At 34.9% G+C, this 144,179-nt stretch overlaps 10 protein-coding genes and 4 pseudogenes across 11 annotated transcripts; 4 read left to right on the forward strand and 10 right to left on the reverse strand.

Moving 5' to 3' along the window:
- Positions 1–1,505: 1,505 nt before the first annotated feature.
- LOC116106890 (probable membrane-associated kinase regulator 6) lies at positions 1,506–7,978 on the reverse strand. 2 transcript variants are annotated; one of them, XM_031393195.1, is made up of 5 exons: positions 7,689–7,978; positions 7,260–7,415; positions 6,914–6,988; positions 1,646–2,331; positions 1,506–1,547 (listed from the first exon to the last, which is right to left on the reverse strand). In XM_031393195.1, the coding sequence occupies exons 2-5, from the start codon at positions 7,283–7,285 to the stop codon at positions 1,540–1,542; spliced, it is 795 nt and encodes a 264-aa protein (XP_031249055.1). In that variant the 5' UTR covers positions 7,286–7,415; positions 7,689–7,978; the 3' UTR covers positions 1,506–1,539. The 2 variants fall into 2 exon arrangements, with proteins under 2 accessions (XP_031249055.1, XP_031249056.1); XM_031393196.1 differs by lacking the exon at positions 7,689–7,978 and adding an exon at positions 7,603–7,672.
- A 696-nt stretch (positions 7,979–8,674) lies between these two features.
- Positions 8,675–12,309, forward strand: LOC116106820 (G-type lectin S-receptor-like serine/threonine-protein kinase At5g24080). The gene is made up of 5 exons (XM_031393136.1): positions 8,675–8,948; positions 9,254–10,602; positions 10,698–10,878; positions 11,012–11,465; positions 11,542–12,309. Exons 1-5 carry the CDS (start codon positions 8,695–8,697, stop codon positions 11,890–11,892), a joined length of 2,589 nt encoding a protein of 862 aa, XP_031248996.1. The 5' UTR covers positions 8,675–8,694; the 3' UTR covers positions 11,893–12,309.
- A 7,400-nt stretch (positions 12,310–19,709) lies between these two features.
- Positions 19,710–25,331, forward strand: LOC116106847 (annotated as a pseudogene).
- Positions 25,332–28,059: 2,728 nt separating this feature from the next.
- Positions 28,060–33,601, forward strand: LOC116106903 (WD repeat-containing protein 91 homolog). Its single transcript, XM_031393211.1, is given in 13 exon segments — positions 28,060–28,461; positions 28,543–28,665; positions 29,106–29,247; positions 29,347–29,648; positions 30,319–30,377; positions 30,531–30,625; positions 31,063–31,165; positions 31,247–31,341; positions 31,416–31,478; positions 32,506–32,590; positions 32,663–32,927; positions 33,080–33,207; positions 33,482–33,601. Coding segments are annotated over 13 exon segments (1,971 nt in total). The 5' UTR covers positions 28,060–28,070.
- A 1,636-nt stretch (positions 33,602–35,237) lies between these two features.
- On the reverse strand, positions 35,238–36,236 carry LOC116106848 (receptor-like protein EIX2). Its single transcript, XM_031393154.1, has one exon. It carries the CDS (start codon positions 36,234–36,236, stop codon positions 35,238–35,240), a length of 999 nt encoding a protein of 332 aa, XP_031249014.1.
- A 36-nt stretch (positions 36,237–36,272) lies between these two features.
- LOC116106849 (receptor-like protein EIX2) lies at positions 36,273–38,127 on the reverse strand. Its single transcript, XM_031393155.1, has 3 exons — positions 37,179–38,127; positions 36,929–37,069; positions 36,273–36,784 (listed from the first exon to the last, which is right to left on the reverse strand). Exons 1-3 carry the CDS (start codon positions 38,125–38,127, stop codon positions 36,273–36,275), a joined length of 1,602 nt encoding a protein of 533 aa, XP_031249015.1.
- Positions 38,128–45,559: 7,432 nt separating this feature from the next.
- LOC116106850 (receptor-like protein EIX2) lies at positions 45,560–46,838 on the reverse strand. The gene is made up of 2 exons (XM_031393157.1): positions 46,430–46,838; positions 45,560–46,326 (listed from the first exon to the last, which is right to left on the reverse strand). The coding sequence occupies exons 1-2, from the start codon at positions 46,836–46,838 to the stop codon at positions 45,560–45,562; spliced, it is 1,176 nt and encodes a 391-aa protein (XP_031249017.1).
- Positions 46,839–57,135: 10,297 nt separating this feature from the next.
- On the reverse strand, positions 57,136–67,337 carry LOC116106851 (annotated as a pseudogene).
- Positions 67,338–68,981: 1,644 nt separating this feature from the next.
- LOC116106852 (receptor-like protein EIX1) lies at positions 68,982–70,154 on the reverse strand. Its single transcript, XM_031393158.1, has one exon. The coding sequence runs from the start codon at positions 70,152–70,154 to the stop codon at positions 68,982–68,984; it is 1,173 nt and encodes a 390-aa protein (XP_031249018.1).
- A 7,010-nt stretch (positions 70,155–77,164) lies between these two features.
- Positions 77,165–87,444, reverse strand: LOC116106853. The gene is given in 26 exon segments (XM_031393159.1): positions 77,165–77,266; positions 77,626–77,763; positions 79,712–79,796; positions 80,509–80,557; positions 80,560–80,583; positions 81,032–81,111; positions 81,341–81,377; positions 81,380–81,441; positions 81,443–81,508; positions 81,510–81,561; positions 81,564–81,611; positions 81,614–81,685; positions 81,688–81,700; positions 81,790–81,851; positions 81,854–81,976; positions 81,979–82,026; positions 83,067–83,123; positions 83,126–83,225; positions 84,473–84,685; positions 85,017–85,147; positions 85,243–85,435; positions 85,517–85,657; positions 86,308–86,626; positions 86,801–86,960; positions 87,055–87,207; positions 87,290–87,444. Coding segments are annotated over 26 exon segments (2,631 nt in total). The 5' UTR covers positions 87,393–87,444.
- A 5,148-nt stretch (positions 87,445–92,592) lies between these two features.
- LOC116106910 (plastidial pyruvate kinase 2) lies at positions 92,593–98,540 on the forward strand. Its single transcript, XM_031393217.1, has 12 exons — positions 92,593–93,088; positions 93,697–93,984; positions 94,260–94,425; positions 94,807–94,941; positions 95,070–95,180; positions 95,289–95,377; positions 96,074–96,136; positions 96,255–96,430; positions 96,906–97,008; positions 97,139–97,287; positions 97,658–97,766; positions 98,134–98,540. The coding sequence occupies exons 1-12, from the start codon at positions 92,855–92,857 to the stop codon at positions 98,239–98,241; spliced, it is 1,731 nt and encodes a 576-aa protein (XP_031249077.1). The 5' UTR covers positions 92,593–92,854; the 3' UTR covers positions 98,242–98,540.
- Positions 98,541–101,357: 2,817 nt separating this feature from the next.
- Positions 101,358–102,364, reverse strand: LOC116106897 (hevamine-A-like). Its single transcript, XM_031393204.1, has one exon. It carries the CDS (start codon positions 102,332–102,334, stop codon positions 101,435–101,437), a length of 900 nt encoding a protein of 299 aa, XP_031249064.1. The 5' UTR covers positions 102,335–102,364; the 3' UTR covers positions 101,358–101,434.
- An 8,711-nt stretch (positions 102,365–111,075) lies between these two features.
- Positions 111,076–115,874, reverse strand: LOC116106854 (annotated as a pseudogene).
- A 2,165-nt stretch (positions 115,875–118,039) lies between these two features.
- On the reverse strand, positions 118,040–120,902 carry LOC116106855 (annotated as a pseudogene).
- Between the last annotated feature and the right edge of the window lie 23,277 nt (positions 120,903–144,179).

A 144,179-nucleotide genomic window follows, 5' to 3' on the forward strand; every position in this document is an offset into this window, starting at 1 on the left:
CAAAAATGTGTGCTACAATGCTGCTTAAGATATTAGGCACAAAAAGAATCCACAATATGATTGTGTTGCAAAGATGCCACTAAAGTTTGCAGTAAAAAATGCTCTCTAGGAAGCCTAAGTTCAATCACTTACAAACAGAAAAGCCAAAATACATGCAACATGTTTCAATCTATGGCACAATATTTGGTGGAAAAAGCTTTACCTTTCCCATGAACTAATAGTTTATGCAGCCTTTTGTTTTTTGTTTGTTTTTTTTCCCCCTTTGATTCTATGCCATTATCACAAGTTTCTTCCCTTCAATTTTCATGGCTAGTGGGCAGACTAACACAAGTAATCTATAATTATAGATATATTAATTATTAATTAGTTAGAACCCCTACATGCAATTAAGTTGTCTTTTGAACATTAATTGGTGAACTTCTTGGGACAGAGATTTCAAAACCATCTTCATCTTATTACTAAAAAAAAAAAAAGCAACAATAATTAATGGACTTAATACTAACCGGTTGTCACTAATTAAATATTAATTACCACATTAATATTTCTAAATTCTATTAATTGTATGCGTGAAAGATAATTTTACAGAAACAAAGAAGAGGAACAGCTATTGGAAGCACAGCCCTCTTGAGAAAAAATATCATTGAACATTTGTATGAGAAAGTGACCCAAATCAGAAGTGAATAGTAATATATGATTTTAATAGTGGTTTCATCAATTTAGAAGATCTTCATGCATTAATTTGCCCTCTAATGGCCGACATCCCCAAGTTTCTTTATTAAATTATATGTACATGTCTTGTTTTGTTTTGTTCCAATTAAGATAACTTCTTAAACTTGAAACCCTTTCCCCTTATGGTTACAACATTGATTGCATCTCTCCCCAGACAATTTAGGTGAAAATCGTATCATTAAACTCTTACAAAATAGTTTAAGCTTTTAAATAGAATGACTGAACAACAAAAAACGAGAAATCAGCTGCTAACATGGAGAAATCCCAAGATTCAATTTCAACATCAAGGGCAGAAGGCTAATTTCAATTTTCTCAAAACAAATTGAGGGACATCTGGATTGTGGAGGACCCAACAACATGAAATAATAGAAGGGAAATAAAAAATTCAGTATGCTTTCCTCACATAATCACATTGTGTGTTTCTAGAAAATGGAAATGAATAAAAAAAAAAGTATCCCTGATTGCATTAAGAAAGAAGGAAACTTTAAAAAAAAAAAAAAAAGGAAGAGATTCTTTTTAATTGATATCTCTTCTTCCATAATGAGAAAAGACAAAACCAAAATCGTAATAATTCATATTTTGATTAATTTGATTCTCTCCCACAGGCTCAGGCATGGCCACACAGGTTCCATTGCCGACCACCTTAACAGTTTCTATCTACTCCCTTATAGGACAAATTTACATTATCATCTCAACGAGAAATGATCAAGAAAGGACAAGAAACACAAGTGGCTGCTTATTTCCTATCTTCACATGTTCCTTTCTTTTTTTTTTTTGTTCCTTTACTTTTGTTGAACAGCAAGCTTCAAATTATTTTCCTGAGAAAATCAAAGAGAAAGAAACTTGGTAATCTCATTCAAAATGACTTAATTAGAATTGATCATGAACAAGGATAGGCAAAAAGTTCAAGTCTTACCAATAGATCTTTTACAATGGAGAACTGCCTCGTAAATGGAGCTTTCAGAGTCACAAGATTTGCGCCAATCATCGGCAGAGTAAGCGACGCTTGCTCGTGGAGTTGTTTCTGCAGAATATACCCAGGTGTTCATTCCATGAACTCTTGTATCAACAGTTTCAGCTCTAGAACTTGATCTGTGCCCACTTATTCTTTGATACAATGGCCTAAGAAAATCCAAATATTTCTGAAAAATTCTCTTTGATACTTTTCGACACCTTCTCAAGGACGAACATCTTCTCTTACAAGCCGGAACCACAAGTTTTGATGCATGTGAAGAGGTAGAAGGCAAGGTTAGAGATGAATCCGAGGCCTCATATGCCTCCATCTTCAATTGATCAACAAAGAGAGGCATTACATAACCATTGGAAAACAGCTCATCAGCATGAACAAGAGCAAGAGGAGTTTGTGAGCTAGGGAAATCAAACTTGAATTCCTGGGAATTTCTGATGAATCTCTTAGATGGTGGCATTCTTGGGTCCATCTCAATGAAAGAAGCTTCATCACATGCATCAAGTGAGGCCCTAAAGGAGTTGTCAAGGCTTTCTAAAGATGGCTTCAAGTTTACTAACCAACTGTATGAAAAACTTTCAATTGAAAGAGGCTGGGAAGTTTCCATGGCTGCTAATATTAAGATATGCAGAGAACTGAAGAAGAAATTATAAGGGAAAAAGATAACAAGGTGGAACATATCTCTACCATATTTATATACCTTAATATCATCTTTCTAACAGTTGTGTATGTGGTTGTCTGGCACGAGACAATGAATTTTAATAATTGAAAAGGGAAAAGAAGAAAAGAAACAAATAGGTGAGCCCCCACAAGCACCCACAAAGGTATTGTTGCATCACAAGTCTACCCTACTTTTTCTTTAAACTTCTCAAAAATGCCTCTAAATTTTAAATTTAATTCACACTTGATCAGCAGGAATTAGAAGGAAAAAGAAATATGTTCATGCATATTCCAATATTCTATTAGAAGCAACCTCTTGAAACAAAGAGAATAATATGATTAAAGTCTTATGCTTTCAAATGTTTCTTGTAAACCTATATATAGATTCTATAATATGTGGAGAAATAGATGAGCTAAGCAGAGGTTTAGGTAAGCAGGTTCATGCACAGACTCCATTAATTATTGAAGTTGCTCCTAGAACAAGAATAAACAGAGACTACCACAATGAGTTCAAATTTATGTTGGCAACTAAAATTCTTTATGCTTTAGAACATTTTACATAAAAATATAAAAAAAAAAAAAATCGAATAAATTGTAGATAAAATTGATAATATCGCTTTCATTTGCTTTTGTTTTGTCATTATCCTTTATAATGTTTATTACTCTATTGATTAATTTTTTGAGTGGGCATCACTGGTTTGAAAGGATGACTTCACCACTTTGATGTTTACATTCTAACCACTGACCTAAAGCCTCAACCTAGAGAATAAACTACTTTTCATAAAACACAACAATATAAAATACAACTCATATGCTCTACATACAATTAAATAAGATATGAATTTTATTAAATATGAACAGGCTCTTAAGATTCTGAATAGGTGTGTTTCAATTAAATATAACATGCTAGTGATTTTTATATAGAATATTTAAGTGACCATAAACTGCTGCAGGAGTTACATCAGACCATCATTATAAAACAAGAAAAAAGGATTTATAGCAGAATTAAGATATTATTCTTCCAGGGTTTCGGAAAATAAAGATTTACTAACCCTGGAAAACCTTAATATTTCCAGGAATTATAGCTAGACAGTTATTAGATGCATATACTTTTTCCATCCAGAGATAGCTAGAGTTACAACTTGTGTGAAAAGAAAAATGTCATAATACCATTTGACAAGATTAACAAATTGCAATTTCAGTTTCCAATTCTGGGCAAAAATGTAATCAGACAAAGATTCTCACAGCCTCTCTCATTCATTGCAACATCAAAACAAATGCACAACAAGACATTGGACTTAAATTCCATGACTCAGTAAAGAAAATAGATAAATATTATGATACCTACAGTTATACGTAGGCCATGGCTATAACCCTGTCCTTGAATCGGTTAAAGTGATACATTTGAAATCTCAGAGGAAGGCAAAAATATCAGTTAGTTCTCTTGGTAAGGAAATTCTACGCTTTTATATCCACCAACGGTCCGAGTGGTGGTGAGTTCAAATTTGCTCAAAACTTAAATGCTAGAGAAAGTAATGTCCTTATCATAAGAAATAGTACTAATTATTATTTACAAACAATCTACAAAAACAAAAATAGCAGACAAGGGTCCCCAGAGCTGTTGGAGAATGAAATTGACATTGACCAAAGTTTCTGGGACAGAAGCCAAATAATGATCGTGACTCCTAAACAATTGGTCCACCCTCATCACAACATAAAAGCAATTACTAGAGAATCCGCACATTCATAAAGTAGTTAAGTTCCAAATAGAATGTTTTTTGTAGCACAAAATTAGTATTTATAAAGTATTTATTCAACACAACAAAACGATAACTTAATGCAACTGAATTACAGAAAAATTTCAACATGAATGAAGAAATAAATCTAGTTCCTGATAAGGTAAAATATTGAGCCGTCTAAATCGTGCTATATGTAGAGAATATACACCACACCATAGTCTGTACAAATGTCTAGTGGCCAACACTGGGGTTAAGTAAGTGGCCCTCACCAAGAATTATAAGACTGATTCATAGGCTTAAACTGGTCTTCTAAAATTAATAGCTGCAAATCTCTTCCTAGATAGTGAGGATGTATCAGCAAGTGCAAATGCACAGTAGCGAAGAGAACTAACTAATGGTCCTGAAAAGCATCTACTGTCTACATAATGAAGCTTTAACATTTTTCCAACTGAATGGAATACTCTATGATTGCAGACTTTAAACTGTCCTTCAACAGTCAGAATTCACCAAATGATATCATAGAGGTAACCTGCCATCAGTTCAATAAAAAGGATGAAAAAGGAGAACTACTTTTTTTCTTTTTTCACCCTTAATTTTCTCATAAAAGGACTATGGCATTCTCCGTTTTATGTTGCAGATTGTCGTAGGAACAGGACAAAACCTGAAATTCTCATGTCAGAAACAACACTTGCAATGGGTCACGACCTGGTAGAACACCTTCCAAGCTAAAATTAGGTAAACCCTAGTTCCCTAAAGACCAACTCCATTATTAAGTAATGGAAAGCTGATAGCTGATTAAAAAAAATAAGTACAGAGCAAGAAAATTATTTCATAAGCCCCAAGAATACTAAGGCATTCCACAGGCTATGCAAGAGCATTGATGCCAACAGGTTTCTTGATTGTGCAAAGACAGAACCCATGACCACCCAAGGAACACAAGTGGTAGCATCCTCTGCATATTAAAATGCGCCACGGAAAACGCCATTGAACTCACCAAAATTGAGCACCACACAGGCATTTACTTCGTCAATGAAGGGGGAAGGAACCTACATAATACAATCTCCTTCCAAATGGGGGCACAAACTGAAACAACCACTGCATAGAGTGCCATTGCCACCGGATCTCGTGCAACAATTGATTGCTCAACACTTGAGACAGTAACAGATGTGGAGGGAAGAACAGGTAACAAATTCAGGTTGACCTGTGAGAGCTGGTTGACCAATGGAAACGTAAGGCAGCCCAAAGCGAATCAAACTGCCACTTTCCATTAAGGCTAAAACCGAACCAATCAGATGGAAGGGGATGAAACATTGAGAGACAATGGCAACGGATTGCAATCCCAATGAGACCTTCAGCCATATCAGTCAAGAGTCTATACAAGGCTTGCCCTCTATATGTCAGGGACTTCTTTCCAAACCCTGCAGTGTGAGCTATGAGTGGAATTACCCAAGATCCTACTAACCAGAATGAGGAAATCCAGAGGAGCATATCCTGTGACACCACAAAACCTCACTTTACTTTTTTTTTTTTTTTTGCCTAATTTTCTCACAAATTTAAGTTCAAAGTCCTATAACATGGTTAAACCTGTTACAGTTCATTTGAACACTAAAAAACATGATTTCATCAGGTTTATTATGAAAATTTTAACATGAAGCATGAAGACTGGACCATGTTANATGAGACCTTCAGCCATATCAGTCAAGAGTCTATACAAGGCTTGCCCTCTATATGTCAGGGACTTCTTTCCAAACCCTGCAGTGTGAGCTATGAGTGGAATTACCCAAGATCCTACTAACCAGAATGAGGCAATCCAGAGGAGCATATCCTGTGACACCACAAAACCTCACTTTACTTTTTTTTTTTTTTTGCCTAATTTTCTCACAAATTTAAGTTCAAAGTCCTATAACATGGTTAAACCTGTTACAGTTCATTTGAACACTAAAAAACATGATTTCATCAGGTTTATTATGAAAATTTTAACATGAAGCATGAAGACTGGACCATGTTACAGCTAGCTTAAAAAGAAAAGCAATGGATTTCAATTGCCATGCCAATTGGAGATGCTTAAAACTAAGAGCAATGCTAGTTTTACAAAAACACATACAAAGGGGGCATACAAAGACAATCCCCACCCTTGATTTTCATGATTTCTCTCTCCTTCTCTTTCTCTTTTTCAGTTTTTTCTTTATTTTTTTCTTTGGATAATGTCACTTTGTAGCCCTCTTTGTATGGGTCTTTGTAAGGATAGCATTTTTCTAAAACTAAAATCTATTATAAATTGTCCATCCCAACATGTTAAAATTTAACACACAATTCATGTTTGTAATATGGCTGCAATATCAATCCAATATCATGTCCAAGTGTTTTGTTCTTAAAATTTGTCCCTAGAGAAAGGTGAAAATATCTTAGCGGTTACTAATTTGTAACCCTTTTAATAAAAGTTCAATTTTGTTCCCTCAACAACAAAAATTTCAGTATGTCAGCAGATTATTTGGATTACTGCTCAAACATAATTAAAGTTGAATCGAGAACTGCACTACAAATTTCTGCACATTGGTAAATAGATGCATTTTTTTTGCAGAATCCTTCATCATTTTATAGACTAAAGTTGCATCACAATTTCAGACCAACAGGTACAGACTAAATGTTCATGATAAGAATCCAGAAGGTATCACCACCCGTAAAAAAGGAGTGGCATTTAATAGTTTGAAAACAATTCCTAAAAATAACTACTAGATAAAGTTAATATCGGTTTCATTTCAGAACATCCTTTTTTTTTTTTTTTTTTCTTATCTAACTGACTTAAAAAATGCTTCACCTGCAGAATGGTCTTTCCCCATTTCCCGTCCATGGTACTGTCCAAGATCCAGAGCTAAAATAGTGCATGCGTACCCTAATACACAAACAAAAACAAAATCCTAAAATTATGCAAAACATCTAGCCATTGTATCCTATATAAATAAATGTACATAATTAATTAATTTGTTACCGTAACCGCTAAAATGGCCACTTAGATGCTTTGACCAAGAAACCTCAATGTAAGAGAAAAATCATCTGAATTCATTTAAATATAAATTCCTAGCTAACAAATAATTACGATTTATGCGTTAAATGGTTGAAATCAATGTATGATGAAAATTGTAAGGCATAATGCAAAAGCTTACCTTTTGAAGACTTGAAACCGTGTCATTTCTCAAAACAGTTGAATGATCAAATTCAGGCTCAGCAAATTCTTCCTGCAATTTATCTTAAACAAACTCGGACTTAGAAGCATCAGAATACGAGGAATCTCCATTTCTAAAGCATTCAGATCTCCATTTCTGCATGAAATTCATAATTTTACTTTAACCAAGCTTACTCATTGTGTTATCGTAAACAAGAACAATTGAATAAATGAAAATATCTTAACAAAGCAGCTTAATCACTGAAATTCTTAACTTACCTGATTCTTTCATGTTTTCATATTGCACATTGAGAATTTAATTTAAAAAAGAAACCTTGTTTCACCTTTTTGTCGGAAACCAAAACGCTGGGTATTGGAATTCTGAAAAGACTTCATAAACAGATGTGTAGAGGAAGCATAAGGAGCTTACATGATTGAGAAACGTAGGGGGAGAAGCAGTGACACGTAAGCTTCGGTGGAGTGAAAACGGCATCCTTGGAGGCTTCAAAACCCAATGCCAATAATTGGGAGATGGTGAACACGAGAGAGTGTGGGAACATAGTGATGACATCATGGTGGCACCGGATTGATTGAAATCCAGGAGTAGAAAGTAGCTAATTTATGGATCGGATAAGTAATCAACGGACATGGAGATTCGTACGCGTCGTTTTGGTCCTTCTGGAGACACAGGGAAAATGGTAATGGAGTCACCAGTTTCCTCGAAACTAACAGCCGCGAGGTGTTCGCCCGAATGTTAAGGGAAGAGGGAAATAAGTGAAAAACGACGACGTTCAGCTCCCCTTAAAGCTTTAAATTCCCAAATTTTCAATAGCTTAGTTCTTTCGATGGCCCATTGAAACTCTGTGGAGATATCATATGATGTTATGGGACGAAAGAGAGATTTGTCAGCTCAAAAGTCAAACAAAGAAGAAATTGCAAGTCAAATATCTATTCTTGACATATAAAGTAATGCTCAATAATTTGTATTACTACAAAAGTCAGAGAATGAAAATCTAATAATTGAAATCCATCTCCTGTGGTTCACACCATCATCACCTTGATTGGTCAACAATCACCATCTTCCTTCCAAAGTACACTGATATGTACAAGAACACAATGTGAAAATCTGAATAATTTCTCATGCAAAATAGATCAACTACGTGTCAAAAGCTCTTGGCCTTTCGGCTAGTTACAGTTTCTTCATCACCATATACCAACTAACACGTGCCTTAATTCCCAGTTCTTCTTCTCAGCCGACCATATGATACGAACTCTTTTTCAAAATTTAGCTCACCCACCAGTGTATACGTGGTGTGATCTTCCATCTTTCTTCCCCACTTTAAACACTTGTGCACTTTGTTTTACTTTCTATAAGAACATCGCCTTGCCAATTTAAGTAAGTTGTTCAGTTTTACTCAGCTTCACTATAGCTCTTCATGGCTCCTTCTTTGTGTTCTTCATGGTTACTCCTTGTGTTTTTAGTCATGGCAACTGGGTTTAGTTGCTGCACGGCTAGCCAAATTGGTTTGGGTTCGAGACTGTTGGCTAGTGAAGGCCAAACTTGGGTTTCTGATAACAGAACCTTTGCTTTTGGGTTCACGCCAGTGCCTAACAATCGTGACCGCTTTCAACTGGCAATCTGGTTTGCTGAGCTCCCTGGAGACAGAACAGTAGTTTGGTCAGCTAACAGGTAAGTGCTCCAGTAATCGTCATTTATATTTGTTCATTTTAGTTGCTTATGTGATTTTGTAAATGTACGTAGTATTTGAGCATTAGTCCAACTTGACAGTAGCTAATTAAGTTCAATCCAATTCAACTTTAATTAGCTGAGAGTGAGTGCATGAAACATTGGATGGTTACTGGTTTATGACTTAGAAAAAAGCACAAACCATTTCTCCATCTCTAGTCTTTAGTCTTTACGAAAGCTCTTGCAGGTAAAATATGATGATCTCTTTAAGCCAAAACTTTGATTTTCTCTCAATGATCATCTATTAGAAACTCTCCTGTCACCAAAGACGCAATCCTGGATCTGGACACCACCGGAAATCTTGTTCTTATCGACAGGGAAGCCGCCATATGGAGTTCAAACACCTCAGGCGCCGGGGTTGAATATGCAGTCATGTCAGAATCCGGGAATTTCATCCTTTACACCACGAACAACCGCTCTGCTTGGCAAAGTTTTTGGCACCCTTCTGATACATTACTCCCAAACCAGCCCTTAGGTGTTTCTCTTGAACTGACCTCGCCCAAGTCACCTTCACATGGAGGCTACTACTCACTCAAAATGCTGCAACAGCCCACGTCATTGAGCCTTGCATTGACCTATAATTTGCCTGAATCATATGATGCTTCACCTGAAGCTTATGCAAATATATCCTACTGGTCTTCGCCAGAGATTTCGAATGTTACTGGGGATGTTGTTGCTGTGTTAGATGAAGCTGGAAGCTTTGGAATAGTATATGGTGACACATCAAGTGGAGCAATTTATGTGTACAAGAATGATGGTGATACTGGTGGCTTGTCATCCGCTACAAATCAATCGACTCGTTTGTCAGTTCTCCGGCGATTGATACTTGAGACTAATGGGAATATACGTTTGTATAGATGGGACAATGATGTTAATGGATCTCGCCAATGGGTTCCAGAATGGGCTGCTGTTTCGAACCCGTGTGATATTGCTGGAATATGTGGAAATGGGATATGTAAATTGGACAGAAGCAAGACTAATGCTTCTTGTACATGCTTGCCCGGTACTTCTAAAGGAGGAAGCGATGGCCAGTGTTCAGAGTCTTCATCATCGATTGGAAAATGTGATTCAAGGAGAGAAAATCAAACTTCCCAGTATAAAACTGCGGCGGTGGCCCAAACAAACTATTATTTCTCTGATTATTCAGTGATAACCAATTACAGTGATATTGACACAGTATCTAAATGTGGTGATGCTTGTCTTTCTGATTGTGAGTGTGTTGCTTCTCTTTATGGCCTTGATGATGAGAAGCCTTACTGTTGGGTTTTGAGGGGCTTGGATTTTGGTGGCTATGAGGACCCTGGCTCGACTTTGTTTGTGAAAATTGGGGCTAATGGCTCAACTGCACCGGGAGGATCTGATGATTCCTCAGAAGGGTCTGGGAGTGTCCGCCAAAAGGTTTTGGTCATTCCTATTGTTCTCAGCATGACTGTCCTTATTGGACTCCTCTGCTTGTTATTGTATTTCAATGTTCATAAAAAGCGAGCCTTGAAGAAAGCTATGGAAAACTCTTTGATTGAAACTGGTGCTCCACTGAATTTTACTTACCGTGATTTACAAATTCGTACCAGCAATTTTTCGCAGCTTCTTGGAACAGGTTAGTCATATAACTGAGGTTTTTATATTTGAACAGAGGAGACAGATGCAGGGGAAATTGTTGTTGGCATTTACTTTTCTGATGTTGTCTTACAGGAGGATTTGGGAGTGTATACAAGGGAAGCCTTGGAGATGGGACTCTGGTTGCAGTAAAGAAACTGGACAGGGTTTTGCCTCACGGAGAGAAGGAATTTATAACTGAAGTGAATACCATTGGTTCAATGCATCACATGAACCTGGTTCGTCTATGTGGCTACTGCTCTGAGGGCTCACACCGGTAACCAATACTTTCATTTTCAATACATAAATGAATGTTTGATTCTAAAACTTGTTCATCTCAGTCTTTATGCAAACTAGCAGGAGTTATGATCAAGTTTTTTAATTTACTTGAAATTTTGTTTCTTTGGCAGTCTTTTAGTCTATGAGTTTATGAAAAATAGATCCCTGGACAAATGGATCTTTCCTTCATATAATTCCCGCGACAAGCTGCTGGATTGGCCTACTCGCTTCAATATAGCAATTGCCACGGCACAAGGGATTGCATATTTTCACGAGCAGTGCAGAAATCGGATAATTCACTGTGACATAAAGCCGGAAAATATTTTGCTAGATGAGAACTTCAGCCCCAAGGTATCGGATTTTGGACTGGCTAAGTTAATGGGAAGAGAGCATTCACAAGTTGTCACCATGGTCAGAGGAACAAGAGGTTATTTGGCTCCAGAGTGGGTTAGTAACCGGCCTATAACTGTAAAGGCTGATGTTTACAGTTATGGAATGCTTCTTCTGGAGATTGTTGGTGGCAGGAGAAATCTTGATATGTCTTATGATGCTGATGACTTCTTTTATCCTGGATGGGCTTTTAAGGTACTTCAAAATGCTTATTTTTGCTTAATTCAGCATAATATCAAATCCTTATTTCTATCAATGTTGCCATTTGCAGGAGCTGACAAGTGGGACACCATTGAAAGTTGCAGATGGACGACTGGAAGGGACGGTGGATGAAGAAGAGGTGACGAGAGCTTTAAAAGTTGCGTTTTGGTGCATTCAAGATGAAGTGTTTATGAGGCCTTCAATGGGAGAAGTGGTGAAGATGTTAGAAGGATCAATTGACATAAACACACCACCAATGCCTCAGACAGTCTTGGAATTGATTGAAGAAGGCTTAGACCATGTATACAGAGCCATGAAGATAGATTTTAATCAATTTAGCTCCGTCACCATCAACAGTCTTCCTTCATCGCATACGCATTCGCACGCGACCTGCAGTTATTCCACAATGTCACCCAGATAGTCTAGGTTCATGAAACCAAATATTTTTGGATAATGTAGAATTAGGATATGTGCACCAAGGATAACCCTTAAGTGGCTTAAGCCCCATGCTCAAGCCTTCTCATTATACCTTGTGTTCATCTCGGCTGGTCAAATTTTGTGTTGAGATGAGTTAATTGCTCTGTTAAAGATGAATTTATATTCTGAAGGAATTTTGAATAACTGAAGCTTGATTAATATCAGATTTATCATTCTTGGAATGACTGTAACTAGTGAGATAATCCCAACAATTAGTTATTCTGAAGCACCGCATCACAACTCCATGTTGAGCTGAAGCCTTGATTACTGAAATTGGACTGAGATGAGATCAGCAGTAGGAGTGAAGCTTCTTTTCTCAACTTATGATCTCTTATTATTTATATTCTGCTAATTTTTTTTACAAACACTTTAAGTACATAGGGTAAATTTTTCATTGCCTGTTTAAATTTTCTTAATTATTTATTTATTTATTTCTGTCTCTCACAGTATAGTAACGAAAGGGTAAATTTCAAGAAAGCGTACTAGAAAATACCAGGAAAATAAAGTTATGGAAGATCTCCATCACCATGATTGTGCTTTCATGTAAAAACTCGTTTTGAATTTAGCAGCTTTGTGTTTCCCTACGAGAAACAAGAACATTTCAGAAATTGATAAAGAAACAGAAAAATGACTCTTATCTCTTCAATGTTGTATCTTTAAGAAACCTCCTAGATCATAAAAAAACTGAGAAGAAACATGATGAATATGGATGGAGCCTTCCGAGCTCAATAGTTATATGCTGCCAATCCATGAAGCTTGAAATAACCTACATGTTGTCGAACAATTAAAAGTTTCCACTCTCCGGCCAAAAACAGAGTAGAAGTATGAAGAATCTTTGCATGATTTGATGAGTGGAAGAATAATTTCCCAGGCCAGAAACTTACTTCAGAGTTCAGACAAAGGATATACAAAGATCTTGCCTTCTTACTTTATAAAAAAATTTAACTAGGGCAACAATGATTCCGAAGCAAGAACAACAAACTGCATCTTGAGTCTTGACCACGCGCGAGTTAGGACTTGAAGTAGGTGTTAGGTCGTTTTCAGAAAATGCAACTTCCAATCACAGCAATTATAAGGTGGAAATAAATAATTCAATTTGTCATAAGTTTTTAAGTCATTGAAAATTTTATTAGTCAATGAAAATTTTATTAAGTGAAAACGCGGATTAGAGGAGAATCCGATGCATTTCCTCCACAGGGTCCACCAGAATTTCCTACCATCTTCCTTTGTGATCGTTTTCCAAATTTACAAATCATTTGTCAAACAACCAGTCAAATTTAAATTGCATTAGCGTAATTTCAGACAAGTAAAATAACTGTTATTTGAAATTATTCACCCCTTTACCTTTGAACTTTGATCTAGCGTTAGTTCTCGTTAGAATTAATATTTAACAGAGTAATAATATTTTATTAACCTTTTAATAGGATTAAGAAACAGAGTGAGAAATTACTAACACATATCTGTTCTCTCAGTTGTTTCTGAACTCTATATATATACACACCCAGCATGTAGCTCTTCTTTAGAAGGAGTTCCAGATATAAGCAGGAAGAGTANTTTGCATTAGCGTAACTTCAGGACGAAATTTCTGACAAGTAAAATAATACTGTTATTTGAAATTATTCACCCCTTTACCTTTGAACTTTGATCTAGCGTTTGTTCTCGTTAGAATTAATATTTAACAGAGGAATAATATTTTATTAACCTTTTAATAGGATTGAGAAAGAGAGTGAGAAATTACTAACACATATCTGTTCTCTCAGTTGTTTCTGAACTCTATATATATACACACCCAGCATGTAGCTCTTCTTTAGAAGGAGTTCCAGATATAAGCAGGAAGAGTATTACTTATAATTCTCAACCTACAATAACAGCAACTTAACACAATGGAACTTGAGGAGCTTCAAACTATCCACACCGATCTAGGCCGCATTAACGACAAACAAGAGAAACGAGTCCGTTTCTATGAAACGAGAGCGTATCACCTAACAATTGTGTATATAATTTTCCAGGGATTGATTCTAATCTCAGTTTCACTCCTCTCTTCGTCCAACCAATGTAAACGCTGGTGGGTACCCTTCACAGTCTCTCTATTATCTTCCATAATCTTCTTCATGGCGTTCTTGGATGCTGCAATTTCCTACTACAATACTCATTATCATCTTGATATGAACTACCTGGAGCAACAAGTCATTTACAAGCAGATACACGTGAGCAGAAGCGCCCAGTGCTCTATAAAAATTGGAGAATCTTCGAGCAGTGAAAAGAGGCCATACCATGAAATCATAAAGCCTGATGTGTTTCAGCTGTTTAAGCGCAAAGTTTATATTTCGTCAATTGCGTTCAATTTGACTGTCTTCACAGTTATTGTGTTGTTTGCATGCCACTCATTTTTGTGTAACGATAGTTCAGCTCCGCTGATCAGCACGGTGTCCCCTTGAGGATTGGCTTTGTGGGCTTAATGCCTTAATTAGTCCTGTAAGTTCAAGTAGTACTTAGTATCAACTAGATTATCCTGATCATAAAACCGTGATTCAATTTAGAGTCCTGCAACTTTTATTAAGTTCTCGTTTTTGCATCTTTCTTCGGAAGTTCATTCTCCGGTTAAGACAGAAAAATCCAAACCGTGATTTTTGGATTGTGGTAGTCAGTTTCAGTAGCATTCAGTGTGGAGTTTCCTGGAAGCAAGAACTTGGAATAAAATGGACAAACAGCGTGACGTGATGTTTGAGGCTTGACTTCGTCTCTCACACGGTTTTACGTTACATTGTTTTCGCCTTCTTCTGAGAGTTGGTGTGTTACGAAATTCTAATGTAATGGACAACGTTTCTGCAAACTGTAATAAAAATCAAATGTCTATTTCCGCGTTCTTGTTTTTCCAATGCTAAAAGTCTGCAAACTCTGGTCATGTTACAATTTTACATCCTCTACGTGCACGTCATGTATCTGTTTTTCTCTCACTTAGATATGCTAATCTGTCTTTTCCATCTTATATGGTCAAATATTTGACCTTCAACATATCATTTCATTTATACATTGGAAGATGTGTTTAGTTAGGGTAATATTGTAATTTGATAATAATTAAAACTATATATATATAACACTGATTTTTTTTAATCAAAGTGTCGGATCAGCTTACACGTGATTAATTCTTGAGAGAGATTAGTGTAGCAACCTACAGTCATAACCTTTCATTTAAATTATGGATACTCAGATAGAAAATCGAATTTGAGATTGTATGCTTATTCAGACCATCTCTATTTCACCCTAATCATCTGAATTACCAACAAATGGGTTTATAATACCAAATATTCACAAACACTAAAATGCATTTTATAAATAACGTGACACCGAACATTTGCGAGCAATAAAAAGCTGTTAAAAATAATGTTAGCATCATCCCCAGTGACAATCCATCTAATTTACAGAGATAAGAGTCCGATAAACATCTCTTTTGTGGTGATGTTTGGTTCCTGGAGATGGAGTGCAATGGAATGGAAATAGAAAAATGCTATCCTTATAAAGACCCATACAAAGAGGGCTACAAAGTGACATCATCCAGAAGAAAAAAACAAAGAAAAAACAGAAAAAGAAAAAGAGAGAGAGAGAGAAATCATGAATATTAAGGGTGGGGATTGTCTTTGTATACCCCCTTTATATGTGTCTTTGTAAAACTAGCATTGCTCATGGAAATATGAATATGGATAATGATGAATATGTGAATGAAATGTAAGTAACATTGTTTAGTTGTAAGAATAAATTTGGAAGGAATGGAACCAAATATATAATATGTGGACAAAAATGTCCTCTAAGTAAAATGTTGAATTTTTAAGTATAGTGGATTTTATTATGGTTTTGAAGTAGTAAATTAATTTCATATTAGGTTTTAAATACTAATATTTAAGAAAACAATATTATTTTTTAAGGTTGTTTATATTAATAAACATAAAATGTATTTTTATTTAGATAAAAAATTCCAAAATTTGTAAAGTATGTAAAAGTTTGAAAAATTTTAAAATTTTCAAAAAAATAAAAAAATTTTAAATCGATCATTGCTATTCAAAATTGGTGCCAGCAAATTCCCTTCACACTATTGGCGCCACCGCCGACATGTGACAGATGAGCGGCCAACAATCTACCGATCTAGGCAAACGTTAGCCGCTGAAAATCTGTACAAATATGACACGCGCATGACATTATTTTGGTGGTTTTAGAGGTTGGGATTTGCCTATATCGGCAAATTGCCAGCCTCTCATCCCTCATATGTGGGGTGTTCAAAAAAAAATGCAAAAATTGAACCAGTAACTGAATCGAAAAAACAGTTTGATTAAGGTTTAAAAAATTCAAAAAAAAGGATTTTTGATTCGGTTATTGGTTCGGGAAAAAATAAAAAAGGGTTAATCGAAACCGGTTTTTTGAACCAGTTATATATATATATATATATTAATTAATTAAATAAAAATAAAAATAAATATTATATATTAAATAAAAAAATAATTTCATTTCGGACTTTTATTTGTATCAATTTTTAATGTATTGTTAGTAATGATCAATAGATATGTATGAGCGTTTAATTTTTATTTGGATATGTATTGTTTATATTTATAATTTAATTTAGGAAAAAATTAAAAAAAATAAGTTTTATAAAAAAAAAGGGAGGTCGGGGCTGGGGTTACCCGAAAAATCGGTTTTCCGAACTAAAAAATCGTTTCGTTTAGAAAACGGTTAACTGGTTCAGTTTCGGTTAAAAAAAGTGGTTAGCTAGTTCAGTTAACCGCTTTTGAACACATATGAGCATGGTTGTTAGTACCTACAACCCATACGTTCTACGATACGATTCGATACAGGTCGCCAACGATACTTACAGAGAGTGTATCCTAAACCTTCGATACGTTGATATGTATCCTACGATACGATACGTATCCGTTCGTATCTTTAAAAATATCGATATAAATCGATACGACTTTATTAATTTGGGCCAAAGGTCCAAAAAAATTTGGGGTCGAAACCGGGTCACCTAACCTGATTCACTAAAACTTGTCCAATTTACCTTTTTGCATGGAGAGAGTGAAGAGGAATATGTATTACCCATTTTACATGATATAATAATATAAGTGGAGATATAGATATTGACATTGATCTTGGAATTTTGGATAAATTTGATTGTGTAATACTGTATTTAAAGTCATAATACCACAATTCTTTATTAATTTGGGGATTTATTAATTTTTAGAAAATTTGATTATTTATTAATTTTTTTGAAAAAGACGTATCTTACGATACGATACAATACCGATATATTTCAAAAAATTAGGTTTTCGTACACAAGAATACTATTTGATAACTAGCATATGTCATGCAACTATGTTCAGTTATGTTGGTAGCGTGAAGTGAAGTCGCTGACCATGACTTTTTCAGCTAGGGCCTAACTAGGAACGTTACTGATGCCAATGGCAAACAATAAATATTTTGTTATTAATTAAAAAATGATTATTAAATTAAAAAAATAAATTAATTTTCTTATGGATAAAGGAATAGAATTAGAAAGGGGTAAGTAAACATTTTATATCCCATTCTCTAGTAATAGATAGCCCTCCCAAATTTGGAGGAATGACACTTACCCTTTTTTAAATAAAGGATCTTATTTCATGCCCAAATGGAAATAGTTAAACCAGACATGGGATTGAAAATAAAATTCCATTCTCATGTTGATTACATAAAGCACACAAGGACAAAAAATTTAAGATTCAAGATACAATAAACAATCATAAGAAAAGTATGATGATAATTATTAAATGCGTTACACACGATATCCATGTGATTTATATTATGATAATTGAAACCTAGTTGTTACTCTCAATGAGTTTTTTTTTTTTTTTTTTTGATCAAGAGTGTTGGTCAATTTACACGTACCAACAATCCTTGGAATCTTGAATTATTGGTTGGATAAGAGTTCCAGTAACTATCCGTATTAACAATCAAAATGAATAACCAAACATCTTGAATAATACACCTAAAAATCTTAGTTGACTACTACTCGACCATAATGTGGTTAATGAAGTATTTATAATATTTCATTAATAAACTTTCTCGAGACACATTGAAATATATCGATCATTTTTCTTTTCTAACGTAACTTTAAGAACACATAGTTATAATATAAATATTTTTTTTTGTGCAAGCGGTTAAAAACATTTTATATTGATTAAACAAGTAATTCCTGTCATTTATTATACTTAAATTACATTTTCTATAGCATTATATAATGGTTTTGTGACTTAAACTTAAACAAAGCCGTGCCAAATAGCCCAGATTTGTCAACAGCCAATTGAAGTCCGACCCAGCCCTTATACAGCAAATCATGAGAGAAGGCAGAAGGAGATCTTATGACGTGGCGTGAAGTGATTATACTGGAGCTGCGACAGAACCACTCCGTTAGTGTTAACACACGTAATTTAGCTTAAAAAGGCATAAAAAATTTAAGCGCCAAGATTGTCATCGTTATACTTGCTACAGAAACCCAATTCGAAGAAATCGTTCGCATTTTATTTACTATTCCTCTCCAATTTATAGGTACACAGATTTATAGCATTTTTATTTATGATATATTTATATTTTTTTACATTTTTTTCTGATTAATGTATCTTTAACCGCATGAAATTCTAGTTCTGTAAACCCTAGATGTTTTATTTCATGAGCTAATTCTTTTTTTTTGTTTCAATAGTTCCTTTTATATAATTTCGACATAAACGAGGTGTTCTGCCATTAAAGAAATTGTGTGCTTTCAATGAAGCAATTACTGAATTCTGATATTGATTAGTTCGCATGTTATGGCAGTGATTCCAGCAAGTTGCTGGTTTATGATCAATTTTTTGAAATATTGTTTGCATTGCTGGTCCTGTAGTGCGGATTTGCATAATTTTGTAATATTTACTGTCATAATTGTTGTTACAAAAAATTGCCACTAGAACGGGCACTTTTTTTTTATTTATTTAATTTTAAATTTTTGTACTATTGTACTGGAAATTTGCCAAATGACTAAGATATTTGCTGATAATATTTCACTGATGTGGCTTTGTGTGCCATATTCTCACCTCTTACTTATTAGTTTAATGTAATTTATATATTCCTGAGATTTGTTGAATTTGGCGGATGGCTTTGTTTGGAAAATGAGCGGAGACCTCCTTGTTGGGAAATTGTGTAAAATTTTAAGAGGATCTTACAAATTTGGGGTAATTTAAACCATTTGAGGAGCTCAATGAAAGTCCCTTTAATATTGTCTAACCATCAACGTGATCTCCTGTATGGAGCAACAAGCATGCATCTGTAGGCACTTATCACCAATTGGCACCTCATTTAGATAAACATTTTTTCTTGGAAGAAAGAAGTCTCAGTATTTCTAGCACTAGTCTTAGAGTATCATCCATTTGCAATAGGCATTCTATATGCTATCTATTATCATTTATGTTATTATGCTTTGGCTAGAATTTTTAAGTACTTGCAGAAAGATGCATTATTAGGGTCCTGTGAGTATTCTTTCGTAATTGAACTTATGGCATATATGTATCTCCGTATAAAATTACCGTTGATAGCCTGTAAAACATGTGATAAGTGCTGGTGAAAGAGAAATAATTAGCAAGAGGAAGTTCCACAAAACTGTATCGTATGGTGTGTTTTTTTTGCAAGAGAGATATTTATAGTGGACTATGAATGGTAGTTTATGTACTTGAAGTTATGTTTAGATTACAGGTCTGGCATGATAAGATGGAGAACATGCTAGCTGGAGAGCTGGTGAGGAGTTTCTTGTTTTTAGAGGTTTACAAATACTTTGCAAGCTCTTGAGCGAGTTAAGCACAGATATAGGCAGGTTTCAAGTGGATAGATATTGGAGTTAATCTTCTTGGTATATATCCCAGTTTCAGCAGAAAAATTGGTTAGTTACGTGTGTTTTTCAAGAAGTGCTTTTCGTCATCATCGGAGACAGTACTTACTGCTACTCTATCAAAACTTGAGGGTCGCTATTCTACGCTACTATATTGTTCATGCCTTACAATCAGGAAGAAAAGACAAAGTTGTAGAGTTTTTTGGAAAATGGAATGATTTGCTGCAGAGGGGCCAAGATTGGGCTCCATGGTTTGGTGGTTTGTCTCTTATTCTTGAAATTGATTTTCCAGCAGTAATTTATCATTCATTGATGATCATGGGTGTGCAATGCAGCCTTCCTTATTTAAAAAATCCAAGCTTGGATCCTCAGTTTCGCATATATTTCTCAAAGGATGGGTTGAAGCCTGCGACTTTCTGTGAGGAATTTTTTTAGTGGATTTTCAACGGAATTCATATCCTTGTACATGAATATTGGCTGAAATACTGTGAAGTTTTGATATTTTATTTGACTCCATATACTGCTGTCTAAGTTCAATGGTTGGTTGAGTTTAGTTGTTCTACATCTTAAATCCTTTTCATAGAAATGTTTATTTCCCAATAACTCACTATTGAGGGTCATGAATTTACTATACTACTTGATGAAGTTTGTGTAAAAGAAGGGGTCGTGTCTGGTGGTTGACACTTTTTTTTTTTTTTTGGTATCTATCCAGGTGTCCCAAATTTGTCCATCTTTTCTTCCAAAGCAGAAGATAATTTTATTTTTTATTTATTATCTTACTATTTCAGACAAATTGACACAATTATAATCATGTAGCTATTTTCACCTCTTGACAATAAATTGATATGTTTTCTGATTGGATTTGTAGAATTTTTCCTTAACTAAATTAGTCTCCCTGCCCTCTTGAAGATCAGTTCAGAGAAGAACACTGTAAACCGTCTCAAAAGGACATCAAACAACTTAATGTTAAGCTGTCACAACTGGCCGCTTACTGGAGGAAAAAGAGCTCAGTTAAACCGGTTAAGGAAGTAAGATACTATCTTATTTTCTCTTGGGACTTTGATGTCTGCTTCCTGCATTCTTCCAAGGAAGCTGATATTATTTTGGCATCTAATAATGCCAGTAATTCTGAGTCAAGAGAGGATGCAAGCCCGAGACAAACTCAGTGTTCTACTCCATCAAGTAGCTGGCATGAAAAATGTTCTTTTTTCTGCAAACAGTCAAGAGCTTTTTCTACTGCTATAACAATTTGGTGAGATAGAGCCGGTCAGGAATTGGCCTGTCTACCCCAGTTTTGTCAAGACTTACTGGATCCAAGTCTGGAAATGATTCAAGTTCTCGTTCAACTCTTGATGCTGATCTGCGGAGCTGGTGATTCCATTCAAATGTACTACATATTCCTTACAGTGGTAGGTGACTGTTTTTATTGGTTGCCTTTATGAGTTGATGATATGAAATAATTCTCGAGCACCATCTTTCGGCAGCCTAAGAATTGTTTTGCTTAAATGACAAGGGTGTTGCCTCTCTGATATTCAGAATTCATATATACAACTGAGATTTGACATGACTGTTGTTAAGTGCATCAAGGTGAGGTGTCAGGTTGGGGGTGGAAAGCAAGGAAAATATGCTTGTACAAACTCCAAATTCAATAATTATTGAGTATAGATCAGATGTTAATATCAATTAAATAACTGAGTGCTGTTTATTTATCATGTGTAGAGAATTTAAAATGATGTGGGAAATAAGCAGTGTGTATGTTAGATTTAAAAGCAAGAGAAGTTGCATTTGGGGTAGTCTATTGGAAGAGCTGAAGATATTAAATTGAATTATTAATTTGAGTCTGGTTCTTTGTATAGCTTTAAGCAAGAAGTATAGGAAACCACTTATTGAAGGTATTGAAATGGCTATTGAAGTTACATGAGGACTATTTTTGTCTTGCTGCGAAACTGAATTTATCCTGTGTCTTGAATAGGTCAATAGGTTGCAGTATATGATTTAGGAACTTATAGTAGTACAAATATTGTGAATGTTATGTGGCAGAGAATGTTAGAGAAATGCTGGGAAGAAGAATTCCCAGAAGAAAGTAGATTTCCAGGTAAATTGCTTTAAAAGATTATTTTAGGTGCAATTTTTCACATTGAATTTTGGTTTTCTCCTTTCAGCATTTGTTACTCTTTTTACTTTAGTGAATGATTTCTGGTTGATTTTGTGACTGTGTATGTTAATTTTTCTTACCATGTTATTTTAGGAGAATTTTTGGGCACACCAGTCCCATCGTTGCTGCCGCTTTCTGCATCTGGAAACAATATGCTAGTGCTTCTGGTGATGCACGTCAGGTACTTAATGGTAGGGATATATGTAAAGGTTAACTGTACAAGGTTCTCTGACGGCCTCGGGCTGCTTAATTATATTCCATAGTCCTATATAATGATACATTGGTGGTCCTAGCATGAGACTGACTAGGGTGTTCACTTTGCTTAATGGTTGTCCACTTGTGCCTGAATGATTTAATCAAAATTCCCTTGTGTGTTGATCACTTCAATTAGTTGGTCTGTTCAAATGGATTAATTCTGACTGTTGTTCATATTTCAACATTAACACCATTTTGAGTGACATTAATTAACTACCTAATTTGTTAAACATGCTGAGGACCTGGGCTGCCTCAATTCTTAAGTTTGTTCTTAAACTACTTGTTATTTTTTTGGCATTTAATTTACTTACTACTTTTGGATTTATGCATATACAACTAAGGATATGACTTATGACTGTCAACTCCAGCTTCTAGAAATGCAACAATTACTGTGGGGCAGAGATTTGTCGCTTGATGGGAATGTAAATCTGACCGCTTGGTACATGATGGCATTATATGTTTTGTTCTTTGAGATTATCATAGTTCTATCAGTTCCAGCTTCTAAGTATATTTTCTTTTGACAAAAGCTTCTAATTGGCACTGCTGATGGAGGCATTAAAGCATGGAATGTTGATGCTAAGAGAGTTGTCTGTGATCTCAATACAACTGAAGCATTTCCTAGGTACTTTGACAACTGTTTGCAAATAAAGATCAAAAGTTTATGCTCCTGATTCACTTTTGTTTGCTGCAGTGTCTTGGACCTAAAGTGCAGCCCAGTAGAACCGATATTTTCTGCTGCAGCATCCAGAGGGTATTTGTTCAATCTCAATCTTCAACTGAGTATTTCTGATCTTACCTGAATAAAGTTCGGTATGTATGATGCTATTCTTTATAAGTGTTCGCTGGCAGTTCTTGTTGATATTAGTTTTCTACTCATGGTACAATAATTGATAATTTCTGTATTTTGGTTTCCATGTTTTTTACTAACCAATTAATTTTGAACCTTTTCTTCCTACTAGTTGTAGTTGATATCCCATTTTTACTTAGCTTGCCAACTAAAAGCAGAAACTAAATTCTATCCCATGCCTGGAACACAAGATTCACATGAATCTGATATTCTCAGCTGTTGGAATAAGGGCCTTTCATCCCTCTATATAGTATTAACGAATACACTAGCAAGGAGCCACTAAGATTTGAACTAATGATAATTTGTTTGAATCTATGATGTGGCTGACTCTGGTCTCTTGTGGTACTTTTTGGACACTTGATGGGCAGCCATCCTTGGAATCCCCCAATGATGATTGACTGACCACGCCTGCTACATTTTTGAAGCTCATCAAAGATTGAACAATGAAACATTGTGTGGAATAAAACGCATGCATTGTTCTGGTACAAATATTTTATGAATCAAACAATAGACTTAACTTCTAAGTACTAATTAACTGTTTGTTTCCTGTAAAAGAAAGATTGAGGATAATGATAATTTATTTTTATGGGTGTATCATCAGACTTGCAACTAGTGGTTCTGTATACACGGACTGATGATTGCATTTGCTTGGCCATATAAATATGAATTGCTAAAGGAAAAGGGCATTCTGCTAACTAGAAAAAGTTGTGATATCTGGGTGTGGGTGAGCAGTTAACAATCTGCTTAATTGCAATATTTAGATTGTTAAATTATGTTTCTACCTGGTGAGGTGTTATATGAGAACATCAATTATTTTGCACATATTGTTTTAAGAGATTCATCATTCATGCGTAATTACTCTATGGTCTCTCTTTATCCCTTTTGTTTTAATTTGAATGCAAGAGATGACCTTGATCAATATTAATTTGCAGCTACGGCTCAAATTATACTGATACTTGGGGGTTTGCCTCTCTAACTGTCTGGAACATGAAGACATGGTATGTGCCCTGAACTTCTTTTTGTGATACTGTTGCTAGTTTTTGCCTTAATGAATTTTCACTTCTATGAAGGCAGTCCTTCCTCTTGGTGAAGATCCGCCAGCAATAACTTCCCTTTGCTTCAATCACAACGGAAAGATTCTAGCAGCTTCTGCAATCGATGGAATGATTCACATGTTACAATTATAGTGTTTGATGTAATTGTTAAGTTGCTAATGGTTTAAGGGAAATGTGAGCAAAAATGTCTCATACACTCTCTTACTCATGCTCTCCCTTAATGTTGACAGGTGTACATATTTAATTACAACAGTGGCATTTTGACAATAGATCTAAATTAGATTGATAAATGTGTTAAGGACACATGTTCACATGAAAAAGAGAGAATGAATACAGTGTCCTTAGCATTTCTGAATGTTTTATATACAATTTGCGTACCCATTTTGACATATGAAGTTGCAGTTTTGACTTTTGAGAAGTAAAAGAAAATAAAATCCTTTTTTTCTTTTTTCTTTATTTTTTTGATCATTTAAAGATAACAAGTAAATCTTTTGATGTTTACAACTTTTGAACAAATTTTTTTTAAAACCTTAGTCCATGATAGTGGAAACAATTGAAATCCATTCATGATACTTTGAACTTGGATTGATAGTGGTTGATAATATCAGATGCTTGCATTGTTGCATATTTTTTGTATATTTGCCTTGTTAAATCAGTGTTTTTTTATATTTTGTAGGTTCTTTAAACCTGAGACCTTAAAACACTGTAGACATGAGATGGCTTTTGATGCCAGTGGGAGGAGATTATTGGTAACATCAGGTTTAGTGAGGGCACCGATATATCAGGTTTTTCTCTCTCTTGCACGCCATTAACATAAATGCATGTCTGCTTGCAATGTGTTTGGCTCTTTTCTACATTTTCAGACTGTTGGTTTGCACGCAAATTGATACTGAATGTCCAATCTCTAGACCATTGATTAAATCGCTGACCTGTGGCCAAACTGATTACTACTTTGTGGGCAGTCCAGACTGCCTGGTAGCCCGCTGACTATTATAGATTCTGGCGATGCTCTTATAATGAAGTGATTATTTTTCTTTATTCAATTAATTTGATTCAGGTTCGAGGTCATGCTAGCGGTTTCAGAACTCTTCCCCACACTGCAGCTATAGCAACCGTGGATTGGCATCCGACCTTGCATGTATTTCGGACAGGCTCAGCTGATCACTCAGTTAGAGTAACATCCATTTTGTAATGTGTCTTAATTTTACATGTTATTTTAACGTATTTTTTGGTCAGCTAGAAGTTGGAGTGAAATCTTCTCCAGTTGTGATCTGGCAGAAATTCTCACATCAGTGTACCTTTGAGCAGCTTGTGTCATATAGGATGCATCTTCAACAGTATGTATTTTGACCAGATATGATGAATTTTCCCTAGTTGTAATTCATTGAATATTATAAAGTGAAGTTAAGTCGCCGACCGATGACTTTTTCGGCGTAGGGCCTAACTAGGAACATGACTGATGACAGTGGCAAAACAATAAATATTTTGATTATTAATTTAAAAAAATGATTATTAAATTAAAAAAATCAAATTTTAAATTAATTTTCTTACTGATAAAATGGGAAACTAGAATATAGAAAGGGGTAAAGTAAACATTTTATTATCCCATTACTAATAATAGATAGCAATCCTCCCAAATGTGGGAGGAATGACACTACCCTTTTTTTAAATAATAGGAGACTTATTTCATGCCCAAATGGGAAAATAGTTAAACCAGACATGGGATTGAAAATAAAATTCCTATTCTCATGTTGATTACTATAAAGCAGACACAGGAACACAAAAAAATTTAAGAATTCAAGGTTACAATAAAAATCATAAGAAAAGTATGATGATAATTATTAAATTGCGTTACACAACAATATCCATGTGATTTATGATATAATTAGGACCTCAAGTTGTGTTACTCTTGCAATCGAAGTGTTTTTTTTTTTTTTTTTTGATCAAGAGTGTCTGGGTCAACTTACACGTACCTCAACCAATCCTCTGGAATCTTGGAATTATTGGTTGGATAAAAGTTCCAGTTACTATCCTTATTAGCAGTCAAAGTGAATCAAACTAAAAACCTCTTGAATAATATACCTAAAAATCCTAGTTGACTACTAGACCATTCAATGGTGGTTAATCCAAGTATTTATATAAGTATTTCCTTAATAATACTTCTTCGAGACACATTGAATAATATCGATGCATTTATTTTCTTAACGTATACTTTAAGAACACATAGTTATAATATAAATAATTTTTTTTTTTTTTTTTATTTGTGTGTGCAAGCGATTAAAAATAACATTTTATCAAAGATTAAAACAAGTAATTCCTGTCATTTATTATACTTAAAATTACATTTTCTATAGCATTATTAATAATGGATTTGGTGGACTTAAACTTAAACAAAGCCGTGCTTATAGAGCCCAGATATTGTCAACAGCCCAATTAGAAGTCCGACCCAGCCCATTAATACAGCCAAAATCATGAGAGAAGGCCAGAAGGAGATCTTATGACGTGGCGTGAAGTGATTGACTGGAGCTGCGACACAAGTACACAACCACGCTGTTAAGTAACAGCATCGTAATTTAGCTTAAAAAAGGCATAAAAAATTTAAGCGCCAAGATTGTACAGAAAACCCAATTCGAAGAAATCGGTTCGCTTTTTATTTACTATTCCTCTCCACTTATATAAGGTACACAGATTTATAGCATTTTTATTTTATGATATATTTATATTTTTTTACATATTTTTTTCTGATTAATGTATCTTCAACCGCATGAAATTCTAGTTACTGTAAACCCTAAATGTTTTATTTCATGAGCTAATTGCTTTTTTTTTTTGTTTCAATTAGTTCATTTTTATATAATTTCGACATAAAACGAGGTGATTTCTGCTCCATTTAAAGAAATTGTGTGCTTTCAATGAAGCAATTACTGAATTCTGATATTGATTAGTTCGCATGTTATGGCAAGTGAATTTCCAGCATGTTGCTGGTTTATGATCAATTTTTTGAAATATTGATTTGCATTGCTGTAGCCTGTAAGTGCGGATTTGCATAATTTTGTAATATTTACTGTCTATAATTGTTGTTAACAAAAAATTGCCACTAGAACGGGCACTTTTTTTCCTGTTAATTTATTTTAAATTTTAAATTTTTGTACTAGTGTACTGGAAATTTGCCAAATGTACTAAGATATTTACTGATAATATTTTCACTGATGTGGCATTTGGTGTGCCATATATCTCACCTCTTACTTATTAGTTTTAATGTAAATTTAATATATATCCTGAGATTTGGTTGAATTTTGGCGGATGGCTTTGTTTGGAAAATGAGCAGAGACCTCCTTGTCGGGAAATTGTGTAAAATTTTAGAGAGGATCTTACAAATTTTGGGGTAATTTAAACCATTTGAGGAGCTCAATGAAATGTCCCTTTATATTACGCTAACCTTCATACAATGATCTCCTGTATGGAGCAACAAGCATGCATCTGTATGGCACTTATCACCAATTGGCACCTCATTTAGATAAACATTTTTTCTTGAAGAAAGAAAGAAGTCTCAGTATTTCTAGCACTAGTCTTAGAGTATCATCCATTTGCAAATAGGCATTCTATATGCTATCTATTATTATTTATGTTATTATGCTTTGGCTAGAATTTATTAAGTACTTGCAGAAAGAAATGCATTATTAGGGTCCTGTGAGTAATTCATTTCGTAATTGAACTTATGGGCATATATGTATCTCCTGTATAAAATTACCGTTGATAGTCTGTAAAACATGTGATAAGTGCTGGTGAAAAGAGAAATAAGTAGCAAGAGGACAGTTCCAGACAAAACTGTATCTGTATGGTGTTTTTTTTCAAGAGATATTTATAGTGGACTATGAATTTGTAGTTTATGTACTTGAAGTTATGTTTATGATTACAGGTCTGGCATGATAAGATGGAGAACATGCGATATGCTGAGGAGCTGGTGATAGAGTTTCTTGTTTTTAGAGGGTTTACAAATACTTTGCAAGCTCTTGAGACTGAGTTAAGCACAGATATAGGCAAAGGGTTTCAAGTGGATAAGATATTGGAGTTAATCTTCTTGGTATATATTCCCATGTTTCAAGCAGAATAATTGGTTAGTGTACTGTGTTTTTTCAAGAAGTGCTTTTCGTCAGCATCGGAGACAGTACTTACTGCTACTCTATCAAAACTTGAGGTCGCTATTCTACGCTACTATATTGTTCATGCCTTACAATCAGGAAGAAAAGACAAAGTTTTAGAGTTTTTTGGAATTAATGGAAATGATTTGCTGCAGAGGGGCCAAGATTGGGCTCCATGGTTTGGTGGGTCTGTCTCTTATTCTTGAAATTGAGTTTTCCAGCAGTAATTTATCATTCATTGATGATCATGGGTGTGCAATGTAGCCATTCCTTATTTAAAAAATCCAAGCTTGGATCCTCAGTTTCGCATATATTTCTCAAAGGAATGGGTTAAAGCCTTGCGACTTTCTGTGACGAATTTTTTTAGTGAGATTTTCAACGGAATTCATATCCTTTTGACATGAATATTGGCTGAAATACTGTGAAGTTTTGATATTTTATTTTGACTCCATATACATGCTGTCTAGAGTTCAATTGGTTGGTTGAGTTCAGTTGTTCTACAATCTTAAATCCTTCTTCATAGAAAATGTTATTTTCCCAAATATCCTCACTATTGAGGGTCATGAATTTACGTATACTTTGAATGAAGTTTGTGTAAAAGAAGGGGTCTTGTGTCTGGTGGTTGACACTTTTTTTTTTTGGTATCTAATACATGTGTCCCAAATTTGTCCATCTTTTCTATCCAAAGCCAGAAGATAACTTTTTTTCTTAACTAATTTCAGACAAATTGTCACACAATTATGATCATGTAGCTATTTTCACCTCTTGACAATAAATTGATATGTTTTCTGATTGGATTTGTAAGAATTTTTCCTTAACTAAATTAAGTCTCCCTGCCCTCTTGAAGATCAGTTCAGAGAAGAACACTGTAAACCGTCTCAAAAAGGACATCAAACAACTTAATGTTAAGCTGTCACAACTTCAGGCCTTACTGGAGGAAAAAGAGTCTCAGTTAAACCGGTTAAGGAAGTAAGAGCTATCTTTATTTTTTCTCTTGGGACTTTGATGTTCTGCTTACTGCATTCTTCTCAAGGAAGCTGATATTATTTTGGCATCTAATAATGCCAGTAATTCTGAGTCAATGAAGGATGCAAGCCCGAGACAAACTCAGTGTTCTACTCCATCAAGTAGCTTGCATGAAGAAAATGTTCTTCTTTCTGCAAACAGTCAAGAAGCTTTTTCTACTGCTATAACATATTTGGATGAGATAGAACCTGGTCAGGAATTGGCCACTGGTCTACCTCCCAAAGTTTTGTCAAGACTTACTGGATCCAAGTCTGGAAATGATTCAAGTTCTCGTTCAACTCTTGATGCTGAAGATGCTGGAGCTGGTGATTCCATTCAAATGTACTACAATATTCCTTACAGTGGTAGGTGACTGTTTTTATTGGTTGCCTTTATGAGTTGATGATAGTGAAATAATTCTTGAGCACCATCTTTCAGGCAGCCTAAGGAAATTGCTTTGCTTAAATGACAAGGGTGTTGCCTCTCTGATATTCAGAGAATTCAATTATAGACAACTGAGATTTGACATGACTGTTGTTTAAGTGCATCAAGGGTGAGGGTGTCTAGGTGTGATGGTGGAAAGCAAGGAAAATATGCTTGTACAAACTACCAAAATTCGAATAAATCATTGAGTATAGATCAGATGTTAATATTCAATTAAATAACTGAGTGCTGTTTATTCTATCATGTGTAGAGAATTTAAAATATGATGTTTGTGGAAATAAGCAAGTAGGTGTGTGTTAGATTTAAAAAGCAAGAGAAGGTTGCATTTGGGGTAGTCTATTGGAAGAGCTGAAGATATTAAATTGAATTTATTAATTTTGAGTCTGGGTTCTTTTGTAGTAGCTTTAAGCAAGAAGTATAGGAAATCACTTATTGAAGGTATTGAAATGGCTATTGAAGGTACATGGACAACTATTTTTGTCTTGCTGCGAAACTGAATTTATCCTTGTGTCTTGAATAGGTCAATAGGTTGCAGTATATGATTTAGGAACTTATAGTTAGTACAAATAATTGTGGAATGTTATGTGGCAGAGAATGGTAGAGAAATGCTGGGAGAAGAAGAATTCCCAGAATTGAAAGTAGATTTCCAGGTAAATTGCTTTAAAAGATTATTTTAGGTGCAATGTTTTCACATTGAATTTTGGTTTTCTTCTTTCAGCATTTTGTTACTCATTTGCTAGTGAAAGATTTCTGGTTGATTTTGTGACTGTGTATGTGTAATTTTTCTTACCATGTTATTTTAGAAGAGATTTTTGGGCCAGACCAGTCCTATCAGTTGCTGCCTCTTTTCTGCATCTGGAAACAATATAGCTAGTGCTTCTGTGGATGGCACTGTCAGGTACTTAATGGAAGTAGGTGATATATGTAAAGGTTAACTGTACAAGGTTCTCTGACGGCCTCGGGCTGCTTAATTATATAGAATGCATAGTCCATATATAAGTGGTACATTGGTGGTCCTAGCATGAGACTGCTAGGGTGTTCACTTTGCTTAATGGGTTGTCCAACTTGTGCCTGTAATGATTTAATCAAAATTTCCCTTTGTGTTTGATCACTTCAATTAGTTGGTCTGTTCAAATGGATTAATTCTGACTGTTGTTCAATATTTCAACATTAACACCTGATTTTGAGTGACATTAATTAACTACCTAATTTGTTAAACATGCTCGAGGAGACCTGGGCATGCCTTAATTACTTAAAGTTGTTCTTAAACTACTTGATTATTTTTTTGGCATTTAATTTACTTACTACTTTTGGATTTATGCATATACAACTAAGGATATGGACTTATGACTCGTCAACTCCAGCTTCTAGAAATGCAACAATATACTGTGGGGCAGAGATTATGTCGCTTGAGTGGGAATGTAAATCTGACCGCTTGGTACATGATGTGGCATTATATGTTTTGTTCTTTGAGATTACTAGTTCCAGCTTCTAAGTTATATTTTCTTTTTGACAAAAGCTTCTAATTGGCACTGCTGATGGAGGCATTAAAGCATGGAATGTTGATGCTAAGAGAGTTGTCTGTGATCTCAATAAAACTGAAGCATTTCCTAGGTACTTTGACAACTGTGTGCAAATAAAGATCAAAATATTTTATGCTCCTGATTCACATTTTTGTTTTGCTGCAGTGTCTTGGACCTAAAGTGCAGCCCAGTAGAACCGATATTTGTTTCTGCTGCAGCATCCAGAGGGTATTTGTTCAATCTCAATCTTCAACTAAGTATTTCTGATCTTACCTGAATAAAGTCTGTATGTATGAATGCTATTCTTTATAAGTGTTCGCTGGCAAGTTTCTTGTTGATAATAGTTTTCTACTCATGGATACAATAATTGATAATTTCTGTATTTTGGTTTCCATGTTTTTTACTAATCAAATTAATTTTGAACCTTTCTTCCTACTAGTTGTAGTTGATATCCCATTTTTACTTAGCTTGCCAACTAAAAGCAGAAACTAAATTCTATCCCATGCCTGGAACACAAGATTCACATGAATCTGATAGTCTCAGCTGTTGGAATAAGGGCCTTTCATCCCTCTTATAATAGTGTTAACGAATACATCTAGCAAAGAGCCTCTAAGATTTGAACTAATGATAATTTGTTTGAATCTATTGATGTGGCTGACTCTGGTCTGCTTATGGTAATTTTTGGACACTTGATGGGTCAGCCATCCTTGGAATCCCCCAATTGATGAGTTGAGCTGACCAGCTGCCTTGCTACATTTTTGAGAGCTCATCAAAGATTGAACAATGAAACATTTGTGTACTGGAATAAAAGCTCACTGCAATTGTTCTGGTACAAATATAATTTATGAATCAAACAATAGACTTAACTTTCTGAAGTACTAATATAACTGTTTGTTTCCTGTAAAAGAAAGATTGAGGATAATGATAATTTATTTTTATGGGTGTATCATCAGACTTGCAACTAGTGGTTCTGTATACATGGACTGATGATTGCATTTGCTTGGCCGTATAAATATGAATTGCTTAAGGAAAAGGGCATTCTGCCAACTAGAAAAAAAAAAAGTTGTGATATATGGGTATGGGTGAGCAGTTAACAATCTGCTTAATTGCAATATTTAGATCGTTAAATTATGTTTCTACCTGGTGAGGTGTTATATGAGAACATCAATTATTTTGCACATATTGTTTTAAGAGATTCATCATTCATGCATAAGTACTATATGGTCTCTCGATCTTGATCAATATTAATTTGCAGCTACGGCTCATATTGCTCAAATTATACTGATACTTGGGGGGTTGCTTCTTTAACTGTCTGGAACATGAAAACATGGAAAGCTATGGTATGTGCCCTGAACTTCTTTTTGTGATACTGTTGCCAGTTTGTGCCTTAATGAATTTTCGCTTCTATGAAGACAGTCCTTCCTCTTGGTGAAGATCCACCAGCAATAACTTCCCTTTGCTTCAGTCACAACGGAAAGATTCTAGCAGCTGCTGCAGTTGATAGAATGATCCACATGTTTGGTATCCTTTTACAATTATAGTGTTTGATGCAATTGTTAAGTACCTAATGGTTTTGGGGAAATGTGAGCATAAATGTCTCATCCACTGTTACTCATGCTTTCCCTTAATGTTGACAGGTGTACAAATTTAATTACAACAATGGCATTTTGATATTAGGTCTAAATTAGAGGTTACTGAATCCAACTCAGATTGATAAACGTGTTAAGGACACATGTTCACATGAAAAAGAGAGATTGAAAAAGAGAGGTTTATAATATCACATGTTTTCATTTTTGCACATTTTTCGTATATTTGCCTTGTTAAATCAGCATTTTTTATACTTTGTAGGTTCTTTGAACCTGAGACCTCAAAACATTGTAGACATGAGATGGCTTTGGATGCCAATGGGAGGAGATTATTGGTAACATCGGGTTCAGTAAGGGCACCGATATATCAGGTTTTTCTCTCTCTTGTACACTATTAACACATAAATACATGTCCGCTTGCATTATGTTTGGCTCTTTTCTACATTTTGAGACTTTTGGTTTGCATGCAAATTGATACTGAATGTCCAATCTCTAGACCATTGATTAAGTCGCTGACTTGTGGCCAAACTGATTACTACTTTGTGGGCAGTCCAGACTGCCGGGTAGCCCGCTTACTATTATAGATTCAGGCGGTGCTCTCATGATAAAGTAATTATTATTCTTTTTCCAATTAATTTGATTCAGGTTCGAGGTCATGCTAGCGGTTTCAGAACTCTTCCCCACACAGTGGATTGGCACCCAACCTTGCCTGTATTTCTGACAGGCTCAGCTGATCACTCAGTTAGAGTAACACCCATTCTCTAATGTGTCTCAATTTTACATGTTATTTTAACATAATTTTTGGTCAGCTAGAAGTTGGAGTGAATTTTTCTCGGACTGTGATCTGACAGAAATTCTCACATCAGAGTACCTTTGAGCAGCTTGTGTTACATAGGATGCATCTTTAGCAGTGTGTATTATGACCGGATAGGATGAATTTTCCCTAGTTGTAATTCATTGAATATTATAAAGTTATAATGCATCATTCATTCTTTGTTGTAATTCATTGACCCATCTTTGCTAGTTGAGGGTTCTACCTTCGCCTGTTTTCTCCTACCTATTATCTTTCTGTGACAAACTTTTAACTCTCTTAATTTGAAGGCTATTCTGGTAAGTGATTATTACATAGGTAAAGAAACTGCAGAAATCTGCCGCAATAACATACTTTTTGGAGAGGTTCGGTGCTGACCCATTTTGAAGAAGGGATAGTTTTGACTTGTAATTAAATTCTCACCTTCATAAATCCGAGAACGTTACCGAAACTTTTCTTCTTATTATTATTTTGAAAATTTTAAGATGATATAATATAACTCCATCAAGATTACAATGAACTACGTTCTAGAAGAACTAACTGTAAGAATGACATTCGAGAGGCTTAATAGCTGCTGCCGGAAACAGCATCCAACACAAAAGACAATAAAAAAAACTAGGGTAATTTCCAAGTACTTACCCAACGAAACCCAATTTGTAACGAAATTTTTCAGACCTTTCCTAACATTTGGGTCTTATGATTTATCCCAAATGTCTCTCACGATGTCAATTAAATAATGGTAAAGGATGGTCATGAAGGCTATGGATGTAATTTCAATGATATTCTGGAAAATAAATTAAAAATAAAGAAAAAATGAGCCATTGTTCTGTTAATGACCAATTGACCATATGCTAGTCCTTAAGGTGCTGCCTGCGGCCTGCCTCAACAGAAGCACAACGTGTTCAATCATGTGTATCTAAGCTTTGAAAATAAATAAGAACATAACCCATTAACTTAACCAAAAGACTTTCGTTTTCACTGATAAAGGGAAATCATTGATCATAACTTTTCACTTGAGAAGGAAATCGGGTTTTTGGATTTGGAGAAGGTGGCTAAGATATGGTGAGGATGTTCTTTTTCTTTATCAGTTCTTTTAATTATATAAAATATGTAAGTGATAATTATAGGGGAATTCTGTAGTTCTGTCAAATCAGTTTACCTTTTGCCGTTATATAATTTAATTATGGTCAAGGGAGATATCCGAGAAAAAACCCAAATGTGAGGGAAGATCTCAATTTTTTCATAGTAGACTTGGGTTTTGTTGGATTTTTCCTAAACCTCAGGAGAGGTTTTTGGAAATTACCCTGAAAGTGAAACTAATCATGTAATTCAACAATAAAAACAGAACACATACTTGTTGTGCTCAAAACTAAAGAGCCAAAGGAATATATATATATATATATATCAATTTACTACTATAAAAATAAATACCAAATTGCATTTCCATATTGTACTTGTTATTCAATAGGCAGAGAGAGGCGGAAAAGGCAGCAATCCCCTCCCTTTCACAGGTCACAATTCAAAAGCAAATTACGTAGAAATGTTGTAATAATATATACACAAAAACACTAAATTGAAAGGACTTAAGATTTAGAAACTAAGCCTTGTTCGCAGTTTGGAAATACTAACAGCTGCTGTAACATAAAGCCAGTCTTTCGCATCAATCAAGAAATTGAAGTAGGCATGTCTCCACGAAGCTTTGAACAATAAAGTCCCACAAACTCCCCAAAACCCTACTACAAAACCAATTACCGAACTCAAATAAAACCATAGGTCGTCTTTTGGAGCGTCTGTGTCCTCTTTTCCTCCATTATTAGTGGTTGTGTCCTCTTTTCCTCCATTATTTGTGGCTGAACCTTGAGCTGATTCATCACCTGGACACTTAGTTGGAAGTGGCAACCCACACAAACCGGGATTCCCCCCATACGTTGAGGAATTGAAGCTTTGGAGTTGGGTGCCTGATGGTATTCTGCCTGACAAGTTGTTATTTGAAAGGTCAAGGACACTAAGACCACTTATTAGTGAAAGGGTTGGAGGAATTTCACCAGAAAACTGATTTCTTGATAAATCAAGGAAATCCAATGATTTTAAATAACCAATTTTTGAAGTGATTTCTCCACTCAAATTGTTTCTGGAAAGGTTCAAGCCAACCAATCCTGTAAGACTCATAATCTCTTCAGAAACTTCTCCACTTAGTATATTGCTTGAAAGGTCAAGGATCTTTACCAATCCTAGAGTATTCTTGAACTCGAAGTTACTTCCTTTCCATGTCAACACTGCATTGTTAAAATACTCATAGATCCCGAGGTGATAAGTAATTCCAGAGGGGATATAGTCGGTGGTGAGGGTGGCATTGGTATCCCATTCGTGAGTCATGGCAGAAAACTTGTTGATACATTTTGGTATAGTTCCTGAAATATTGTTTAAAGAAAGGTCCAAGACCTGAATGTTTGCTAGATGGCATAGCTGGAGGGGAATGTTTCCAAAAAATCTATTGGATTGCAGACTAAGAACAATTAAATCTTGCAGGCTTTCCCCTATCCACTCTGGTATCCTTCCTGATAATGCGTTCTTTTCTAAATCTAGCATTCTTAGTTTTGTACAATTCTTTAAAAACAAAGGCAATTATCCAAAGAAGCTATTATTGCGTAAACTCAATGTTTGAAGATTACTTAGGGCGCCCATCGTGTCTGGAATTTTCTCAAAGAAATTGTTGTTTGCAAAATTAACTACCATTAAGTAATTGGATTGCTTCCAACAATTTGGAACCCCTCCAGATAGCAGGTTACTGGAGATGTCGATGTAAACCAAATTCTCAATAGCTAAACATAAGGAAGAAATCGTTCCCGAAAACTTATTTTTGGACAGATCCACATAAGATATATGTGCAGGAAGTGCTGGAATTGGACCCTCAAAATGATTTGAACTAAAATCTATTCCCGAAATTGAAGAAGAATTAAATTTCATAGATAAATTTGGAAGTTTACCCTTGATCTGATTGTGAGAGAGATTTAATTCATTTAGTTCAAAGGATAGATCCCAAAACCATTCAGGTAAAATATCTGAGATTCCAGCATTGGAAATATCTAGAGTATCAAGAAGTTTTTGAGTTTGAAGCCATTTTGGGAAATGAGGCCCTATCTTGCAAGAGGCAAGACTTATAATGCTCAGTTGAAAAGGAGGAATCCAGTTAGGGCTCAGTTAAAAAACAAGAGAGTAACCAGCTAAGTCTAATAAAAATAAGTTGGAGAGATTGGAGAAAAAGGCTTCTGTGATTTCACCTTCCAATGAATTCTCACCAAGCAGCAAAACCTCAAGCTTGTTCATGAGTCTAATGCTATTGGTTAAGGTCCCATTCAAAAGATTCTGATCAAGTTGTAGTACTTTTAAGGACGAAAATCTTGAAAGATCAGGCACTGAACCTATGAATTTATTGTCACTTAAGGACAAGCCCTCCAGAGTGCCTTCAGGGCACGCAACAATTAAGTTTCGAATAGACTTCGAGAGTTTTTCCTCCAAGATTATTATTACCCAGATCTAATGAAAGTAAGCGACACATATTCCCAAAGGATTCTGGAATTCCACCTTCAAGGTGATTATAAGCAAGAACAAGCTCTGTTAGCGAAGTGAAGTGTCCAAAAGCGTCAGGAATGGAACCTTGTAATTGGTTGGAGCCAAGGTCAAGATAATCAAGATTATTACTAAAGTTGAACAACCAGGGATACATTGAGGAAGTGAGAGCGTTGAAACCGAGACCGAGGTGCAGAAGAGATGTAGAATTGACAAGTGACAGAGGGGAAGAAATGATCGGTGGAAGATTACAAACATTTAAATTCAAGGTTCTCAGGAAAGGGAGCTTCTTAACTACCTTAAACCAATCACTGGATTTACTAAGGTTGCTATAAGTCAGGTCAAGATAACTCAAAGAAGAAAGGTGAGAAAGCCACTCAAGGTTTCCAATACTAGATAAACCATCATTATCGCCAAGGTCCAGAAATTGCAAACTTGAAAGATTTCCAAGCTGACGATGAATTGGTCCACCAAAATTACTAGAAGAGAGACTAAGGTGAGTCAATTTGCTGAGGGAACCAATGAACTTAGGGATTCGACTTCCACCAAAATCATTGAAACTGAAGTCTAAATAACTTAAATCATGCAATTTAAGCAGAGAAGAGCTAATTGTACCTCTCAAACGCGAGGGATCGGACCACATATTAAGATCAAGCTTGTTTATATGGCCAGTTCTGTCGTTGCACTGAACTCCTCTCCAGTTACAACAATTCTTTTTAACATCTTCACTTCCCCATGAAGAGAGATAGCCACGTTCATCTACCAGGCCTTGTTTCAAAGCAAGCAGTGCTTCTCTCTCCTCCTCTATGCACGTTATAATGTTTGAATCAGCAACTGTTTGACGCACAACGAACAAAATCACCATAACCAGAACCAGAAGCAAATGTTGAGGAAACCTGCCACCTGACATCATCGTCAAAATCAAGCAGCAACTCCAACAGTGAAGTTCAAGCAGTAAATATGAATGTGTGGTGATATTTCTGAAACACCACATGCATTATAAAGCAGTGAATTACCGTGTGTTTCTCGACAACAAAGTCTTCGATCAAGTCAACCGACCATGGGAAACGAATTTTGCTTTCTCTTATATGCTTGTTTAACATGTTCATGCATTCAATTACCACGTTTTAAGGAGTTGAATCTTATGATGTGAAAATGACATTATCAATTAAAGTATTACCAAAATTTAAAAGCAAAGTATTTATTAAGCCTTCAATGCTGATGATTATCAATAACTTTGCTTGATTGTAGAAGACGTTTTCTCATTAAAGTAGGAAGGTGTAATATAAGTGTTTTATGGCAAAAATTTGTCAAGTGATTCTTCAAACAATTTGTTTTTCTAAGGAAGATTTTTTCATAAAAATATATATATATCAAGCTAGTACTTCTATTAGCAAAATAAAATAAAATAAATACCAAAAAAATTTTCATTCTAAAAAATGTTTAATTTGTTAATTTGAATTAAATGTAAAATAAATAAAAAAAATGACGTTTAAAATAGCTGAAAATACTTTATGGAGTACTTGTTATTCATTAGGCATATAGAGGAGGAAAGGCAGCAATCCCCTGTCTCTCACAAATCACAATTTGAAAGCAACTTATGGAGATACGTTGAAAAAATTAAACACAAATCACTATCTTTTACATCAATTAAGAAATTGAAGTAGATATATCTTTACGAAGCTTTGAACACTATAGTGCCACATTCTGTAAAACCCCATTCTAATTCTAATAATTTATGTATATATATTTTTATGGTTTTGTTTACAAGAACGGACCTTTCTGTCAAATTTTTAAAGTTTTCCTGGGCTGAAAACGAAAGAATGGAAATTTTTACTACACCATGACTCCACTAATATAAAAACAGAAATTGACCCTACTAACATAAAAATATGAATTAATTAAGCATCACATTTCATCGTAACCATTATCATAATCAAGTATAAAAAGCACTGCGTAACATAAAAATATGAATTAATTAAGCATCACATTTCATCATAACCATTATCATAATCAAGTATAAAAAGCACTACGTAACAATGAGCTATTATCTCTGAAAATTAGCACAGACCCATTGCATACTTCTGCATGTATATTGCCATGTGTTTTCCATTAACGGAGTCTTCGGTCAAGTCCACAAACTTTTTGAAAAGGAATTTGCGGGTGTTTGATAAAATGGTATTTTATTATCATCATATTAATCTTTTGTTACCTTCACTTATTTTCTAACAAATCGTCTTATGCACGTAGAGCGTGATTCACGATGCAATCTACATTTTGCTATTGGAAATGATATCACAACTCAAGAAGTCCATGGTCTGTTTTAGACAGAAAAATCGAACCCGTGATGTGTGCTTTGTAGTAGTCATTGTGGGGTTTTAAAAAAGTATAGTGTTAATTCCAAAAAGTAAAGTGTGAAATAGTCAAGCTGCCTAGGGTTAAGTTTGCGTCTTGACTTTTTCTTACGTGGTCTTATGTTTCATGGTTTTCTTTCTTCCCCAGTAAAATGAAGTCTTCTATCAAGTCAATAGACTTATACAAAACGAATTTGTTTTTCTATCGGTTGCTATAACATGTTCATATATGATTCATGATGCATATGTTCATACATTAATGTGTGTATTAAAAGGTATACTTTTATCATATGAAAGTCCATTGTCGGTATTTAATTGATGATCATTTAACATACTATTATTATTAAGGATAAATGTACTATAATAGTATAGTCCGCGCTTTTTTCCTAAGATTTTCGCTTTTAATTGTAAATAAAGGCATAGATATTTGTATAATATTAATTATCTTTTGTCTTCGTGACAAAAGCCTTTTGAGTTGGATAGCGTAATTTCTTTCCGCTTAGAAAAATGTAAAGAAAAGGAAAACAGAGACGAAGTAGTTAACAATTTTTTAGAGAGAATTTGTCTCAAATATTGATGATATTTTAATTCTTAATAGCTTAAGGTAATCACTTGACGTGTGACTAATCTGATTAATTTCAGCTTTTGCAGTTAATGAGTTTATAAATAGAATCCTCCACGTCAAGCTTGCAAAGTTATATAATGAATTATATGTTCTTGATTTAGACAATAAAGAAATTCTCAATATTGAAACCAAGAAAGCTAAACATAACGATTAAAACCAAACATATCTCTGGCACTGTAGATTGTGTCATGTTAATAAGACTCGCATTGCAGAACTTAAAATGGATGAAATTTTGGATCCTTTTGACTTTTAGTCATTTGAGGTATACGAATCATGCCTGTTAGGCAAGATGACCAAGTTTCCTTTCACAGGACAAGGTGAAAGGGCTACTGAACTGTTAGGCATCATCCACAGTGATGTATGTGGTCCACTAACAGTTGAGGCCAGAGGTGAATATTCATACTTCATTACATTTACTGATGATTTCAGTAGATATGGTTATGTTAATCTCATGAGACATAAATCTGAAACCTTTGATAAATTCAAGGAATTCAGGAATGAAGTACAGAATATCTTGGGCAAAAGTATTAAAGCTCTTCGGTCGGATCGAGGACGCTAGTTTCCAAACGGACAAAGATGATTATCGATCGCAATCAGGGTTTGTATTTTGTCTCAATGGCAGTGCAGTGGGCTAGAAGAGCTGCAAGCAAAGCACTGTAGCAGACTCTACAACAGAAGTTGAGTATATTGCATTGTCAGATGCGACCAAGGAGGTAGTCTGGATTAAGAAGTTCATTACTGAACTTGGTATGGTTCCCACGATTGTTGATCCTATAGACATCTATTGTGACAACAATGGAGCAATTGCTCAAGCCAGGGGACCACGGTCTCATTAGAAGTTCAGACACATACTCAGACGATTCCATCTCATCAGAGAGATAGTTGAGAGGAAAGATGTGCAGATTAGTAAAGTGCATACTGATGACAATCTCGCAGATCCACTAACAAAGCCTCTGTCGTAGCAGAAGCATGAAAAGCACTTGAGATCATTTGGTATTAAATACATGAATGATTGGCTATAGTGCAAGTGGAAGATTGTTAGAGTAGATGCCCTAGAGCCAATCAATTATTGTAGAATTGACTCTTTGTAATAATGTTCATTAATCAATAATAAAAGGCATTTTATTCTATATCGCGTAAATCATTATTATTGCAATATGTATTGATATATGTCCTTAGAATGGTAGAACCGTGACGAGGGTATCAAGTGTTTCAAATCTTGATAGTGAGAACCCTATGAGTACATATGGTGGTCATTCTAGAAACGTCCGTAGCCCCTGTATTATTCTGAAGTAAGGGCACAAATAATACGTTAAGGCTATCATAGTGTTGAACGACCCTGTTGAAAGGCAGTGAATGATCTCACTTGTCAAGGTTGTTTGGTGACAACCTGGTGCAACACATGGGTGCTTGCTGTAGGTGAAGACACCATAGCAAGTTCACTGGAAAGACCTACCAGATGATTCCATATGGATAGTAACCACAGTGTCTATGGAACAAATCCTCTAACGAATAGTGGTGTATGTGATCCTTAGACTTGAGATCACTGGAGCGCCTTGTGTACCGATTGGTGCAGTTTGACACTAACCTAACGCAGTTCTATTCAGAGCCGTCAATACGGTGGTGATTGGCTGCATCAAGGAGTGTATCAAGACTATGACGGATAGACAAAAGATTCATCACTCCTGGGTACGGGAGAAGTTATCTCACGGTGTAATTCAGTATATGGCAATAACATTAAAACTGTGGCTACAGTGGGATTGAGTTGTTGCTCTATCCAGATTATAATACAGGTCATTGGTCCAGAAACTGAATACATAATATCGAGAGTAACCGAAGGTTGACACTATTTCTATGCCTTCGTCTCGTAGAGATAACGTATGATGAAATGATTGAATTGTATGATAACCATATCGTTGATAGGTAGCTACTTTGCTGAATCCGAATCTATCGGGTGGCCATGACGCCTTGCTAGGGGCCAATCTTGGTCTGTGTATAGTGAGACGATTAATTGGTGTTAACCGTGATACTATACACTGCCGATATGATGAAAAGCTTATGGGTCACACACATAGAAGATAATTTAAGAGCCCAAAAGAAAGAAGGGTGTTTTCGTCTTTTTAGGCGAACTGGTATCTTGGTAATTTCATAGTGCAATTAAATTTATTGAGGTCGTAGCCTTTATTTAAGTTATTAGAAAAATTAAATAAGTGAAATTACGTTTAAATATGTGTTCGCATATATTTAATTAAATCATCATTATTGTTCAATGTTAAAACATATAGGCTTCGTTTGGTTCAAAATTTAGGGATTTTGAGAAAAGTTTTTTAAAAAAAGTTAAAAAAAAATTGAATTTGGCAGGTATTATGAGGTAAGATTTATAAATTCATAAAATATCCCCTATGTTTATTTTTTTACAAAATACCCCCTATAATAAAACATTAAAAGTTAAACAAAAATACCCCTAACCCACCCTCAAATACCCCCAGCCGGCCACCACCACCGGAGGTGGCTGGAGTCGTCTTATCGGCGCATGACCGGCTGGATCTTGCCGGTCATGCGCCGCTATGGCCTTTTCCGGCCAGATCCACGGTGGATCTGGCCGGCAAAAGCCAGATCTACGACCAGATCTGACCGTATTTGCTCTCAACGACGGCCAACAAACGGTCGTCATTGATGGTCAACGACGACCGTTTGTTGGCTGTCGTGACCGACTGTTACGGCCAAAGATCTGACCTTTTCTGGCCAGATCCACCGTGGATCTGGTCGGAAAAGGCTAGATCGGCGCACTACTGGCCAGATTCAGTCAGTAGTGCGCCATCCTACCAGATTCCGACCATTTTCTGGTGGTGGTGGCCGAAATCTGGTAAATGTGGATTGTTGGGGTGTTTTTATAATTTTTTAAAAAATATTTAGGGGTATTTAATTAAATTAACAAATTTAGAGGGTTTAAGAAAAAATTAAATAATATTGAAAGTAGTATTCCCAAAAATTAGAGTTTTTGGGTATTTTACTGTTTAACTTTTTTGGGAATACTAAGAGTAGTATTCCCAATTTTGAACCAAACGAAGCCATATATATATATATATATATTAATTGATTTTTAATTGAGATAATGTTGAAATAAAATAAATATCTAATTGGGAGTGTTTGGTAACATGGGGTATTTGGGTTGGAGCCCAAGTCTATTCCAAATGGGAATAGGGTAACTAAGTTTTCAATATAAAAGAAAAAGGTTATTTGAAAAATATAAGGGTTAACTCATCATTCACCTTTTCTTTGAAAAGAAAAACACAGCAGCCACATATTTCCTCTCCCACGGCAGAATTAATTTTTGTCTAAAATTAATCTATTTGATTTTGAGTAATACCAGCCTTACAAAGAGGTATACAAAGAGTCAAATCCAACCCTTGAAAGAAGGGAAAAAGAGAGAGAGAAAGAGGCAATCATGAATTTATTGTACTAACTTCCAGTCATTGTCCGTGAATGCTTCACTGTATACATTTATAACTATCCATTAACAAAAATAATAACAATAGATAAAACAAATCAACATAATTCACCAAAATTAAACATATAAGCAGAGACATGATGAGCATTAGTTGCTATTTAACAATAAAATTGGTAATACTTTGTCAACTCGGTCACATTTCCAATTCTAAGCTTACCATTCCAAATTTTCTAAGGACCCTCAAGAAGTGATACAATCACTTCACCGGGACCGTGTCAGTACATGTAATGGAAGACTTCAAACCCCATAGAGGGCATAGTCAAAAACACCAAAACCTTCACTGCAAAATGCCAAGTGAGAAAATTATCATTACAAGCTCATCTGAATAAATTATAAATAAATATATAAACAAAAACAAATTATCTGTAATCACCTGCATTAATGACCAAAATACGATCATCTTGACAGTGTTCAAAAATCTTTAAACACAATGTTCCATTTACAGTCTTGCTTAAACACTTCTTACGTCTGTGGATCGTCACGCTTCAAGAATCTGAGCAAATCCTTTAAATTATCTAAAATTTGGGAAAATCAAATTACTCAAAATGTAAATTGATAAATCACATTTTCAATTTTTTTTTCTTTTGACGAATCTTACCTAAACGGTACTCACCTTTGTAGTAGCTAATCTTATTGCCTTGTTCGTCCTCTTCAACCATACTGAGACCATCGCAGATCAAAGATTAGCCTTCCATGTCCATCTTTACTTGTAAACAATTGTTAAGGTTCTGGAAGAAGTGAGAACCGATTGGCTACACTCGGAGAGGTGCAGAAAGCAGATATGAGGTGAGACTGTAACATAAGTGGAGTTAGGGCTCTTGTGGCGCCAATTTAATTGATGGAGTCTAAGGTGAGGGAACCAATTTAATTGATTGTAGAAGATGTTTCCACATTGAAGTAGGATATTGTAAAACAAGTGATTTTCAAACTTCAAACAGTATTTCAAACAATTTGTTTATCTGAAAAAGATTTTTCATAAAAATATAAAATAAATACAAAATTAAACACAAACAATAAACATGAATTAATTGGAGTACCTGTACCCATATCACTGCATGATCAAAAACTCCAAACTCTTATAATTTTTAGGCAATTCGGATAAATAATTATCAAAAAACTTGCAAAACAATAACGTAATTTGAAGAGTTTTGAGTGCTGACAATATTAACTAGTAATTACTGGAATTCATTGATCTTATAAGATGGTAACATTCTCATTTTCTTTATTTTCCATAAGAAAAATCTAACATTACATAATATGAACTACATAATTAGCTGGAGAGAATGTCATCACAGACACATAATAGCTGCTGCCAGAGCCTGGGAAAAGAAAAAAATGCATTACTTTGAGAAATAACATTCAACTGAAAGGAAAACAAAAACTAAACATATAATTATTACTAGATATAATTTTTATATACATATATATTGTTATTATACTACTCTTCGAATTATTTTGTACCCTAAAAATTTGTATTAGAAAATACAGTATTATTTGTATAATCATGTATAACTTTTACGATAAAAAAACAAAATATTTAGTCTTAACTTTTGAAACAACACCAAACACATTTGAGGAAGCTCAATCTCGTAGTGTAGACCATAATAAGCACATATAATACCAAAGACGTTTTAGAATTTATTTGGAAGTACACTTAACATTGATGTTAAAGACATTCTCACAACATTATTAGTTAAACTGATCTACGTAAATCATTTCACGTTTAGAGAAGGAGACAAAAATTGACTTCCATAAATTTCTTGTCCAAATCACAAATTTAGAAGCAAATTACGCATAAAGTTAAACATAATAACTTGCACACACTTGCTAGTATTAAAAGAAGTATTACCATTTAGTTATTAAACCTCTGCTTCAGTTTGGCAAAATTTATCGTTGCTATCACATAGATCCTATCTTTGATATTAGCCAAGAAATTGAAGTAGGCATGTCTCCATGACTGACTAAGCACTAGACTGCCACAAACACCCCAAAACCCTGCAATGAAACCGAGGGCCAAACTTATGTAAAACCCAAGGGTTATGATCTCATCTTCTGGAATGTCAATAGTAGCTGGACCTTGGGTCGGTTCTTCTCCGAGACATTTTTTTGGGAGTGGGAGGCCACACAGTTCCGGATTCCCTGCATACACTGAGGCATTGAAACTCTGAATTTGAGTGCCTGTTGGAATTTTGCCTGAAAAGTTGTTGTTTGACAAGTCCATAACACTTAGGCGGTTTATTAGAGAAAGGCTTGATGGAATTTCACCATAAAATCGATTTCTTGATAGATCTAGGAAATCCAATGATTTTAAGTGACCAATCTTGGGAGGAATTGTTCCACTGAAATTATTTTTGGAAAGATTCAAGGCAATCAATCCTACTAGACTCATAATCTCTTCAGGAACTATTCCATCCAATTTATTATCGGAAAGGTCGAGGCTCTTGACTAAACCCAAAGTGTTTTTGTACTCATATTTACTTCCTTTCCATGTCAAACATGCACTGTCAACATAATGTATTTCTCCATAGAGATTGAAATCGAATTCATAGGTTATGGCAACTCCTTTCTTCAGGCAAAGCTGTGAAATTGTTGAAACACTTGGGTATATTTCCAGAAATACTGTTCAAGGAAAGGTCTAAGATTTGAATTTTTGCTAGACGGCATAACTTTAAAGGTATATTCCCACTGAATCTGTTAGATCCTAGACTAAGAACTAGCAAACGTGGTAGACTCTCCCCAATCCATTCAGGTATCTTCCCGGATAATGCATTATCCTGAAGATCTAAAATTCTCAACCGGGTGCAGTTGCTCAAAATTGGTAACTCTCCAAAGAAGTTATTATTGCTCAATCTCAATGTTACAATACTACCTAGGGAGCCCATTGAGGGTGGAATTTTTCCGGACAAGCCATTACTTTCCAGATTAAGAACAACCAACTCTTCAAATTTTATCCAACAATCCGGAAGCATTCCCGAGAGTAGGTTATTAGAGACGTCAAGATAGGTCAAATATTCGGCAAAAGCAGAACATATGAAAGAACTTGATCCTGAAAATTTATTTCCAGAAAGATTAATGTGAGTTGCACCCGCAGGGAGTGACAAAATTGGTCCCTTAAGATGATTTGAGCTCATATCTATTATGGAATCTCGAACCGGATCTCGTAAAGAAAAATCTGGGAGATTGCCCTTGATATTGTTGTATGAGATGTTGAAACGGAATGCTGAATTTAATACATCCTACATCCATTTAGGCATTGTATCTGAGATTCCAGCATTCGAGATATCAAGTAAAAGGAGAAGTTGACCATGTGATTCCAAATTTCTGAACCATTTTGGAAAATGAGGCCCCATTTTGCAAGAGGCAAGAGATAAATACGAAATATGTTGAAAAGGAGGAACCCAATCATCGCTAATTTCCAAAAAAAGAGAGTTATGAGACAAGACCAAACTATCTAATTTAGAGAGATTTAAGAAAAAGTCTTCAGAAATGACACCTCTCAAGGAGTTGTCACCAAGATCTAAAACTTTAAGCTGAAACATTTGTCCGATGCTTTTGGGAATGGTTCCGCTTAATTGATTTTGTCCAAGTCCTAAATCTATTAAGGATGAAAATCTTGTAAAATTGGGCACAGATCCCGTGATTTTGTTACCCCATAAATACAAAAACTCCAACTTCTTCTCTGTACATCCACCAGATAGATTTTTAAAGAACCCAGAGAGTTGTCCTGTCAGATTGTTGGAAGATAACTCTAACGTATCCAGACAACTCATATTTCCGATGGAGTTTGGAAAGCCACCTTCTAGGTCGTTGGACTTAAGGGAGAGACTGGTAAGAGAAGTCATGTAATTTCCGAAAGCTTCAGGAATTGAACCATGTAAAAGGTTAAAATCGAGGGAAAGTTGGTTAAGATTGCTACTGACATTGAACAACCAAGGGTATATAGAATTGGTTACATGGTTGCCAGTTAGATCAAGGCTCACAAAAGATGCAGTAGCATTGACTTTTAGGGGAGCCCAAGGCATAATTGTGGAAGATTACACCAAACTACAGATAATTCTGTGAGTAATGGGAGCTTGTTAATGACTTGAAACAATCATTGATTCACGAAGATCGCTGCCCCTTAAGTCAAGATATCTTAAAGAAGAAAGCCACTCAATGTTTCCAGCGTTAATAAACCATCATTACCGCTGAGATCAAGAAGTTGTAGCCTTGAAAGGTTTCCCAGCCGGTGGGGAATTTGTCCTTTAAAACCAGCGTTAGAGGACCAAGATGCGTCAATTGGTGGGGAAACAATGAACTCAGGGATTGGGCTCCCACTAAAATAATTGTAACTGAGGTCTAAAGGCTTAAATGGTGCAGTTTAAGTAAAGACGCGTTAAGTTTACCTTCCGATGGTGCATTGAGATCTCTGGTGCCCCTAAGTTCGAGTCTTTGCACAAGGCCGTTTGACGACATTGGATTCTCTCCATTCACAACAATTTTTTTTATCCTCACTTCCCCAAGAAAGAAGAAAGCCATCGTCACCCACCAAGCCTGTTTAAATACGAGTAGTGCTTCTCTTTCGTCATCTCTGAACTCATAACGTCAGAATCCGCAACTCTTTGCTGGAAAAGGAACAAATCAAACAGCTAGAAGTAGATGTTGAAGGAACCTCCACCTGACATAGCCATCCATCATCAACTAGAAAAAGCACTGCGTAACAATGAGCTATTATCTCTGAAAATTAGCTCAGACCCATTGCATACTTCTGCATGTATATTGCCATGTGTTTTCATTAACGGAGTCTTCGGTCAGGTCCACAAACTTTTGGAATAGGGATTTGCTGGTGTTGATAAAATATATTTTATTGTCATCGTATTAATCTTTTGTTAGCTTCTCCTATTTTCTAACAGATCGTCTTATGCACGTAGAGCAGATTCACGATGCATTAAGTAATCTGGCAACGTTCATTTCCATCTTTGCTGTGTGAATGATATCACAACTCATGTTGGTTGATAATAGTATAAAATTCAACTTTGAAAATATGAAGTGTAATATATTTGTACAATCAATATAATCATATCTTTTGACTTGAACAAAAGCCTTTTTGCTGGCATACATGATTTCGTTCCTTTTGTTAAAATGAAAAGGAGAGATAATATAATTAGAAAGAATGAATATAATTTTATTTTAAGCTAGACTTAATTTATTGAGGTATTGAGTTCTTAATAACCCATGATGCATGCTTTGTGATAGTCATATGGAGTTTCTAAAAAGTATGTGTTAATTCTCAGTTGAAATTAAAATAAAAAAATGTTACACCCACTTCTCTTTCACCAACTTCTCTCAAATTCAACGTGGAACTCACAATTGATCAGTTCAATTAGTCTCATTTGGTTCCACCTAAATTATAATTGACTAATTGTGAGTTATTAGTGGGGTTGTAAGAAGAGATTGTGAGTGTATCATTTCTCTTAAAATAAATTAAATAGTTAAGTTGGAACATTGTCTTCCTCTTACGTGGTTTTATGTTTCATGGCTTTCTTTCTTCCCCAGTAAAATGTGATTTTGTGGTTTTATATTTATGGCTTTCTTTCTTCTCCAGTAAAATGTGACTTCTGGAATGAAATTGTGCTGTTATCAACAAAATTCGCATGATATATAAAGTAATTATCAACGTGTTTTAACAACAAAGTCTTGCTTTTGTGGATCAATTGACAATAGACTTGGAAAATGAACTTTCTTGCTCAATGGTACACACATTTTGCCTAAGGATAAGCAGTTTCCACAGTAAAAAAAAAAAAAAACACAATGTGAATACACGTTGGCGATCCGACTGTATTAATTAGAGATACGTTATGGTGAATGATATCAAATTCCTATTTGATTGAAAATTTAACACTAATGAAAATCATGTCAATTCTATATTGTTTTCCTTTAATTTTTTTTAAAATCACTAGAAAATTAAAATGAATATCTAATCAATACTAATTAAAGTTTTTGTTAAAAAAAAAAAAAAACACTAAGTGCAATCACAGCTATATTATGAATATATTTGGGTTTGATTAAAAGAATAAACTAAAACTTATTGATACACGGTATAAATAAAAAAACTTAACGACTATTATTCTAATAAGGGATCATAGTTAGATAGAAAAATCCAACCCGTGATGTGTACTATGTGGTAGTCATTGTGGGGTTTCCAAAAAGTAAGTGTTAATTCCAAAAAGTAAAGTGTGAAATCGTCAAGCTGCCGGTGTTATGTTTGCGTCTTGACTTTCTCTTACACGGTTTTATGTTTTGTTTCTTTCAATTTTTTTTTATCATCTTCATTTCCCCAAGAAGAGAGAATGCCAGAATAATCCACCAGGCCCTGTTTAAATAGAGTAGAGCTTCTCTTTCCTCTTCTCTGCAACTTATAACGTCAGAATCCACAACTCTTTTCTGGAAAAGGAACAGAATCAAAACAACTAGAAGTAGATATTATCTCTGAAAATTAGCTCAGAGCCTCAGACCCATCGCATACTTCTGCATGCATATTGCCATGTGTTTTCCACTAACGGAGCCTTGGGTCAGGTCCACAAACTTTTGGAAAAGGGATTTGCTGGTGTTTGATAAAATTATATTTTATTGTTTAGCTTCTCCTATTTTCTAACAGATCGTCTTATGCACGTAGAGCATGATTCACGATGCATTAAGTAATCTGGCAATGTTCATTTCCATAATTTTGCTGTGTGAAATGATATCACAACTCATGTTGGTCGATAATAGTATGAAATTTAAACTTTTGAAAATATGAAGTGTAATATATTTGTACAATCAATATAATCATATCCTTTTGACTTGAACAAAAGCCTTTTTGCTGGCATACATGATTTCGTTCCTTTTAGAAAAATGAAAAGGAGAGATGATATAATTAGAAAGAATGAATATATAATTATTTTAAGCTAGACTTAATATTATTGAAGATATTGAGTTCTTAATAACCCGTGATGCGTACTTTGTGATAGTCATTGTGGGGTTTCCAAAAAGTATGTGTTAATTCCCAATTGAAATTAAGATAAGGAAAATGTTACATTCATCACCTTTTTTTCACAATTTTTTTCTTACAACTCTGACATGACAATTCATAATTGATCAGTTTATAATAGATCTTATTTGGGTTCCACCTAATAAATTATGATTGACCAATTGTGAACTGCTATGTTTGAATTGTGAGAAAAAGTTTGTGGAAAGAGATTGCAAGCGCATCATTTCTCTTAAAATAAATTAAATAGTTAAGTTGGAGCCTTGTCTTCCTCTTACATGGTTTTATGTATCATAGCTTTCTTTCTTCCCCAGTAAAATGTGACTATCTGGAATGAAATTGTATTGTTATCAACAAAATTCTGTGTGATAATAATTAATGCTTGCTTCGTTGTTTTTGAGTATCCTCATATTACATTTGTATTCATATTTCTTTCATTTCCATGTCAACATAATTCTCAAAATCAAATACTCTCAGTTATATGCAATTTCTCAGTTACTGCATTGATATATAAAGTAATTATCAACGTGTTTTAACAACAAAGTCTTGCTTTTGTGGATCAATTGACAATAGACTTGGAAAATGAACTTTCTTGCTCAATCGTACACACATTTTGCCTAAGGATAAGCAGTTTCTACAGTAAAAAAAAAAAATACAACGTGTATTGGTGATCCGACTGTATTAATTAGAGACACATTATGGTGAATGATATCAAATTCCTATTTGGTTGAAAATTTAACACTAATTAAAATCATGTTAATTCTATATTATTTTCCTTCAATTTTTTTAAAAATCATTAGAAAATTAAAATGAATATCTAATCAATATTATATAAAGTTTTTGTACAAAAAAAAACTAAGTGCAATCACAGCTATTAGGAATAAATTGAGTTTGATTAAAAGAATAAACTAAAACTTATTGATACACAGTATAATAAAAAATTTAAGGACTATTATTCTAATAAGGGATCATAGTTAGACCTGGCAGAAGGGCAGGTACAGGCCAGGTAAAGACGGGAATGGGTATGGATCAAACAGGTTGAGAATATAAATGGGTAAGAGAATACAGAACCTATACCCGATCATGTCTGTTTTCACTTTTAAAAAAAAAAAATAAAAAATAATATATATATATATTTGTAATGTAACAAAAGGTAATTCAGTCATCTTAAACAGCAAAAAATAAAAAAAATATTATCAAATATCTATTAATATTATGATATCTTTTCATGGATCATTGATTAATCACATTTATGATTCGATTACCTGATCGGAGCTACCAATAAAGGCAACTTCCACACTAATAGACAAACGACTAGGCATTAAGTAGACGATAAACAAAGATGATGGTCTAAACATGAGTTAAATCCCTTTTTTGAATTCAACTATGCAATTGATTTTTGGTAACATCAAATCTAAAACCAATTCAAAACTTAAGTTACAAACAGTCACTATGTGCAATTCTAAATTAGGTTGTAAGTAACAGACACAAACAATAGGGGTTTTACTGTTAAGCTGACAAACAATAGGTGTTATTATTTTTTTCAATTAATATAATCATCTCCTTTTGACTTGAAGAAAAGCCTTTTTGGCTGGCATACATGATTTCGTTCCTTTTGGAAAAATCGAAGGGAGAGATGACACAATTAGAAAGAATGAATATAATATTTAAAGCTAGACTTAATATTATTGAGGATATTGAGTTCTTATTAACTTTGGGATCATATGGTCTAATAAGTTAGAGTTTTTGCAATTAATGAAGAAGTTTATCGAATGGTATCCCCTTAAATTAACCATGCATTGCAAAAAATATGGAGTGGGTTGGTAACTTGGTATACATATATAAGTGTAAATATTTGAATGTTAATCACCATCTTTTGACTAGCTTGTGACAAAAGCCTTTAGGGTTGGTTGGCATAATCTCGTTGGAAAAATGGAATCAAAATAAAAGAGGGATGGGATGGTTATCATAAACTTTCTTTATATAATATATAATATTAATAGTTGTTACCAATTGTGTTTTCCATTAATAAAGTCTTCAGTAATGTCAATAGACGAAATAGTTAAGAGTACTATTAGATCCACAACTTAATTACACAACTTTTTCTTATAACTCTTAATATGGCAGTTCATCATTGGTCAACTAACAAAATGGATCACACTTGGTTGTATGGGTCTTTACCTATTTGCGACGAAGATTATGAGATTGGGACCTAATATTATTGAATAGTTAATCCTCCAGTATCAACCTTGCAAGAAGTTTATCCTATGTTTTAGATCCAAAAATCCAACCCGTGATGTGTACTTTGTGGAAGTTATTGTGGGGTTTCCAAAAAGTACGTGTTAATTCCAAGTTGAAATAAAAATAAATTAAAAAGTCAAGCTGGCCAGCGTTAAGTTGGAGCCTGGACTTTCTCTTACGCAGTTTTATGTTTCATGGTTTTCTTTCTTCCCCAGTAAAATGTGACTTTCTGGTATGAAATTATAATGTTATCAACAAATTTCTGTATGATAACAATTAATGCTTGCTTCGGCATTTTTGAGTATCCTCATATTATATTTGTATTCATATTTCTTTCCTTTCCATGCAACATAATTCTGAAAATCAAACACTCTCAGTTACATGCAATTTCTCAGTAACTGCATTGTTATGTAAAGTAATGCTTTCTTGATATAATGAAGACTACAAAAACACGTTCACGGTTCAATGAGGATGGCAGACCATGAAATTAGGCGAAATTCTAGTGATGAACAGGCCAAAACAAGCAGACATACCTGCCACACATTGAGTAACACTTTAGGAAGAACACCTTTATATTCACATACCTCCTTTTTATTTATTTTTTTGGTAACCCTGGGATGTTCGGCCAGATTGTGCACACCTCAATTAATCTTTCGAGCCTGAAGTTGTATTCACATACCAATTTCACCTGTAATTATAGCTAAACAAAAGGGTATTACTGAGACTGCAAAATATCTGAATAAAAATATATAGAAGCAGATAGCTTCATCAATTAGCAAATCAGTGTCCTTAGATGTGAAATTGAAGAACTAGGAATTTTATCCTAAACCTCCTTGCTATTTTGCTGTTCCATATTTGAACTTCTACTACGGAAAGGGATAAAATGAATAAGATAGTGTAAAAATAATTATTTGTTGAAAACTGGAAATGAATTTTCAGTCTACATTATTGGAACATCTAGCATCAAGTCCTCAACGCTGATCAAAACATGTGGGACTTGATTATAGAAACCAAAAAAGCCAAACCATGTCTCACATAAGCAACACCACAGAATTTGTTGCTAAAATTTAATATAAAAAAAATATAGAAATAAAGGTTAAAATCACTCATATGGAACTCTGTTTTAAAAACCGGACCAGACCGGCCGGTCGGACCGGTTGGACCGTGAACCGGTAGCTTCTCCGGTCCGGTTTAGGTCTTAGGGGGGTTTTTGAAATATTTTAAAATTATGAGGGTTACTTTGTTATTTTATAGGGGTATTTTGAAGATATATCAAAAGTTTAGGGATTAATTGGTAATTTTATTGGAGTATTTTTGGAATAAATAAAAATTTTAGGGACCAATTTAAACTTTTTTAGGGGAATTTTTGTAATATATTAAGATTTAAGGGGTTAATATGTAATTTTTTAAAAATAAAATATTGCTGACATCACCGATCCAACCGACCGGTCCAACCGGTTGGACCGATTGAACCGTGACCCGGACAGTAAAACGGTTTGCCCTCCGGTCCGGGTTTTAAAACAATGATATGGAATAAACAGAGGAAAATCTAGATTTCATGTTTTCTTCGAAAGATATTTGAGACTTGAGACAGTGTAGAACCACCTCACCACATTAGGGTAGGCATTGAATTGCATCTCTCTAAGAATCCTGATGCATGCACAACGTGTAACAAAATGAAGAATACCAACGCACCTTTCCTTCATAGTTAGCACAACGGTGATTAAAGAAAGCATTGATGTCTGGAACTAGAACAAGAACATAAGGCTAGGTTAGACATAAATAAGCATCAGAACACACCAAACCATTCATTTGAATAAAGCATGGAAATGATACACATAAGTTATTCAAAAAGAACCCAACGAAATATATATATATATAAAAGAAAGAAGTACAATTAAATTAAAGTTTCATTATTTGAAATCTTTGAAATCTACATCTTGAGTTGTATATGACAAATGACGAGATAAATCATCATGTACATATGCATAAAAGACGGTAATTTGAAGATGATTATATATTATGATTTCATAACATTTACACATAAATAAAGAATACGCCAAAGCTATTAAAAGCCTGACTTGAAAAAGAATGGAATAAAGTAATTATCTTTGATTGCAAATTAACAAGAATTGTATTGGAATCTATTAGGAATTCCTTTATGTACAAGAAAGCATTTGCAAATCATTAAACAATCAAACTTTACATCACAAGTTTTGGCACAGCATGCTAAAATCCTATAAACCCCCGTATCTGCTCCTACAAGTATACAATCCTGCTAAGCGCCCTTTGTCCCTTACAATATCTGTTTAAATATAATACACAATTTAAGCTCTCCCAAAATATAATGCAAGCTGAAACCGCATGATCATGGCTCATCTGCATGATCACCTACAGGTAAAATTGGCGACACAACACCCATTAGTCGGATATAAAAAAACTTTCAAAAGAGAAGCGGTTGAAAACTGAACAAGTGTTTGGCTTGCAAATTCAAAGATTGCAATGCCAGCAATTCTTTCTATGGAAGGTAACAGCTACTTAAGATTTCTCAAATTGAATACGATAGTTAAAAGCATTCTGAGAGAAAAAACCTGATCATGCTTTCATCTTAATCCTCATCTTCAGGATCAATTACCATCCTCAGCTTCCTTCTACTTACAGCACTATTCAGTATTTCAACAGCAGCAACATCATCACCTGAATCTGCCAACTCATCATCCATGATTTGATGTGGCAAATCATCAGCATTATTGAGAGCTGAAAAACTTGAAATATTAGAGCCGTTCATTTCAGAAACTGAAGTGCCTTCCTGGTTGCCATGCTTAATAGAGATATCTTGATTGGTTTCCGCAATATCCATTTGACTAGACTGATTCCAACCATCCCTTCGAAAGAGAAAATAAAGGTCAACCTAATACAATCACTAGACAAGGATAGAACATCTCATGTGAAGTTAATTATTCTTCTACAAGCAATTATTGCTTTATTCGGACCAAGTAATATGAAAAGGATAACAATTTTTTTCCTTAAGGTCCAAGTGTCCAACTCACTTAGATTACGGATTTTTGCTTTTCCTGTTCTTTAGTTTATAAGCCAGATTGAACTATGGGTAACGTACCTTCCCATAGCATTTGTAGTACAAACATTTCCAGCATCTTCATTTGTCTTCCCAACCTGTATTGTTTCCAGCCTGTCATCCTTCCGCTTTGAATGGAGCTTCCTAGACTTCCTGTGTCCAACAAGCTATGACAATGATGATCTAATAAAAAAACTCATAGGTACGAATAATAATATAATTATGTTCAAATATGGAAACTTCGCTAAGGCAGGCATTATACAGGTAACTCTAGCTCTGCATATCAGTAACAACAAGATAGCAAAAGAAATACATATGAATTTGCTAAATTCAAAACGATCCACTGACATACTATGTTTCTTAGGTAAATGGAAAGAAAGTTAAGAAGACTTGCATTTATGAACTCGTGCATTTCATTATCATCAATGATACGAACACTGTAACCTAGAAGAACAATGATAAAAAATGAAAAAAAAAAAAAAAAAAAAAATCTGCAGATGTACCATTGATAATATCATAACAATACATAAATCAAGTAAAAAAATGAACTAAGGATAAGCAGTTTCCGCAGTTTATTTTGTTCGATGTTGAGTCATGTTTTATCAACAAAACAGTAAATAATTATATACCCATTAATGGCTAAAAATTTTATTGAAATAGAAAAGAGAAGAAAACTGAAAAAAAATAAACACAATAATTACCTAATATAGCCCCATTAATCTAATAATAGATTTGGTGACAGAGAGAGAGAACAACATACTTGAAAACAGAGCTTAAGGTTTTATCATCAGAATCATCTGACAGATTTCCTTGCAATCCCTCACCAAACAACTCGCTGCCACCATCATGGCATTTACGCCTAAATGTTCAAAGGTTAATTACATAATGAGTCCTATGCTTTGCAACATCAGAAACTCTACCACTATGTGAAAGTAATTTCATACAATGAATAAAATATGCCTTAAATACTTGGAAATATAAACACACATGAAAAACTTACTTGCATTATGGATTTTACAAAACATGAAAAAACTTACCACCATAGTTACATATATAGCTCCATTAATCTAACAATAGATTGAGTGAAAGAGAGAGAGAGAACAACTTACTTGAAAACAGAGTTTAAGGTTTCATCATCAGAATCATCTGATAGTTTTCCTTGCGTATCTGTTTCTTGCGATCCCTCAACAAACAACCCGCCGCCACAATCATTGCTTACTTTGCTTTTGTGCCTAAAAGTACAAAGATTAATTAGATAAATGAACTTCAAGTCTCCTATGCTTTGCAACATCAAAACTCTACCACTATTTGGAAGTGAATTTCATACAATGAATTAAAAATGCCTTGAATACATGGACATATAAACACACATATAAATGAATAAATACTTCCATTATGGATTTTGCTAAATATATGCCCACTAAATTTCAAAAAAGAATCTGAACACAAAGAATAGGTGTTTCTGAGCATTACATGATTGATTATATTATAAGAGAAAGTTCTGCAAAATAGCATTAGACCATTAAGAAGAGAAATCTGTAAGGTGAATGTAATATAATGTATTCTCAATTGTACTAAATGCAAGCAGTCTGAAAAGAAACATGTTCACAGTTAATGGAGCTGAAAATTGATGCATAGATAGATGAACAATAAGATAAAAAATCATAAATCATAAATAAATGCATTCATAATACCTCGGATGTAATGACCATATGGTATCACGTTTAACAAAGAAGTATTCCTAACTTCTACCAGACCATACACCTCAATTTAAACACACTGCAGATGAAAGCCGTATATTTAATTTTAGATGCAACTAGAAGATAAGAAACTAATGGACTTTCACGCAATAAAAGACTTGACTCCAAATGGAATGAATGGAAAGAAGCTCAAAGAAAAACTACAGTATGATAAGGTTGGGACAAGACTAAGAAAACATGAAAGTGGTGACTTGTAAGTCTACCAGTTATGTCAAAATTCCAAACTCATATATCACCATCTACCAAATATCTAAAAGCAAATGCATGCTGGAAATCTAAGACCACCGAAAACTGATCCAAATGAGCAACATGGTTAGCATAAGATCAAAAGCCAATACTCAAAAACGCCTTGATATTCAAAAATATGAATATCTAACTACCTATTCCTGAGTGATAGCAATGTTTCTTTGTCCAAATCATGTGCTTCAACAATAGAAGAGTCATTGAGTTCTTCATCTCTCAAGTGCATTTGGGCTTCAGACCTCTTCTGTTGAGGACGCAAACCAAGTTGCTTGAGTTTACGGGAGACCTGGGCAGCGGTGAACTTTTTCTCACCATCCAATGCATTTGCAATCATATAGCTACACCTCTTGTGATCTTTGTACCTATCAAGTGAAAATGCCCAAATTAATTATTTCTTTAACATATAATAAAGTTAACCCCCGAGCTGAGAGTGATTCTTTTGAGGTATATTTAAGACATAAATGAGGATGGTTATAGTGCCAACCTACCCAATTGTTTAAGGATTACCCAGTGGACAAAGAAGAAATCAGTTTATGTGGATACTAACTAGTTAAGCCAGTAAGATTTTGAACAGTTGAACAAAAGATCTTGGGACTCACATCAAGGATAGGAGGCCTGTATGAGTAAAAGAAAGTTAGTTTATCCTCACCGTTCAAATAAAACTTTAATCATAGCCTCTTGATCACTGTTGAAGGCACGCACTCTTTTTCTAGTGTTCCTGTCAAAACAATTAAAACATTAATAAAATGCAAAAATCCATTATCTAGGATTTCACTATGAAATATGTTCTTCCAAATCCATAACTTCACTTCAAGTGTGTCTCATTCTTACACTAAAAGAACAGTATCTTGGCAACTCATATAAGATGATATAAAACATTGAGAAATTAGTAAAGTACTGACAAGGGTTGCCTCAGAAGACTTCCTTCTCGGTCATTGGAGTTGTGAACATTATTTTCGGTTTCAACAGCTTTTTGTTCTTCTCCAGGTTCATCAGGACCAGCAGTAAAAGTATCACCAGTATGGCGCACCCTTTTCTTTGATGGAACTTTAAATCCTAGTTGCTTAAGCTTGTTGGAAACTTGAGCAGCTGAAACTTTACCATCAGCGTCTAGGGATTCTGCTATAAGATGACTACAGTTCCGATCATCTTTGAATCTACAACAACCATAATTATCAAAACGGATGCAGTACAGACAAACTGTGAAATTACTAAACTATTATTAAAGTAAGAATATGACAAAATATAAGCATATCTTAACCTTAGGAGTGAGATAAAAAACAATCACACGATCAACTCATTAATGTAAAATATGACCAGTGGTGATTTTAAAATATATATATATATATATGGTACTGAGATAATTTTTTAGGAAAATGCCTTCCATGGTAAAAGATAGACTTGAAGCAAAACCTACTTTTCATAGATTTCCGAGATTTTCATGTTCCACTCTTCACTGAGAAAAAGTCTTCTCTTTCTTNCCATTTCAGCCTTACTGACTTGAGCGTCGGAGTGCCTACGGCAAACACCACCCCGGTGTTTCCCGTTCGCTTCACGCGCGTGTTTCTCTACGTGTGTAGGTGCAGCGGATCGCTAGTGGCCTTGACCTCAGGGATCAGACCCCCCTTCCGTACAGGTAGATTTTTACGTCTACAGTAGTATTTTAAAGTTTATGAGAGGAAAAGGTTTAAGGTCACTGAGGCATTGTTCGAGTGGGAAAAAGCCGTTAACTCTTATTATTATCATTTATTTGTATTACTTTATCCATTAAGTTCAGAACAAAAGGATCTTGAAGGGTGGATCTAGTATATCATTTGTTTTGATTAAAATTTTAAATTATCACAGCGTAGCAAATTTATAAAACACATAATTAATATAGAATGCCCATCATATCTTCAAAAATTATCAATTAGTACCACCTAAAAATAAAAGGATAAATATTGATTTGCGGCTGATATTTCTGCAAATACTACCATTACTTTAAAAAAAAAAAAATAATTAGGGATGGTTTATCCTTAATAAATAAAGAACGTTTTTGCTTTACCATCCTTAATAACTAAAGAACGTTTTGAATAAAGCAAAAACGTTTTCTATTTAAGTGTTTTTAAATGTTGTAAAACATTTAAAAAACGTCTTCTTTTAATCTTTTCATAATATAAATAGTTAATTTAATTCTTAACATGAAAAATATTTAATATATTAATTACATAAATAAAATTTAAAAAAAAAAATCATTTTACTATAAAATAGAAGACGCTATTGTATGGAACTGTCTACAAAAATGTATTAAAGACATTTTTAATCAAAACATTCTCTTTCGAAATGACCTCTTTATTTAATTTTGTAGTGATGTATTGTATACCTATATAATTTGCACTAAAGTAGTTAATCTGATGGAATACAGTAATTGCACCTTAATTCCAGAGTGTTGCGATCATGGCATGATTCTAGAATTACTATGATTATGGCTTGATTTGTGCAATTACGAATTATCTGTTTTCCTGATTTCATGTAATTATGTATTCATTGTATTGCCATGTACTTACATTTGTATCTTTGTATAAATAGGACAAAGTACATATCAGAAAATAATATACAAAAAACTTATTTACAATTTCTTCTTTCCTTCAAGCATACTCTGGCAACCTTTGTCTCTTTTCTTGCCACTCTTGCCAATCTCTTTCAACTCTAACATAATTCCCATGTGTTTTTCAACAACGAAGTCTTCTATCAGGTCAACAGACGTACACAAAAACGAATTTGTTTTTCTATAGGCTGCTATAACATGTCCATATACGATGCGTAAGTTCATACATTAATGTGTATATTAAAAGGTTTACATTTATCATATGAAAGTCGAATTTCGGTATTTAATTGATGATCATTTAACAATACTGGGTTAGGTTTATTAATGAAGATGAACAAAGACCTTAAAGAATGTGAAAATCAGGTAGCTCAATTTGCTTAGGGAACCATAACCTCAGCGGCTTGGCTCCCACTAAAATATGCTAACTGAGGCTTAAAACTTAAATGACGCACATTTTAAGCAAAGAAGCATTGGTAGTGATTTTACCTTCCAACGGCAAGCTTACATAGCTGTAACTAAAATTAAGTTGGCTCACATGGAGGCAAATTCATAGAGAGAGTAATAGGATCTTTGAATGCAAATTAACAAGATTTGTATTGGAAATTCCTTTTATGTACATACAAGAAAGCATTTACAAAACATTAAACAATCAAACTTTACATCACAGGTTTTCGCCCAGCATGCTAAAATCCTATAAACCAGTATCCGCTCCTACACGTATACAATTAATTATTTCTTTAACATATAATGAAGTTAACCCCTAAGCTGACAGTGATTCGTTTGAGATATGTTTAAGACATAAACGAGGATGGTTATAATGCCACCCTACCCAATTGTTTAAGAATTACCCAGTGGACAAATACCAATTTTAAGCTGTAAAAAAGCAAATAAGTGAATTAACACAATCAATTCAAAAATTGCACTTTGGAAGAAATTAGTTTTTGGGGATACTAACTAGTTAAACCAGTAAGATCTCAAACAGTTGAACAAGAGATCTTGGGACTCACATCAGGGATAGGAGATCTGGATGAGTAAAAGAAATTTATTTATCCTCACCGTTCAAATAAAACTTTAATCATAGCCTCTTGATTAACTGATGTCACTGTTCATAGCGTCTAACAATAGTGCGTCAAATCTTAACCTGATATAGCATTGGAGAGAGCTCCGGGTCATCAGTGATGCGCCGCAACATGCAAATTATGCAATGATTGGTACGGTTGGAATTGCTCTCATAAAACTTCAGCAACCAGCACAGTTTTTGAATGATGTTGCAATTTGCAAAAGCTGAAGGGAAAGTAGAAACCTTAAAATCAATTTCATTAGTTGCTACTGACTGCTCAACATCAGAAGAATCACCAGGACTGCAAAAAGATGATCATCAGCTTGATCAGACTCTCTGTTATTTGTCTGCAACAGATTGACTTCAGGATTCTCTATGTCCGGCATCAACATTTCGGGCTTATCAATTTTAGCAGGGATGTCCATGTCTTCTTTTGCAGCAGAAGTTGCATTTTCTGGGTTTCCCGTCTGTGACACGCAACTATCTGCCAGAGGTTCACCATTTGAGATGCAGTCCTCATTCTGAATGGTAGCATGATCCTCAATTAATTCATTTCCAGATTCCTTATTGCCCTTTGCAATCTCCTTTTTTCTCCCCTTCCTTTATTTTCTAGAAACCTAAATCACAAAACGACCATTTTTTGTTGCATTATTGCGGCAGAAAAGAAAGGCATGTTGCACTAAATACCAAAACCGAAGAAGAAATATTATGAACTATTACACACATAAAAAGAGGGCTACACAAATAAAAAGTTCACAACACTCAACTAGCAATAAAAATGCAAAATATGACACGCAGAGGACTTCACATAATAAAACATTCAGAACTTTCAACTATCTAGTTAATCAAGATCCCCTATGTTCCAGAATTTTTTAGCTACGTAGGAGTAATATGTCTGGTGTTACAATAACACTTTATTATTGAGATGTTCCATAAGATGCTACAACCTAAGATAACCACAATTAACATGTTTTCCAACCTAATCACTCTGCAAATAAGAAACATACCCTTAACACACCACGTGATTGAAGATTCTCATCAGTCGTGCAAGTACATGTATCATTTCTACTAAATCTGCAAGATCACTGGAAAGAAGAACAACAAACATAGCATCAGAGACCATACATTTGATTTTGACAAATTTTCTAGACATGCATCACCAAGTATATGGTTTTTTGCACACAACACGTGGACTTGTACACCATTACTAGGAATTTATAATAAGTGTCCTAACTGAAATGTTTAGAATCAAATATTAAATAGGAAAATAGAAAAGAAAAGGACGTGGAAGACTTGTGCAACATGATCATTTATCCCATTATAATTCTGCAATACCGAGTTCACATTAACTAATAATTTCATGTTATAAGACAAAGTCAGCAAAAGGAATTTAAAAGCTTGAAGGGGAAACCTTTTGGGTTGTTTGTGAGTGTCAAACACCTTGATTAGGTTCAAGAGAAACTGAGTCATCCCTTGTTCAGTCTGATGATAAAATAATTTGTAAAGAAGGACGCGGGCTGGTTTGTGCCTCCTTAAAATCTTCTGGCAATGCCTTAAGCACCAAATCTAACATGTGAATCTACATGAAAGAAAGCCAGTGCCAAAGTGTGACTTGCATAAGAATTTTTGAAGTTAAAATAGAAGTCCATCAACATGGGCATGATAAATTCATGTTAAGAATGTAATATTGCAATTGAAACTTCAAGTTACAGATTTGAGAATCCACAAGCAAATCCACCCCATTTTCAAAAGGGTTGTGAACAGTTAACCTTGAGGTTGTATTTTTATTACCAACTGCAATATAAGAAAAATTCTCTCTTCTATTTACTTAAATCTCGTCAATGCTACAATCTGTGTCTTTCTTGCACAGAGACACAAATTGAAACACAGAATATTTACATTGAACATTTTGCATTGGCAAGCACATATATGAAACTATACTTATATTTATAAAGGCATTATAAGGTGCAGGATGCTATATACAGAAGATTGATCGATGTTCAACATTCTCACCACATAAACTTACGGCAATATGCACAATGTACAAATGTGCAATAAGTGAAACTTCACTTTGCCAACTTTTAACACAGTCTTTTTGAACTTGTGACAAATGAAAAGGTTCAACTACACCAGGTTTTTCTAAAAACCTGTTAGGCTAGTGAGAAGGAAGATATCTATTGACAGCAAGTTTTTTTGTATGTAACAACTAATGCTTTTTTCCACTTCTTAATAGCTTGAAAAAACAATTACATATATGCAGTCATTATTCATCTAAAATACATTAAAGAAAAATTAACAATGGTAACTACCGTATGCCTGCTCAAGAATTTTCATTCTAGAAATTTCATGTATAGAATGCTGGATGCTAGATCAGAATTCTATAATACGATGAAACTTCAAAAGATCACTTCTTAATATATGAAATAAACAAAGAGCATCATCATTTTATCCAGAACTTGCGTAAACTTCTCTTACACAAGTTCTGAATATATAACAAAAGCTATCTGTGGAAATGTTTCAAAATATAGGAAATGAAAAATGAAAAATTCATTTTATACAAATTCCTTTGTTCACATAACAACGATCAATAGGAAAAATGCATGCAAAAGAATTCAAACAGTTAAAAATATAAGGCGTTAAATCTAATCTACTATCAAGTAACAACTCTACCTCGGAAGGTAAAATCATGCAGAAATTTTAAATACTTTTAGCGCACATTCAAAGTCAAAAAAAAGCCATATATGGGAGCATGATTGACATCAAGAATGTTTTGTAAAGCAAGGACAAGGAACATAGAGATGCAAGGATTAATAACTTTAGTCAACCAGGAAGTATATATCACCATATTTTTCATAAGAGAACCCGCGGCAGATAGAAACTTATAGTTTTTTGTTTCCTTCGAGCCATCAGATGCACTACGCCATCTTGAAATGACCAATTGAAACAATGATTAGCCCATTGTAGATGCAATAGGTCCACAGATGTTGCCTTTAAACAAAGTGTTGTCAGCACATTCTGTAGTGGAAGCTTCAGACGTGTCTCTTTCTGCATTGAGCTGTTAAATAAAAAATATTCACACCAACAGTTATTGAATGAACACTAACTATAATTAAAAAGCCAACTAAGCTTTTCAAGGACAATTAGTCATAGAAAGAAGAAAATAAAATGAGAGCACATCTTGGGATCAAGGTCACAGATTCATTTTCAACTTTCACTAACATTCAAATCAAGTCAACAAAACTACAGTGAATCCTCCTCAGCTTAGAAGATGCAAAAACTAGAAATATAGTACCCTTCTCCCTCACCTTAGAACAAACAATCTTGTGATATTGAAATGAAGTAATGAACTTAGCAACTCAAAAGAAAATAATAATATCACTGGTCCGTATTGCTTGATGCTCCTTTTCAATATCCTCACGGATTGATTGCATCAAAACTGATACACATTTGGTTTAGATCTGAATATTAGCAATAACACCATGGAGAAGAAAAAAGTGTAAGAATATAAGCACAGAGATTCCCAATAGATACCATTGTAATGCCCTGATAGAAACTGGTCCACAAGATCCTGGAGCAACCCTAAAATAGTATCGTTTGTCGAAGTTCAGCTTTCATGGTCCCACACAATCTTATTACTTACACCTTTACCACCTTTATGAGGTTTAAGCACAGGGTTCTGAGAAGCAAAAGCGGGGTTCCCCTTGATCACTGCTTTAGGACCATCCTTTTAAAAGAAAAATTGCTAATGTAAGTAAATTCTGTACAGAATTCTTCATAAACATCGGTAATAAGTGAAATTTCATACCACGGCAAGCCTTGTAAATTTTCCACTAAACTGTGAATGACGAACCATTTTCTGGTGTAGTCTTGAAAGCCTTCTTTTCTCTTCTTACTCTGCTATTAGTGATTTGAGACGATCAAGAGAATTCTTCGTGTCTTCACCAATCTATGCGTAAAAAGTCATTAGAACCAAATATTAGACTTACAAAGCCAATCAATTGAGTAAATACATCAATGGTCACGTCGATGAACAGAAGCTTCATAGCTCAAGTAATTCCAAAAGTTCAAAACAAAAATAAAAAAATTCTCAATCTATTCATGGCAAATTTCAATAAGTCTAATAGAAATGCTCCTAGAGTACTTTTAATTTTCAATTTTCAAATACAAAATTAGAGAAAACTTAATAATAGTTGTTTTACAAAAACCTATTCAGAAATTTTAATCCATTTAACAGATTTTTTTAAAGGAGATCGAAGACATTGTTTAGATGCTTTTAATATTTTACAGTTATTTTTTAGTAAAAAATGAATCCATTTTCACTGATGTACTCTTTTTTAAACAGTTGATGAAAAGCATTTCACTATTTCAATTTTCAAAATATTGTTATCAAATATATACTTTGAACTTGTGAACACCAAATCATGTTTCTAGTTTCATTTTAAAACTTTCATAAACACATTTAAAAGGTTCTGTTTTCTTCCCAATTGATCACTACTCTATTCAAGGTATTTTAGCTAATTCAGTCTAACCTTCCCCGTTTGCCAAAAAGTTAAAGAGAGACATAAAGTAGTCCACCTTGGAACCCTTATGATGAGCAGAGCTGCAGAGGCAACGAATTCGGGATCTTGACCCATAAATATGTAATGAAAAATTTCCAGTAAAAGCAAGAGATCCTGTCGAAATAGCCAAAAGAACCATCAACATGCAGAGTTATCACAAGAATTATGTCCTTCACATTCTCATTGAACAAAAATTCCAGAAATCCATCTCTCAAGGATATGAATTGACTAGCATAAGCCCCAGCCTTCTGCTGCTGTGGAATATCTTAGACAGCATGAACATTGCGGAATAAAGTCAGAACTAAGTTTACCAACTTCCAGTCATCCTCCATGAATGCTTCACTGTATACATTTATAACTATTCATTAACAATAATAATCACAACAGATAAAACAAATCAACATAATTCACCAAAATTAAACATATAAGCAGAGACATGATGAGCATTAGTCGCTATTTAACAACAAAATTGGTAATAATTTGTCAATTCCGTCACAAATCCAAATTCTAAGCTTACCATTCCAACTCTTCTAGGGGACCCTCAAGAAGTGATACAATCACCGGGATTGTGTCACTACAAGTAATTGAAGACTTCAGACCCCATAGATACTCTATCTGTCGAGGATATCATTGAATAAAGGTTCAACCGGCATAGTCAAAAAGACCAAAACCCTCACTGCAAAATGCCAAGGAAGAAAATTACCATTACTAGTTCATCTGAATAAATTATAAACAAAAACAAATTAACAGCAATCACCTGCATTTAAGACCAAATTAAGATCATCTTGACAGTGTTCAATAATCGGTATCAAATCTTAAGATACAATGTTCCATTTACATACTTGCTTAAACACTTCTCGCGTTTGTGGATTGTCACGCTTCAAGAATATCAGCCAATGCTTTAAATTATCTAAAATTTGGGAAAATCAAATTACTCTAAATGTAAATTGATAAATCATGTTTTCAATTTTTTTTTTTCTTTTGACGAATCTTGCCTAAACAGTACTCGCCCTTGTAGTACCTAATCCGATCGTCTCGTTCGTCCTCTTCAACCATACCGAGACCGGCGCAGATCGCAGATAAGCCTTCCATGTCCATATTTACTTGTGAACAACTGTTAAGGTTTTGGAAGAAATGAGAACTGATTGGCTATACTCGAAGAGGTGGAGAAAGCAGATCTGAGGTGAGACTGTAACGAAAGTGGAGATAGGGCTCTTGTGGCTCCAATTTAATTGATGGAGACAAAGGTATGTCAATTTGCTGAGGGAACCAATTTGATTGTAGAAGATGTTTTCACATTAAAGTAGATGTTGTAAAAGAGTGTTCTATGGCAAAAATTTTGTCAAGTGATTCTTCAAAGAGTTTTTCGAATATATTTGTTTAACTAAAAAAGATTTTTCATTCTAAAAAAAAAAAAAAAAATGTTTTGTTAATTTGAATTAAATATAAAATAAATACAAAAACTCTGCTACAATAACGTATTTGAAGAGTAATTACTGGAATTCATTGATCTTAAAAGATGATAACAATCTCATTTTCTTTATTTTCCATAACAAACAAGTCTAACATTACATAATATGAACTGCATAATTAGCTGGAGAGAATGTCATCTCAGATACATAATAGCTGCTGCCAGACAGCCAGNGCCCCCGAGCCCGTAGGCGGTTTTGGGCTTTTCCATGTATAACCGCTGTAGGATTCCTTTTAAGTTATTAATTCCTTTTTGGGTTGGGCTTAGGAATAGGAATTCTTGTAAAACTAGGTTTAATCTCTTAAACCTAGTATATAAACATACTTTTCTCTTGTTATGGGTGTGAGAACAATTCATTCATTGTAAACGAGAGAGGTGAGGCATATTGCAATAATATTGACTCAGCTGGACGTAGCCTACATTGGGTGAACCAAGGTAAATCGCGCGTATTACATTCTTTGTTTACTGTTTGTTTTGTTTAACTATTATTATTTTGTTCCTGTTGCTTCTCTATTTCGTTCAAATGCATTATCCTGAAGATCTAAAATTCTCAACTGGGTGCAATTGCTCAAATTTGGTAACTCTCCAAAGAAGTTGTTATTGCTCAATCTCAATGTTTGAATATTATGTAGGGAGCCCATCGAGGGTGGAATTTTTCCGGAGAAGCCATTATTTGCCAAATTAAGAACAACCAACTCTTCAAGTTCTATCCAACAATTCGGAAGCATTCCTGAGAGTAGGTTATTAGAGAGATCAAGATAGATCAAATATTCGACATGATCAGAACATAAGAAAGAACTTGATCCTGAAAACTTATTTCCAGAAAGATTAATGTAAGATCCCTCCGGTAGCGACAAAATTGGTCCCTCAAGATAGTTTGAGCTCATGTCTAATTGGAGATATACACTCGGACCTAGTAAAGAAAAATCTGGGAGATTGCCCTTGATTTGGTTGTATGAGATGTTGAAAAAGTGTACTGAACTCAAGAGATCCCAAATCCATTCAGGTAGTGTATCTGAGATTCCAGCATTCGAGATATCAAGAACCCCATATGCTTGCAAGTTTCGAAGCCATTTTGGAAAATGAGGCCCCATTTTGCAAGAGGCAAGATATAAGAACCCAATTGGTGGAAAATGATCAGGAACCAAATCATCGCTAATTTCCAAAACAAGAGAGTTACGAGATAAATCTAAATGCTCTAATTTAGAGAGATTTAAGAAAAAGTCTTCAGAAATGACACCTTCCAAGGAGTTGTCACCAAGATCTAAAGATCAAAGCTCAAACATTTGTCCGATGCTTTTGTGAATGGTTCCGTTTAACCGATTTTGTCCAAGTCCTAATTCTTTTAAGGATGAAAATCTTGTAAAATCAGGCACGGATCCCGTGATTTTGTTGTCCAATAAATGCAAAAACTCCAGCTTCTTCTCTGTGCATCCACCAGATAGATTTTGAAAGAACCCAGAGAGTTGTCCTATCAGATTATTGGAAGACAACTCTAATGTATGCAGACAACTCATATTTCCGATGGACTTTGGAAAGCCACCTTCTAGTTCGTTGGACTGAAGAAAGAGATCGGTTAGAGAAACCATGTAATTTCCGAAAGCTTCAGGAATTGAACCTTGTAAAACGTTAAAATTGAGGGAAAGTCGGTTAAGATTGCTACTGACATTGAACAACCACGGGTATATAGAATTGGTTACATTGTTGCCAGTTAGATCAAGGCTCACAAATGATGCAGTAGCATTGACTTTTAGGGGAGCCCAAGGCATAATCTGTGGAAGATTACACCAAACTACCCTTAAATCTGTGAGGAATGGGAGCTTGTTAATGGCTTGAAACCAATCATTTGATTTACGAAGATCGCTGCCACTTAAGTCAAGATATCTCAAAGAAGAAAGATGGGAAAGCCACTCAATGTTTCCAACGTTATATAAACCATCATTACCGCTAAGATCAAGAAGTTGTAGCCTTGAAAGGTTTCCCAGCCTGTGGGGAATTGGTCCTTTCAAATCAGCGTGAGAGAGATCAAGGTGCCTCAATTGGGTGAGGGAATCAATGAACTCTGGGATTGGGCTCCAACTAAAATTATTGTAACTGAGGTCTAAATAGCTTAAATGACGCAGTTTAAGTAAAGACGCATTAATTGTACCTTCAAATGGCGCGTTAGATGCATTTTTTCCGTTAAGTGCGAGTCCGTACACATGGCCGGTTTGAAGACATTGGATTCCTTCCCATTCACAACAATTTTTTTTATCATCTTCACTTCCCCAAGAAGAGAGAATGCCAACATTATCCAGCAGCCCCTGTTTAAATACAAGCAGCGGTTCTCTTTCCTCTTCTCTGCAACTTATAACGTCAGAATCCGCAACTCTTTGCTGGAAAAGGAACAGAATCAAAACAGCTGGAAGTAGATGTTGAAGGAACCTTCCACCTGACATAGCCATCATCATATCACTATAAAAAAAGCACTGCGTAACAATGAGCTATTATCTCTTGAAAAATAGCTCAGACCCATTGCATACTTCTGCAGTATATGCCATGTGTTTTCCATAACGGAGTTTCGGTAGGTCCACAAACTTTTGGAATAGGGATTTGGGTGTTTGATAAAATTATTTATTGTCATCGTATTAATCTTTGTTTAGCTTCTCATTTTCTAACAGATCGTCTATGCACGTAGGCATGATTCACGATGCATAAGTAATCTGGCAACGTTCATTTCCATCATTTTGCTGTGTGAGAATGATATCACAACTCTGTTGGTTGGATAAATGTATAAAATTCAACTTTTGAAAATATGAAGTGTAATATATTTGTACAATCAATATAATCATATCCTTTGACTTGAACAAAAGCTTTTTGCTGGCATACTGATTTCGTTCCTTTTGTTAAAATGAAAAGGAGAGATAATATAATTAGAAAGAAGAATATAATATTTATTTTAAGCTAGACTTAATATTATTGAGGATATTGAGTCTTAAAACCCATGATGCATGCTTGTGTGATAGTCATTATGGAGTTTCTAAAAAGTATGTGTTAATTCTCAGTTGAAATTAAAATAAAAAAAATGTTACACCCACCTCTCTTCACCAAAACTCTAATATTCTAACGTGGCAAACACAATGATCAGTTCTAATTAGTCTCATTTGGGTTCCACCTAAATTTAATGACTAATTGTGAGTTATTATGTCGGGGTGTAAGAGAGATTGTGAGTGTACATTCTCTTAAAATAAATAAAAGTTAAGTTGGAAACATGTCTTCCTCTTACGTGGTTTTATGTTTCATGGCTTTCTTTCTTCCCCAGTAAATGTGATTTTGTGGTTTTATATTTTATGGCTTCTTTCTTCTCAGTAAAATGTTGACTTTCTGGAATGAAATGTGCTGTTATTCAACAAAATTCTGCATGAATATAAAGTAATTATCAAGTTGTTTAACAACAAAGTCTGCTTTGTGGGACAATTGACAATAGACTTGGAAAATGAACTTCTTGCTCAATGGTACACAACATTTTGCCTAAGGATAAGCAGTTTCCACAGTAAAAAAAAAAAAAAAACACAATGTGATACACGTTGGCGATCCGACTGTATTAATTAGAGATACGTTATGTGAATGATATCAAATCCTCTTGATTGAAAATTAACACTAATGAAATCATGTCAATTCTATATTGTTTTCCTTAATTTTTTAAAATCACTAGAAAATTAAAATGAATATCTATCAATAATAATTAAAGTTTTGTTAAAAAAAAAAAAAAAACACTAAGTGCAATCACAATTTATATGAATATATTTGGGTTTGATAAAAGATAAAACTAAACATTATGATACACGGTAAAATAAAAAAACTTAACGACTATATTCTAATAAGGGATCATAGTTAGATAGAAAATCCAACCCGTGATGTGTACTATGGGTAGTCATTGTGGGGTTCCAAAAAGTAAGTGTTAATTCCAAAAAGTAAAGTGTGAAATCGTCAAGCTGCCGGTGTTATGTTGCGTTCGGACTTTCTTTTACACGGTTTTATGTTGTGTTTTTCAATTTTTTTTATCATCTTCATTTCCCAAGAAGAGAGAATGCCAGAATAATCCACCAGGCCCTGTTTAAATAGAGTAGAGCTTCTCTTTCCTCTTTCTCTGCAACTTATAACGTCAGAATCCACAACTCTTTTGGAAAAGGAACAGAATAAACAACTAGAAGTAGATATTATCTCGAAAATTAGCTCAGAGCCGCAGACCATCGCATACTTCTGCATGCATATTGCCATGGTTTTCCACTAACGGAGCCTTGGGTCAGGTCACAAACTTTGGAAAAGGGATTTGTGGTGGTTTGATAAAATATATTTTATGTTTAGCTTCTCCTATTTTTCTAAACAGATCGTCTTATGCACGTAGAGCATGATTCACGATGATAAGAATTGGCAAGGTTCATTTCCATAATTTTGCTGTGTGAAATGATATCACAACTAATGTTGGTCGATTAATAGTATGAAATTTAAAACTTTTGAAAATATGAAGTGTAAGATATTTGTACAATCAATATAATCATATCCTTTTGACTTGAACAAAAGCCTTTTTGCTGGCATACATGATTCGTTCCTTTTAGAAAATGAAAAAGGAGAGATGATATAATTAGAAAGAAGATATATATATTATTAAGCAGACTAATATTATTGAAGATATTGAGTTCTTAATAACCCGTGATGCGTACTTGTGATAGTCATTGTGGGGTTTCCAAAAAGTATGTGTGTAATTCCAATTGAAATTAAGATAAGGAAAATGTACATTCATCACCTTTTTTTCACAATTTTTTTCTTACAACTGAACATGAAAATTATAATTGATCAGTTTTATAGATCTATTGGGTTCCACCTAATAAATATGATTGACCAATGTGAACTGCTAGTTTGGAAATGTGGAGGAAAAAGTTTGTGGGAAGAGATGAAGCGCATCATTGCTCTTAAAATAAATTAAATAGTTAAGTTGGGCCTTGTCTCCTCTACATGGTTTTAGTATCATAGCTTTCTTTCTTCCCAGTAAATGTGACTATCTGGAAGAAATTGTATTGTTATCAACAAAATTCTGTGTGATAATAATTAATGCTGCTTCGTTGTTTTGAGTATCCTCATATTAATTTGTATTCATATTTCTTTCATTTCCATGTCAAACATTCTCAAAATCAAATACTCAGTTATGATGCAATGTTATCAGTTACTGCATTGATATATAAAGTAGTATATCAACGTGTTTAAACAACAAAGTCTTGTTTTGTGGATCAATTGACAATAGACTTGGAAAATGAACTTTCTTGGCAATCGTAACACATTTGTGCCTAAGGATAAGCGTTTCTACAGTAAAAAAAAAAAAACAACGTGTATTGGTGATCCGACTGGTTTATTATTAGAGAACATTATGGTGAATGATATCAAATTCCATTTGGTTGAAAATTTAACACTAATTAAATCATGTTAATTCTATATTATTTTCCTTCAATTTTTTTAAAATCATTAGAAAATTTAAAATGAATATATAAATAATATATATAAAGTTTTGTACAAAAAAAAACTAAGTGCAATCACAGATTATGAATAAATTTGAGTTTGATTAAAAGAATAAACTAAAACTTATGATACACAGTATAAATAAAAAAATTAAGGACTATGATTTAATAAGGGATCATAGTTAGACCTGGAAGAAGGGCAGGTACAGGCCAAGGTAAAGACGGGAATGGGTATGGATCAAACAGGTTGAGAATATAAATGGGTAAGAGAATACAGAACCCTATACCCGATCATGTCTGTTTCACTTTTAAAAAAAAAAATAAAAATATATTATATATATATATATAATATATATATTATATTTGTAATGTAACCAAAAGGTAATTCAGTCATCTTAAAACAGCAAAAAAATAAAAAAAATATTATCAAATATCTTTAAATTATGATATCTTTTCATGGACTGATTAATCACATTTATGATCGATACCTGATCGGAGTACCAATAAAGGCAAATTCCACATATAGACAAAACGGATAGGCAGTAAGTAGACGATAAACAAAGATGATGGTTAAACTGAGTTAAATCCCTTTTTTGGATTCAACTAGCAATTGATTTTGGTAACATCAAATCTAAAACCAATTCAAAACTTAAGTTACAAACAGTCACTATGTGCAATTCTAAATTAGGTTGTAAGTAACAGACACAAAAATAGGGGTTTTACTGTTAAGTGACAAACAATAGGTGTTATTATTTTTCAATTACTATATCCTCTCTTTGACTTGAAGAAAAGCCTTTTGGCTGGCATAACATGATTTCGTTCCTTGGAAAAATCGAAGGGAGAGTGACACAATAGAAAGAAGAATATAATATTTAAAGCTAGACTAATATTATGTGAGGATATTGAGTTCTATTAACTTTGGGATCATATGGGTCTAATGTTAGAGTTTTGCAATTAATGAAGAAGTTATCGAATGGTATCCCCTTAAATTAACCATGCATTGCACAAAATAGGGAGTGGGGTGGTAATTGGTATACATATAAAGTGTAAATATTTGGAATGTTAATCACCATCTTTGGACTAGCTTGTGACAAAAGCCTTGGGTTGGTTGGCATAATCCGTTGGAAAAATGGAATCAAAATAAAAGAGGGATGGGATGGTTATCTAAACTTTCTTTATATATGAATAATATTAATAGTGTTACCAATTGTGTTTTCCATTACCATAAACAGTTTCAGTAATGTCAATAGACGAAATAGTTAAGAGTACTATTAGATCACAAATTAATACACAACTTTCTTATAACTTTAATATGGAGTTCATCATTGGTAAATAACAAAATGGATCACACTTGGTTGTATGGGGTCTTTAACATTTGCGACGAAGATTATGAGATTGGGACTCAATATTATTGAACTAGTTAATCCCCAGATCAACCTTGCAAGAAGTTTATCCTATGTTTTAGATCCAAAATCCAACCCGTGATGTGTACTTTGTGGGAAGTATTGTGGGGTTTCCAAAAAGAGTGTTAATTCCAAGTTGAAAAAAAATAAATTAAAAAGTCAAGCTGGCCAACGTTAAGTTGGAGCTGGATATCTTACGCAGTTTTTGTTCATGGTTTTCTTTTTCCCAGTAAAAGTGACTTTCTGGTATGAAATTATATGTTATCAACAAATTCGTATGATAACAATTATGCTTGCTCGGCATTTTTGAGTATCTCTAATTATTATTGTATTCATATTTCTTTCCTTTCCATGCAAATCAATTCTGAAAATCAAACACTCTCAGTTACATGCAATTTCTCAGTAACTGCTGTTATGTAAAGTAATGCTTTCTTGATATAAATGAAGACTACAAAAAACACGTTCACGGTTCAATGAGGATGGCAAGACCATGAAATTAGGCGAAATTTTAGTGATGAACAGGCCCAAAACAAGCAGACATACCTGCCACACTTGAGTAACACTTTAGGAGAAACCTTTATATTCACATAACTCCTTTTATATTATTTTTTGGTAACCCTGGGATGTTCGGCAGATTGTGCAACTCAATTAATCCTTCGAGCCTGAAGGTGTATTCAATACCAATTTCACCTGTAATTTATAGCTAAAACAAAAGGGTATTATGAGACGCAAAAATATCTGAATAAAATATATACGAAGCAGATAGCTCTCAATTAGCAAATCAGTGTCTTAGATTGTGAAATTGAAGAACTAGGAATTTTATCCTAAACTCCTTGCTATTTGTTGTCATATTTGAACTTCTACTACGGAAAGGGATAAAATGAATAAGATAGTGTAAAAATAATATTTGTTGAAAACTGGAAACGAATTTTCAGTCTACATTATTGGAACATCTAGATCAAGTCCTCAACGCTGATCAAAACATGTGGACTTGATTATAGAAACCAAAAAAGCCAAACATGTCTCACATAAGCAACACCACAGAATTGGTGCTAAAAAATTATATAAAAAAATATAGAAATAAAGGTTTAAAAATCACTCATATGGAACTGGTTTTAAAAAACGGACCAGACCGGCCGGTCGGACCGGTTGGACGTGAAACCGGTAGCTTCTACGGTCCGGTTTAGGTCCTTAGGGGGGTTTTTGAACATATTTAAAATTATGAGGGTACTGTTATTTTTATAGGGGTATTTGAAGATATATCAAAAGTCTTTAGGGATTTAATTGGTAATTTTATTGGAGTATTTTGGAATAAATAAAAATTTAGGGACAATTAAACTTTTTTTAGGGATTTTTGTAATATATTAAGATTTAAGGGGTTAATATGTAATTTTTAAAAATAAAATATTGCTGACATCCACGATCCAACCGAACGGTCCAACCGGTTGGGACCGATTGAACGTGACCCGGACAGTAAAACGGTTGCCCTCGTCCGGGTTTAAAACAATGATATGGAATAAACAGAGGAAAATATAGATTTCATGTTTTCTTCGAAAGTATTTGAGACTTGAGACAGTGTAGAACCACCTCACCACATTAGGGTAGGCATGAATTGCATCTCTCTAAGAATCCTGATGCATGCACAAGTGTAACCAAATGAGATACCAACGCACTTTCCTTCATAGTAGCACAACGGTGATTAAAGAAAGCATTGATGTCTGGAACTAGAACAAGAACATAGCTAGGTTAGACATAAAAACATCAGAACACACCAAACCTTCATTTGAATAAAGCATGGAAATGAACAATAAGTTATTCAAAAAGAACCCAAAGAAAATATATTAATAATAAAAGTACAATTAAATTAAAGTTTCATTTTTGAAATCTTTGAACATCTACATCTTGAGTTGATATGAAATGACGAGATAAATCATCATGTACATATGCAAAAAGACGGTAATTTGAGATGATTATATATTATGACTTCAACATTTACACATAAATAAGAAAAGCCAGCTATTAAAAGCCTGACTTGAAAAAGAATGTGATAAAGTTAAATTATCTTTGATTGCAAATTACAAGAAATTGTATTGGAATCTTTAGGAATTCCTTATGTACAAGAAAGCATTTCAAATCATAAACAATCAAATTACATCACAAGCTTTGGCACAGCATGCTAAAATCCATAAAACCCCGTATCTGCTCCTACAAGTATACAATCCTGCAAGCCCCTTTGTCCTTACAATATCTGTTTAAATATAATACACAATTTAAGCTCTCCCAAAATATAATGCAAGCTGAAACCGCAGAAGGTCACTGCATGATCACCTACAGGTAAATTGGCGACACAAAACCCATTAGTCGATATAAAAAAACTTTCAAAAGAGAAGCGGTTGAAAACTGAACAAGTGTTTGGCTTGCAAATTCAAAGATTGAATGCCAGCAATCTTTCTATGGAAGGTAACAGCTACTTAAGATTTCTCAAATTGAATAGATAGTTAAAAGATTTGAGAGAAAAAAACTGATCATGCTTTCATCTTAGTCCTCATCTCAGGATCATTACCACCTCAGCTTCCTTTTACTTACAGCACTACTCAGTATTTCAACAGCAGCAACATCATACGAATCTGCCAACTCATCATCCATGAGTGATGTGGCAAATCATCAGCATATTGACAGGTGAAAAACTTGAAATATTAGAGCCGTTCATTTCAGAAACTGAAGTGCCTTCCTGGTTGCCTGCTTAATAGGATATCTTGATTGGTTTCCGCAATATCCATTTGACTAGATGATTCCAACCTCCCTTCGAAAGAGAAAATAAAGTCAACCTAATTAAATCACTAGACAAGGATAAACATCTCATTGAAGTTATTATTTTCTCAACAATTATGCTTTATTCACCAAGTATATGAAAAGGATAACAATTTTTCCTTAAGGTCCAAGTGTCCAACTCACTTAGATTAGGATTTTTGCTTTTCCTGTTCTTTAGTTTATAAGCCAGATTAATATGGGTAACGTACCTTCCCATAGCATTGTAGTACAACAGTTTCCAGCATCTTCATTTGTCTTCTCAACCTGTATTGTTTCCAGCCTGTCATCCTTGGCTTTGAATGGAGCTTCCTAGACTTCCTGTGTCCAACAAGCATGACAATGATGATCTAATAAAAAAAATATAGGTAAACAATAATAATAATTATGTTCAAATATGGAAACTTGCTAAGGCCGGCATTATACACGTAACTCTTCTGCATATCAGTAACAACAAAAGCAAAAGAAAACATATGAATTTCTAAATTCAAAACGATCCACTGACATATATGTTTCTTAGGTAAATGGAAAGAAAGTAAGAAGACTTGCATTTATGAACCTGCATTCATATCATCAATGTAGAACATGTAACCTAGAAGAACAATGATAAAAAATGAAAAAAAAAAAAAATCTGCATGTACCATTGATAATATCATAAAATACATAAATCAAGTAAAAAAATGAACTAAGGATAAGCAGTTTCGCAGTTATTTTGTTCGATGTTGAGTCATGTTTTATCAACAAAACAGTATAATTATATACCCATAATGGCTAAAAATTTTATGAAATAGAAAGAGAAGAAAACTGAAAAAAAAATAAACACAATAATTACCTAATATAGCCCATTAATCTAATAATAGATTTGGTGAAGAGAGAGAGAAAACAACTTGAAAACAGGTTAGTTATCATCAGAATCATCACAGATTTCCTTGCAATCCTCACACAAACAATGCTGCCACCATCATGCATTTACGCCTAAAGTTCAAAGGTTAATTACATAATGAGTATCTATGTTGCAACAATCAGAAACTCTACACATAGTGAAGTAATTTCATACAATGAATAAAATAGCCTAAATACTTGGAAATATAAACACACATGAAAAACTTACTTGCATTATGGATTTTCAACAAACATGAAAAAACTTCACCATAGTTACATATATAGCTCCATTAATCTAACAATAGATGAGTGAAAGAGAGAGAGAGAACAACTTACTGAAAACAGAGCTTAAGGTTTCATCATCAAAATCATTGAAGTTTTCCTTGCATATCTTTTCTTGCGATCCCTCAAAAAAACCCGCCGCCACAATCATTGCTTACTTTTTTGCGCCTAAAAGTACAAAGATTATTAGATAAAAGAACTTCAAGTCTCCTATGCTTTGCAACATCAAAACTCTACCACTATTTGGAAGTGAATTTCATACAATGAATTAAAAATGCCTTGAATACAGGAAATATAAACACACATATAAATGAATAAATACTTCATTAGGATTTTGCTAAAATATGCCCACTAAATTTCAAAAAAGAATCTGAACACAAAGAATAGGTGTTTCTGAGGATTACATGATTGATTATTATAAGAGAAAGTTCTGCAAAATAGCATTAGACATTAAGAAGAGAAATCTGTAAGGTGAATGTAATATAATGATTCTCAATTGTACTAAATGCAAGCAGTCTGAAAAAAACATGTTCACAGTTAATGGAGCTGAAAAATGATGCATGATAGATGAACAATAAGAAAAAAATCATAAAGTCATAAATAAATGCATTTAATACCTCGGATGTAATGACCATATGGTATCACGTTTAACAAGAGTTTCTAACTTCTACCAGACCAACACCTCAATTTAAAACACTGCCAGATGAAAGCCGTATATTAATTTTAGTGCAACTAGAAGATAAGAAACTAATGGAATTCAGCAAAAAGACTGACTCCAAATGGAATGATGGAAAAAGAAGCTCAAAGAAAAATACAGTATGATAAGGTCTGGACAAGACTAAGAAAAACATGAAAGTGGTGACTTGTAAGTTACCAGTTATGTCAAAATTCCAAACTCATATATCACCATCTACCAAATATCTAAAAGCAAATGCATGCTGGAAATCTAAGACCACGAAAACTGATCCAAATGAGCAACATGGTTGCATAAGATCAAAAGCCAATACTCAAAAAACCTTGATATTCAAAAATATGAATATCTAACTACTATTCTGAGTGATAGCAATGTTCTTTGTCCAATCTGTGCTTAACAATAGAGAGTCATTGGTTCTTCATCTCTCAAGGCATTTGGGCTTCAGACCTCTTCTGGTGAGGACGCAAACCAAGTTGCTTGAGTTTACGGGAGACCTGGGCAGCGGGAATTTTTTCCACCATCCAACTGCATATTGCAATCTATAGTACACTCTTATGACTTTGTACCTGTCAGTGAAAAACCCAAATTAATTATTCTTTAACATATAATAAAGTTAACCCCCGCTGAGAGTGATTCTTTTGAGGTATATTTAAGACATAAAAGGATGGTTATAGTGCCAACCTACCCCATTGTTTAAGGATACCCAGTGGACAAAGAAGAAATCAGTTTATGTGGATACTAACTAGTTAAGCCAGTAAGATTTAACAGTGAACAAAGATCTTGGGACATCACATCAAGGATAGGAGGCCTGTATGAGTAAAGAAATTTAGTTTATCCTCACCGTTCAAATAAAACTTTAATCATAGCCTCTTGATCACTGTTGAACACGCACTCTTTTTAGTGTTCCTGCAAAAACATTAAAACATTAATAAAATGCAAAAATCCATTATCTAGGATTTCACATGAAATATGTTCTTCCAAATCATAACTTCATCAAGTGTGTCTCATTCTTACACTAAAAGAAAGTATCTTGGCAACTATAAAGATGATTAAAACATGAGAAATTAGTAAAGTACTGACAAGGTTGCCTCAGAAGACTTCCTTCTGGTCATTGAGTTGTGAACATTATTTCGGTTTCAACAGCTTTTTGTTCTCTCCAGGTTATCAGGACCAGCAGTAAAGTACACCAGTATGGCGCACCTTTTCTTTGATGGAATTTAAATCCTAGTTGTTAAGCTTGTTGGAAACTTGAGCAGCTGAAACTTTACCATCAGCGTCTAGGGATTCGCTATAAGATGACTACAGTTCGATCATCTTTGAATCTACAACAACCATAATATATCAAAACGATGCAGTCAGACAAACTGTGAAATTACTAAACTATTATTAAAGTAAGAATATGACAAAAATAAGCATATCTTAACCTTAGGAGTGAGATAAAAAACAATCACACATCAACTCATTAATGTAAAATATGACCAGTGGTGATTATAATATATATATATAATATAATATGGTACTGAGATAATTTTTAGGAAAATGCCTTCCATGGTTAAAGATAGACTTGAAGCAAACCTATTCATAGATTTCCGAGATTTTATGTTCCACTCTCACTGAGAAAAAGTCTTCTTTTCTTTTAGAAACCTTTCCGATTGCTCTTGCATGAAAATTCCCCACGCACAACCCAAATACACAGAAGTTTAAATTGAAGTACTTTATATAAGAAAATAATATATCAAAGATTGTCATAAATATCATACTTCTCAGAATTTTCTTTCTCGTCAACTCGCTGACTATGAAAGAAGCCATGCCTTCCTCCTTCAAAGGAAATTTCTCCATTCTGCACAAGAATATGGGTATTATTTATGATGTTTTATGAGAATATTAAAGGTATAACTCTATTTATGCATCAAGAAACAAAAAATTATGAAATCAGCAGGTTAATCAACTTCAACAGACTGCTCTAAATCTGGTGCTCATCCAACTTAGTGTTTGAAAGCTTTTATTATTGAACCAAATAGGTAAAATACTAAAAAAAGAGACTGTTAGCATTATAAGCCCAGTGTTACTTCTGATACCCTAGTTCATGGGAAATCACAACATCCGCTCATCATCACCCAATGCATCTGCTATGCTTCTGTGAACCCATCCGTTGGCCTGTGATGACCCATATCTCCAACTCTAAGCTATTTTGCCATTGCGGTTTTTTCTTTATGTTGCCAAGTTCATGAATAAATATCAGCAATAATGTAATGACATTCTTTGCAAGTCTTCCAGAAGAGAATTTCACAAAAAGTAGGGGCTGGTTTTTCATTCGTTTAAGCATTCTTCGGATCATCTGGTCAAAAAATCAACAATATTTGCATAATCTTTGTCTGGGCATGCCCTCTGCTCAGCCAAGATGTCATAGATATAGTGAGGAGCGATAACTGCAATAATTTGTCCAGAAATATTACATATGTGAGAGTTACATTCATGGGACTGTTCATAGCCTCTAACAACAGTTTCAAATCCTTACCTGATATAGCATTGGAGAGAGCTCCAGGTCATCAGTGATGCGCCGCAACATGCAAATTAGCAATGATTGGTACGGTTGGAATTGCTTATAAAACTTCAGAACCAGCACAGTTTTTGAATGATGTTGCAATTTGCAAAAGCTGAAAGGAAAGTAGAAACCTTAAAATCAACTTCATCAGTTGTACTGGCTGCTCACCCTCAGAAGAATCCCCAGTACTGCAACAAAGATGATCATCAGCTGATCAGTCCCTCTGTTGTTTTTTTCTGAACAGATTGAATCAGGATTCTCAATGTCCGCCAACATTTCAGGCTTATCAATTTAGCAGGGATGTCATGTTTTTGAGCAGAAGCTGCATATCTGGGTTCCCTTCGTGACATGCAATCATCTGCAGAGGTTCACCATTTGAGATGCAGTCCTCATTCGAATGGTAGCATGATCCTCAATTAATTCATTTCCAGATTCCTTATTGCCCTTGGCAATCTCCTTTTTTCCCCCTTCCTGATTTTCTAGAAACCTAAATCACAAAACAAATTTTTGTTGCATTATTGCAGCAGAAAAGAAAGGCATGTGCATAAATACCAAAATCAAAGAAGAAATATTATGAACTACATACACACACAAAAGAGGGCTACACAAAATAAAACGTTCAGAAACATCAACTAGCACATAAAAATGCAAAATATACAAACACAAGGAGACTTCACATAATAAAGCATTCAGAACTTTCAATATCTAGTTAATCAAATCCCTATGTTCCAGAATGTTTTAGCTATATAGAGTAATATGTCTGGTATTACAATAACATTAATTATGTGATGTGGATGAAGATACAACCTAAGATAACCACAATTAACCAGTTTCCAACCTAATCACCCACAAATAAGAAACATACCCTAACACAACACGTGATTGAAGATCTCCATGAGTCGTACAAGTACTATATCATTTCTACTAAATTGCAAGATCACTGGAAAGAAGAATACAAAAATAGCATCAGAGGCCATATTTTGTTTGACAAATTTCTAGACATGCATCACCAAGTATATGGTTTTTTGCACACAACATGTGTACTTGTACACCCTTACGTATTTATAATAACTGTCCCTAACGAAAATGTTAGAATCAAATTAAATAGGAAAGTAGAAAAGAAACAAGGTGAAAGGTTGTGCAGCATGATCATTTATCCCATTATAATCTGCAATACCAAGTTCACATAAATAATAATTTCATGTATAAGACAAAATCAGCAAAAAGAATTTAAAGCTTGAAGGGGAAACCTTTTGGGTGTTTGTGAGTGTCAAACACCTTGATTAGGTTCAAGAGAAACTGTGTCATCCTTGTTCAGTCTGATCGTAAAAAACTTGTATAGAAGGATGCGCGTGTTTGTGCCTCCTAGAATCTTCTGGCATGCCTTAAGCACCAAATCTAATGCGAATCTACATGAAAGAAAAGCCAGTGCCAAGTTTGGCTTGTAAGAATTTGTGAAGTTAAAATACAAGTCAATCAACATGGGCAAGATAAATTCATGTTAAGAAGTAATATTGCAATTGAAACTTCAAGTTATAGATTTGAGCATCCACAATCAAATCCACCTCATTTTCAAAAGGATTGTGTACAGTTAACCATGAGGTTGTCTTTTTATTACCAACTGCAATATTTGAAAAAATTTTTCTCATCAATGTTACACTCGGTGTCTTTTTTCCTTAGAGACACAAATTGATCACAGAATATTTACATTGAACATTTTGCATTGGCAAGCACATATATGAAACTGTACTTAGATTTAAAAAGGCATTATAAGGTGGAACTAGACGATGCTATATACAGAAGATTGATCGATGTTCAACATCCTCACAATATAAACTTACAGCAATATGCAATGTACGAATGTGCAGTAAGTGAAACTTCACTTTGCCAACTTTTAAGTCTTTTTGATCTTGTGACAAATGAAAAGGTTCAACTACACAAGGTTTTTCGAGAAACCTGTTAGCCTACTTAGAAGGAAGATATCTATTGATAGCAAGTTTTTTTGTATGTAACAAAACTAATGCGTTTTTCTACTTTTAATAGCTTGACAAAGAATTACATATATGCAGTCATGATTCATCTAATAAACATTAAAGGAAAAATAACAATGATAACTACCATATGCTTGCTCAAGAATTTTCATTCTAGAAATTTCATGTATCAAATGTTGGATGCTAGACCAGAATTCTATAATACGATGAAACTTCAAAGATCAATTCTTAATATATGAAATAAAACAAAGAGTGTCATCATTTTATCCAGAACTTGTGTAAACTTCTCTTACACAAGTTCTGAATATATAACAAAAACTATCTGTGTGTGGAAATGTTTCAAAATATAGGAAATGAAAAATGAAAATTTCATTTTATACAAATTCCTTTGTTCACACAACAACGATCAATAAGAAAAATAGATACAAAAGAATTCAATCAGTTAAAAATATAAGGTGTTAACACAAATCTAATATAAAGTAACAATTCTAACTTGGAATGGTAAAATCATGCAGAAATTTTACATAATTTTAGCACACATTCAAAGTCAAACTAAAGGCATATATGGGAGCCTAAGTGACATCAATAATATTTTGCAAAGCAAGGACAAGGAACTTAGAGATGCAAGGATTAAGAACTTTAGTCAACCAGGAAGTATATATCACCATATTTTTCATAAGAGAACCCGCAGCAGATAGAAACTTATGGTTTTTTGTTTCCTTCAAGCCATCAAATGCAATACGCCATTTTGAAATGACCAATTGAAACATTGATTCGTCCATTGTAAATGCAATAGGTCCACAAATGTTGCCTTTAAACAAAGTGTTGTCAGCACATTCTGTAGGGGAAGCTTCAGATGTGTCTCTTTCTGCATTGAGCTGTTAAATAAAATAAATTCCCACCAACGGTTATTGAATGAACACTAGCTATAATTAAAAAGCCAACTAAGCTTTTCAAGGACAATTAGTCACATAAAGAACAAAACAAAATGAGAGCACATCTTGGGATCAATGTCACAGATTCATTTTCAACTTTCACTAACATTCAAATCAAGTCAACACCATATCAATAAAATTTAACCAAAGAATATTTTCTTGTTAGGAAAATTGAAATAAGACTGTTGTGAGCTAGCAGCTCCTAAAACTACAGTGAATCCTCCTCAGCTTAGAAGATTCAAAAACTAGAAATATGAGTACCCTTCTCCCTCACCTTGGAAGAAACAATCTTGTGATATTGAAATGAAGTAATGAACTGAGCAACTCGAAAGAAAATAATGATATCACTGGTCTGTATTGCTTGATGCTCCTTTTCAATATCCTCACAGATTGACTGCATCAAAACTGATGCACATTTGGTTTAAATCTGAATATTAGCAATAACAACATGGAGAAGAAAAAAGTGCAAGAATGTAAGCATTGAGATTCCAGATATATACCATTGTAACTCCCTGATAGAAACTGGTCCACAAAATCATGGAGCAACCCTAAAATAGTATCCTTCGTTGAAGGTAAGCTTCCATGTTCCCACACAATCTTATTACTTACACCCTTACCACCTTTATGAGGTTTAAGCACAGGGATCTGAGAAGCAGAAGTGGGGTTCCCCTTGATCACTGCTTTAGAACCATCCTTTTAAAAGAAAAATTGCTAATGTTAGTAAATTCTGTACAGAATTCTTCATAAACATCGGTAATAAGTGAAATTTCATACCATGGTAAGCCTTGTAAATGTTCCACTAAACTGTGAATGACGAACCATTTTCTGGTGTAGTCTTGAAAGCCTTCTTTTCTCTTCTTCCTCTGCTATTAGTAATTTGAGACTATCAAGAGCATCCTTCGTTTCTTCACCCATCTATCACGTAAAAAGTCATTAGAACCAAATATTAGACTTATAAAGCCAATCAATTGAGTAACTACATCAATGGTCACGTTGATGGACAGAAGCTTCATAGATCGAGCAATTCTAAAAGTTTAAAAAAAAATTCTCAATCTATTTAAAAAAAAAATTCTCGATCTATTCATGGCAAATTTCAATAAGTCTAATAGAAATGCTCCAAGAGTACTTTTTTATTTTCAATTTTCAAATGCAAAATTAGAGAAAACTTGATAATAGTTGTTTTACGAAAACCTGTTCAGAAATTTTAATCCATTTAACAGATATTTTGAAGGGAAAACAAAGAAATTGTTTAGATGTTTTTAATATATTTAACAGTTATTTTTTAGGGAAAAAAAAGAATCCATTTTCACTGATCTACTCTTTTTTAAATAGTTGATGAAAAGCATTTCACTATTTCAATTTTCAAAATATTGCTATCAAAAATATTCTTCGAACTTGTGAACACCAAATCAGGTTTCTAGTTTCATTTTATAACTTTCATAAACATATTTAAAAAGTACTGTTTTCTTCCCAATTGATCATTACTCTATTCAAAGTTTCTTAGCTCATTCAGTCTAACCTTCCCTGTTTGCCAAAAAGTTAAAGAGAGATATAAAGTAGCCCACCTTGGAACTCTTATGATGAGCAGAGGCAATGAATTCGGGATCTTGACCTATAAATATGTAATGAAAAATTTCCAGCAAAAGCAAGTTGTCCTGTCGAAAATAACCAGAAGAACCACCAACATGCGGAGTTATCACAAGAATTATGTCCATCACATTCTCATTGAACAAAAGTTCCAGAAATCCATCTCTCAAGGAAATGAATTGACTAGCAGAACCCTCAGCCTTCTGCCGCAGCGGAATATCTTGGACAGCAAGAACATTGCGGAAGAAAGTCAGAACTAATTGTACCAACTTCCAGTCATCATCCGTGAATGCTTCACTGTATACATTTATAACTATCAATTAACAGTAATAATCACAATAGATAAAACAAATCAACATAATTCACCAAAATTAAACATATAAGATGATACATGATAAGCATTAATTGCCTTTTAACAATAAAATTGGTAATAATTTGTCAACTCGGTCACAAATCCAATTCTAAGCTTACCATTCCAAATTTTCTAGGGGTCCCTCGAGAAGTGATACAATCACCGGGACTGTGTCACTACATGTAATTGAAGACTTCAAACCCCATAGATACTCTATCTGTTGAGGAATATCATTGGATGAAGGTTCAACGGGCATAGTCAAAAACACCAAAACCTTCACTGCAAAATGCCAAGTATGAAAATTATCATTACAAGTTCATCTGAATAAATTATATATAAATATATAAACAAAAACAAATTAACTGTAAATTACCTGCATTTAAGACAAGATTACGATCATCTTGACAGTGTTCAATAATCGGTATCAAATCTTTAGACACAATGTTCCATTTACAGACTTGCTTAAACACTTCTCGCGTTTGTGGATCGTCACGCCTCAAGAATCTCAGCAAATCCTTTAAATTATCTAAAATTTGGGAAAATCAAATTACTCTAAATGTAACTTGATAGATCATGTTTTCAATTTTTATTCTTTTGACGAAACTTACCTAAACAGTACTCGCCCTTGCAATAGCTAATCCGATTGCCTCGTTCGTCCTCTTCAACCATACCGAGACCCGCGCAGATCACAGATAAGCCTTCCATGTCCATCTTTATTTGTGAACAACTGTTAAGGTTCTGGAAGAAGTGAGAACCGATTGGCTTAGATACTGGGAGAGGTGGAGAGAGAAGATCTGAGGTGAGAGTGTAACGAAAATGGGGTTAGGGCTCTTGTGGCGCCAATTTAATTGAGATGTTAATTTTCCCGCGCTTTGAATGATACAGCGAGAATTAATCAGATAATGCGGCGGTAACGAAGAGTACTTGCAACCTGTCAACGTGGCAATTGCTTATTTTTTATTTCTTTTAAAGTGACGACGGCATATTAACTAACCAAAGTAATTACAAAATAAATGCAAAAACATATTTAAATATTTAAAAAAATTAGAAAAAATTCAAACCAGGTCACACGTTTATGAAAAAAAAAAAATTAAAAAGAGATACAAACTTAAAAAAAAAAAAAAAACTTACTAATATAAGACCATTTAATTTAATTTAAAAAAAAAAGTATAAATATAAATCTATTTTATAATTATTTAAAAGTCAAATAAGATATTAAAAAATATTAATAGTTATTGTCAAAAGTCATAACATATAAGAAAATAACAAAAAAGGGAAATAAATAAAAACAAAAACATAAATCTAACCTCTAACATTTGTCTGATTTTTCTATTTTCTTTAATTAAAAAATAAGGTTTCTTTTTTATGATCGATCTGAAAAATTATTTATTTAGGTTCACTCTTACGTCTAACAAACAAGTGAAGTTCATCTTTATAAAAGTTTTTCATTAAAAGCTAATGCTTGGTTTGTATGTATATTACATAATCAATGAAATAATTAAAAACAAAACCTCAAAATCGATACAGTTTATATTTTATTCAATATATAATGTTTTTACAGAAATAAAAAATAAATAAAGGTAGTTATTGGATATGTTAGAATACAACATAACAACTTGTGTTAATAAATAAACCAAATCAAAGTAAGATCAATTAACTGAAATAGTTTTTAATTTTTATCAATAAAGAAGGGTTGAATAGTCATTTTGTATATTTTGAAACCATCTCATAATGGTATGTTAGAATTTATTAGTTAAATTGAATGAAATGAATTGATTATTTATAACATAGTAAACATTATAAAAAATAATAAATGAGGGTATAATAGACTTTCCAATATCATAACTATTTTTTTAATTAAATTAAACGGTCTTATCTTGTTAAATGTCATATATTTTGTCTTGTTGAACTTATTATTATTTTTTTTTTTCATAAACATGTACCTTCGTTTTGATTTTCTCTCAAAACATTAAGAATGATGGAGCTAATAACAATTATATTTAAACTAAGTTCAATTGGATTGTTGTGTCAATTATTTTTTACAAAAAATAAAACTGTCAATTCCGTTATATATAAGTCTTGTAATTTAATACTGTTAACGTTTGATTTTTGACGCTAACGACTCGTACATGCAAAGTGTTAAGAGGGTCTTAGAAATTACACGTGATGAATCCATGAGATTTGAATATGGAGCTGGGATTATATATGTTGCAGAAAACATAATATAATAGGCTGACAAGAGAGATTTTTATGGTGGTTCGGATGCTCAAACAAGCGACTCCTACATGCACTGTTATTTTATTTATCTTTAACTATTTCTATGATATTGCCCATAAGACATACCAAGATGAAGAAATACAGCGTTTACAGAGAGAAATAATTGAGCTCAAATCTATGCTTAACTCTCATCTGCCCAACCCCCCTCTTCGGGAAGAGAAATGCCAATTTATACACCTTTGCACTCAATGTAAGAAGTGTTTTGCAAGTTGCCTTGACACATGGAAGGCTCTCATCTATTCATCTCTTGAAAGGAGATGGAGTTGGTATGAATATCTTTGAGGAGATATGGGCTTGACAGCTAGTACAAAAAGACATTTATTAGGCTGACATAAGCGTGACTTTTGAGGCATAATAGAAGTCCCCCAGTTTTTGGAGTGCGTAATCGCGCTTCAGAAACCAAGGTCTTTGATCTGAATGGATGTTGCACTATAGGCTGCAGTCTCGAACTGAAAAGCTCGAACTATTCCGGGCGCGATTGAGTGCTGAGAGCTAGGAGTTGATCGCGATCTGTTAGGAGCTCGACCTGAAAGCATAACGAGCTCGACTTGAAAAGGTCATAACGAGCTCGACCTGAAAGGTTATAACGAGCTCGACCTGAAAGCATAACAAGCTCGACCTGAAAGGTCATAACGAGCTCAACCTGAGAGGTCATAACGAGCTCGACCTGAGAGGTCATAACGAGCTCGACCTGAAAGCATAACGAGCTTGACCTGAAAAGGTCATAACGAGCTCCACCTGAAAGGTTATAACAAGCTCGACCTGAAAGGTCATAATGAGCTTGACTAACGAGCTTGACCTGAAAGCATAACGAGCTCGACCTGAAAAGGTCATAACGATCTCTACCTGAAAGGTCATAACAAGCTCGACCTGAAAGCATAACGAGCTCGACCTGAAAAGGTCATAACGAGCTCGACTTGAAAAGGTCATAACGAGCTACACCTGAGAGGTCATAACGAGCTCGACTTGAAAGGACATAACGAGCTCGACCTGAAAGGTCATCACGAGTTCGACCTAAAAGGTCATAATGAGTTCTACCTGAGCATAACGAGCTCGACCTCATATCATAAGAGATCAGCGATCTGAACATGCAATTTGAAGTTAAAGATCAGCAATCTAAAGCCGAGGATCAAGACGACCTAGGCGTGCGATCTGCAATCTGGCTATGCGATTGGAGAATTCTAACATGTGCGATCTGGCCACAATATTGGAGAATTTTGACGCGTGCGATCTGTGATCTGGCCACGCGATCGAAGAACTCTGACGCGTGCGATCTGGCCACGCGATTGGAGAATTCTGACGCAAGTTTGAGATCTAACCATGCCATCAGGGAACTTGGACGCAGGTTTGAGACCTGCATGGGCCACCAAATTGTTGACGCTTGATTTTGGACGCCAACGACTCGCATGTGCAAAGTGCTAAGAGGGTTTTAGAAATTACACGTGATGGATCCATGAGATTTGAATATAGAGCCGAGATTATATATGTTGCAAAAAACATAAATAATAGGTTGACAAAAGAGGTTTTTATAGTGGTTCGGATGCTCAAACAAGCGACTCCTACATCCACTGTTATTTTATTGATCTCTGACTATTTCTATGATATTGCCCATAAGGCATACTAAGATGAAGAAATACAGTGTTTACAGAGAGAAAGAATTGAGCTCAAATCTATGCTTAACTCTCATCTGCCTAGCCCCTCTCTTCGGGAAGAAAATGTCAATTTATACACATTTGCACTCAATGTAAGGAATGTTTTGCAAGTTGCCTTGACACATGAAAGGCTCTTGTCCATTCATCTTTTGAAAAGAGATAGAGTTGGTATGAATATCTTTGAGGAGATATGGGTTTGACAGCTAGTACAAAAAGACATTTATTAGGCTGATATAAGCGTGACTTTTGAGGCATAACAAATACTGTATAGACATTATTTAGAATTAATTAGATATCCGTGATAAAAATAATTACAAAATATATGGTTGAAAAAGAATTAAAATAAAACAATATCAACAACGTTAACAACTTTAAATATTATTGATAAGGGTCTATAATATGTTTGTGTCTATGTCTGAGCATAAATCCCAACCTAAACAATAACTCTGATGGTTGATTTCTTTGTATCAAATTCAAATCCATCTCAAGTTCATGAATTTAAAATTAAACTCTTCTTACTAGAATAAAATGTTCTTTAATCCGTTGGTTATCAACCAAATTACCAACCCTATTTTACGATAATAATAATACTGTTAATTATATTATTAACCTCTTAATTACGGTTTAAGTTAAAGGTTGGGATTGGCGAAAATATTGCCCTTGTATTTAAAAAACGTTACACTTATATTATAAAAGTGTAAGATGCTTTATTACAATTCACAAGACATTGAATCACAATATTGAAATATTAACAAAAAATAATAAAGTTACTTGTAAGTCACCATATAAAATTTAGATTAATATAATGGCAAGTTGATACTTTAATAAATAAATTGTGTCAAGATCAAAGGGAAATACTGTAGTAAAAGGAACATTGAACATGGGTTACTATTGGAGTTTTATCTAAGACTCTTTGATGTATTACTAAGAGCTTATGAATTCAAGTTCCTCTTCGATTGCTAATAATAAGAGTGATTACTTGAATTTTTACTCGATCGATAGTTCTACGCTCCTGAATGATCAGTCGAGGTGTGATAAACTGGCCCAAACACCCACCGATTATTTAAATTAAAAAAAATGAACAAATGAATCCTAAATGCTAGGTGAACCCACCATCAAATTGGCTTCACCTACGCTACCCACTGCTCATCAAATTGAACACGCATTTCTTATGATGTATTATCCACATTGATATATCATAATTTATATTAAGTATAATAAATTATTTTCTCATGTAATTATTTCTAATAAATCAAAACAAAATATTTTAACAAAAAGAAAAAAAAATTTGTTTTTATTTTCCATAATCCTATAAAGAAATCAAAGGACGAGAAAAGTTCAGCACCAGCCAAGAGGGGCAGGGAGCCTTCATATTTATAAAGTGAACAGAAACGACGCCGCGTGATCTACTAAACATGGACTATACCTTGTACATAAATTAAAAATGAGTTAACGACTTTTTCCACCCAAATACTTGTTTAATTACATTTTTTTTTTCACCTATAGACTTTTAAAATATCATTTTATTATCAGAATTTATATTCCAGCAACGAATAGAGAGCAAAATCTCGAGATTTTTGAAGAAGAGAGATTGATGAGTCTTTTGATGGTAGAATGTTAGATTTTAATGGTTGAGATTGATTGAAATTTGACTTAGGAGGAGCAATTGTACAAACCCTAATCACTTGATTACCGATGATTAGAAAGATCGGTAAGAGTAGAGTTTGAAGGGTTTTGATGAATGATAGAGTTTGAAAGGTTTTGATGAGTGATAATTCGGAGAGATAATAGTGGTAATGTGAGGTTATAACTACGTCAAAATTAGAAATAAAATATAAATTTAAGTAAACTATCATGGGTGAGAAATGTAATTAGAGACTATTACTTGAGTGGGAAAAAAGTCGTTCACTCTTTAAAAATTCATTGACAATATCAACCGCCCCATTAATTGCAAAACCCTCCATCCGTTTGGAATGAAGTGAACCCAAAAACAAATCAAAATAAGTAAAATAATTAATTTCTTTCGATACGAACTAAGCGCCCTCTCTCACTGTTAGCATCTCCTCTCCTTGGGCGGTTGGGCCTTCCTCTTTACTTCCGCCAAATTTAGCAGCGATTTCTCCAAACACTCAAATAAATCAAAACGACACTCATTATTTCTCTTTTAAATCCTCTGAACACGTCGTTTCTTCGTCTATAGATTCTCTTTCTACAAATTTGCTTTCCTTTCGTTCATCTCTAGCAATGGCTCAGGTGGTTGCTACGCGTTTGATTCAGAGTTCCTTTTTGTGCCCTAGCTCTGGATCCATGCAAGAGCGAGCTGAGAAGTTGAAGCCTCAGAGCTTTGCCTCTAAAGTGTTGGCACGTGAGGAGAAGCGCAAACTTAATTTTGTTCTTAAAAGTACTCAAATCTCTGCCAAGAGATCCACGCATACTGATTCTCAAGTGATTCCTGTGTCACCTGAGGATGTACCTAAGGTTTGTTTGTGCGAATTCTGCTTGTTGTATATTATGTCTGGTTGTTGAGAAAATGCGGGAAAATAAGAGTAATAATTTTCTTTTTGAACTTTTCAATTTATATATATTATTTTTGAAGTCGATAAAGTGACTTTTGCTAATGTTTAGCTGAAAGAGTGATTGTAAGCTACGTACATTTGTAGTCTGTTTTCACTAAAATGGAGGAAACAAAACTTAACATGCTTTTCTGGGAAAGTGCAAGAAAGGTAAATTTTATGAAGGGCAAAACAATTTTTGTGACAATTCATATTTTATTACAACTTCAACTTTGAATTTTACTAATATCACATTGTGCGAACCAAAATAACATTACAAAAGCCTGATTTCAGAGGCGATGCTGGGATTTATATTCCACTACTGTAGTATTCTTTTCATTTTAAATCTGTGATTTAAAGTTGATAAATTCATCGCACATGGAAAAAGTTCCTTGATCAAGCTTGAAGAATTGATGGTTTGTGCTATGTGTGTAATTTGATTGGTGAATTGTAATGTTTCATCTATTATGCAAATGGTATTGGCATTGGAAGCATTAATGAACTTGAAAACTTTGTTATCGTGATTATGATTAGAAGGAGGAGCACTTTCAGCATTTCGATGGCCTTCAACAATTAGGTGACACATCAGTGGGCATGTGGACCAAACCAACAGTCAGACGTAAGACGAAGATTGTTTGCACAATTGGTCCTTCAACCAACACAAGAGAAATGATATGGAAGTTGGCTGAGGCTGGAATGAATGTTGCTCGTATGAATATGTCCCATGGAGACCATGCATCTCATCAGAGAGTTATTGATTTGGTCAAAGAATATAATGCACAGTCCAAAGACAATGTTATTTCAATTATGCTTGATACAAAGGCAGGTTTCCATTCATTTTATTTACTTTTGTTACTTTTATATATGGTTATTATTTAAGGTTCCTATAGTAAGTGAATTTTTGCATTACTGAGGTTATACATGATATTGACTGATTATTTTGAGTATAAATATCAGTGGCCTTTTAATTAGTAAAATATTGTCATAAGCCCCATCCATCATACAGCATGATTATTAATATGGATAATGTAGATACTTTCATTTCATTCATTATTGGTGTAAATTGTATTCTTATTTATTTTTTATTTTGTTATCAGGGCCCAGAGGTTAGGAGTGGGGATTTACCACAACCAATCAATTTAACAACTGGGCAGGAATTCACTTTTACAATTCGCAGAGGGGTTGGCACAGCTGATTGTGTCAGTGTCAACTACGATGATTTTGTTAATGATGTAGAAGTGGGTGACATGCTACTTGTTGATGGTATGTTCACTGGGAGTCCATATTAACTTTTTTTTTTAATCATGCTACTATCTGATTTTTGGTTGCTTTTCAATTCTTATTGAGTTTAAATGGTATCAAGTGATAAAAATCTAGTATTTGTGCTTGTGTGTGACTTATTTGTATCATGTATGTTTGTTCTTGAGGGTGTAGGGTTTTTTACTTTTTGTTTTTGAAATAGAGATGGGCTAAAGTTGTTTCTAAATTTAAAGCATAATTTAAGAACCTATTCTTTTATATTATTTGATTTTTCTGAAGTTCTCGGATAGCATTTTTGGTGAGATTATGTATACGCAACAAACTATCAGGAACACTTGACATATTTCTTGACATGGTCTGTGTGCTCCACTGTCTATGATCTAGGTGGTATGATGTCATTTTTGGTGAAATCAAAGACGGAAGATTCTGTAAAATGTGAAGTCGTTGATGGAGGAGAGCTTAAGTCTAGACGTCATCTGAATGTTCGTGGAAAAAGTGCAACACTGCCTTCCATAACTGGTTGGACCTTTAATTATCATATATGTATTTAATAGTAATTTTTCATTCCTCACCCATTCTCTCTCTGAGCGGTTAATGAGGTATTTTACTCTGCAAATGCACATAAATGTTGTTGTTTGTTTGTGCAGAGAAGGACTGGGACGATATCAAATTTGGAGTTGACAACAAAGTTGATTTCTATGCTGTTTCCTTTGTTAAAGATGCAGAAGTTGTTCATGAACTGAAGAATTATCTTAAAAGTAAACTCTTCATTTTAGATGTTATTTTGAGGAAATAAATATGAATTACATGCTTAATTGTCTGGTTTAGATTTACCATATGTAACTTTGTTTCTTCTGAAACTGCAGGCCGTGTTGCAGATATTCACGTAATCGTAAAGATTGAAAGTGCAGATTCCATTCCAAATTTGCATTCAATTATCACAGCATCTGATGGGGTGAACACCTGAATCTTTGCTTAGGCCTTTGACTTTATGCTGTATTTGATGGTTTTTTAACATATAGACATCAATGCAGTTGTCCTGATTGATTGGATTATAGTAGAGTTTGGTTTACTAGTGTTTTATTTTATTTTTAATTTATTTCAGTTCTGAACACTTTTTTCTCTTCCTATCTTATTAAAAGGAGTTCAGCCTTCTGCTTTTGCTTTTTGCTACAACAAAACTCATTTGCAGCCTTCTGCTGAAGCTGATTTTTTTTTTTTTTTTAATCTCAAAATTTATAAGGATTTTATGATTGTGTTGTGATTTGTGGATTTAAAAGCATTTTAAATTCCAAGTCAAAATAAATGGGCAAAGGTTTGGAGCGAGGGAGGAGTCATGCGTGTCTTTGGAGTTGCCATTGGTTTCCCCAAGATCTTGAGAATCATCTATGCACATTTATGCATTTCTTAAGTATTAAGATGAATCTTAAATTCATCTTTATTTGAATATGTCTCTTGTGCCTATGTTAGCCCACCGAGATGAAATCCTGCATCTGCCATGCCGGTGAGGCTTTTTAATTCAGATAACTTGACCATCTAGCTAATTCCCTTTTTACTGCTAAAGATTTTAGATAAACTTGTCTAAGAAGGCCTGTGTATCTTCACTAATTTGCATTATTTACTAAAAGAATACTTGCTCTTCTTATTTTAGGCAATGGTTGCAAGAGGAGATCTTGGTGCAGAACTTCCTATTGAGGAGGTTCCACTTTTGCAGGTAGTAGTCTTTTCTAATATCAGAGTTTTGTCAAGAACAACATCACCTGTCAGTCATTTTGTATACCTTGAAAAGATATGATTTATTTTCTAAGATTGAAAACTACAATATAATGCAGGAAGAGATAATAAGGACATGTCGTAGCATGGGGAAAGCTGTTATTGTGGCAACCAATATGTTGGAAAGCATGATTGTTCATCCAACTCCAACCAGAGCTGAGGTATCAGACATTGCCATTGCTGTTCGGGAGGGTGCTGATGCTGTCATGCTTTCTGGTGAAACTGCTCATGGGAAGTAAGTTACTCTTTATTTTTTATTTTTTAGAAAAAAATACTTTATGGACTGTTAAGTAGAGTTACTGGAGGACGCTTTTGCTGACAATCATGCAAATTGGGAATCATATTTGAAGGGACCTGCCATAAAACACAACCAAGCAAATTATTTTACTAATTCTTTAATGTGAAATTGTTTCCCTTGGTTCTCAATGGTTTCAGATATGGTTGTGACTCTTGGTTTTAATATGAAGATTAATGTTCTAGGAATACGATTAGATGGTTTAGAGCATGATCTGACCTCTCATCTTCTTATTTTCTCTGAAAATGTTTGCACATCAAAATTTGGTTTCACTGTTAGAATTATTGGAGTTGCAAAAATTTAGCAGTATCTGCAATCATTAATGCTTTTTTTGATCTTTTCATGATGTGGCTGCTGTAGATGTAAATAAATTTTAGTTTTAGACAGGTTAATGAAGTGATTTTCTTCTGTGCAGGTTTCCATTGAAAGCCGTGAAAGTTATGCACACTGTTTCTTTACGGACTGAAGCAACCATAAATAGTGGTGCTATGCCGCCTAATCTTGGCCAAGCATTTAAGGTCACTTTAACATAAATTAATTTATTTTTGATCCTGTGTTGATTTTTGTTTGTGTTTTCCTTTATTTTTCCTTTCCATTTTGATTGTCAACCCTGATACTTAACTGGAAGCTTCTTGTTTTTTTTTGTAGAACCACATGAGTGAGATGTTTGCATACCATGCAACAATGATGTCTAACACACTTGGAACCTCAATTGTTGTCTTCACTAGAACTGGTTTTATGGCTATATTACTGAGCCATTATCGACCCTCTGGCACTATATTTGCCTTCACAAATGAGTAAGTCTGATTTGTTCTTGAGTTCCAAATTTGTTATTATGTTGTGCATATGTTGTTTCTGAGTTTTGAGGTTTTTGAGTGGTGAAGCTTACATGCTGTAGGCATGGACTGGGCACTTGTAATGGACTCTTCTGCTTTATTTATACTGGAAATACTGGCATTACAGTCATCACTTTATTTTATATGACTCTGAATACCTGATAGTAGCTTTAAACATAGAAACTAAATGCTAACTTAAATACTGATTAGCATTGTTAAACCCAAGAATTTATGCCCAGCGTGGCAGCGTTTCAATCAAAATGATAGCATTGATAGACCTTTTACATGAATTTGACACTTCATTCTTATTATGACTTTGATGGCCATACAGGAAGAGGATACAACAGAGGTTGTCTTTGTATCAAGGAGTATGCCCCATATACTTGGAGTTCTCTGATGATGCTGAAGAAACCTTCTCAAATGCCTTGGGTTTACTGCAGGTAAGTTTTCATTGTCCACTCACCGAATTCCTTTGAATTAGCTTTTGATTGAGATACACATATTTAGCTCATCATTTATTTTATAATTTAACCTGAACCAGCTCTGGGTGACTCTTTTGGAGAAATCAAGTTGGACAATTTTCATCATAGAATAACAATAAAAAGAACAAGAAATTATTAAGACATTATAGAAAGAAACTTTCCTCTGAAAACAAGTGGTGATTACTTTCAATATGTTCCTAACAAAAGCACCGGCCATTGTTGCAATTCTCTAAAGAAGCTTTTCATGGATTTCTTCAACGAAATACATGTTATGGAAGTGATCAGTCTTAACTGTTAGCATGTATGATATGTCTTTCTAATGCAGAATCAAGGAATGGTAAAGAAAGGAGAGGAGGTAGCACTTGTTCAGAGTGGCAGACAACCCATCTGGCGGTTCCAATCGACTCACAATATTCAGGTCCGCAAAGTGTAGACTAGAAGAAAGGCGGCTCATAATTTCAGCTTGAAGAGTAATTCCAGGGTTCCAGTCTGCTTAATCCGTTAGTATGGCCTTGTGGGTTAGATGTGATTTTAGATTGATATGTTTGTTGTCAACACATACTTCCAGGGTTTCAGTCTGTTTTTATCCGTTTGTATTGCTGTTAATTTATTTTCGTTGGTTTTTCTTTTGCGAAGATTTGGCAAATATGTGTTTCTTGGTCCTTTATTTAACTGACATTCATAAATTAAAGCTTTTTATGGGCCTTTTGCACTACAAAATTCAGTGGGATTAATAAAAAAGTAGCAATTAGAATAACTGGTCAGTTTACTTGAACAGAGTATCACTTCAATAAATATGCAGTATAAACTATAAGTATAAACTAAAAAGTATTAAAAAAAAAATCGTAATAAATTATTCTTCCTGTCGTCCACCGTCCTTTATGCCTAGTAGTTGCTGCAACCGATAGCCATTTACAAGTCCATGCGTAATTTTCACCAAGCATAGAGAAAAACAAAAACCCAAAAAGAGATCACCATTCGAAGTAAAAGTTGCAAAGACCAAGGGAATAAAGCAGAGAAGAGGAGACAAACAACAAGAACAGAGAACAGTAAATCCGAACACAAATTCACCATTTTATGTTAGATTTCAACCCATAGGGACAAATAACCTTGGTGGTGTGGGTTATATATCTTACAAAATGACAACTTAATCAGCTGCATACCACCGTCATCAGTACGACCGTAACCGCAAAAATCACACTTGACCCACGTGAATAATTTATTAATTGTCTTACAATGAACAAGAAAGTGAAAGGTGGTAGCTTTTCCATGGTCAATAATAGACGTTACTTTGAATCCCATGGCACATGGAGATCATGCAAGGGGAAGAGCCACCCCACCATGGCTATAAAATGCCCCCCCTTGCTTCTCTAAATCGGCAACAACATCTCAGCCTTCGCAAGGCTGTATGGCTGAGTGGGATGAGCGACCACTTCATCACAGTGCTACAAAAACTTCCCCAACTTGGGCAGCTGCCCCCACCAGCAAATCCACTACCAAACATTACATAGCGCAAACCCAAAACCAGCCCTCAATTACTGCAAAAACCAGGCCCTCTCTTTCTAATTTCTCACACCTTTCGTATAAGAGGCTGATATTATCACCACCATGTAGCTTACAAGAACCCATAACCACCGTCACACTTGTGGTGCAATTAGGCGCTGTGTGTGTCTCTTCTTTTTATGTTTATCCCAAACTTGGGTATTCCCGTTCATGCATGGGGGGCTAACCCCCTTCCCCACCACAGCGCTTACTAAGATGTGTGCTGGTTCCCTCGCCGCACACTTCTTGCCACCATTGTAAGCGTTGTGGAATATGTATATTATTTTATTTTATTTTAATTTTTAGTTTATAGTACCTGTTGCCGTCACCGAGTTGTTGGCGTTGCATATGGATCCTGGATCAGATAATACTTTTAATTTCCTGATTGTCTTCCGTAACTCTTCTAGTGAAGGATCCCACCTGCCCCCCAAGTGAGCGATCCTTCCACAAGTAAAGGCGTGCTCATCATGATGGCTGTCTTTCCATTGCAGCATGTTGAGCGGAGAACATCAGGCTAATTATGTCGTTGATACTACTAGAATTCAACAAGCATTATTCAGAGATCGACTTGAAGACGCCACCAGACAACCGTTACGATGCGGCGATGAAGACGAGGGACTTCAACAAGCCTTCCTACATGCCCTTTCTAGCAAGATAGAGGCATTCATGAATTTAACATATATATAATGTGTTACAGAGCCAAAGGCTTAATCGAAGGAAACTTGTGTATTTTCGTTTATGTAAGCATTAATATTAAGTTGTAACTGCATACACTGAGATTATAATATGGATATGGTATTGTGCGCTGCATCAGAGATAAATCTAAATTTAGCTCCAGACGTGATGATTGAGCTTTCGACTACTGGCACTAGAAAAGGCTACGTGAATATTGGTTTTTTGGGCCTAACTCTTTATTTAGTGTGAGGATTGGGGACTCTTAGAAACCATTGGCTTGATTGTGTTTGAGTATACCTATCTTTAACACTCTCCCCTACTTAAAATAGAGGTGGTTTGATAATCTATGACTGGTCAATCTGGTCAATCACTCAACTCAAATTGAGTTAAGTGTGATACTATTTGTTAGTTTTTGAGTCTAACTCTTCACTCGTCTTATTGAAAGGAAGGATTGTTTACTCTTATAAACTCATTAACTTGAGTGTGTTTAGTTGATATATGATCTCTAATCATCCTTATAAATGTAGTAACTAAGTTAAAACCAAAAAAAAAAAAAAAAAAAAGTTTACTAATGCACAATAATCTCTTGTTCCTACGGACAAAATTTTGAACTAGATGCCTTGCGGAAAATACGAGGCGAACAGGCCTTTCAATAACAGTTGCGCACTGTAAATTTTGTCGTGAAGCTGAAACAGCAGTAACTTGTCATCATCAGCCGACACTTTCCACGGAGGCAGCTGATTCGTAACTGATGTTACTGTTAGTAACCCGACAAATACAGTGAGCCCCGCTAACCATCCGTTACTATATTATATATATCTCAAAACTTGGCTGTTATGCGTCGGAAACAAATGAAAACGACGGCGCCAGTTATCCGCATCGGGCAACGCCGTCGTTGTATCTGACTTTCCCGGTGGTATGCTCTTACAACTGATTACAATATCCGCTAGCCCCTGGTTAACTGGATTTGAATATAGTAAATATAGACACATTTTACCATGGATTTTGTTTATTCTTAATTATTAAGAACGTGATTCAGATATGATTTCGTATGAATTTTGTATTCATCTCATCGTCTTTTATTAATGAAGAATGATTTTGATCTTGATATGTCAACAGATTAATATTACTGAATAAAATATGACAAATTGACAATATTGTATGATAATATATACATCTATATAAAGGCATCATAAAATGAATAAAACGACAAATATATATTATATAACATGCATACATTAGGTTTTATTGGCAATAAACTAGTTACATTCACATCTTTTCAAATTTATTTATATAAAATAAATTCAAAGAGATGTAAATGTAATTATTTTCAATCTCTTCATTATTCGATAGTACAGAACACGTACTAAAACAACAACATTAACAACTTATTCTTGATTGATAACACTTCACACACTCTTCTTAATGGCGGAACTATAGCCAGTTATTTTGTCAAAGTACTTGGACCAAAGCATCACCCCACCATACTTCTTATACTTCTTTATCACCGGAAGGATCTGTGAAGTCAGCACCTTGGGAGGAACATACCCGCTTCCGGCCGCATTCCGAGCCGCCGGCAACCCTAAAAATAGTTTCCCCCCCTTTAAAGATGAATTCCACTTCTTCCATGAAGCTATAAGGTTCTTGGTGCCAGCGGTTGAACTATATTGGCACGGTCCATTGTTGTAAAATTGCACCCAAACGTAGTCAAAAAGCCCTGTGTCGAGCGCTTTCCCCATGTATCTATCAGGAAATGGACACTGAGGAGCTGCTGATAAGTAAACTTTCTTTCCTGGCTTGCTGTATCCTTTCAGATAACGTGCAAGATCATCATAAAATCGAGTTGAACCGAGCTCAATGTCAAAGTCGATTCCATCTAAAACAGCATTCCCTAATGGTCGTTTAGCTGATTTCCCACCGAGGAAATTGTTCCACAAGTAAGCTGCAGTGTTTTTAGCGTCAGTTTTAGAAGTTAGCGAGTAGTCTCCAAGGCCACCGCCAATGGAAAGCATCACCTTAATTCCTTTGTTTTGGCAATTCTTTATGCTACCGCTAGCGATTTTGCAGCCTCCGGCAGCAGCGTTGCAGTGACCAGTGAGGTCCAGTCGTGGAGTTCGGCCACCGCCAAATTTGTTGAGGAAGGCTATGTTTACGAAAGAATATAACCCAGAGTTACATGTTTGGTTGAGGGTTCCCTCATTGCCGTTTTGACCCCAATAGATGGCGATGCCACCAGCAAGAGAGAGCTCAACTAGAGACAATACTAGGAGGGGAAGAAGTAGCAATGAAGCTGAATCTTTTGTTGCCATGATTGCAAATATGCGACAAATATTGTTGATTTGAAGTGTTTATGGCTTTACTATGCCAACAAGTGGCCCCTTTATATAGAGTTTTAGAATAACCCTGAAGCATACACCTTAGAATTATTACGTAAATAAAAATTGACCTTAGTTTAAGTCAATGGAGTTGTCTTCAAGCTGGCTTGGAGTGGCCAGGAAGTTTCTCCGTGAAATGTTAGCTACTGTGAGTTAATTATCCGGTGAACTGCGGAATAATATTATATAAAAATGATTGGGTGTGTTTGTTTCAGTATTTTGGATAATATTTTTGGGTGTATTTGGTTTATTATTTTGGGTAGGATTTTAAGGATAGTATTAGATAGTTGGATAGGGGAGTATTACGAGATAAAATTTAAAAATTTATGAAAAAGACCCCAAGGTTTGCTAATTTAATAAATACCCCAATATATTAAAATATTGTAAAATGACAAAAATACCCCTATCACCTGCAGTGCCAGATTCCGGCCAACACCATCGGAATCTAGCCAAAAAATTGGATAACCACTCATACTGGTCGGATCTGTCGGGTATTCGATCGATATGGCCTTTTCCGGCCATATCCACCACGGATCTGGCCTGAAAAGCTAGATCTAAGGCCGGATGTGGCCTTCGGCGGCCAGAAAAGGCCATCTTTGGCCGTTAGCAACGGCCAAAGATATGGTCGTGGCTGACGGCCAGATCTGGCCTTTTTCGGCTAGATCTGGCCATTATCGGCCACTTCCCGTGGTCGTGTGACTGTTGTGACAGATTCCAGCTACCAGCGGCGGTGGTTGCCGAAATCTGGCAAGTATTGGTGGGTGGGGGTGTTTTTGTTAGTTTTTTAACTTTTTTTCTGGGGGGTATTTAATGAAATTAATAAACTTATGGGGTCTAAAAATAATTAAAAAATAGACTAATATTTTGGGAATAACGTGCCAAACAATATTTGAATAATAGGATTGGGAATATGGATAAAAACAATAAGCCAAACGCACCCTTTGATATTTTTAGAGTTGGGTGAGAATAACGAGATAAAATTTGAAAATTAACGAAAACACCTTTATGTTTATTAAATAACTAAACACCCTTGTAATAAAAACATTAAAAATTATAAAAACACCCCCACTCATCAATTAAATTTCGGCAGCCGACTACCATCGCCAGAGGGTGGCTGGAGTCGCCGTATCGGTGCACGACCGGTTAGATCTAGCCAGTCGTACACCGAGATGGCCTATTCCAGCCAGATCAAAAAGGCCAGATTCACGGCCAAATTCGGCCATGTTTGGCCGTCGACGACGGCCATATCTTGGCCATCGTTGACAACCAGCTACGGCTAAAGATCTAGTCGTTTAGCTGTGGATCTGACCGGAAAATGATAGATCGACGTACTATTGTTAGAGTCATGAAAGTGACTCTATTTCGTTGATAAAAAGATCCCATATGTAATTGAATTGAAGTTATATTGAGACAATTAAGAGAAATTATGAATTTATGTATAAAAATCATATTTTGAGTTTTTCTTACTAATTTAGCATATTTGGGATGAATTTGGAAATGGTGTGAGTTGATATTAGGTTTTATGGATTAGGGGTGATTTTGTCTCATTTATGCTGTTCAGGGGGTAAAATGTCATGTTTCAAGGGGCTGATTTTGTCATGTTTCAATTATGCAGGGACCAAATGGAAATTTGCCAAATTTGTATAAAACTCTAGTGCAAGTTCGTAGATTGGGTGGCTGCCGCCCACCAAAACTCTTCACCTTCTCCGATCAAGCTCCGACGACCCTTCATCTCCTTTTTCGGCGACGTTTCGGCTTCGCCTTGCTCCGGTCACCATCATCCCTTCATCACCACCGTGAAACACGCACGCCACTGTGAGCTTCATCTTCCCACCGCGACGTTTCGTCTTCCCGACCAAATTTGGTCGTTTTTCGGCAACGTTTCAGCTCCCCAAGAGTCGATCTCCCTTCCCCACGGCTGGATCTAGCATTTCCAAGCTTCAGCCGTCGCAAAAACCGTCGGAATCCACGATTTTGCCATCGCGCCTCTTCATCTTCCAGCCCAGATCCTGCTCATTTCCGACGACTTCTCACCTCCCTGGGACCTGATCTGAACTCCCCATCACCAGAGCTTTCCATTGGTACCTTCAGATCCCATTTCCACCACCGTCTTCCGGAAGACCCGCCGGAAAATTAACGTTTTCCGGCGAGTGCGGCTGTTCGTATTCCAGGCTGTCAGTGGGTCATTTTCGCCCCTTCTTCACATCATATCGCTGTCGGTTACCTCCTCTTTGCCATGATCAGCTTCGTTTCCACTGTTTCAGCCTCCGTCATCACCACCATGAGCGGCTGAGTTCCCGGTTGTCTGTTACGGTGTAGGCGAGATCGAGATTTACTCCATTGATCTCCTTATCAGCTCTCGACTAGTTGGATGAGCCCGAATGTTGGACATTTGGTTAAGTTTCTTGTATTCAGATTATATTTGTTTTCGTTTCAGTTTGTTTGTGATGCTTTAATATTATTTTGATGCTAGACGTGTTGAATTGATAATGTCCATTGAGAACGTTTATTGATATATAACTTTTCGCATAATTGAATGTCGGTTTGAGATTATTGAATGTTGATTATGACTTTAAATTGCTTCGGTACTGATTACAATCAAGTTGTAGTAGCGTTTAATATCATTTCTACTAGGAATGCATTTGTTGTGTAATTAGTTGATTGGATGATACAGGTTGATAGGTTGTGCTTGTTAACGTTGTACCAACTAGTGGTGTTTAAGGGTTTAGCGTTTTTTGGTTAGTCGATGATAGTCTTTAACCAATCGATCTGTAACTAAAACGACGGGAAGACAGGATAGATTATACCTAGCTTGCCAGAAGCCATTCTATTGATTTGCCTAGCCTTGTAGGATTAGGAAATTGAAGAGCGAGGAGAGGAATTGTGAGAGTTGGTCTTGAGTCAAACCGAACCCGCAGCGACAACGCTTTTAATATTGTATTTTAGTTAGCAATTTATTTAATGCTTTTAATTTCCTGCAAGTAATTAGTTTCCTTAGTTTTAATCAATCATTTTGTCAATTTCTCTTTCGTTAACTCAAATATATACTAGGTCATTAGTCTTGCTCTCTATGGATTCGACCCTGCTTACCGCTAACTGCGGTATTTAGGTTTAATTTTGTGACCGTGACGACTGGTCCAACAACTATCAGCCAGATCCAGTTGGTAGTACATCATTATATTAGATTCCGGCCACCTTCCGGTGATATGATCGGAATCTAGCAAATGTGGGTGGATGGGGGTGTTTTTGTCAATTTTTAAGCTTTTTTCTGGGGGTGTTTAGTTAAATTAATAAACTTAAAGGGTTTAAAAATAGTTGAAGAAAATATAATAGTATTTTCATAATAGGGAAACAAACTGATATTTTGGAAATAGTATGAATAGGATAGTGTGAAATATTAAACCAAACAGACCCATTATGATTTTCATTATAGTATTTCGTGTAGAGGTCGACTGCCATGTGACTGTGATTTAGGTCAATGAAACCATAATGATGTGTTTGTTTTATTATTTTGAGTAGTATTTTAAAAAAAATTGAATTTTGTTATTATTATGAGGATAATATTTGAATTTGAAAATATGTTTGGTAAGATTATTTTTTAATCCTTTATATTTGTTAATTTAGTTAAATACCCCCTATAATAAAAGTTTTAAAATTAATAAAAACACTCCCACCTTCCTATTAAATGTTGGCAATCAGCTACTACCGTCGAATGGTGGCCGAAAGTTGTCAGAATAGCGCACGATCGACTAGTTAGGAGTGTTTAGTTTAATTAATAAACTTGAAGAATTAAAAAAAATTAAATATTTTAAGTTAAATAAAATAAGATTAAATTTTAAAAACAGTGAAATAAATATGTATTTTGAATAAGATAAGGTAGAAATAGAGAAACAAAGGCATCTAACGTTTTCTAGTATGCGGCCAAAATTTCAAAGGATAAGGTACCTAGTGCCTACAAGATATATTTAACTAAGACGCTACTGCCAAATGCCAATACACGAGACTCGGAACATTTATTTATTCAGTTCTTCAACTCTCCATTTTATATATAAATGTTGATATGCCGCCTACATTTTTGCCAATAGTTATGGGGCGCCATTAATTTGTGTTTATCCAGAGTCAATATTGTTAAAGATGGCCTTTTGAGATTAATTTATTTGCCTTGGATCGATGTTCCATCAAATTATATTCATGAGAAAAATAAGAAAACCATACATGATTCTTCACATTGTCTGGCAAGTTAATTTCTCTTCGATCGAAAGTCCTTCAGTGGTCTGTGTTCATTGTTTTAATGATAAATCATTCCACATATAGTTACTGCTGAGAGATACCATTTTATCTAATATCTGATTTGCTATAAGCTTGAATTTGACATTGTATTCATATCAAATAAGAAAAGGGTGCAAAATTAGTCTCTTGTCCCCATGACTAGAATCTATTTGATTGAATTTATGAAAATTAACTTATAAGAAGCTAATGTTTATAGGTAAATTGAGATTATAAGCGTTTGAAATTTAAACAATTATGTGTTTGGTTAAAGTACTTATAAGTGATTGATAGATAGTTAATGTATTTGTTAAAATGTGACTTATAAATACATTTTATTATTAAAAGGACTGAAAATTGTGCTATATTATTTTATCAAATAATAAATTATATTAACTCAACTTTTTACAATAATATTATCAAAATATATTTCGATTATATTACAATATAATTTAGTTTTAGAATTAAATAAACAAATACTTTATAAAAAAAATATTTTATTAAAAATTTATATGAATAATTTTTAAATTCTTTATACAAAATAAACTAATGAACAAATATAATGAATTATAATTATATTACAACAAATAAAATTTCAATCAAAATATTCAATTCATGTCTCAATTGAATCTTATTAATTCATTCAATTTGTAATGAATAGTGATAGTGAATAGTGATATAGTGGATTGTTTTGAAATATAAAATAAGATTATTGATGAAATTTAAAATTAAATAAGGATAATTAGGTATATACTTAGTCAAAATAGTATATAATGTTTATAACACAAAAAAAAAAAAAAAAAAAAAAATTGGGTTCTCCCATTATTTATTTTATTATTATTATTATTTTTTTTGCTTGTAAACTCATTTTATAAATTAAAAAAAAAAAATAATACTTTGGGTACTAACGGATTTTACTAACTAGTGTACTAACCTTTGTTAAAATCACACATAGTACCTGTACTATGCGTATGATCCTGTACTATGCTTTAAGTTAGTACACTGGTTAGTAAAATCCGTTAGCTCCATAGTATTACTAAAAAAAAAAAAGTTATAAACAAATATGTTAATTTAATTTTTGAACTTCCGAAAAACACCCTCCAGAACTTAGATGGCTGGCCATTTGCTTGTACCAAGGTTCTGAAACCCGATCGGACCGGGCGGTCGAACCGGTCGAACCGCCACCCGCTTGTATTTCCGGTTTAAAGAGAGCAAATAACCAAAATTTACGGTCAAACTGTTTCAAACCAGCAGTTGGACCGTTTTACTGTAGCAAACCAACGGTTTCAACCGGTATTTAACAAATTTTCGGTCCACACCCCCATCCGGTTTAACACATGAAATGAGAAAAAAAAATTTTAAATTAAAAACTACAGTTGCTCAATGCCAGTTGCTCACACAGCCGCACACACAAACTCACAAAGTCAAAGTGTCAGGCTTTAACAAATTTAATTTTCATTTTTCATTTGCTATTTTGCTTTTGAGTTTGAGCTACACAGATACAGAGTCGTCTTGCACTCTTGCGGTCTAGCGCCTTCTTCAGTTTTCATCTTGGATTGCTACTGCCAGTCTGCCATTCGCGATCTCCTCCACTCTCCAGTCTATCACTTTTTCATCTTGGTTTGCAGTAACATTCGCGATCTCCTCCACTCTCTAGTCTATCACTTTTTCATCTTGGTTTGCAGTAACATTCGCGATCTCCTCCACTCTCCGGTCTATCACTTTTTCTTTTTGTTTCATCTTGGTTTTGATGGTTTTTAAACTTTAATTAGTGGAGAATCTAAATATTTTGCCGCTTTGCGTTTTTGCTTATTTCATCTTGGTTTTGATGTTTTTAACTTTAATTAGGTGGAGAATCTGAATTTTTTGTCATTTTTGAGTTTTTGCTTATTTCTGATATTAGCATGACATCATGCTGACGGGATCGATCGGTCCGACCGGTCAGACCGTTTGAATCGGTTCGACCGTCGAATCGGAAACCGACCGTTTGGCCGGGTCGGCTCCCGGTCCGGTTTTCAAACTTGCTCGTAGCAATTATATATTCTCAGACTAACCAGGACTTCTGTATATTAAATTATGGGTCTTGTCTTGATCACTTAATAAACTTAATTATATATACTAATATTTGGACCAAAGACTTCTGAAACCATTCACTATTACTTTATTATCGTCATCTCTGAATTTGTCATACCATCTTCTTCTCTTCTGTTTTACTTTCACTCCTTCACCAAATGAATTAATCCTCTGGTGGGCGATATAGAAAATTAAGGTATGATTAACGCCCTAAGTGCTGATTTCAGAATCTTTTTCGATTGATAAAACAGTTATCTAAAGTCTCTCCATGAGAAAGTCTTTGAGTGATATATTTTATAATTGATCTATCCTTCCTTTTCTAATTTCCTTCTTCGCATAATTTGCTTTTCAAGTCAAGTGAAAGAGAAGCAATACAAAGGTGTAAAATCTTTATCAATGGAATACACATAATTCCGGCGGTAATTATATCCTAACATGGTTCTCAAAAATAAATAAAATAAATAAATAAAATAAAGATTACATTCATCCATATAAGCTAACTAATAGCTTATTGTAAATATAACATACACGTTCCATTATTATTACCTTCGTATGTGTTGATGTGATTTTTTAAACCAATGAGAAGTAAATATCATCATGAATTTGCGCAAGTGTGTAGTGTAAACCATGTTTTTAATCCTTGATTAATGTAAAAACAATAATAAACGCAAAGAGCATATAATTTTTAAAGTGGTTGGATGTAAGGTGTAATTTACGTCTACTATTTATTTAATTGTTTTTTTTTTTTTTTTGGGTATGTTTTCAGTATAGCAAACCTAATTCTTACAACAAATAGACAATTTTGACGATAAGAAAATAGAGTGTTCTAAGATCCCCCATTAGGTTGAGAGACTCGTTTATACTATTCCTTGGTAGACTTACACATGAAGTATCTTAACGTGGGATGACACGTGGCATGGTATGGGCTTACTTCATGAAGTATCCTTAATAGGATGACATGCAACTTGACTGATAGATCAACCTTGAGACTTATCAGTGAAATAATCCTTGACAGTTTTACAAGTAAAGTACACTCTTCACATAATGATACATGGCTTGGACATCACAACCTTGGGACACATGATGTGAATCCATACCGTGTGGATTTAGCGCACATACTATGCATGCTTTGTAAGGATAATTTTAAGAATTACGTGAGGAATTTAATGGAAGAAAAAGATGAGTAATGAAACACACACCCACAATCAAATACAATTAACGCTAAGAAATAATATCTTCAATGGATACCCTTACGGGCTAAATTATTTGATGTGAACTAAAATAAATCACTTTTCATGCATGTATTTACCTTGGGGCTTTAGTTTGTGAAGATCATATTAAGTTATTTACAAATTACCATATTCAACACAAATTAACTCAATAATATTCTTCTCTGCTTCAAGCTTTTATTTGTTACATATCGCCAATTTAGTTGGCTATTGTGATGTATATATTTATATATTTGGTTGAGTTCCCTCCTTTGAATTATGCAACATTAAGGACTTGTATTTGCTTACATCTAGAATTACACAGGAAACTCTTCAACATGCAATACATTATTTATGGGCCGGTGCCCATCATAAATTTAACTGGGCTAAATGGTACAAGATTAATCCATTACCGACTCGACCATTACTGGGCTAAATGGACAACACTTCTGCTTAAGAAATAGACATCATTGTTTACCTTGACCTTGAAGCAAGACTTCAGAAGCATTGTTTAAAAACCCGGACCAGAGGGCAAACCGTTTTGCTGTCGCGGGTCACGGTTCAATCGTCCAACCGGTTGGACCGGTTGGTTGGACCAATGATGTCGGCAATATTTTATTTTAAAAAAATTACATATTAACCCTTTAATCTCAATATATTATAAAATTCCCCTAAAAAAGTTTAAATTGGTCCCTACAATTTTTATTATTCCAAAATCCCCCAATAAAATTACCAATTAGTCCCCAAACTTTTGATATATCTTCTAAATACCCCTATAAGATTACAAAGTAACCCTCATAATTTTAAAATATTTCAAAAACCCCCCTGAGACCTAACCGGACCGAGAAGCTACTGTTCCCGGTCCACAGGTCCGACCGACCGGTCCTTCTGGTTTTTAAAACAGGGTTCGAAGTCAACAATCCCCTATTAATATTTTGCAAAGCAACCAAACATTCACACTAATCACGAAATTATGATAAGATTAACAAGAAAAGAAACAAATCATGAAACCAGAAGCTTCTTCATTTTATTAAATGGTAAGATAATGGATAACACTAGAAAAATCAAAGAAAAATGACACCATGTTGTTAGTGTATTGTACACTTTCCTTCAGGCTAATTCGCTGCTTCAAACACTTGCTTTAATGGTGGAACTATACCCATTTTGATCATCACAAAACTTTGACCAAAGCATTACGCTTCCATAATTAGCCGACTTCTTAATTTCAGTAAGTATTTGAGAATTCAACACATTAGGAGGGATATACCCACTTCCAGCTGCAGCAGGGGCTGCTGGCAGCCCCAAAAACAGCTTCCCTCCCTTCAAGGATGGCGCCCAATTGTTGTTCCATGAGTTCAAAAGATTTGAAGTTTTTCCTGTAGTGTATTGGCAAGGTGGGTTGTTGTAAAATTGAACCCAAACGTAGTTAAAAAGCCTTGTGTTAATTGCAGTTCCTAGTAATCTATCAGGAAATGGACATTGACAAGCTGCTGTTAAGTACACTTTTTTTCCAGGTGTTATGCTTGAAAAAGTAGGACTGACGCGGAGTCTCGTCAGCAAGGGCCAATCAAAGTTCATGAAGGTTCAGTGCCGTCCAGATGCAGCCACATCGCACAATGGCGCAAGTGGCATGGTCCCTGTCAGCATAATGGGTGAGTGCCAGGCTTGTAAGTGGTTAGAGATCGCCCACGTGTCAAAACCCTGCACAAGTCAAGGAAATCTCTCGGACAGGTAAGCAATGAGACGCAAAGAAGGATTTGCACGATACTTACATGCTGGTAGATTTAGTAATCATTACCTTGAACTCTCCCACTTAGAGCTGGGTATTTGGGACCGGGCCCAAAAGCCCAGCTCCAAAACCCGGTCCTAGGACCGGTCCTCGAGAGGACCGGACCTAGGAGGCCTGGTCCCAAAACAGGACCAGGCCTAAGGAGGAGGGCCCGGACCCAAAAAAATTTATATTTTTTCAATATAGTCCCCTACCAAATTACATAAAACCCCCTGTTAATTTGAAATAAATATAAATTAAGAGGGCTAAAATGAAATTTTACAAAATTTATAAAAAAAAAAAAAATCTTCCAGGTCTAAAAAATTTATAAATTTTACCCCTAAAAAATACTAAAAACCCTCCATAAAATTTTATTTTGCCCCCAAAATATAAAAAAAATTGAGGGGGGGGGGGGGGAAATTAATTATCAAAGCCCCATGGGACTGGTCCTAGGACCGGTCCTGGGCCCATGGGACTGGTCCTAGGACCGGTCCTGGGCCCATGGGACCAGTCCCTACCAGGCCTTAGGCCTGGTCCGAGTCCTAATTTTTCTCATGGGCCAGGGACCCATGAGTGACTGGTCCCATTTGGGACCAGTCCCAAACGGGCCCAGGCCTGGGTCTGCTTGGGACCGGTCCCTGCCCACCTCTACTGGCCACTGACAAAAATAGGAGAGGTCTACTGCAATTTTCTCTCTTGCAATTATCATAATACATAATGCGTTTATATACAAAAGAGGTCCTTAAATCAAGGATACTAAAGAGGAATATAAATATTTGACAGAGTAAATTAAGGCTAGGATAAAGATACAAATATTTGACCAGCTAAAATAGGAAGACAAATATATAGCTGGAGATCTTCGTCCAATACCCACGATAAATAGAGGTTTTCCCTCTCATTTGCGGGATTGACTAGTTTTACTCCGGAATAAGCTTTACTCTCTCTCTCTCTCTCTCTCTCTCTCCTCTCTCTCTTTGTATTCTCTCTCTAAACGGTAATTCAACTTGCTGCACGCGACTTGATTTACCTTTTTTTAATACAAAGTAGGACGTAGATTCGATTCTAGCATCCGAACCACTTTAAATATCGCTTCTCACCCATAATTTAACTCAGCATCCCCATACTCGTGTAACTTCTAGTCTTTTAGCATTTACGCATGCGAGTAGTTGGTGTCAAATCAAACATCAACAGTTTGGCGCTAGAAGTAGGGCCTGATTTTATCTGCTCCTCATTAGAAAATCTCTGACTAATCGGTCTCACCACAGCAAATAGTTCCCTGTTTCGAATCGTAACGAACCAATTATGGCAGAAGAAGTCCCCCAGGTAGTGCCGCTAGTCTAGAATATCTGGGGATATTTCCTTTAAGCTTGTGCTCGACTTAGCCATCATGAGTATTACCTTGAGAGTGTCAATATACTTTCTAAACTTCAGCCAAAGGTTGGACCGATTGGATCGAGTCGTGCCACCTGAATCCATAAGCAGTACTATCGCGCCAAAATGCCTGCAGTCCGTGAAAGCGTAGAAAAAGACGAAAACCCACACCGCACCAACTGCAGCGCGCCAGAGAAGGGAAACAATTGGCGCAAAACGACCAAAGGCTCTGGGACCTACAAACACTGATTGTGCACCGGATAGAATACCCATAGTATTGCAACTGTATCCGTCCTGCGCTGTATCGAAATAATCTAAATTTAGCTCCAGCCGAGATGATTGAGCTTTCGACATTGGCATTAAAAAAAGCTACGTGAATCCTTATAAATATAGTATTAAGTTAAAAAAAAAAAAAAAATTACTGTGCATACTAATCTCTTGTCCTACGGACAAATTTTGAAGCAATGCTTTGCAGAAAAATACGAGGCGCACAGGCCTTTCAATAGTTGCGCACGTAAATTTGTCGTGACGCTGAAACTGCAGTAACTATTCATCATCAGCCGCACTTTCCACGGAGCACTGATTCGCAACTGATGTTACTGTTAGCAACCGACAAACACAGTGACCCCGCTAAACCATCCGTTACTATATATCCATATAACTCAACTTGGCTGTTATGCGTCGAACATGAAAACGACGGTGCCAGTTATCCGCATCAGGCAACGCCGTCGGTGTATCTGACTTTCCGCGGTGGTATGCTCTTACAACTGATTCCAATATCCGCTAGCCCCTGGTTCCCGATTTGAATAGTAATGAAGACACATTTTATCATGGATTTTATTTATTCTTTATTATAAGACATGATTCAGATATGATTTCGTATGAATTTTGTTCACCATCGTCTTTTTATAATTATAAATGATTTTGATCTTGATATGTCAACAGATTAATATCACTGATAAATATGACAAACTGACAATAAACTAGTTCCATTCACATCTTTTCAAATTTTTTATATAAATAATTCAAGAGACGTAAATGTATTTATTTTCAATCTCTTCATTATTCGATAGTACAGACCAGTACTAAAACAACAACATTAACAACTTATTCTTGATTGATAACCCTTCACACACTCTTCTTAATGGCGAACTATAGCAGCTGTTTTATTGTAATAGTACTTGGACCAAAGCAGCACCCCACTACTTCTTATACTTCTTTATCACCGGAAGGATCTGTGAAATCACACCTCGAAATGTAGCCGCTTCCGGCCGCTGTCAACCCTAAAATAATTTTCTCCCCCTTTAAAGATGAATTCCACTTCTTCCTGAAGCTATAGGTTCTTGGTGCCAGCGCGTGTGAACTATATTGGCACTGCCCGTTGTTGTAAAACTGCACCCAAACGTAGTCAAAAAGCCCTGTGTCGAGCGCTTTCCCCATGTATCTACAGAATGACACTGGAGCTCTGATAAGTAAACTTTCTTTCCTGGCTTGCTGTATTCTTTTAGATAACGTCAAGATCATCATAAAAGCGAGTTGAACCGCCTCAATTGCAAAGTCGATCCACTAACCAGCATTACCTAATGGTCGTTTGCTGATTTCCCACCGAGGAATTGTTCCACAAGTAAGCGGCAGTGTTTTTAGCGTCAGTTTTAGAAGTTAGCGAGTAGTCTCCAAGGCCACCGCCAATGGAAAGCATCACCTTAATTCCTTTGTTTTGGCAATTCTTTATGCTACCGCTAGCGATTTGCTGCAGCCTCCGGCAGCAGCGTTGCAGTGACCAGTGGGGTCCATGTCGTGGAGTTCGCCACCGCCAAATTTGTTGAGGAAGGCTATGTTTACGAAAGAATATACCCAGAGTTACATGTTTGGTTTGAGGTTCCCTCGGGCCGTTTTGACCTCCAGTAGATGGCGATGCCCACAGCAAGAAGAGCTCTCTAGAGCAATACTAGGATTGGAAGAATAGCAATGAAGCTGACATTTTGTTGCCATGTGTCAAACATGCGACAAATATTGTGGATTTGAAGTGTTTATGGCTTCACTATGCCAATAATGGTCCCTCTATATAGGATTTTAGAATAACCCTGAAGCTATACCTTTTAAGTCAATGGAGTTGTCTTCAAGCTAGCTTGGAGTGGCCAGATTTTTCTCTTTGAAATGTTAGCTCTAGAGTTATTATCCCGTGAACTCTTGAATAATTTTATATACAAATTATTAGATTTTCATTATAGATTTCATGCAGAGTCGATCGCCATGCGATTTGGTCAATGAAACACAAAAGTTTTCTATTATAAGGCCAAAATTTCAAAGAATAAGGTACCTCTCCTGCAATATATTAACTAACCCACCGATAGACATGAGACCCAACATTTATTTATTCAGTTCTTCAACTCTCCATTTTATATAAATTTTTGATGTGCCACCCCACAATTTCGCCAATAGTTATGGGGAGCCATGAATGTTGTATTACAGAGTCATTAAGTTAGATGGCTTTTTGGAGATTAATTTACTTGCCTTGGATCGATGTTCTATCACTAATTCATAAATAAAAAAAAAAAAAAAAAAAAAAAAAAAAAAACATCTTGATTCTTCACATTGTCTGGCAAGTTAACTTCTCTTTGATCGAAAGTTCTTCAATGGTTTGTGTTCATTAGTTAATGATAAACCATTCAAAATAAGCTAGTACTGAGTGAGGTACCATTTTTGTCTTAATGTGATTTGCTATCAGCTTGAATTTGAAATCGTATTCGATCAATAGAATGGAGCAAATCAGCCGCTTCGTCCCCATGACTAAAACTCTAACATGTGATGGCTAGGATGTCCTCCCGTGCTCATGTCCTTAGCAATTATCTATCTCGAGACTCAACCAACTTTGTATATTAACATGTCGGTCTTGTCTTGTTCATTTAATTACAAGTCATGTATAATAAATTTGGACCAAAAAACTCTGAAACCATTCACTATTACTTTTATCGTCACTCTCTGAATTCGTCATACTCATCTTCTTCCCTTCGTTTTATTTTCACTCCTTCGACCAATGATTAGAAAAAATCCGTCTTGGCCAGGGCCAAATATAGAAAATTAAGGTACGATTAACACCCTAAGTGCTGATTTCCAGAATCTTTTTTTCGCTTGATAAACAATTGTCTAAAGTTTCTCCATGAAGAAGTCTTTGGATTATATTTATAATTGATCTATTCCTTCCTTTTCTAATTTCGTTCTTCGCATAATTTGTTTTTCAAGTCAAGTGAAGAGAAGCAATACAAAGGTGTAGAAATCTTTATCATTGAATACCCATAAGTTCCGGCGTAATTAATATCCTAACATGGTCCTCCAAAAAAAAAAAAAAAAAAATGGTTCCATTCATTTCATGTATGCTAAGTAACAGCTTAGGGTAATATAACGTACAAGTTCCATTATTATTACTTCATATGTGTGATGCGATTTTTTAACCAACCAGCAGTACTTAAATTCATCATGAAATTTGTGCAAGGGCGTATGGGTAAACCGTTTTTTTTTAATGTTGGATTAATGGAAAACAATAAATCAACGCAAAGAACATATAATTTTAAAGTTGTTCCAGTATTAGGTTAGTCCTACGTCTATATTATTTATGTTTTTTTTTTTTTTTTTTTTTTTTTTTTTTTTTTTTTGTGTTTTTCCAGTATAAGCAGCTTATACATAAGATCCCCCATTAGCGTGAAAAACCTGTTTATGTACTATTGCCTTGGTGGACTCACACATAGTAATCATAACGTGAGTGAAATGTGCCTGATATAGGCTTACACATGAAGTAATCCTACATGATTGACACCCCGCTTTAGAGACTTATCAATGAAGTAATTCTTGACAGTCTTACAAGTGAAATAACTTTCATAGAATGACACATGGCTTAGGGACATCACACCTTGGGACATGTGACTCATCCATGCAATGTATTTACTGCACAACAGTTTGCATGCTTTATAGGATAATTTTAGTTTACGTGAGGAATTTAATTGTTTTATTAGAAAAAGATGAATAATGACACACACCCACAACCATAAAATGATTAATGCGAATAATAATATCTTCTAATCTATGGACCCCCACGGCCTAAAGTATTTGATTTGAACAAAATTTAAAGCCACTTTTCATGCATGTATGTACCCTTGATCGCCTTGGTTTGTGATGATCTATTAGTTATTTACAAATATTCATATTCTAACACAATAACTTCAATGATATTTTTTTCACTTCAATATATATATATATATTATATATGGTTGGTTCTCTCATCTTTTTAGTTTATGCAATATTAAGCATGTGATTTGCTACATCTACAGAATTTAGACAAACTCTTCAACATTCATATATTATTTACGGGCTAAGTGTCCCATTATAAATTTATCTGGGCCGAATGGATCAAATATTCTATTAACAACTTCGGCCCTTACTATGGGCATAATGATAGCGCTTTAGACAGGAATTCAACAACATAGATTACTTATTTATGGGCCGGTATAGCCCATCATAGGTTTAATTGGGCGGAAGGGATCAAGATTACTCTATTAACGTCTTCGGCCCTTACTGAGCATAATGGACAACACTTAGTACAGAATTCTTCAATAACATCTATTATTTAGGGGCCGGTGTAGCCCATCATAAGTTTTATTGGGCCAGATGATCAAGATTAGCCCATTAATGACTTCGCCCATATACTGAGCAAAATGGATAAACTTCTCTTAAGAAATAGACACCATTGCTACCGTGACCTTGAGGTCAAGACTTCGAGTCAACAATCCCCTATTAATATTTTGCAAGACAACCAAACATTCGCACTAATCAGAAATTATGATAAAGATTAACAAGAAAGAGAAGCTTTTTCATTTTACCAAATGGATGTAATAAGAACACTAGACAAATCAAAGCAAAATGACACCAAGTTGTTTGTGTATGTACACTTTCCTTCAACTAATTCGCTGCTTCAGACACTTGCTTTAATGTGGAACTGTACCCATTTTGATCGTCATAAAACTTGACCAAAGCATTACGCCTCCAAGTTAGCCGACCTTCTTAATTTCAGGAAGTGTTTGAGATTCAACCATCAGAAGAATATACACTTCCAGCTGCAGCAGGGGCTCTGGCAGCCCCAGAAACAGCTTCCCTCCCTTCAAGGATGGCGCCCAATTGTTTTTCCATGAATTCAAACTCGAAGTGTCTCCTGTTGTGATTGGCAAGGTGGGTTGTTGTAAAACTGACCCAAACATAGTCAAAGCCCTGTTTTAATTGCAGTTTCCCAGTAATCTATCAGGAAACGGACACTGAGGACTGCTGTTAATTACACTTATTTTCCAGGCTAACTGTAAGCCGATAAGAAACGAGCAAGATTATCCCAAATACGACGCAAGTTATCCCATGTTAGTATACCACTCTCGATATCAAAATCGATTCCATCCAAACAGCATCACCTAAGGTGCTGGAACTTGAACTTCCTCCCAAGAAAGTATTCCACAAATAACCTGCAACGTTTTTGGCATCAACAGTATGAGGTAAGTATAGTTACCATTCCCCCTCCAGAGAAAGCATCACCCTGATCTCGGCTCTGACAATATTTTATGCCAGTGCTAACAATTTTGCACCCGCCAGAATCAGGGTTGCAATGGCCTGCAGGTTTGAGTTTCCGGGGTCTGCCCGCCACCAAACTTGTTGAGAAAGTGTACGTTAACATAGGCATATTTTCCTGGGCACATGTTAGGGAAGGTTACCCTCATTGCCGTTTGGCCCCCAGGATGGCTATGCCACCCCGCCGTGGGGGTTCCAATAAGCTGTGAAAGGCTACAGGGAGAGAAATATTTGTGTGGCTTTAGATTTTGTAGCCTTTTTTTTTTAGGTATGCCTATATCTATCAGGGTTGCTCCTTTATATAGAGAGCTTAAGCCTTAAGACTTGAGCTGACGAAGAATTTTTCTGTATTGTTTATAGATATTATTATTAGAGAGAGAGAGAGAGAGAGAGAGAGAGAGAGAGAGGGTACTTTGACCGCTGACCAAAAATCTGCTTCTTTTATTTATTAAATTATGTTAGAGAATATTATACAGAACCCAGGGATACCTACAAATAAAAAATAAAGATAGTGCATCGTTTTACATAAATTTTTTGTATTTTTTGTGTGTTTGTATGACTTGACTCATTATAAGTAAACTTATAGTGTTATTTGGTTTATTATTTTGGATATGATTTGAGAATAATATTGGGTGTTGAATAAAGAGTATTACGAGATAAATTTAAAAATTTATAAAAAACCCCTAGGTTTGCTTTAATTTAAACACCCCTAACAATATAAATGACAAAACACCCTCATCACCCGTATGGTCAGATTCCGCCACACCCCGTCGTGTTTGGCCGAAAATGCGTTACGACACAGCCTGGTGCGATCTGTGTTGTAACATGCTCCTTATGGCCTTTTCCGGCCGATATCCACGAATCTGCTGGAAAGGCCAATCTCCGGCAGCTTGGGCCGTCGATGGTCGAAAAAGGCACAGAAATACATCTTTGCCGTTGCGACGGCCAAAGAAATGGCTGTCATTGATTGGGCTTTTTTCGGCCAGATCTGTGGTGGATCTGGCCAGAAAAGGCCAGATCGGAACTACGGGCCAATTCTGGTCGTGCTATAAGCGTTGTCCAATTTGACTACCACCGACGGTGGTTGCCGGATCTGGCAATATGGTTAATGAGGTGTTTTTGTTAATTTTAAAACTTTTTTCTGGGAGTATTTATGATTAATAAACTTAAGGGGTCTAAAAGTATTAAAAAATATATAATATTCTGGAATAATGTGCCAAACTATTTAGAGAATAGGATTGGAATTGGGTTTAGGTTTTAGGTTATGCTTAGAACTGACTGATACCTCCATAAAATAAAATATAGAGTACTCATTTACAAATTTTGTATATTTTGTTCATGTCATTGTATGACTTGACCAGTTGTAGTAAAATATTTATTGTTTTCTGGTCATTTACTTCGTTTTTGATTTATTCATAGAGTCTGACAAATACAATAACAAGTTTTTCTTTTCAATCATCTATCAAATGTTAGTCAATCCATTATTATTATTGTTGCCCTGACCCTTCAATTGAAGTCGTGTTGTGCGTTAGCAACAAAGGTGCTTGTTTCTTTAGGATAGTTGTTCTTTCATATGTACCATATTTAGATTTTTGCATTCGTAAATTCTCAATTTGACAATAATTGCCAATTTAACAATACAAATCAGAACTAACGATCTGCATGTTAGAGTCATGAAATGACTCTATTAAGATGATAAAATACCCATTGTGCTCATATGAAATCATAGTGAGACACTTAAAGATTTATGGATGATTTATGAAGAATCACATTTAATTTTTTCTTACAATTGTGATGTTTGGAATGATTTTGACATTGGCTAAGTTGTCTTAGGGTGTACTTTATTATTAGAGTTGATTTTTGCTCATTTATGCTATCGGTCAAATGTCATAACACTTGGTTGATTTGTCACTTTTCAATCACGAGGGCCAATGATATTTGTTGATACTATTTATTGAGAGATGAGATATCACAACAGTAGCCAGCGCCAAACTCAACCGCTGTGCCACTGGCCACGCTTTTCACCTTCCCCCCCCTCCGCCTGTGCATTTCTCCCCTTTTTTTCCGGGTCCACGTGGTCAACGGGCACTTCCACGCTGAACCTTTTCGGCCTTCCACCTCCGTAACTGTCCCTACATTTCGGCCACGATTCTCCCATTTCTGGCATGTTTGGACTCCCTGGTAGCCGATCTCCTCCTTTAAGCTGATTCATCATTTAAATCTCCGAAATCTGCCATCATCGTTGCCACGCCTCTTCCTTCCTAGCTGTAATTTTGCTCATTACTATGACGTATCCACCTCTCAGCCACCGATTCATTTTCTCCATAACCAATCTACATTTCAATAGGTTTGGTTCATTGATCCACCATCGTTGCCGTCGTGATCCTTAATCTCCCTAATGTCCTTGGTCTCCCTTTCCACATATCGACCACTCTAGCTGTCGATTGTCCATTTCCTCATGACCAGCACCATTTTAGCTTCTTCAGCCACCGTCAGCACCACCATGAGTAGCTAAGCTCCTGGTTGCCTGTTATGGTCGGAGGCCAGACCAAGATTGCAACCATGCTCCTTTTCACGACATCTCTTAACTAGTTGGTTGACCAAGACAAACAGTGGACGTTGGTTAAGTATGTTTGTTCAGATTATATTTTTTTCGTTTCATGTGATTACGACGACTTTATTATTTTTGATGCATGATTTGTAAAATGATTATGTCCTGAGAATGTTTGTTGATATACACTTTTTGCACAGTTAATGCCGGTTTGGGATTATTGGATGTCGATTATGACTTTGAATTGCTTCATGTTGATTGCAATCAAGTTGCATTAGGTTTAATACATTTCTACAGGAATGCATCATTGTGTAATTTGTGATTGATGATGCGAATTGAATAGGTTGTACTTGTTGGCTTTGTACCAACTAGTGGATTTCATTGTTAGAGTTTTGGTTAATTGATGATAGTCTCTTTAACTATCGTTCTGTGACTAAGTAAAGAGACGTATGAATTTACTAAGGTGGTAAAGGACCAGTCCAAGCAGGCCCAGGCCTAGGCCCTCTTAGGACTATCCCATTTGAGACCTGTCGCTCGCCAGGCCCTGAGCAATTTTAGGACCCGAACCGGTCCTTAAGACGCGTAGTATAGGCCTTGAAAATTTATTTTCCTCCTGATCTTTTTTTATATTTAGGGCGTATGAAATTTTGTAGAGGTTTTTAGTATTTTTCAATGGTAGATTATAAGTTTCTAAAAGTTTAATTATTTTAAAAATAATAAATTAATAGTTAATTTTAACATAATGTAATATTCACATTTCACACTTCACCTTCACAAATAAACAATTAAATAATTTTTTTTATTATTATTCATCTTCATTGTCAACAATATTTACATCATTCAATCTGTATTCAAAGGTTCGTAGTTTCGGATCTTCGGGTGCTGTGTAGTCTTCGTTTGCATGAGTCCACTCCCGTAAACACGTTATCACTTAATCATCTCATCGGTTAAAAGACCATCTTTGTCTTCAACATCCGCCACTCATTGACCTCGGATGCAATTGTAGAAACTGACACAAAAAAATGTCACTGTCATTTGGGCTACAATGGGGAATCGACTTTCATGTCGGTTCCACCATTGAAGAATATCCAAGTCTTCACGTCTGACAGGACAGGTCAACTTTAGGTAGCGATTCAGCTCATTTGGTCCATCTATGTACAGTTGGAGCTGTTAGTTCCACCAAGTTTCATATATGTCCACCTTGCTGATTCCTTGACGAAGGTCTGCATCAATGTCTTGATCGTCTCTCCTGAACATTCCATTTTCATTTCCATTGTACCTGTTCTCATATAAAGAAAAAAGACTATCCAATTTTTGATTAAAATCAGTCAAATAAGACGTATAATCAGTCCTAAATGCTAGCCTAACTCAGTAATTATATAGTTAACTACTGTAATTTAACCTAGGATCTACAATAGACCTAATCCATATAAGAATGGAATATTAACCAATCTATTTACATTTTCTTCCATCTTTGAAACATTTCCCTTAAAACTTATTATATCTATATTAGCAAAAGTTTTTGCAATTTGATAAAATATTTAACACTAAATGGTAGTCGGTATATAAATATCAATTATGTATTAGTAGAATCATAAATTTTTTTTTTAGAAATTAATAAAAAAAGTTCACAAACCCTAATCATCATAGCTGACACTTCCTCTGGATAGTGCTTCGATGACGAAATCTATAATTTGTTTTGTGCAGTTGGCAAAACTTTTTCCAACATCAATGGTGGAGTTTCCAATCGATAGACATGTCTATACATAACTTCAAAGGTCGAACCGATGGGTCCCTTTCTTCAATATTTGTACTTACCTCCATCTTTTATTGCTACTTGCCGACGATAAATCCGATAGCGTGCGCACCCTCTCATCTTCGAATGTTAACATCTAAACCTGGTTAACTATCAAATTGATGATGTGGCAAACACATCTCTGGTAAAAAATTGCCTTCACCACGCGGATCCAATCTCTTTTCAAATAAAAGAGTGTCGTGGTGTTAGCCATGCATTATCAAGCGTTAGCACTACAACTCTATCAGTTATGATATCTTGCAAAACTTCAAGAATTGTAAAATAATAGTTTCAGCACTATGTTTTTCATATAATGGTTTAAAAACCCATCAATTTTGTTGTAAACCACAATTATGATCTAAAAAATGTACTGTATAGTTTAAAAAACTCGATTTTTGATCTACAGCACAATGCCTATGTAATGCAATAGATATATTCCTAAAATTTGAAATTCGTTTTTAAGTTTATTATTTATTTGTTATAAAGTTTTAGTATATCTCTTCTACTTGTACTTCTACTAACTGGTATAGCTAGACCAAAATGTAGTTTTAATCATTGATAAAATAAGGATTTTCAGATTAACGAATGAGAGGTCCGTAGCAACATGAATCTTGCTATTTCCTTTTGCAACATGTGACATGTTTGCCAGTGTTGAGAAAGCTGAGGATTGTGGATTAAATTAAGTTGAGTTTGAATTTGCCTACTTGATCTGTTAAAGATGTCCCGGGCAGCTGCTTATTTGGGATGCTTCCTTCTTCAAGTGTTGTCGCATTGTCGAAGTCCCCGTTCTCAGCGCCAATAATGGTTTCCTAGAAATTACATACCCCACCAATTCTTCCTCCTCCTCATTTGTCTTTGGCCGTTTTAAGTGGTGAAGTGTCGCCATACATCGGACATGACCCTGTTTGACGGTCGGGGGGTTGGGCTATGCATGTGCCCGTTGACTCACAGCTCGCATGTGTTTGCTACATCTTATCCCAACCGAATGTGATTGTGAAATTGTAGTTGTGCCTCTGGAGGAAAGGGTGAAAATGGATTGAACCTTCTATTTCATCGGTGATGGAACGTAAAACTCATTTAGGAATGATCCTCCGAATGCATATTTCGAGAATCTATATGAATTTATGATAACATAATAATAATTAAATGAAAAAAATAAATAATAATATGAATAAGAGTGTGATATGAAAAATAGAAAAAATTGAATAATATAATAAATAATAATATAATAATAATAAATATGAATAAATTGATTGAGAATTTGATTGGAGTAAAGAGTAGAGAGAATGAGAATTGAGTGGTGTGGAAAAAATAAGAGATTGGGGGTTATTAAACAAAAGTAAATTTTTTTTTTTTTTAATTTTTTTGTAAAATTTTTTTACCCCTATAATTTGTTATTTCAAAATTTATAAGGGTTTTATGTAATTTATAAGGAACTAAAAAGAAATGATTAAAATTTTGGGCCTAGGTGGCACGATCCCAGGCCCAGCCTTGGAGAAGGCCTAGTGGAGGGACTGGGCCCTCCTCCTTAGGCTGGTCCAGTTTTGGGACCAGGCTCCTAGGACCCGGGTTTTTGGCTAGGTTTTTGACCCAGTCCCAATGCCTACCTCTAGGTTATACCTAGATTGCCGAAAAATTATTTATGTGATTTCCCTAGCCTTATAGGTTTAAGAAGTCTAATAATGAGGAGAGGAATTGTAGGAGTTAGTCTTGGGTCAACATCCATAGGGCAACGCCTTTAATATTGTGTTTTGTAGCATTTTTTATGCTTTTAATTTCCTGCAATTAATTAGTTTCCTTAGTTTTATCAATCAATTTGCCATTTCATTTCCGATAACTGAATAAACATTAGGTTGTTAGTTTTTGCTCCCTTTGAATTCGACCCTGCTTACTGCTAACTACGGTACTTAGGTTAATTTTATTTGCTGTGATGACCTTCGACACTGCATTTTATAATAACAAAATGTGATCTAGGAAGATGACTATTTGCATATAGGTGGAAATGATTGTCAAGAGGGCTATTTATTAGTTTGAGTTTAAAAGGAAATGTCAAAGGCAATGCTTGGTTAGCCTTAACGCAATGTTTGTTTCCCACATCATAAAGTGATTACTTCAATCTTAAATTCTCATTGAAAAGCAAAAAGAGATTAATTTGAAGGGAGCATCGGTTTTTGAATGTGTCTAAAGAGTAAAAATTACAGGTTTTGACAATTTATGTAATTAGCAACATCTGCTAAGAAACAATGTAAACTCTCAATCAACTTGTACATAAAAATTAGAATACTAGAACAAGCACAAGTTCATTCTACTGCCGAGCTTTGATGTTGTTCCTAGAGCAAAAGCACAACGAAAAATCAGTTGCAGCTTGCCCATGAATATGTTATTTAACCCAGTGTTAAAGCTAACCTTTTCGAGTGTGCATCAATGGCTGTCATGAAGTGTTTGTGGTGAGCCTTAATAGCATAACATTTTCAGTCCATGTTGCCATTGCAACAACCATATGAAGTCACCTGAAATAGCAATAACGATAACATAACTATAGTAATGGGCTCTAGATATTTATAAAAGAGGACCATCGACTATGCAGCAGGCTGAATTGAGTCAATAGTACCAGCAAAAATTATTTCAGTTACCATTTGAATCATTGCAAACTTACTGTCTCATGATCATGGTGGTCACAATATCCCCAGGTTAGAGTTTTTATAGTAAGCTTCCTGCCTTTCATATAAATTAGTCAAACAAATCCAAACCTGAACATATTAGTGAATACTTTGTTAGAATATCTATAATTAAGAGATTGATATGGTCATTAGAATATCCTATAATTAAGAGATTCAATGGCCAATTCTTAATTATAGGATATTATTTCTTTCTAATTATAGGATATTTTCTGTAATATTCTGTAATTATTTTTTTTTTCTTTCCTTGCAAATGTTCTTGTATCTAGCCTATATATGGTAGAATACAATGAGTGAAATCATCAGAAAATTATTCCATAATTATGTTTTTTGACATGGTATCAGAGCCTCTTTCAATCTCCTTCTTTATACCCTAAGAATTGAAATTTGGTCTCATGTCACAATTGTGTTTCTATTCATATCATTCCGCTGCAAACAGTTTTTTGTTTCTTTACTACTATGGGTAGTTTAGAAGAAAGTAGTAATGATTCTCTAAAGAAGAATGAATCTACTACTATATCGGTTGGCTTCCATATGCAAGAAACTTCTTCTTTAATCACTCCTAACTGACTTTATGGTACCAATTATGTTATGTGGTCTTTGAATGCTCAAAATAAGATCGATGGGAGGAAACGTTGAGGTTTTATTTCGAGTACTAAGACTACATCAAAAGATGTTTATTCGGAGGAATATGAAGCATGGGAATATGAAAACTGCTTAGTCAAATCTTGACTCCTTGATGCGATGACAAAGGACATTAGATTTCTCTTCCTTCGATTGGCTACGACAAAGAAAATATGGGAGAATACCAAACAGACATATTTGGTCAACCAGGATGCATGAAAAGTCTATCAACTTCATTGCAAGGTAATTTCTGTTTGCCACAATGTAGGTTCTGTTTTTTCTTATTTTGACAAACTACAGAAAATATGGTAAGAACTTGATGGTATTGATGATTGTACTATGGAGTGTGACAATGGTATTGTGAAATATACCATTAAGGTTAATTCCCAACATGTGTATATGTTTTTAGCTGGTCTTGACTCTCAATTAGATGGGGTTCGAGGTCATGTACTTGCTACTGAACCTCTTCTAGGTTTACAAGTTGTTTATGCTATGGTTTGTGTGGAACCTAATTGCCAAGATGCTATGCTTGGAGGAAAAATTGGAGAACGGGCTGTAATGGCCTTTCAGAAAATGCCTACCTCAAAGAAGGATCGAAAATGCACTCATTGTAATAGTATTAGTCATATGTGGATACATACTTTCGAATCCATGGTTATCTGGATTGGCACCAAAGGGTAAGAAAACGTCTCAGATGTCTTATAGTGTTAAGGAGGAAGACATTAATTTGAAAGGGGATCTAGCCACAACTCTTGGATTAACTGCTAAGTCAAGTATGTCTTTTACAGGAAATAGTGATTGGATAATTGACTCTGGTGCAACAGACCATATGACTTGTGATCGTTATAGGCTTAGTTACTTATCCCCTAAATGTTCCAAAACTACTATTACCAATGCCAATGGCATATCATCTTCAATTATTGGAGTTGGTACAATCCCGTTATTGCCCACCTTAGCAATCAAAGATTTCTTATTTGTGCCATCATTAAAATGTAATATTCTCTTTGTTAATCAATTAACCAAATCTCATAATTGTAGTGCTTTATTTTTTCCTACTCATTGTGTTTTTTAGGACATCCATACCAAGGAGAAGATTGGTAGTGGTAGACAAAATGGAGGATTGCACTATCTAGAGGATGGGTTCTAACAATATTCCAATAGAGAAGGGCAAGCTCACTTGCTAAAAGAAGATTTGATGAATAAGAAAAAAAAGGAAATCTGGTTGCAGCATAAAAGACTAGGACATCCCTCTTTTTGCTATCTTAGGAGATTATTTCCCTCTTTGTTTAGTGGATGTCACTTTTCAGATCTTAGTTGTGAAACTTGTGTAATGGCAAAAAGTCATCGTACTGTTTTCCATTTAAGTAATAATGAAGCAAATTTACATTTTTCATTAATTCATTTGGATGTTTCAGGACCGGCCCCAATTTCTACTCTTAATAGGACAAGGTGGTTTGTAACTTTTGTTGATGATTGCACTCGAACGACCTGGGTTTATCAATTGAAGCATAAGAAAGATGTCTACTTGGTATTTCGCTTGTTTCATCAAAAGGTAACTACTTAATTTGGTATTCCAATAAAAGTCATTCGTTCCGATAATGGGGGAGAATACTTCAAGTAAGAACTGACGGAATTCATGCACTTAGTAAGGATTATTTACCAAATAGCATGTCCCTATTCTCTTCAACAAAATGGTATTGCGGAGTGAAAAAACAGACAGTTATTGGAAGTTACTCGGTCTCTCTTGTAGGGTGACACCTTGAATTCAACAGTCTACTTAATAAACTGTACACCATCTAATGTTCTCAATTTTAGGAAACCATTGGATGCTCTCTCTGATCACTGCACTCTTCTATCGGTGGTACTTTTGGCTCCTCGAATTTTTGGGTGTGTGTTCTATGTCTACTTGCATCCATATCAACATACTAAGCTTGAGTCGATCTCTTGCATTAGTGAAGTGTGTTTTTGTGGGATATGGGATCATTTTACAAGTTACAAGTTACAAGTTTTATGATCCATATTCTTGGAGATTTTTTGTTTCCATAGATGTTATGTTTCATGAGAGAGTACTTTTCTACAAGACATCGAGGATTGATGTACCACTCTAGGGGGAGAATCAAGACAAAGTGATTGATCATGAAGAACTATATGCGTTTTTTCCCAAAGATTTAGATGAAAGAAATCGAACGTCTGGAGATGTTACAAAAAATAATTCTTTGTCTTGGATCTTTCTCAGACAATCGGAAGAACTGAAGCAAGAAAACCGGGTGACTGAGGAATTTACGGATGAACAAACAACTTTAAACTCCGAAGATGATTCTTTCCATGATAGCACAATGTCTTCTACAATCCAACACAACCACTGGATCAATCTTCTTCTAAGACTCATTCAAGGTACCCACTAATCATAATTCTACGTTTGTTGATGATGTTAATTTTGAATTTCAATTGTCTCAATATCGTCTTCTAGCTCGTTTTATCCATGGTATACCTGACACAACCTGTCCCGAATTTCCTCATCCCGTAGGATCCGGGCGCTCACACAAGACTCGGATACCCGAGACGTGCCATGTAGAAAAACTGTGAAACCTGTTTAAAGACATACTTTTCTTCTTAATAATACATTCAATCATATCAATGTTAGTCAAATCCTTATTTTTTATTGTGGCTCCTGACCCTTCAAATTGAAGTCGTGTATTGTGCGTGTAGCAACAAAGCTGGCTTTGTTTCTTTAGGTTAGTTGTTCTTTTCATTGTCCCATATTTAGATTTTTGCATTCGTAAAATTTCTCAATTTCAATTATTGCCAATTTAACAAATACAAATCAGAACTAACGATTGCATGTTAGAGTCATAAATGACTCTATTAATGAGAAAATCCCATTTGTGCTCATATGAAATCATAGTGAGCACACTTAAAGAATTTACGGATATTTATGAGAAATCCATTTTAATTTTTCTTTACAATTGTGTATGTTTGGAATAATTTTGACATTGCGTAAGTTGATCTTAGGTGTAATTTATTAATAGAGTTGATTTTGCTCATTTATGCTATTCAAGGGTCAAATTGTCATAAACACTTGGGTTGATTTTGTCACTTTTCAACACGTAGGGCCGAAATGATATTGTTGTGCAATTACTATAATTGAAGATGAGATATCAAAACAGGTAGCCAGCCGCCAAACTCACCGTCTTTGCCACTGGCCAACGATGTTCACCCCTCCCCATCTCCGGCCGCCTTCTCCACCTTTTTCCCAGTTGGCAACGCTTCACCTTCCACGCTGCAACATTTCGCCTTCCACCACCCGTAACATTCACATTTCGGCCACGATTCTCCCATTTCTGGCAATGTTTGGACTCCCTGGTAGCCGATCTGCCTTCCTTTAGCGATTCATCATTTAATCTCCGAAATCTGCCATCATCGTTGCCACGCCTCTTCACCTTCCAGCTGTAATTTTGCTCATTTACTATGATGATCCACCTCCTCAGCCACCGATTCATTTTTTCCATAACCAATCTACATTTCAATAGTTTGGTTCATTGATCCACCATCGTTGCCGTCGTGATCCTTAATCTCCCTAATGTCCTTTGGTCTCCCTTATCCACATATCGACCACTCTAGCTGTCGATTGTCCATTTTCCATCATGACCAGCACCATTTTACTTCTTCAGCCACCGTCACACCCCCATGATACTAAGCCGGGTTGCCTGTTATGGCGGAGGCCAGACCAGATTGACAACCATGCTCCTTTTCACGACATCTCTTAACTAGTTGGATTGACCAAGACTAAACAGTGGACGATTGGTTAGTATTGTTTGTTCAGTTATATTTGTTTTCGTTTCATGTATGTATTACGATACTTTAATATATTTTTGATGCATGATTGTGAAATTGATTATGTCCATGGAGAATGTTTGTTGTATACACTTTTTGCACAGTTGAATGCCGGTTTGGGATTATTGGATGTCGATTATGACTTGAATTGCTTCAATGTTGATTGCAACAAGTTGCATAGCGTTTAATATCATTTCTACTAGGAATGCATTCATTGTGTAATTGGTTGATTGAATGATGCGAAGTTGATAGGTTGTACTTGTTGGCTTGTACCATAGTGTTATTTCATTGTTAGAGTTTTTGGTTAATTGATGATATTCTTTAACTAATCGATCTGTGACTAAGATGACAGGAACAGTATAGATTATACTAGAGGTGGTTAAAGACCAGTCCAAGCAGGCCCGGCCTAGGCCCTCTTAGGACTAGTCCCATTTGAGACCTGCGCTCGTCCCAGGCCCATGAGCATTTTAGGACCCGAACCGGTCCTTAAGACCGGTAGTATGCCTAAAATTTTTTTTCCTCCTGATCTTTTTTATATTTTAGGGTGAAATGAAATTTTGTAGAGGGTTTTTAGTATTTTTCAATGGTAGATTAATAGTTTCTAAAAGTTTAATTAATTTTAAAAAATATAAATTAATTAATTTTACCATAAAGTAAAATTCCATTCACACATTCACACTCACATACATTAAATAATTTTTTTTATTAAATTATTCATCTCATTGTCACACATATTAACATCATCAAATCTGTATTCCTAAAGATTTCGAGTAGTTTCGGATCTTCAGGTGCTGTTGTGTCTTCGTTCTGCATGAGTCCAATCCCGTAAACACGTTATCACTTCATCATCTCATCGGTTAAAGAACATCTTTTGTCTCAACAATCCGCCACTCATTGACTCGGATGCAATTGTAGAAACTGACACAAATAAAATGTCACGTGTCATTTGGGCTACAATGGGGAATCGACTTTCATGTCGGTTCCACCATTGAAGAATATCCAAGTCACGTCTCCTTCATCGTCATGAAGGACAGGTCAACTTTAGGTAGCGATTCAGCTCATTTGGTCCATCTATGTACGAGTTGGAGCTGTTAGTTCCACCAAGTTTCATATATGTCCACTTTGCTGATCCTTGACGAAGGTCTGCATCAATGTCTTGATCGTCTCTCCTGAACACCTTTTCATCCATTGTACCTGTTCTCATAAAAGAAAAAGACTACCAATTTTGATTAAAATCAGTCAAATAAGACGTATAATCATGTCCTAAATGCTAGCCTAACTCAGTAATTATATAGTTAACTACGTGTAATTTAACCTAGGATCTACAATAAGACCTAATCCAATAAGAATGGAATATCTAACCAATATTTATCATATTTTCTTCCATCTTTGAACAATTTCCTAAAACGTATTATATCTATATTTAGCAAAAGTTTTTGCAATTTGAAGTAAAATATTTAACACTAAATTGGTAGTCGGATAATAAATACAATTAATATAGTAGAAATCATAATTTTTTTTTTAAGAAATTAATAAAAGTTCACAAACCGCCTAATCATCATAGCTGACAACTTCCCTGGATAGTGCTTCCGATTGACGAAATCTAAATTTGTTTTGCAGTTGGCAAAACTTTTCCACATCAAGTAGGTGGAGTTCCAATCGATAGACATGTCTATACATAACTTCAAAGGTCGAACCGATGGTCCTCTTTCTTGCAATATTTGACGTACTCTTCCATCTTTATTGCTACTTGCCGACGATAAATCCGATAGCCGTGCGCACCCTCTCCTCATCTTCGAATGTATAACATCTAAACCTGGTTTAACTATCAAATTGATGATGTGGCAAACACATCTCTGGTGAAAAAATTGCCTTCACACGCGGATCCAATCTCTTTTCAAATAAAAAGATTGTCGTGGTTTTAGCAGCTGCATTATCAAGCGTAGCACTACAACTCTATCAGTTAATAGATATTCTTGCAAAACTTCAAGAATTGTAAAATAAATAGTTTCAGCACTATGTTTTTCATATAATGGTTTAAAACCCATCAATTTTTTGTTGTAAACCACATTATGATCTAAAAATGTACTGTGATAGTTAAAAAATCGTTTTTTTTGTCTACAAGCACTATGCCTGATGTAAGTGCAATAGATTACCAAAATTTTGAAATTCGTTTTAAGTTTATTATTTTTTTGTTATAAAGTTTTAGTATATCTCTTCTACTGTACTTCTACTAACAGGGTATAGCTAACAAAATGTAGTTTAAATCATGTGAATAAATAAGGATTTTCAGATTAACGAATGAGAGAGTCCGTAGCACCATGAATCTTGCTATTTCCTCTTGTGCAACATGTCATTGTATTGCCATGTTGAGAAGCTGAGGATTGTGGATTAAAATTAAGTTGAGTTTGATTTGCCTACTTGATCTGGTTAAAGATGTCCCGGCAGCTGCATTATTTGGGATTGCTTCTTCTTCAAGTGTGTCGCATTGTCGAAGTCCCCTTCTCACGCCAATAATGGTTCCATAGAAATTACATACCCACACAATTCTTCCTCCTCCTCATTTGTCTTTGGCCGTTTTAAGTTGGTGAAGTGTCGCCATACATCGGACATGACCCTGTTTGACGGTCGGGGGGTTGGGCTATGCATGTGCCCGTTGACTCACAGCTCGCATGTGTTTGCTACATCTTATCCCAACCGAATGTGATTGTGAAATTGTAGTTGCTGCCTCTGGAGGAAAGGGTGAAATGGATTGAACCCTCTATTTCATCGGTGGATGGAACGTAAAACTCATTTAGGAATGATCCCCGAAGTGCATCTTCGAGAATCTATATGAATTATGATAAAATAATAATAATTAAAATGAAAATTAAATATAATATGAATAAGAGGTGATATTGAAAAATAGAAATTTGAATATAAATAAATAATATGAATATAATAAATATGAATATAAATTGATTGAGAATTTGATTGGAGTAAAGAGTAAGAGATGAGGAATTGAGTGGTGGGGAAAAATAAGAGATGTGGGGTTATTAAACAAAAGTAATTTTTTTTTTTTTAAATTTTTTTGTAAAATTTTATTTAACCCCTATAATTTATGTTTATTTCAAATTTTATAAGGGGTTTTATGTAATTTTATAAGGAACTAAAAAGAAAATTATAAAATTTTGGGCCTAGGTGTGGCACCGATCCCAGGCCCAGGCCTGGAGGAAGGCCTAGTGGAGGGACTGGGCCCTCCTCCTTAGGCCTGTCCAGTTTTGGGACCAGGCCTCCTAGGACCGGGTTTTTGGCTAGGTTTTTGGACCCATCCCAAATGCCTACCTCTAGGTTATACCTAGATTGCCGAAAAATTTATTTTAGTGTATTTCCCAGCCTTATAGGTTTAAGAAGTCTAATAATGAGGAGAGGAATTGTAGGAGTTAGTCTTGGTCAAAACAAATCCATAAGGGCAACGCCTTTAATATTGTGTTTTGTTAGCAATTTATTTTATGCTTTTAATTCCTGCAATTAATTAGTTTCCTTAGTTTTAATCAATCAATTTGCCAATTTCATTTCCGATAACTTGAATAAACATTAGGTTGTTAGTTTTTGCTCCCTTTGAATTCGACCTGCTTACTGATACTACGTACTTAGGTTAATTTTATTGCTGTGATGACCAGTTCGACACGCATTTTAATAATACAAAATGTGATCTAGGGAAGATGACTATTTGCATATAGTGGAAATGATTGTCAAAGAGGGCTATTTATTAGTGTTGTAGTTTAAAAAGGAAATGTCAAAGGCAATGCTTGGTTAGCCTTAAACGCAATTGTTTGTTCCACATCATAAGTGATTACTTCAATCTTAAAATTCTCATTGAAAAGCAGAAAGGATAATTTCGAAGGGAGCATCGGTTTTTGAATGTGTCTAAAGAGTTAAAAATTACAGGTTTGACAATTTATGTAATTTACCAACATCTGCTAAAAACAATGTAAACTCTCAATCAACTTGTACATAAAATTATAGAATACTAGAACAAAGCACAAGTTCATTCTACTGCCGAGTTTGATGTTGTTCCTTAGAGCAAAAGCAACGAAAAATCAGTTGCAGCTTGCCCATGAATATGGTTATTTAACCCAGTGTTAAAGCTAACCTTTTCGAGCTTGTGCACAATGGCTGTCATGAAGTGTTGTGGTGAGCCCATTAATAGCATAACATTTTCAATCCATTGTTGCCTTGCAACAACCATATGAAGTCACCTGAAATAGCATAACGATAACATAACTATAGTACATGGGCTCTAGATGATTTATAAACAAGGACCATCGACTATGCAGCAGGCTGAATTGAGTCAACAGTACCAGCAAAAATTATTCAGTTACCATTTGAATCATTGCAAACTTCTGTGCTCATGATCATGTGGTCACAATATCCCCAGGTTATAGTTTTTATAGTAAGCTTCCTGCCTTTCATATAAATTAGTCAAACAAATCCAACCTGAACAACAATTGAGTGAATACTTGTTAGAATATCCTAAATTAAGAGATTGATATGGTCTTAGAATATCCTATAATTAGAGATTCATATGGCCAATATTCTTAATTTAGGATATTATTCTTTCATAATTATAGGATATTTTCGTAATATTCTGTAATTAATTTTTTTATTCTTTCCTTGCAAATGTTCTTGTTCTAGCCTATATATGGTAGAATACAATGAGTGAAATCATCAGAAAATTATTCCTAATTATGTTTTTTACATGGTATCAGATCCTCTTTCAATCTCCTCTCTTTACCCAAGAATTGAAATTTGGTCTCATGTTCACATTGTTGTTTCTATTCATATCATTCCGCTGCACAGTTTTTTGTTATCTTTACTTATGGGTGATTTAGAAGAAAGTAGTAATGATTCTCTAAAGAAGAATGAATCTACTACATATCGGTTGCTTCCATATGCAAGAAACTTCTTCTTTAATCACTCCGAACTGACTTTGGTACCAATTATGTTTGTGGTCTTTGAATGCTCAAAATAAGATCATGGGAGGAAACGTTGAGGTTTTATTTCGAGTACTAAGACTACATCAAAAGATGTTTATTCGGAGGAATATGAAGCATGGGAATATGAAAACTGCTTAGTCAAATCTTGACTCCTTGATGCAATGACAAAGGACATAGATTCTCTCTTCCTGCGATCCTGATGCCTCGGCTCTGACAATATTTTATGCCAGTGCTAACAATTTTGCACCCGCCAGAATCAGGGTTGCAATGGCCTGCAAGGTTGAGTTCCGGGGTCTGCCCGCCACCAAACTTGTTGAGAAATTGTACGTTAACATAGGCATATTTTCCTGTGGCACATGTTGAGGTAAGGTTACCCTCATTGCCGTTTTGGCCCCAGTAGATGGCTATGCCACCGCCGTGGGGGGTTCCAATAAGCTGTGAAAGGGCTAGCAGGGAGAGAAATATTTGTGTGGCTTTAGATTTTGTAGCCTTTTTTTTTTAGGTATGCCTATATCTATGCAGTGGTTGCTCCTTTATATAGAGAGCTTAAGCCTTAATGAGCTTGAGCTGACGAAGAATTTTTCTGTATTGTTATATATATATATATATATAGAGAGAGAGAGAGAGAGAGAGAGAGAGAGAGAGAGGGTACTTTGACCGCTGACCAAAAATCATGCTTCTTTTATTTATTAAATTATGTTAGAGAAATATTATACTTAGAACCCAGGGATACCTACAAATAAAAAATAAAAGATAGGGCAGTCGTTTTACATAAATTTTTTGTATTTTTGTTTGTTTGTATGACTTGACTCAGTTATAAGTAAAACATTATTAGGTGTATTTGGTTTATTATTTTGGATATGATTTTGAGAATAATATTGGGTAGTTGAATAGAGGAGTATTACGAGATAAAATTTAAAAATTTATAAAAAAAACCCCTAGGTTTGCTAATTTAATTAAACACCCTAACATATAAAATGACAAAAACACCCTCATCACCCGTAGTGTCAGATTCCGACCACCACCGTCGGAGTTTGGCCGAAAAATTGCGTTACGACACAGACTGGTCGGATCTGTGTTGTAACATGTCGCTATGGCCTTTTCCGGCCAGATCCACGAATCTGGCTGGAAAAGGCCAGATCTACGGCCAGATGTGGCCGTCGATGGTCGAAAAAGGCCAAAGAAATACATCTTTGGCCGTTAGCGACGGCCAAAGAAATGGCTGTCATTGATTGGGCTTTTTTCGGCCAGATCTGTGGTGGATCTGGCCGAAAAAGGCCAGATCGGTGAACTACCGGCCAATTCTGGTCGTGCTATAAGCCGTTGTACAGATTTTGACTACCACCGACGGTGGTTGCCGGAATCTGGCAAGTATGGGTTAATGGAGGTGTTTTTGTTAATTTTTAAACTTTTTTCTGGGAGTATTTATGAAATTAATAAACTTAAGGGGTCTAAAAGTAATTAAAAAAATATAGTAATATTTCTGGAATAATGTGCCAAACAATATTTAGAGAATAGGATTGGGAATATGGGTTTAGGTTTTAGGGTTATGCTTAGAACTGAGTGATACCTACAAATAAAAAATAAAATATAGAGTACTCATTTTACATAAATTTTGTATATTTTTGTCTGTTTGTATGACTTGACTCAGTTGTAAGTAAAATATTATTGTTTCTGGTAATATTAAAGTTTTGATTTTATTTCAGTAGAGTCTGAATAAATCTCAATCATTATCAAATGTTATGTCAAATCCATTATTTAATTGTGGCTCCTGACCCCTTCAAATTGAAGTCGTGTATTGTGCGTGTAGCAACAAAGCTGGCTTTGTTTCTTTAGGATTAGTTGTTCTTTCATATGTACCATATTTAGATTTTTGCATTCGTAAAATTTCTCAATTTGACATAATTGCCAATTTAACAAATACAAAATCAGAACTAACGATCGCATGTTAGAGTCATGAAAATGACTCTATTAAGATGATTAAATACCCATTTGTGCTCAATAATGAAATCATAGTGAGACACTTAAAGAATTTACGGATTATTTAGAGAAATCACATTTAATTTTTCTTTACATTGTGTATGTTTGGAATGAATTTTGACATTGCGTAAGTGATTTGGGTGTAATTTATTAATTAGAGTTGATTTTGCTCATTTATGCTATTCAAGGGTCAAATGTCATAAACACTTGGGTTGATTTTGTCACTTTTCAATCACGTAGGGGCCGAAATGATATTTGTTGCAATTACTATAATTGAAGATGAGATATCACAAACAAGGTAGCCAGCCGCCAAACTCACACGTCTTGGCCACTGGCCAACGAGTGTTTCACCTTCCCCCATCTCCGCCGCCTCCTTCTCACCTTTTTCCACGTGGCAACGCTTCACCTTCCACGCTGGCAACATTTCGCTCCACCGCCGTAACATGTCACATTTCGGCCACGATTCTCCCATTTCTGGCAATGTTTGGACTCCCTGGTAGCCGATCTGCCTTCCTTTAAGCTGATTCATCATTTAAATCTCCGAAATCTGCCATCATCGTTGCCACGCCTCTTCACCTTCCAGCTGTAATTTTGCTCATTTACTAGTGATGATCCACCTCCTCAGCCACCGATTCATTTTCTCCATAACCAATCTACATTTCAATAGGTTTGGTTATTGATCCACCATCGTTGCCGTCGTGATCCTTAATCTCCCTAATGTCCTTTGGTCTCCCTTATCCACATATCGACCACTCTAGCTGTCGATTGTCCATTTTCCATCATGACCAGCACCATTTTAGCTTCTTCAGCCACCGTCCGCACCACCATGAGTAGCTAAGCTCCTGGTTGCCTGTTATGGCGGAGGCCAGACCAAGATTGACAACCATGGCTCCTTTTCACGACATCTCTTAACTAGTGGATTGACCAAGACTAAACAGTGGACGATTGGTTAAGTTTGTTTGTTCAGATTATATTTGTTTTCGTTTCATGTTGATTACGATACTTAATATATTTTTGATGCATGATTTGTGAAAATGATTATGTCCAGGAGAATGTTTGTTGATATACAACTTTTTGCACAGTTGAATGCCGGTTTGGGATTATTGGATGTCGATTATGAATTTGAATTGCTTCAATGTTGATTGCAACAAGTTGCATTAGCGTTTAATATCATTTCTACTAGGAATGCATTCATTGTGTATGGTTGATTGATGATGCGAAGTTAGTTGATGTGTACTGTTGGCTTTGTACCAACTAGTGGTATTTCATGTTAGAGTTTTTGGTTAATTGATGATAGTCTTTAACTAATCGATCTGTGACTAAGATGACAAGGGACAGTATAGATATACTAGAGGTGGTTAAAGACAGTCCAAGCAGGCCCAGGCCTAGGCCCTCTTAGGACTAGTCCCATTTGAGACCGGCTCGTCCCAGGCCATGAGCAATTTTAGGACCGAACGGTCCTAAGACCGGTAGTATAGGCCTTGAAAATTTATTTTCCTCCCTGATCTTTTTTATATTTTAGGGGGGAAATGAAATTTTGTAGAGGGTTTTTAGTATTTTTCAATGGTAGATTAATAAGTTTCTAAAAGTTTAATTAATTTTAAAAAATAATAAATTAATAGTTAATTTTAACATAAATGTAATATTCACATTTCACACTTCACACTTCACAAATAAACAATTAAATAATTTTTTTATTAAATTATTCATCTTCATTGTCAACAATATTTACATCATCAAATCTGTATTCCTAAAAGTTCGAGTAGTTTCGGATCTTCAGGGTGCTGTTGTAGTCTTCGTTCTGCATGAGTCCAATCCTAAACACGTTATCACTTCAATCATCTCATCGGTTAAAGAACATTTGTCTTCAACAATCCGGCCACTCATTGACTCGGATGCAATTGTAGAAACTGACACAAATAAAATGTCACGTGTCATTTGGGCTACAATGGGGAATCGACTTTCATGTCGGTCCACCATGAAGAATATCCAAGTCACGTTTCTCCTTCATCGTCAGAAGGACAGGTCAACTTAGGTAGCGATTCAGCTCATTGGTCCATCTATGTACGAGTTGGAGCTGTTAGTTCCACCAAGTTTCATATATGTCCACTTGCTTGATCCTTGACGAAGGTCTGCATCAATGTCTTGATCGTCTTCCTGAACATTCCATTTTCATTTCCATTGTACCTGTTCTCATATAAAGAAAAAAGACTATCCAATTTTTGATTAAAATCAGTCAAATAAGAGTATACATGTCCTAAATGCTAGCCTAACTCAGTAATTATAGTAACTACGTGTAATTTAAACCTAGGATCTACAATAAGACCTAATCCATATAAGAATGGAATATCTAACCAATATTTATCATATTTTTCTTCCATCTTTGAAACAATTTCCCTTAAAACGGTATTATATCTATATTGCAAAGTTTTTGCAATTTGAAGTAAAAATTTAACACTAAATTGGTAGTCGGATAATAAATATCAATTAATGTATTAGTAGAATCATAATTTTTTTTTTAAGAAATTAATAAAAAGTTCACAAACCGCCTAATCATCATAGCTGACAACTTCCTCGGATAGTGCTTCGCATTGACGAAATCTATAATTTGTTTTGCAGTGGCAAAACTTTTTCCAACATCAGTAGGTGGAGTTCCAATCGATAGACATGTCTATACAAACTTCAAAGGTGAACCGATGGGTCTCTTTCTTGCAATATTTGACGTACTCTTGCCATCTTTTATGTGACTGCCGACGATAAATCGATAGCCGTGCGCACCCTCTCCATCTTCGAATGTATAACATCTAAACCTGGTTAACTATCAAATTGATGATGTGGCAAACACATCTCTGGTGAAAAAAATTGCCTTCACCACGCGGATCCAATCTCTTTTCAAATAAAAAGATTGTCGTGGTGTTAGCAGCTGCATTATCAAGCGTTAGCACTACAACTCTATCAGTAAAGATATTCTTGCAAAACTTCAAGAATTGTAAAAAAATAGTTTCAGCACTATGTTTTTCATATAATGGTTTAAAACCCATCAATTTTTGTTGTAAACCACATTATGATCTAAAAAATGTACTGTGATAGTTAAAAAATCGGTTTTTGATCTACAAGCACATATGCCTGATGTAAGTGCAATAGATTATTCCTAAAATTTTGAAATTCGTTTTTAAGTTTATTATTTATTTGTTATAAAGTTTTAGTATATCTCTTCTATTGTACTTCTACTAACTGGGTATATGCTAGACAAAATGTAGTTTTAATCATGTGATAAAAATAAGGATTTCAGATTAACGAATGAGAGAGTCCGTAGCACATGAACTTGCTATTTCTCTTGTGCAACATGTGCTTGTATTGCCATGTTGAGAAAGCTGAGGATTGTGGATTAAAATTAAGTTGAGTTTGAATTTGCCTACTTGATCTGGTTAAAGATGTCCCGGGCAGCTGCATTATTTGGGATTGCTTCTTCTTCAAGTGTTGTCGCATTGTCGAAGTCCCCTTCTGCGCCAATAATGGTTCCATAGAAATTACATACCCCACACAATTCTCTCCTCCTCCTTTTGTCTTTGGCCGTTTTAAGTTGGTGAAGTGTCGCCATACATCGGACATGACCTGTTTGACGGTCGGGGGGTTGGGCTATGCATGTGCCCGTTGACTCACAGCTCGCATGTGTTTGCTACATCTTATCCCAACCGAATGTGATTGTGAAATTGTAGTTGCTGCCTCTGGAGGAAAGGGTGAAAATGGATTGACCCTTCATTTCATCGGTGGATGGAACGTAAAACTCATTAGGAATGATCCTCCGAATGCATCATTTCGAGAATCTATATGAATTTATGATAAAATAATAATAATTAAAATGAAAAAAATTAAATAATAATATGAATAAGAGGTGATATTGAAAAATAGAAAAAATTGAATAATATAAATAAATAATATGAAAAAATAATAAATATGAATATAAATTGATTGAGAATTGATTGGAGTAAAGAGTAAAGAGAATGAGGAATTGAGTGGTGTGGAAAAAATAAGAGATTGGGGGTTATTAAACAAAAGTAAATTTTTTTTTTTTTTAAATTTTTTGTAAAATTTTATTAACCCCTATAATTTATGTTTATTTCAAATTTATAAGGGGTTTTATGTAATTTTATAAGGAACTAAAAAGAAAATGATTAAAATTTTTGGGCCTAGGTGTGCACCGATCCCAGGCCCAGGCCTTGGAGGAAGGCCTAGTGGAGGGACTGGGCCCTCCTCCTAGGCCTGGTCCAGTTTTTGGACCAGGCCTCCTAGGACCGGGTTTTGGGCTAGGTTTTTGGACCCAGTCCAAATGCCTACCTCTAGGTTATACCTAGATTGCCGAAAAATTATTTATGTGATTCCCTAGCCTTATAGGTTTAAGAAGTCTAATAATGAGGAGAGGAATTGTAGGAGTTAGTCTTGGGTCAAACAAATCCATAAGGGCAACGCCTTTAATATTGTGTTTTTGTTAGCAATTTATTTTATGCTTTTAATTTCCTGCAATTAATTAGTTTCCTTAGTTTTAATCAACAATTTGCCAATTTCATTTCCGATAACTGAATAAACATTAGGTTGTTAGTTTTTGCTCCCTTTGAATTCGACCCTGCTTACTGCTAACTACGTACTAGGTTAATTTTATTGCTGTGATGACCAGTTCGACACTGCATTTATAATAACAAAAGTGATCTAGGGAAGATGACTATTTGCATATAGGTGGAAAATGATTGTCAAAGAGGGCTATTTATTAGTGTTGTAGTTAAAAAGGAAATGTCAAAGGCAATGTTGGTTAGCCTTAAACGCAATTGTTTGTTCCCACATCATAAAGTGATTACTTTCAATCTTAAAATTCTCTATTGAAAAGCAGAAAGGAGATTAATTCGAAGGGAGCATCGGTTTTGAATGTGTCTAAAGAGTTAAAAATTACAGTGTTTGAAATTATGTTTTACCAACATCTGCTAGAAACAATGTAAACTCTCAATCAACTTTATAAAAAATTATAGAATACTAGAACAAAGCACAAGTTCATTCTACTGCCGAGCTTTGATGTTGTTCCTTAGAGCAAAGCAAACGAAAAATCAGTTGCAGCTTGCCCATGAAAATGGTTATTTAACCCAGTGTTAAGCTAACCTTTTCGAGCTGTGCATCAATGGCTGTCATGAAGTGTTGTGGTGAGCCATAATAGCATAACAATTTTCAATCCATTGTTGCCATTGCAACAACCATATGAAGTCACCTGAAATAGCAATAACGATAACATAACTATAGTACATGGGCTCTAGATGATTTATAAACAGAGGACCATCGACTATGCAGCAGGCTGAATTGAGTCAACAGTACCAGCAAAATTATTTAGTTACCATTTGAATCATTGCAAACTTCTGTGCTCATGATCATGGTGGTCCACAATATCCCCAGGTTATAGTTTTTTAGTAAGCTTCCTGCCTTCATATAAATTAGTCTAAACAAATCCAAACCTGAACAACATATTGAGTGATACTTTTAGTATCTATAATTAAGAGATTGATATGGTCATTAGAAATCCTATAATTAAGAGATTCATATGGCCATATTCTTAATTATAGGATATTATTTCTTCTCTAATTTAGGATATTTTCTGTAATATTCTGTAATTATTTTTTTATTCTTTCCTTGCAAAGTTTTGTATCTAGCCTATATATGGTAGAATTACAATGAGTGAAATCATCAGAAAATTATTCATAATTATGTTTTTTGACATGGTATCAGATCCTCTTTCAATCTCCTCTTCTTTACCCTAGAATTGAAATTTGGTCTCATGTTCACAATTGTTGTTTCTATTCATATCATTCCGCTGCACAGTTTTTTGTTATCTTTACTACTATGGGTGATTTAGAAGAAAGTAGTAATGATTCTCTAAAGAAGAATGAATCTACTACTATATCGGTTGGCTTCCATATGCAAGAAACTTCTTCTTTAATCACTCCGAACTGACTTTATGGTACCAATTATGTTATGTGGTCTTTGAATGCTCAAAATAAGATCGATGGGAGGAAACGTTGAGGTTTTTTCGAGTACTAAGACTACATCAAAGAGTGTTTATTCGGAGGAATATGAAGCATGGGAATATGAAAACTGCTTAGTCAAATCTTGACTCCTGATGCATGACAAAGGACATTAGATTTCTCTCCTTCGATTGGCTACGACAAAGAAAATATGGGAGAATACCAAACAGACATATTTGGTCAACCAGGATGCATGAAAGTCTATCACTGCATTGCAAGGTAATTTCTGTTTGCCACAATGTAGGTTCTATTTTTTCTTATTTTGACAAACTACAGAAAATATGGCAAGAACTTGATGGTATTGATGTTGTACTATGGGTGTGACAATGGTATTGTGAAATATACCATTAAGGTTAATTCCCAACATGTGTAAGTTTTTAGCTGGTCTTGACTCTCAATTAGATGGGGTTCGAGGTCATGTACTTGCTACTGAACCTCTTCTAGGTTTACAAGTTGTTATGCTATGGTTTGTGCGGAAACTAATTGCCAAGATGCTTGCTTGGAGGAAAAATTGGAGAACGGGCTGTATGGCCTTTCAGAAAATGCCTACCTAAAGAAGGACGAAAATGCACTCATTGTATAGTATTGGTCATATGTGGATACATACTTTCGAATCCATGGTTATCTGGATTGGCACCAAAGGGTAAGAAACGTCTCAGATGTCTTATAGTGTTAAGGAGGAAGACATTAATTTGAAAGGGGATCTAGCCACAACTCTTGGATTAACGCTAAGTCAGGTATGCTTTTACAGGAAATAGTGATTGGATAATTGACTCTGGTGCAACATACCATATGACTTGTGATTGTTATAGGCTTAGTTACTTATCCCCTAAATGTTCCAAACTACTATTACCAATGCCAATGGCATATCCTCTTCAATTATTGGAGTTGGTACAATCCCGTTATTGCCCACTTAGCAATCAAAGATTCTTATTGTGCCATCATTAAAATGTAATATTCTCTTTGTTAATCAATTAACCAATCTC

Source organism: Pistacia vera, unplaced genomic scaffold (assembly GCF_008641045.1).
Source record: "Pistacia vera cultivar Batoury unplaced genomic scaffold, PisVer_v2 Contig524, whole genome shotgun sequence".
In the NCBI taxonomy this organism is placed as follows: domain Eukaryota; kingdom Viridiplantae; phylum Streptophyta; class Magnoliopsida; order Sapindales; family Anacardiaceae; genus Pistacia; species Pistacia vera.

What these genes read in the sequence shown, in the direction of transcription:
- LOC116106852 (XM_031393158.1), bottom strand. Translation starts at nt 70,154, where the DNA reads ATGGCTATGTCAGGTGGAAGGTTCCTTCAACATCTACTTCCAGCTGTT.
- LOC116106897 (XM_031393204.1), bottom strand. Translation starts at nt 102,334, where the DNA reads ATGGCAACAAAAGATTCAGCTTCATTGCTACTTCTTCCCCTCCTAGTA.
- LOC116106849 (XM_031393155.1), bottom strand. Translation starts at nt 38,127, where the DNA reads ATGTCAGGTGGCAGGTTTCCTCAACATTTGCTTCTGGTTCTGGTTATG. An exon ending in CTTACTTTCATTAGATCTGG is followed by an intron (nt 37,070 to 37,178) that starts GTAATAATAATC and finishes ATAAATTCATAG; the next exon opens with GTTCAGTGCCTGATCTTTCA. An exon ending in TGGTGAGAATTCATTGGAAG is followed by an intron (nt 36,785 to 36,928) that starts GTGAAATCACAG and finishes CTTGCAAGATAG; the next exon opens with GGCCTCATTTCCCAAAATGG.
- LOC116106820 (XM_031393136.1), top strand. Translation starts at nt 8,695, where the DNA reads ATGGCTCCTTCTTTGTGTTCTTCATGGTTACTCCTTGTGTTTTTAGTC. An exon ending in TGCTCTGAGGGCTCACACCG is followed by an intron (nt 10,879 to 11,011) that starts GTAACCAATACT and finishes TTTCTTTGGCAG; the next exon opens with TCTTTTAGTCTATGAGTTTA. An exon ending in ATCCTGGATGGGCTTTTAAG is followed by an intron (nt 11,466 to 11,541) that starts GTACTTCAAAAT and finishes TGCCATTTGCAG; the next exon opens with GAGCTGACAAGTGGGACACC.
- LOC116106910 (XM_031393217.1), top strand. Translation starts at nt 92,855, where the DNA reads ATGGCTCAGGTGGTTGCTACGCGTTTGATTCAGAGTTCCTTTTTGTGC. An exon ending in GGTGAAACTGCTCATGGGAA is followed by an intron (nt 96,431 to 96,905) that starts GTAAGTTACTCT and finishes TCTTCTGTGCAG; the next exon opens with GTTTCCATTGAAAGCCGTGA. An exon ending in ATATTTGCCTTCACAAATGA is followed by an intron (nt 97,288 to 97,657) that starts GTAAGTCTGATT and finishes ATGGCCATACAG; the next exon opens with GAAGAGGATACAACAGAGGT.
- LOC116106848 (XM_031393154.1), bottom strand. Translation starts at nt 36,236, where the DNA reads ATGCTAGATTTAGAAAAGAACGCATTATCAGGAAGGATACCAGAGTGG.
- LOC116106850 (XM_031393157.1), bottom strand. Translation starts at nt 46,838, where the DNA reads ATGAGCTCAAATCATCTTAAGGGACCAATTTTGTCACTCCCTGCGGGT. An exon ending in GATTGGGGAGAGTCTACCAC is followed by an intron (nt 46,327 to 46,429) that starts GTTTGCTAGTTC and finishes TTCCTTGAACAG; the next exon opens with TATTTCTGGAAATATACCCA.
- LOC116106890 (XM_031393195.1), bottom strand. Translation starts at nt 7,285, where the DNA reads ATGACACGGTTTCAAGTCTTCAAAAG. An exon ending in CGGTTTCAAGTCTTCAAAAG is followed by an intron (nt 6,989 to 7,259) that starts GTAAGCTTTTGC and finishes TTTGTGTATTAG; the next exon opens with GGTACGCATGCACTATTTTA. An exon ending in GGGGAAAGACCATTCTGCAG is followed by an intron (nt 2,332 to 6,913) that starts GTGAAGCATTTT and finishes TTTCTTCTTCAG; the next exon opens with TTCTCTGCATATCTTAATAT.